The sequence below is a fragment of the Dasypus novemcinctus genome, chromosome 3 (assembly GCF_030445035.2).
Source record: "Dasypus novemcinctus isolate mDasNov1 chromosome 3, mDasNov1.1.hap2, whole genome shotgun sequence".
Taxonomy (NCBI): Eukaryota; Metazoa; Chordata; class Mammalia; order Cingulata; family Dasypodidae; genus Dasypus; species Dasypus novemcinctus.
In genome coordinates, this window is record NC_080675.1 from 125,070,984 (window position 1) to 125,192,879 (window position 121,896).

A 121,896-nucleotide genomic window follows, 5' to 3' on the forward strand; every position below is an offset into this window, starting at 1 on the left:
CTTTTTCATGTTGAGGAACTTGCCTTCTATTCCTATCTTTTGAAGTGTTTTTATCAAGAAAGGATGCTGGATTTTGTCAAACACCTTTTCTGCATTGATTGAGATGATCACATGGTTTTGTTTTGTTTTAGATTTATTTATTTTATTTCTCCTGACCCCCTTACTGTTTTTTCCCTTGCTATGTCTGTCATATTCCTTGTTTCTTTAGGAGGCACCAGGAGCTAAACCCGGGAACTCTGATGGGGGAGGGAGGTGCCTAATCACTTGAGCCACCTCTGCTCACTGCTTTGTTGTGTCTCTCATTCTGTTTTTGACTCCCCGCATCTCTTGTGTCACCCTGGTGCATCAGCTCTCCACTCGTGCCCATCACGTCAGCTTCCAGTCTTCTTTAGGAGGCACTGGGAACCTCTGCTCCCTGCTTTGTTGTGTCTCTCCTTATACTTTTTCTTATGTCTCTTGTTTTGTCAGCTTGCTGTGCCATCCATTGTACCAACTTGCTGTCTTCTTTAGCGGTACCGGGATCTGAACCAGTGACCTCCCATGTGGTAGATGGAGCCCAGTTGCCTGAGCCACATCTGCTTCCCAATTGATTTTCTTATGTTGAGCCACCCTTGCATACCAGGAATAAATCCCACTTGGTATGGCATGTAAGTTTTTTGATATGCTATCGGATTATTTTTATTTATTTATTTATTTATTTTTTATCTCTCTCCCCTCCCCCCCCCCCCCGTCCCAGTTGTCTGTTTTCTGTGTCTATTTTGCTGCGTGTTCTTCTTTGTCCGCTTCTGTTGTTGTCAGTGGCATGGGAATCTGTGTTTCTTTTTGTTGCCTCATCTTGTTGTGTCAGCTCTCCTTGTGTGCGGTGCCATTCCTGGGCAGGCTGCAATTTCTTTCGCGCTGGGCGGCTCTCCTTACGGGGCACACTTCTTGGGTGTGGGGCTCCCCCACCCGGGGGACACCCCTGCATGGCACAGCACTCCTTGTGCACATCAGCACTGTGCATGGGCCAGCTGCACACGGGTCAAGGAGGCCCGGGGTTTGAACCGCAGACCTCCCATGTGGTAGATGGATGCCCTAACCACTGGGCCAAGTCTGCTTCCCATGCCATTGGATTCTATTTTCAAGAATTTTGTTGAGAATTTCTGCCTCTATGTTCGTTAGAGAGATTGTTCTGTAATTTTCTTTTCTTATAGTGTCTTTACCTGGCTTTGGTATTAGGGTGATGTTGCCTTCATAAAATGCACTGGGTAATTTTTCCACCTCTTTAATTTTTTGGAAGAGTTTTTAAACTCTTGGTGTTTATTGTGTTAATTCTTCTCAAAATACTTGGTAGAATTTACTTATGCAGCAGCCATCTGGTCCTGGACTTTTCTTTGTTGGGAGATTTTTGATGACTGCTTCAATCTCTTTAATTGTGATTGATTTTTAAGTTCTTGTGATTCTTGTAGCATCAGTGTAGGTTGTTTGTGCATTTCTAGGAATTTGTCCATTTCACCTTGGTTGTCTAGTTTGTTGTCATACTGTTTCTCCGAACATTTTTTTATGATCTTTCTTATTTCTGTGGGGTCAGTCATAACTTCCCCCCTTTCATTTCTGATTTTATTTATTTGCATCTTCTCTCTTTTTTCTTTGTAAGTCTAGCTAAGATTTTGTCAATTTGATTGATCTTCTCAAAGAGCCAGCTTTTGGTTTTGTTGATTTTCTCTATTAATTCTTTGTTCTCAATTTCATTTATTTCTAATATAATCTTTATTGTTTCTTTCCTCCTGCTTGTTTTGGGAATGATTTGCTATGCTTTTTCTAGTTTCTCCATGTGTTCAGTTTGACCTTCATTTTTGCTCTTTTTTCTTTTTTAATATGGGCATTTAGGGCTATAAATTTCTTTCTCAGTATTGTTTTTGTGTGTATCCTATAAGTTTTGTTCTCATTTTAATTCATCTCAATATTTTTATTAATTTCACTTACAATATCTTCTTTGACCCACTGATAATCTAGGAGTGTGTTGTTTAGCCTCCACACATTTGTGAATTTACCTTTTTCCCATCAATTATTGATTTCCAGTTGCATTCCATTATGATCTGAGAAGGCGCCTTGTGTAATTTCAATCTTTTTATATTTATTGAGACCTGCCTTATGACCTAACATGTGACTTATCATGGAGAGAGATCCATGAGCTCTTGAGAAGAATGTAAAACCCCGTGAGTTTGGGTGCAGCATTCTGTATATGTCTGTTAGGTTTAGCTCATTTATATTATTCAAGTTCTGTTTCCCTCTGTCCAGTTCTATCTAATGATGTGAGGGGTGTGTTGAAGTCTCCAACCATTATTGTAGAGATGTCTATTTCTCCCTTCAGTTTTGCCAAAGTATGTCTCATGTATTTTGGGGCACCCTGTTTAGGTGCATAGATATTTATGACTGTTATTTCTTTCTGGTGGATTTTTCCTTTCATTAATATATAATGGCCTTCTGTATCACCCAAAACTTTTTTTTTGCATTTAAAATCTGTTTTGTCTGATATTAGTATGGATACCCCTGCTCCTTTTTTTTTTATTATTGTTTGTGTGGAGCATCTTTTTCCAACCTTTCAATTTCAGCCAGTTTGTATCCCTGGGTCTAAGGTGAGTCTCTTGTAGGCAGTATATAGATGGCTCATTTTCTTTTTTTAATTCATCTGTCGACCTATATTGATGGGGAGTTTAATCTATTCACATTCAATGATATTACTGTAAATGCATTCCATCATTTTGTTCTTTGGTTTTCATATGTTATATAGTATTTTTGCCTGTCTTTTTACTCTTTTTTGGTTTTCTTTTCTGCTATTCTTATCTCCTATACTCTCCTCCAAGTCTTTCCTGTCTTTTTCCTTCAGGCTGTAAGGCTCCTTTTAATATTTCCTGCAAAGGTGGATTCTTTTTTATGTACTCTTTTAGTTCCTGTTTGTGTGTGACTATTTTAAACTCATCTTCATATTTGAAGAACAATTTTGCAAGATAAAGAATTCTTGGCTGGCAGTTTTTCTCTTCTAGAATCCTAATTATTTCAGACCACTGTCTTCTCTCCTAAATGGTTTCTGATGAGAAATTTGTGCTAAGTCTTACTGAGCGTCCCTTGTAAGTGATGGTTTGCCTCTCCCTTGATGCTCTTAGAATTTTCTCTTTATATTTGTCATTTGAGATTCTGAGTAGTATGTATCTTGGAGTAGGTCTATTTGCAAATATTCTGATTCAAGTATGCTTCTCTTCTTGGACATGTTAGTTCATTTATTTCATGAGAGTCAGGAAATTTTTAGCCATTATTTCCTCAAATACCTTTTCTTCCCCTATTCCATTCTATTCTCCTTCTGGAACTCCCATGACACAAAAATTGTTGTGTTTTATGTTATCATTTGACTCCCTGAGCCTCTGCTCAATTTTTTCCATTCTTTTCTCAGTGTTATTTTCACTTTTTAATTTCAGCTGTTCTGTTTTCTGTATCACTTATTTTTTTCTTCTATCACTTTGAGTCTGCTCTTTTATGCCTCTGTTTTTATTTATTCCTCCCCTTGTTGTCTGCTCTCTGTGTCCATTCACTGTGCATTCTTCTATGTCTGCCTGTCTTCTCTTTAGGTGGCATCAGGAACTGATCCTGGGACCTTCCAGAGTGGGAGAGAGGTGCTCTATCTCTTGGGCCACCTCAGCTCCCTGGTCTGCTGAATCTCTTATTATCTCTCCTCTGTGTCTCTTTTTGTTGTATCATCTTGCTGTGCTGGCTGTCCACTCAGGTCAGCTTGCCACATGGGCCAGCACTTCTCTGTGGGCCAGCACTACACTTGGACCAGCTTGCTGTATAAACTAGCACTCCATGTGAGCCAGCTCTCCACTCGGGCCAGCTCACCATGTGGGCCACCTTGCCTTCACCAGGAGAACCCAGGAATTGAATCCTGGACCTCCCATATGGTAGATGGGAGCCCAATTTCTTGAGCCACACCCATTTCCCCTCTAATGTGTTTTTTATCTCACCTATTGAGTCTTTTATTCCCATGAGTCTATAACATTTCTAATAAGGTTTTCAAATTCTTCTTTGCGCTCACTCAGTATCTTCTTACCTATCTCTCTATCTATCTATCCATCTATCTATCCATCCATCCATCCCTTCCCCGCGATGGCTCCCTTATCTATTTGCTTGTTGTTTTTGCTATTGTTTTTTGCTTGTTTTTGCTCATTGTTTGCACTCATCTGCTCATTGTTTTTGCTTTCTGTCTTCTTGTTGTTTTTTGCTCATTGTCTCCTCATCATCGATTTTGTTTTTTCTTTAGGAGGCACCAGGGACCAAACCCAGAACATCCCATGTGGGAGGTGGGCACCCAACTGCTTCAGTCACATCCTCTCCAAGGTTTTTTTTTTTTGCTCATTGTCTTGCTTGTTGTTTTTGCTCAATTCTTACACATCATCTGCTTGTTGTTTGTTTGTCTTCTTTAGGAAGCACTGGGAACTGAATCCAGGGCCTCCCGTGTGGGAGGTGGGTGCCCAACTGCTTGAGCCATATCCTCTACCTGCTTGTTTTTTTCTCTCTCATTGTCCTGCATGTTGTTTTTGCTTAAATGTCTGCTCATTGTCTGTTTGTTTTTCTCATTGTCTCCTTGTTGTTTGTCTTCTTTAGGAGGCACGGGGCACCAAACCTGGGACCTTCCATGTGGGAGGCAGGTGCCTAACCGTTTAAGCCACATCTGCTCCCTCAGTGTCTTCTTGATGCCCTTTTTCTTTTTTTTTAAAGATTTATTTTATTTATTTCTCTCCATCCCAGTTGTCTGTTCTCTGTGTCCATTTGCTGCATGTTCTTTTTTGTCTGCTTCTGTTGTTGTAAGCAGCATGGGAATCTGTGTTTCTTTTTGTTGGATCATCTTGCTGCGTCAGTTCTCCATGTGTGTGGTACCATTCCTGGGCAGGCTGCACTTTCTTTTGCACTGGGCAGCTCTCCTTACGGGGTGCACTCCTTGCGCATGGGGCTCCCCTATATGGGGACACCCCTGCGTGGCAGGGCACTCCTTGCGCGCATCAGCACTGCTCATGGGCTAGCTCCACATGGGCCAAGGAGGCCCGGGGTTTGAACCGCGGACCTCCCATGTGGTAGACAGATGCCCTAACCACTGGGCCAAGTCCACTTCCCATCCTTTATCTCTTTAGCCCTATTATCTTTCAGCTCATTAATTTGGTTTTGGAAATTTGTGTGAATCTTGTTGATTAGTAGTCTCAAATCCTATGTCTCATCCAAGGGTTTGATATATTCCTCTGCTTGGGTCACTTCTTCCATTTCTTAGTATGGCTTGTAAATATTTGCTGATGTCTATCATATGATTAAGGTGATGAGTTTACTCAGATGCTCAATTTCTCTCTCTTTTATAGAGTTTTTTTGGTGAAGTTGGCACGTTATTGCTGTTCTTTGAATCTTGGTTCAACATGTTCTGTGTCTTTAGGATTGTCCCTGTTAGTTGCTCAAATCTGGGCCCTGGACCAGTAATGGATTGCATACTTACTTTCAAGGGCTTTTGGGAGGGAAGCTGTAAAGGCCAGAAAAGCCTCTCTCTTCCTTACTTTTAATTTCCTTGCATGCACTTCCTTGGGCTGCCAGCAGGCCGAGGTGCTCTTTGGAAGCCCTCTCATTTCAAAGTCTGGTCAGAGCATGTTTGCCATGACACAGACGAGGTCAGTGTGGTGGATAATCTTGTCTGGAGGCTAAGAGCCTCGTTATTCAAACTTTCTCAGAGACATTTCTCCAGCCTTTGCTGGCAGCTCCCTCCTCTTTACCAGGTAGGAAGGAAATAATCCCACTCCTCTTTGCATCTTCAACAGCCAGTCCCAGTCAGTAGAGAGGCAATTTTTTATTTATTTTTACCATTACTGTTATTTTTCATTTTATTTTTTAATTATCTTTTTTTAAAGTTAGTAGATCACACAAAATCTTACATTAAAAAACTTAAGAGGTTCCCATATATCCCATTCCCCACCCCCCACCCCATCATTTTTTTTTTTTTGTATTTTTTTAAAGATACATAGATCACAAAAAAAGCAATTTTGAGGGTCAGATCTCTTTAGTCCCTTGCCAGCTCCCAAGGTAAAAAATGGCGTGGCCCTTCCCAGCCTGGAAGGGCTTGTAGGACAGAGCAGACCAAACTTGCAGGCCACAGCTGAATCAGCATTAGGCTGTGTCCTTCTCTCCCCTTTCCTCGGGAGGTGGATCCCTGGTGTCCCCTTTGTCTGTTGCCGCCAGCCCTGAAGTCTGAGAATTCAAAAGTGCCCAGAGGGGGCGGAGGATGCTGGCAGTTGCAACTGCAGCCTTTAGCTCACAATTTTGCCGTTGGGATTCTTTTCCTTTGCCCCTCCCTCTTCTGGGCAGTGTCCAGCCTTCCTTTGGTGTCCTAAACCCTAGAAGTTTTTTTCCCCCAGGCTTTTCTGTCTGTCCTCTAGCTATTTTTCTGGAAGAGAAGAGAGTCCTGTGTCTTTCCAGTCTGCGATCTTCCCAGAAGCCCTCCAATTTCCCCTGTTAATAACTACGTTCAAATATATAATTCAGTGCTGTAATTATGCTCACAATGTTGTCCTACCACCACCTCCATTCATTACCAAAACTTTTCCATCATTCCAGATAGGAACTCTACAATTTAAGCATTAACTCTCCATTTCCTACCTCTACCATGACCCATGATAATCTATATTCTAGTTTCTGACTCTATAAATTTCGTTATTCTAATTATTTCATATCAGTGAGATTATACAATGTTTGTCCTTTTGTGTCTTGTTTATGTCACTCAACAGATCTTCAAGGTTCATCCACATTCTTGCATTCCATTTTATAGTCAGAACTTCATTTCATTTTATGGCTGCTTAATATGCCATGATGTGTATATACCACATTTTGTTTACCCAGTCTTTGGTTGATGGATATTTGGTTGCTTCCATCTTTTGACAATTGTGAATAATGCTACTATGAATATCTGAGCAAATATCTGTTTGAGTCCCTGCATTCAATTCTTTTGGGTATATTCTTAGAAGTGGGATTGCAGAATCATATCACAATTCTAGACTTAACTTTCTGAAAAAACACCAAACTTTCTTCCACAGTGGCTGCACCATTTAAACTCCCACCCAAAATGGATGTGTTTCTATTTCCCCACTTCCTTCCCAACACTTGTAATTATCCTTTTGATTTTTTAAAAATAGTAGTCATTCCATTGGGTATAAAATAGTACCTCATTGTGGTTTGGGTTTGCATTTCCCTAATGGCTAATTACATTGTACATCTTTTCATGTGCTTTTTGACCATTTGTATATCTTCTTTCGAGAAATGCCTATTCAAGTCTTTTGCTCATTTTTTAAAAAATTTATTGAAATTTATTACTCATACATAAATATATATAAATAATAAGTGTATAATAGTTGAGAACTTACAAAAAAAAAAACATATATAACATCAAACATTTATAACATCTCACCCTACCACCAATAACTTGTTTTGTTTTTAAAACTTTTTAACTAATGATAAAGAGCATTGTCAAAATATTACTACTAAACAAAGCAGTTTTCCCCTAACCAACCCGATTGTTATTATCTTTATGTCATTTATATATGAACATACATAAACAATTAAATGCATAGTAAAAGTTGTGAACTTACAAAGCAAACATGCATAACATCATACAGGGGTTCCATAAATCAACCCTCCACCAACACCTTGCATTGTCACGAGTCGTTTTTTACATACTATGAAAGAACACTGTCAAAATCTTACTACTAATCATTGTCCTTATCCTACATTTGGTGTGTTTCCCCCAATCCACCCTATTTTTATTTTTTAAATATATTTTTTTATGACAGAAGTTGTAAACTCATCAAACAATCATACACATGTGCAGAATTCCCAAACAACACCCCTCCATCAACACACCACAATGTGGTGGGTCATTTGCTACAAATAAAATAGTATCATCTGATTGTTGCCATGTCCATTGTGTTCATTTGGTTCACATTTTCCATACTGCCTCAGTATCAACACAGTACATTTTTTGCATAAATGCAAGAATATTACATTATTACTACTAACCACAGTCCATAGGTCACTCCAGCTGTATTTTTCCCATGCTTCTCCACATTCCCAACACCCTGCAGTAGTGATATAAATTTGTTCTAGCTAACAAAGGACACTCTTCCATCTGTACCATCAACCACAATTCTCACCCACCTCTTGGTTTACTGTGCTATCCAGTTCCTAGATTATTCTCAAGCATTCTGTCAATTGTCATTTACATAACTAGACTACCATTTTCAGTCACATCCCCATTTATAAACTAGCTGTTACTCACTGTGTTACCATCCACTCTATACATTTCCACAATTTTACAGTAAAGCTAACTAAAACTTCTACATAATTTAAACATCAGTTGTCCATTCAGTCCTTCTCTTATCTCCTTTACGATTCCACCATCTACCACCAGGTCTTGAAAATATTTTCCAATAATTTCTTCTAGAAGTTTTATGGTTCTTGCTTTTATTTTTAGTTTTTTGATCCATTTTGAGTTAACTTTTGGATGAGGTGTGAGATAGGGGTCCTCTTTCCTTCTTTCAGCTATGGATGTCCAATTTTTTCAGCACCATTTGTTGAATGGATTGTTCTGCCTGAGCTGTGTGAGTTTGACAGGCTAGTCAAAAATCACTTCACCATACCTGTGAGGGTCTGTTTCTGAACCATAAATTTGGTTCCATTGGTCTATTGTCTCTGTCACTAGGCCAGTACCATGTTGTTTTTACCACTATAGGAAGGTATTATGATTTACCATCTGGAGATGAGGGTTCACTTTTCCTTTTTATGATGTTTCTGGCTATTCAGGACTCCTTAACCTCCCAAACAAATTTAATGATCATATTTTCAATTTTTTCTTTAATGCTGGTGGAGTTTTTATCAGGATTGCATTAAATCTGTATATCAATCTGAGTAGAATTGACATCTTAATGATATTTAGTCTTCCAATCCATGAGCATGGAATGCTCTTCCAGTTATTTAGGGCTTTTTTGTTTTAACATTGAGTTGAAGTTTTCTGAATACAAGTGCTTTAATCATTGGTTAAGTTTATTCCTATTTTATTTTCACCACTCATTTGATACTTTAAGTTACTTTTATTGATATAATCTTCATTTGTAGACTCTCTTCCAAGCCCCTCTCTCCTGTCTTTTCTTTTCAGGCTCTAGCACACCCTTTAGTATTTCCTGAAATTCTAGTCTCTTGCTTAGAAAGTCTCTCAGGTTTTGTTTATCTGTGAATAATTCTAATTTCGCCCTCATTTTTGAAAGATAGTCTTGCTGGATATAAGATTCTTGGCTGGAAGTTTTTCTCTTGTAGAATCTTAAATTTATCAGACCACTATCTTCTTGCCTTCACGGTTTCTGGTGAGAAATCAGCACTTAATCTTATTGGATATCCCTTACAGTTATGCATTGCTTTTCTCTTGCTGCTCTCAGAATTCTCTTTGTCTTTGGCCTTTGCCATTCTGATGAGTATGTGTCTTGGAGTTGGTCTATTTGGATTTTTTCTAATGGGAGTACATTGTGCTTCTTGGACAGGGATATCTATGTCTTTCAATAGGGTTGGGAAATTTTCTACCATTATTTCTTCAAATATTCCTTCTGCCCCTTTCCCCTTCTTTTCTCCTTCTGGGACACCCATGACATGTATGTTTGCACACATTTTGCTGTCATTTAGTTCCCTGGGACCTTGTTCAATTTTTCCCATTCTTTTCTTCATCTGTTCTTTGGTATGTTCACTTTCAGAGGTCATTTCTTCAAGTTCACCAATCCTTTTCTGCCTCCTCAAATCTGTTATTATATGATTCCAATATTTTAAAAATTTCATTGATTGCACCTTTCATTCACATAAGATCTATTATTTTTCTATGTATGCTTTCAAATTCTTCTTTGTGCACATCCAGTGTCTTCTTAATATCCTTAATCTCTTTAGCCATCTCATTGAATTTATTAAGGAGATTTGATTTAACATCTATAATTAGTTGTCTCAACTCCTTTATATCATCTGGAGGCTTATCTTGTTCCTTTAACTGGGCCATAGCTTCCTGTTTCTTGGTGTGGATTCCTGTTTGTTGGTGTCTTCGCATCTGGCTTACTAGAGTATTTTTTCTGGATGCAGTTTTTCTCTCTAGTTTAGGGCTTCCTAGCATTTCTCCCTTGTTGTTTATGCAGTAGGAGCCAAGGATGTAGTTGGTGCTATAAGCTGTGGAGGCTCAAGCTACACACATTGCACCAGGACCCAATGAAGCTTCTTCCAATTTTCTCCTTTGCCAGTGGTAGGGACAGCGTCACAGCTATGTGGAATAATCCACGTGCAGACCTAGTATCTAGTTGCCCAGAGAGGATGATGAAGTTTCACATTCTTTCTCCCCTGCCTGGGCCAGGGATGGAGCTGCAGGTGTGAGCAGCAATCTATGCAGTGTGGGTCCAAGATGACCGCAGTTGCCCTGGTAGACTTCTCATTTTCAGACTATGCCAGCCAAAGTTACCTGCAGTTACCTGTATAGGCTGGTGCAGGGCTCCTCTGCCTCCTCCCTGCCAGAGGTGGGGCTGAAGTCTAGGCGGGCTGCAGGCTGATCTGTGTGAAAGAAACTGGTTCCTGAAGACACTGAGAGCTTCAGTCAGCCTGGCTTCCCCTCAGGGTGGGGGCGAAGTAAAAATGGTGGCTACTGGCCTCTTTCTGACTTGGGCTGGTTCACCCCCTGTTCCCAGGGTTATCTCTAAGTCAGCCAACTCTACCAATCAGTAGCCAAAATCAGCAGCCAATCATCTCCTCCTCACCTGTTTCTGGGAAATGAAGCTTCCAATTCCTGTCACAGAGCAGCTCTTGGGGCGGCTTGTGCCGCTGGAGTAGGATAATCACTGGCCTTTGCGGCTTGGCCAGTAATTTCCTGGAAAGGTTGGGGTAGGTCCCCACAGCTTCCTCCCTGCTGGAGGTGGCACTGGGGCCTAGGCTAGACCTGCAATATGATCTGGATGGGAAGAAGCCGGTCCCTACCAGCACTGGGATTCTCAGCACTGACTGAGAATCCACTTTCCCTCATGCCAGGCATGGAGTTAAGATGGCAGCTCCCAGCCTCTTTCTGACCTGGACAGGCTCAAACCTTAGCTTGCTATAGACCAGCGATATCGACCAGACTCAGACTTTGAATAAAGTTTCAATTGAGAGCTTTATTAGCCGCGTGGTGACTGTCCCATCCTACGCAGAGGAGAGATCAGCCCCAGATCTGGGAGGAAGTGTGCTTATATAGGCCTTTAGGTTCAGGGCGGGGGGGTGGGTGGGCAGGCAATAGCTCAGCAAGCAAGCACGTACAGAAGCAGGTGTTTGCGGTTAATTAAGTGCTGGGGATTCTATCAGGGGAGACAAGCAGTTGGGGAGTTTTTGTTATTTACAAGGGTCTGGGTCAGGTTGGTCTTTTGGCAGGGGCTGACGAGACTTTCTACAGGAGGAGGCTTTGAGATAAGGTTTTACAGTTGAGTAAGCTTGTTACAGAAGCGAGATATATGCGGTTAGGGGGCTGTGGAATTTTCTCTCGGGTAGGGGTGGTCACAGGCTCCTACTTCTCCACATGCTGTTCTCAGGATCATAGTGTAGCCCATTGAATTTCCTCATCAATAGCTGAAATTGGTGCCCAACCATCTCTTCCTTCCCTGTTTTGGGGAAGTGGAACTTTCAATTCCAGCTGCGGAATAGCTCCTGAGGCAGTTTGTGCCTCCAGTGGAGGATGGGCACTGGCCTCCAGGGTGTGGAGTGCTCTACTTCCCAGTCTTCTCTGCAGGCAGGCATCTCCTCCTTCCACTCCTTCAAAGACGTTGCAGGATGCTCTTCTGGTCTCCTGGAGCCCCCAGAAAGGTACTTCAGTGAGCTCCAGAGGGCTCTGGGTGTTTGCTAACTGCCCTGTAGCAGGAGCTGACTCTAGGAGCTCCTTACTCTGCCGCCATCTTGCTGGTTGTCCTTTTTGCTCATTTTTAAAGTTGTTTCTTTATGTTGTTCAGTTGTAGGTTTTTAAAATATATACTCTGATATTAAACTCTTATTGGATATGTGGTTTCCAAATATTTTTCCCATTATGTAGATGGTCAGTTTACTTTCATGCTAAAATCCTTCGATGCACAAAGTGTGTAATTTTGATGAAGCCAGTTTATCTGTTTTTTTTTTTTCCTTGTTCTTTTGTTGCTTGTGCTTTGGGTTTAAAGTCTAAGAAAGCATTACCTAACAAAGGACCTGAAGATGCTTCCCTATGTTTTCTTCTAGGAGTTTTATAGTTCCAGTTCTTATATTTAGGTCTTTGATTTATTTGGAGTTGATTTTTGTATATTGTGATTTTATATATGGACAGCCAGTTCTCCCAGCACCATTTGTCGAAGAGACATTCTTTCCCAGTTGAGTGGACTTGGAAACCTCATAAAAAATAAAGTGATTGGGTGCCTCCCTCCCACATGGAAGTCCTTGGGCTATGGTTCCCAGTGCCTCCTAAAAGGAAGACGAGCACACAACAAACAGTGAGTGCAAACAAGGGGGTGGTGAGAAATAAATGAATAAAATAAACCTTTAAAAAATAAATAATAAATTGACTGTAAATATGAGGATTTATTCAATTCCATTGATCTATATGTCTGTCCTTGTGCCAGTACCATACTGTTAAGATTGTGAAGTATGAGACTTCAAACTTCGTTCTTTTTCAAGATGGCCTTAGCTATTCAGGGCCCCTTACCCTTCCATATGAATCTGATGATTGGCTTTTCTATTTCTGCAAAGAAGACTATTGGAATATTGATTGGGTTTGCATTGAATTAGTAAATTGCTCTGGGTAGAATTGACACCTTAACAATATTTAGTCTTCTGGACCATGAATACAGAATGTCCTTTCATTTAATTAGGTCTTCTTTCATTTCCTTTAGCAATGTTTTGTAGTTTTCTGTGTACAAGTCCTTTATATCCTTGTTTAGATTTCTTCCTGATATTTGATTCTTTTAGTTGCTATTGTATATTGATTTTTTTCTTGGTTATTTTCCTTCATATAGTTCATTCCTAGTATATAGAAACACTACTGATTTTGGGGTGTTGATCTTGTACCCTGCTACTTTGATGAACTCATTTATTAGCTCTAAAAACTTTATTGTGGATTTTTTAGGATTTTCCGGATATGGGATCATGTCATCCACATACAGGATAAGTTTTACTATTCCTTTCCAATTTGGATGCTGTTTCTTTTCTCTCCTTGCTTCATAGCTCTGGCTAGAATATCTAATACAATGATGAATAACAGTGGTGACAGTGGGCATCCTTGTCTTTTTCCTGATCTTAGAGGGAAAGCTTTCAATCTTTCACCATTAAGGATGATATTAGCTGTGGGTTTTTCATCTATCCCTTTAACATATTGAGGAAGTTTCCTTCTCTTCCTAGTATTTAAGTATTTGTATTAAGAAGGGGTGCTGGATTTTGTTAATGACTTTTCTGAATCAATTAAGATGATCATTCTGTTAATGTGTTTTACATTAATTGATTTCCTCATGTTGAGCCAACCTTACATATCTGGGATAAATTCCAGTTGATCATGGTATATAATTCTTTAAATGTATTGTTGGATTCAGTTTGCTGGTATTTTGTTGAGGATCTTTTCATCTGTGTTCCTAAGAGATATTCATCTGTAATTTTCTTCTATTGTGATTGGCTTTATTGGTTTTGGTATGAGGGTAACGTCGGCCTGTTTTAGTTTGCTAAACTGCTTTTACCATGAAATGGTTTCACTTTAAACAATGGGAATTTAATAGCTTACAGTTAAGGTTGTGAGGATGTTCAAATCAAGGCATCATCAAGGCAATGTTTCTTCCTGAAGACTGGTTGCTGGCGATCCTTGTTCTTCTGTCACATGACAAGGCACCTGTCAGCATCTGTTGGTCTCTTCCTTCTCTTCTGGGTTTCTTTGATTTCAGCTTCTTGCTTCTGTGGCTTTCTCTCCCTCTCTCTCTCTTCATCCTGTTCATAAAGGACTTCAATAATAAGATTAAGACTCACATTGGGGGAAGAGGACTTGGCCCAATGGATAGGGTGTCCGTCTACCACATGGGAGGTCCACGGTTCAAACCCTGGGCCTCCTTGACCCATGTGGAGCTGGCCCATGTGCAGTGCTGATGCATGCAAGGAGTGCCATGCCATTCAGGGGTGCCCCCCGAGTAGGGGAGCCCCACACACAAGAAGTGCACCCTGTAAGGAGAGCCACCCAGGGTGAAAGAAAGTTCAGCCTGCCCAAGAATGGCGCCGCACACACAGAGAGCTGACACAACAAGATGAGGCAACAAAAAGAAACACAGATTCCTGTGCCACTGACAACAACAGAAGAGGACAAAGAACACAGCAAGTGGACACAGAGAACAGACAACCGTGGGGGGGAGGGGAGAGAAATAAATAAAAATAAATCTTAAAAAAAAAAAGACTCACATTGGGACACGTTTTAGCTGAAGTTATATTATCAGACCTACTTACAATAGGTTTATACCCACAGGAGTGGATTAGCTTTAAGATCATGATTTTTTGGGGGTGCATACAATTCCATACAACCACAGCCTCATAGAATGAATTAGAGAGTGTTCCACTTCTTCAATTTGTTTAAAGAGGTTGAGCAGGATTGGTGTTCATTCTTGGAATGTTTGGTAAAATTCCCCTGTGAAGCCATCTGGTCCTGGGCTTTTCTTTTTTAGGAGGTTTTTGATTACTGATTTTATCTCTTTACTAGTTTTATTGTTTTATTGTCACCATCATCTATTTCTTCTTGAGTCAGTGTAGTTATAGTTTGTGTGTTTCTGGGTCTTTGTCCATTTCATCTAGTTTATCTAATTTGTTGGCACACAATTTTTCATAATATCCTAGTCTAGTCCATTTTATTTCCATGGAATCAGTAGTTACATCCTCCTTTTTATTTCTGATCTTAGTTATTTGTGTTCTCTCTTTTTTCTTTGTCACTCTAGCTAAAGTTTTGTCAATTTTACTGATCTTTTCAAAGAACTGAATTTGGATTCTGTTGCCTTTCTATTCTGTATTTCATTTATCTCTGCTTTAATCTTTGTTATTTCCTTCCTTCTTACTTTGGGTTTATTTTACTCTTCTTTTTCTAAATCCTCCAGTTTTGAAGTTAGTTTTCTGATGTGAGATTCTTTTTAATGTAAGCATTTAGAGCTATGAATTTCCCTCTCATCACTCCTTTTGCTGCACCCCATAAGACTTGGTATGTTGTGTTTTCATTTTCATTCACATCAAAATAATTTCTAATTTCTCTTATGAGTTCTTCTTTGATCCACTGGTTGTTTAATTTCCACATATTTGTGAATTTTCTATTTCTCCCTGTTACTATTTCTAGTTTCATTCCATTGTGGTCAGAGAAGATACACTGTATGATTCTCAATATTGTTGAATTTATTGAAACTTGTTTTGTGATCTAATGTATTATCTATTCTGGAGAATAATCCATCTGCACTAGAGAAGAATGTGTATTTTGTTGCTGTTGGGTGAAGTATTCTAGATATCTGTTAGGTCTAGTTGGCTTAGAGTATGATTCACGTCACGTATTTCCTTACTGATATTCTGTCTAAATGTTCTATCAATTATTGAAAATGGTAAGGTTCTATTAATGTAGAACCATCTATTTCTCCTTTCAGATCTGTCAATATTTGCTTGACGTATTCTGGGGCTCTGCTGTGAGATGCATGTATGTTTACAATTGTTATGTTTTCTTGTTGAATTGACCCCTTTATCAGGGTATAATGCCCTTACTTGTTCCTTGTAATGGTTTTTAATTTAAAGTCTATTTTATCTAATATTAGTACAGCTACCCTAACTCTCTTTTGTTTACTATTTGCATGGTATCTTTTTTTTTTTTAATAACCATCATTTCACTTTCAATCTGCTTATGTCTTTGAATTTGATGTGAATTTTTTGTAAACAGGATATAGCTGGGTTCTGCTTTTTTATCCATTCTGCCAGTGTCTCCCTTTTTACTGGAGAGTTTAATCCATTTACATTTAAAGTCACTATTTAATTCAGGACTTTCTTCTGCCATTTTGCAAGTCTTGTGTCTCTTTTTTTTTTGATTCTCAGTTGTTCTGTTAATGCCTACTGTGATGGTTAGGCTAATGTGCCAACTCGGCCAAGTAATTGTGCCCAGTTGTTTGGTCAAGTAAGCACTGGGCTAACTGTAATACAAGGGCATTTATGGACTTTAGTCACCATTGACTTTATTGCAGTGGTAAATCATAGATAGCTGATTATAATTACATCAGGGAGATTACCATCAGCAGTGAGTGACACTTTATCCAGCAGTTGAATGCCTTAAAAGGGGAAGTGATTCCAGCATTGAGTGAGAATTTCCTAGCTCATCTTTGGACAGCCATCGTCTCCCAGAACTCATTAAGAACCTTCATTGGACTTGCATTGGAGCCTCTGGCTGCAGCCTGCCTGTGGAATCTGGACTTGTTCATCCCCATGGACATATGAGAGACTCTCATAAAAACTGCATACTATTGACTAACTGCAACTATCTCTTGTTGACTCTGTTTCCCTAGAGATCCCTGACTAATACACCTACTTTCATACTTATTTGAATTTTTGTATTGTACCATACTGAGTTCTTTTTCTTTGTCTGGATATATTTTTCAATTATTTTCTTTGTGTAAACTACGGAGTTAAAATTTAACATCTTGAATATATAACAACCATTTTTTATTTGATATCAACTTAAAATTCAACAGCATACATGTACATTGTTCCTATAATCTTCTGTACTATTTTTTTTTTTTTGGTACTGGTTACAAATTATAACTTTGTACATTTTATGTTCAAACCCATAAGTTTATCATTACTTTTGCAATTGCATTTAATTACCTGAAATGGAGTTATATGCCAAATAATACAATACAATACAATACAATACAATACAATACAATACAATACAATACAATACAATAATAACTACCCAAATGGTTACCTTTACTGGAGGTCTTTATTTCTTTGTGTTGCTTTGAACTTCTGTCTAGTGTCCTCTCCTTTCAGTATGAAGAACTCCCTTTAGCATTGCATGTAGGGCAGGTCTAGTGGTGATGAACTCCTTCAGCTTTTGTTTATCTGGTAATATCTTAATCTCTTCCTTATTTCTGAAAGAAAGTCTTGCCAGATATTAAATTCTTGGTTGGCAATTTTTTTCTCTCAGCATTTTCAAGTATTTCAACCCACTGCACTTCCTTGCCTCCATGGTTTCTGATGAAAAATTGGTACTTAATCTAATTAGGATTCCCTTGTCTATCACTGCTTTTCTCTTGCAGCTTTCAAAGCTCTCTCCTTGTCCTTTGCATTCAAGAGTTTGACCACCATGTGTCTGGGCATATCTCTGTTCAAGTTTATTCTCCTTGCTTCTTGGATGTACATATTCATGTCTTTTGCCAAGTTTGGGAAGTTTTCTATCATTATTTCTTCTTCTCATTTCCTTATTTCTTCTCCCTCTTGGACTTTCATAATGCATACATGGATATGCTTGATGTGTTTCCACAGTTCTCTTAATATTTTTGCTTATTGTATTTTCTTTCACTTTCTCTTCCCCAGCCTGATCGTTTTATCTTTTCTTCAAGTTCACTGATTCTTTATGCTAACTCCAATCTGTTGTTAAAATCCTCCTAGGAGGTAGGGAGCAGAGCAGGTGTAGTTCAATGGTTGAGTGCCCGCCCCACAAGTGTGAGGTCCCAGGTTCAATCCCTGGTACCTCCTAAAAAAAAACCCTCCTGGGAATTTTTAATTTCAGTTATTGTGGTCTTCAACTCCAATAACTTTGTTTGGTTCCATTTTTAAACTTCTATTCTTTATTGAGAGTATCATAATGTTCATTCATTGTATTTCTGATATCCTTTACTTGTTTCTCTGTATTTTCCTACATCTTCTTGTGTATATTGAAGATCATTTCTTAAAAATCTTTGTTCAGTATGTCCACAGTCTGATCTCCTGTGTTACCTTTTCTGGATTTCTGTCCTCTTTCTTTGGATAGAACATCATTTCCCATCTCTTTGCTTGTCTTGTAATTTTTTGTTCCACACCATACATCTTAATATTTCAAAATGTTAATGCTGAGATTTAGTCCTTGAGCTGTCTTTTTCATGAGTTTGTATTCAGCTGGTGATGTGGCAGACATTTTCTTGAGTGCCTGCCAGGGGCTAACAAGACCAGGAAAACCAATGCAAAATCACTGTTAATGGTCTTTGCAAATTGGCTTTGCATTGGCTGGTCCTCTCCTTCAGAGTTTAGCCATCCTATCAAGAAGGCTAACCTAAGGTGTATACAAAGTAGGGTCCTCCCTGTCTTTTCTGAGCCTGTGCCTTGTTCTGGGCTTGTGCTTGCTAGTGGTCTTAGGGGTTCCCTGTTTACAGGAATTTGAATTATCCCTCTCCTCCTCAGGAAACAGACCTTCTCCCTCTCCCAGGTGCTGCACATCAAGATTTAAAGCAGGTAAGCTTTTGCTTCATACTGACCAACTCAATTGTTTCAAGCAGCTTTTGCTGGAGGGCAAATTCTGGGGGCGGGGTAAGCAGAAGTGTTTCCTAGGTCAGTCTTTTCTAGCTTAAAACTAGACCAGAAATCCACAAAGGGAGCTCTGGCTGTCTTCATACTGCTTTGTGGAAAGAATGAGGAAGGTGCCAGCAACGTTGCCAGGAACTTCTCCTATGGCTCTTTGTAGCTGCATTTTTTTTTTTAAGATTTATTTTATTTATTTCTCTCCCGTCCCTCATTCCCCCCATTGTCTGTTCTCTGTGTCCATTTGCTGTGTATTCTTCTGTGTCTGCTTGTATTCTCATTAGGCAGCTTCAGGAACTGATTTTGGGACCTTCCAGGGTGGGAGAGAGGCGATTACTCTCTTGTGCCACCTCAACTCCCTGTTCTGCTATGTCTTCTTATTTTCTCTCCTCTGTGTCTCTTGTTGCTTCATCTTGCTGCACCAGCTGTCCGTATTGGCTGGCAGTCCTGCGCGGGGTGGCATCCCCATGTCAGCTGGCACTCCGTGTGGCCAGCTCACTGCATGGTCAGCTTGTCCTCACCAGGAGGTCCTGGGCATCAAACCCTGGACACGCTATATGGTAGATGACAACCCAACTGGTTGACCCACATCCATTTCCCTGCATTTTCTTAATGCAATATGTGCCCGGTGAGTGCAGCCCTTTAACTGTTTTCTGTAGTTTTGAGAAAGGATACTATATTTAAGTCTTCTCTACTATTTTTGCCCAGAGTGGTTTAGAACAATGGCCACCCTCAGAGTTGGGTCCTCAGTGATCTGATGTAGCTAATCAAAAGTCTGACTGTACACTGGGATCTTGGGGAACTAAGTTTTTATATCCCTCCCTGGCATTAGCAAGCTGCACCAGGAACCAGAGTTGAATACTTCACTACTGCCTGCTGCCAGGCTGGGGGATGACTAATGACAGCCACTGCCCAAAGAGTGCAATTCACGGGTATTTACCATGATTTATCAGCTTTTCCTCCACTGTTCCCTGGATGCTCTATTAGACTCAGAGTTTCAAAATAGCTGATTAAAATGATTCCTGCCTGTTTAATAGTTGTTCTGGTGGAGGGACTGATTCCTGGAGCTTCCTACTCTGCCATCTTTCCACAATCCTTCCCCTCCATTCTGATGCAGTTTGGTGGCTCAGAGATAGTCTGAACCAAGACCTATGACATATTTACTTCCTCTCTAATAAGCTCTATATACTTTTTATGAGATGTTAGCAATCTATAATGATTTTAGCATCTGTAAGGATGACCTTTAAAGAAAGGCATAAAACTTCTGCACTTGAGAAATGCAATCACCTAACAACTAAAAGAATCTAACCCAATACTTTTGGTAATCTATTTATTGATTAAAATATTACAAAGTTCTACTATTAATTTTTTCATATAAAATGCATTCAAATGAAGTGAATGAAATCATTTATTTATAATATGAAAACATATTATTACACATTTGTGGGGTGATGCTGCTCTATAATCATTTCTATAATTTCCACTCCTAAGATACAGGTTTGTATTACAATATTACCACTATTGCCTGTGACTGTCAGAAGGGGTGTCTGGGATGCTTGGGGTGGTGCAGATAAGCAATGGATCCACATTGGAGGGCTTGTCAAATGTTTTATGCTCTAAAAGAAAGGAATGAGGAGGTTTGGGTGGGGGAGCACAAGGAATAGCCAGTTCCCGTAAAACCTGGGAAGCACAGGTTTCTCAAAAGGGGGAACTAATATAATTATTTCGTTATTTTTATGAAAAAATTTAACATAAGTACATTACAAAGCTGCTTAGATAGAGAAAAGCATTTAGTTACCTTTTTAAGCTTAGTTTTTAAAAAGTTATTTTATGAAAGATATTAAACAATGAAAAATTATGGTAAATACATTAGCAGGTAAAAATGAAAGAAATGTTCTTTCAGTGGAGAAGATGGCAGTTATGGCAATTAAACTTTAATATATATTAATTTTAAATAGGCACATATATAAAATACTTTATATGATTGATTTCAGATTGAGATATCTGATATTTCCTTTAAAAATTAGAGGGGTCTGAAATAAATATTTTTATGCAGGATCATTTTTAGTATAAAGAGCCGTGGATCCCCCCTCTCAGCAACAAGGAAGCAAGCAGACTTTTGGTGGGCCATAGTGACCAAATGGGATTATACCCTGGAAGACCCAGCCCTGGAACGCAGTCTGGCTACATAAATGTATCTGGGCATGCTCAGGAAACTGGAGGTGTGGCATCCTTGTCTTTTGTTTCCTTCTGGCGGAGACCTATCATAACATATATTTGAACAAAGAAGCACCTGGAAGAAAATAGGAGCCTTCCAGGAATTCCAATAAAAGCCAGCTGAGATTCCAACTCTTGACATGGCCTTTGCAACTACAGGTGGCCTGTGTTAATTCCTATAAAATTAGAGCGGCAGCCCCACCACCATGAATGAGAGACCATGTCACTGGCAAGAAACACAATGAATATGCCTGCTGGGAGGACTCTGTGTCCTTAAATCACGTTCCAAAGCATTTCCAGTTCCAATTAATAAAGCACACCCCCTCATTTTTTACCTTCATTTAGCTTTTGTGAGAAACATGCATTTACTTCCTTTTTTTCTGCTATAGTCTAGTGAGAAAGCCTAGCTTGAAACTGCTAGGGATCTGGATCATTTCCAGAGCATGTGGAGAGGGGGTAAAAGGAAATGTGACTTGAAAGAGATAGTTGGTATCCAACATCAGCTGTGATGAATCCTCCCGGCTATTTAGGAGAGCCTGAAATTAGAACCAAAGGGAAAATGGATAAGGAAACCAATGCATTCTTCTTTACAGCTAAGTCTGCAAGTCAGGAGTAAGGACCACACTCACAATAACTCTGTCTCCACTGAAAAAACTTTCAAAATCAAGTGAGAGGACATACACCACTTTGTGAACAGCATAGTTCCAAAGCGAAGGAGCTATCCAGCTCTCATGAATACTTACTTGCTCTGCTTCACTTTGAAGCTATTTTCACACAGGATCGATTGATTGTAAATCTGTTTTCCATTCTTACCTATTCTCATGGCATAATTCTAAGCCCAAACATGAGTAGATCTCAAATATTAAATTTTATTGAACTCAGCTCTCTTTCTTAGTTCAGTGGTTCACAAACATTTAGGCCTTAGGACCTTTTATGCTCTTGAAAATACTGAGAATACCAAATAACTTTTGTTTATGTGGGTATAACTATTTGTATTTAGCATAAGAGTAATTAAAACAATATTTTTTAAAATCTATTCATTAATTCATTAAAAATAGCAGTAATAAATCCAATACATATTAATACATGTTTTCATATTTCATATTTGGATTTTCCAAAACAACAACAAAAAGTAGTGAGAAAAGTGGCACTGTTTATATTCTTGTAACTCTCTTTAATGTCAGGCTTAATTTAAGAGAGGTGGAGTCTCAATCTGCTTCTGTATTCAATCTGTGACGTGCTTATTTTTATTGAAGAACAGAAAAAAATATAGCCTCTCACAGGTAGTTATTTGAAAAAAGGAAGACTTTGCAGACCCCCTGAAAGGATCTCAAGGACCCCGAGAGATCACTGAAAGTTATTTTGAGAACTGCTGCCTAGTTCAATGGCAGAGACTTAGGAATTAAAATAAGAAAATGGGCAAACATGTCTTTCTGTTTCCACTCAGCCTCAGCCTACTTTCAGAGGACTTGAAGACCCGAAAGAAAGAAGATATGCTGAAGGATCATAACCTGTGAGCCAAGGTTTTGGTGTGTCCATTCCCTCCCTACCAGGACTAAAATGCATTCTGAAAACCAGGGACTCTCATAAGGACAATTCCTGCTGCCTTTGAGCTGGGTGCTTTTCATTTGCATGTTTTGTAAATGTACTTTAACCCCAGATTCCTATAATGTTAATTAATTATCACTTTCTTATATCATACTTAGGAGTTAAAATTGAAAGACACATCCTTAAGCTCTTACCTGCACTTTGCGAACAAAGGATGGAGTCACTCTTTTCTCAAAGTCATCTATAGGCGTGTATGAGTTAAGGATCTTTATGATCTGCAAACAATAAATTACATGGTGTTAGCCCATGAAAAAGAAAAACTCTGTCCATGAAATAATGATTCCAGTGGTTTGGGAATCATTGGGAACCATTGGGAAGCACAGCTAGTTATTTTATCCTTTAACTTGATTCTAGGGACCAACTGCTATCTATCTAAAAGAAAAGAAAAATCAAGGTGAGGTGAGGAGGATAGAAGGAAGCAAAGACATAATACATAATCAGATCGCAGTAAGAGAATTCATTCTTTCCAATCCTCCCCCATACACACACACTAGTGAGTTTAGGGAGCTTTCCCTAATGTGTCATATACATTTTTGGGTTTTTGAGATCTAGAGTGAGTATTTAATAAATGCTCTTTAGGATAAAAGGCTAAGCTATGGGAAATGAGTATGTTCCCCATAAGAGTCAGGTGCACCCCACAGCTGGCTAAGTCAGGAAAGTCAATGCAAACTACACTGATCTGTGGGGGAAGAGTCAGGGAGACACTAAGCAAGCCTGGTCACCTGCACAGCAGACAGTGAGGTACAGCGTTCGAAGATCTCCTTGGCATCGCTGTCTGTGGTCTTCTTGACCTGAAGCAACCAGGCTGCCTGAGAGAGTGGTTCCAGAGTTTCTTTGGCTAAGCTGTGTTGCAAATTCTTATCTTTAAGCCATTCTTCTAGGTAGCTGATGTTGCACCTATAATGAGAGCCAAAGAAGCAGAGAATAGCAGATCATCCGTTTAGAATACTGCTGAATCACCCAGAGCTCACTGAGAGCCTTAGGACCATAGTTGGGCAGTGCGCCTCAGTTTCCTCATTTGTAACATGAGGACATTGGTCAAGGTGATCAATTCTTGTGTTCTTTGGTTCTAAAGATCATGGTCTAGGGTTAGATTTCTTAACAGATCAAGACTTCGTTGAAAATCTGAGTAAAGAACAGTGATAGCAATAATTTACAAAGTGGAATTTTGAAAAGGCATTTAAAATAAAAGTCGCCATAGTGATATTTGAAAAAAAAGATTTACATAGGTATAAAAAGTTGATTTTTTTCCTGCATTGGCAGAATATTTTCAACTTGTAGATGGTTTTCTTTTAGTAGACTAGGGCTTTTATTCTTGTTTCTGTCACTAATTATCATAGATTTATGTGTTAGGAGGCAAGGATTTTTTTAGTCCCCAAATATCACCAATCCACTGTGTGAATTTGGAAAGTTACTCAACCACTCTGGGCCTTGATTTCTGTGTATAAAATGAGAGTGTTGAGAACCCTCATACTTTCTTAGTAGGACTGTAAAATGGTACACCTGCTTTGGAAAACACTGGTAGTTTCTCAAAATGTTAACCAAAGTTACCATACTAACCCGACAACCCACTCCTAGATGTATACCCAAGAGAAATGAAAACACATGTCTACACCAAAACTTGTATGTTCATAGCAGCACTATTTATAATAACCCCAAAGTGCAAACAACCCAAATTTCCATCAACTGATGAGGGGATAAGTAAATTATAGTATATTCACACAATGGAATAATTATTCGACAATAAAAAGGAATGAGGTACTGTTACATGCTACAACATGGTTCTTTGAAAATATTATGCTAAGTAAAAGGAGCCAATCACAGAAGAAAATATATTTTATGATTCCATTTAAATGAAATATCTAGAATAGGCAAATCCATAGAGAATTAAGCAGATTCGTGGTTGCCTGGGGCTGGGGGGTGGGGAGAGGGGTGTGTGTGGAGGGTGAAGAGTGGACTGCTGACAAGTACAAGGTTTCTTGTTAGAGTAATGAAAATGTTCAAAATTAGTTTATGATGATGGTTATACAACTCTGTGAATATACTAAAAACCACTGAACTGTACACTTTAAATGGGAAAACCTTATGGTATGTGAATTATATATCAATAAGACTGCTTTAAAAATGAGTGTTGAACCAGGTGATCTCTAAGGACAGTTCCGGCTCTGACCTTCCACACTAGCAGTGCCCCACGTGGGTCTTCACTCTGTTGTAACACTGGGGCAGCAGTGCTGAATTAATGTATCCCACAGAGATGTAATGAGTGAGATAGCATCTTGTGCACTGATTCTCCTCCATGCTTTGTATCCTCACTTTTACTCTACTAGTTTATGTTCTTATTAATCTAGTTTTTATTGCACTAGGTTCTTAACAGGCCTCCCATCTCACCCCATATAATGTATCCTATTCTATCCTGCCATGGTCCTTTCTAAATCTGAACAATGAGCGTGTTAATTCTTCCATTCAAAGATCTGTAGAGGAGCTGGACATCCAGTTGAGCAAGATGGTAGCATAAGATGCTCTAGGGTTCCATACTTCCACAGAATCCTTGAATAACTAGCAAAAGCTGGCAAAGCCATCTTCCTCAAAACTCCAGAAAACAATTAAAGGGTGGCAGTAACTGGGAAAGTCCCAAATCAAGAAAATGCAACGTAAAACTGGTAGAAGCTTAGCAACCTTGCCAGTCCCCCTCCACCCCCTCTCCAGGATGGTGTGGTGCCAGCCTGTGTTCTCACTGTGGGTCTCTTCCAGGGGGAGCAGAGTAACCCCTATTTGGATACGGAGTACATGCATGTTGGTTCCAATCTATTGAGTGGTAACTTGAAAGACTGAACAGGACACTCACCTCTGGCTTGCCTGCCAAAACTTGCCCTGCAGGCAGAAACTGCTTGTAGACAACTAAAGCAGTGTAAGAAACAATTATAACACAATGAGCTCCACGGTGGATGATGGACTGTGTTTAACAGCACAAATAGGAGAATGTTCTCTCATCTACTCTAACAACTACACAAAACTAATAGATGAGGTAACATTAGGGTGGTTTATAGGAAAAATACACCAAATGTAATCTATGGACTCTAGTTAGCAATATTTTTTTTCTTTTTGGAGGTACTGGGGATTGAACCCAGGACCTTACACATGTGCTCAACCACTGAACTATACCCGTTCCCTAGCAATAGTATTTTGATGATGTTCTTTCATCATTTGTGACAAATGTTTCACAACAATGGAAGATGTTGGTGGTATTGGCTGTAAAGGAATCCTGTATGTTATGCAGGGTTGTTTTATAAACGCACAATTTCTTTAATTAAAAAAAAAAGAGGAAAATAGGTATAAATAAACCCCCATATGAGCACAAAAAAGAAAAAGAAAAAAAGAAATAGACAAATAAATAAAAATGGCCTGGGGCAAAGGATTATTGGCTCTATTATTTTCTCTTACACAATCTAACACCTGGGGGTGGTGGTGGGGTAAGGGAGGCTTTTTCATAGTAAATAGAAGGGGCATTCAGATTCCTGTAAATGTGGGCATCCTTAAGGCCACAAGTGTAAGCCCAGGATACAGATTCAGAAAAGAGGATGACGCCCTGTACTTTGGCCTTGGGCTGATCTTGATAGGGGGATTAAACTCTGAAGGAGGGCACTGGCAAACAGAGCCAATTAGCAGACAGTAAGGTATTTTTTTGCATTTGCTTGTTTATTAGATTTCCTGGCACTCAAGGAAATCTCTGTCATATCACTATCTGGATACAAACTTAAGGAACAGATAGCTCAGGGACTAAATCCCAGAATAATATATTAAAATATTGAAGTGGTCTCTATACTCTCAGACAGAGTGTGGAAATTCCTCATTTTCTTGTTTCTCTCCCTCTTCTTTCTCTTTCTTTGTCCCTTCCCTCATGCTCTAGCCCTCAAACAATCCTGTGGTGGCAACAGTGGTGATGACCCAGCAGAAGCCTAGGGCTGAAACCTAGCTCAGTGGGCCATAGGGCATCTGCTCACAGATTGTACAATAAATAGAACGCTTCTCTGTTTTCAGTGAAGAGAGAAAGATCTGCAAAGGCTGAATGCCCCTTCTGAAAACCACAACCTGGTGTCATGGGAATCAGCCAGCCTGGTTTGAGGCCATGTCCAACAACTAGTTTTACTAATGCAAAAGAGGTATAATGGTTATCTTACATTTATATCTTGGCATAAGATATTTGTCATTCAGCCCTACATCATCATCATCACCACCATTACCCCAAGTTCTGATAACACATATTGGCATTAAGTGCCTGCGCATATTATAAAAGTCTTAAATATACACTCCCTATTATGAGTGTTAACTCAAATAGCTCAGGGTCAGTGTTGACTTAGTTTAGAGATAAAGAAAGAGAAGTTGACACAACTCAACACTGTGGATTCCATGTCTTCAGGATGAACCCCAAATGCCATTGCCTGGCATTTCAGACCCTCCCAACCTACCTTTCTACATCATGGTCTTGCTACTCCCACAATATACTCCTGCTTAGTCCACATGGCATTATTCACAGTTACCTCAGCAGGCATTCTCTCACTCAGTTTCTTTACTCTGTCTTTACCCATCTCATTTCCCTTACCTGGAATTCTCTTCTCCCTTTTATTACTTAATGCACATCTTTCTGGGTTCCCCAACTTTCCTGTCTACAATAATCTCCCTCCTCTAAAGCATTTCCCACATTATTCTTTTGTGGCCTAATCACAGTTGCCCTGAATTGTTATTTGGCATTTGGAGCTCCTCAATGGCAGGGATCACGCTGTCTTTTCCTTTGTTTCCTTTGTGGTCTACCAGACAGTGCTATTCACACAGAAGGCTGTCCAAAAAATGCCTGAATGTATGATACCCACAGAGGGCCAGAATGTGAAGTGCATATTTATTAGTTCTCAGTTAAAACCAGTAGACAAAGCCTCAAGGATAGCATGGTGTCGAGTGATGGGAGTCGGGGCCGGGCAGCAGATGGCCAATATGCCCGAAGGTTCTAGGAGCCATCCTGCTCAGGACCCGAGCAACAGCACAGCGTGCAGGAGTCTGACACTGCAGGTGGGAAGGGCCAAGAGTGCATGGCCTCAGGCTTTGAGAGCATTCCGTCTGGCCAGTCTCTTACTGCTAAGCAGCTGCTTACAGGCTTTACCTTATCTGCATCCCCTTTCTGCAAGAACACATGTCCTTGCGCAGGAAGAGGCTATTCAGGGTGACTGCCCCGATTAAGAAGAAGAGCTGCTTCACTGCCTGCCGCACTAGTTCGGGGTCCAGGCCGTTCTGGCACATGGTGCTGTAGAAGTAGCTCAGCTGCTGCAGGACGGACGTCATTGTGTAGGCGTCCGTGTCGTCTATGCTGGATGACCGCTTCCGGAAGCCTGTGGGCTTCAGGCCAGAAATGCCCTGCAGACTCTCATACTCCAGCACGCCTGGTACTACAGGAAAAAAGAAAGAAAACTCTTCTTGCACGCACACAGGGACACCCAGAAAACATTTTCTACTGCTCTAAGCTCTAATATGTGCTTCAGAAGATGGGACGTTTTCTGCAACAGTTAGTGGATGTAGTTGTGATAGAGAAAACAAAAGAATCAAGGAGGTGAGCAGCTGTCTATAGCAGGGCAGCGACCCACCTTCCGGGGTTAGGACACTTCTTGCGACTTCATGAGAAGAGGGCAGATTATCATTATAACTCATGGTCTGGAACCATTAAAACGTAAGGTATTTACATTTCAGAGAACTGTGGAAAGTACTAAGAGTTTGAGTGGGACTGTAGGATTTCAAGAATATTTGATTATGCCCCAGGAATAGCCCCATTAGAAGTCACAATTCTCCCAAGTTTTCCTTTCAGAATAAATCACCCTTATAGAAAAAAAACTATCAACAATGTACTATTATTTGTGGAATCATTTTAAGTCATCAAACAATTAAAAGGTAAACAGACATAATTAAATTGTCTTGGTTTTTAAACTGTTATTTGTAATCACACATTTTATACACCAGATTTTTTTTTAATGTCTCAAATGTTACTACAAATATTTTTTGGTCATCAGTTCCTTTCTTACCTATTATTGGTTGAATGTTATTTTCCATTACAATAATGAACTGATGATATATCCGTATGGCCACATCACTAAGAATCTGTCTGTATTCTGAGAGGTCAAAATTGTTCAAGCAATTCTTATTCTGATGTGGACTGTTATGCTTCATGAATTCCTGAAAGTAGTTTGGAGCATACAAATGTTAGCATAATACAGACATGTAGGAAATTGAAATACATTCCATACTAATGACGTCAACTTATATTATAATCCCTGTACCTTAAAAATTTTTTTAAAGAATTATTTCCCACCCCACCTCATTGTTTGTACTTGCTGTCTGCTCGTTGTGTGCTCTCTGTGTCTGCTTGTCTTCTTTTTTTGGAGGCACTGGGAACAAAAGCTGGGACCTGCCACGAGGGAGGCTTGAGCTACCTCTGCTTTCTGCTTATGTCTCACATTATGTTTCCTCATCATCTCATTACGTCATCTCATTGCCTCATCTTGTTGTATCAGCACACCATGCAGGCTCACTGTCTTGCTCATCTTCTTTAGGAGGCACTGGGAACTGAACCCGGGACCTGTGGTAGGTGGGCACCCAACTGCTTGAGCCACATCCACTTCCCATCTCAAAATTTACTAAGTGTCTCATTTGTTTCAAATGGGTTCTTTATGTTTGGGGTAGCATTTATTTTATATAAGAAAAATAGCAGTGATTTTCTATACAAGCTCAGTTTGCCATACTAACCAGTTTTTTGTTTGTTTTAAATCACTGCACTCCACAACCCTACATATAGGTGTCCCTGGGGCCTATAGTCTACACTGGAAAACCACACCCATGGAAGCTCATAGTAAAAAATTGCAAAGCATCCAAGGAAAAAAACTGCTCTAAGAGGTCAATAAATGCAGCAAATGACATTTCACAACTTTAGACTTTCTACAGGGTAAAAACCAATCTGAACAGTTTCAAAATCTATATGCTTAAAATGTTCAAAGAGATAAAAGAAGAAAAAGAAAATTTAAGATTAGGACATTGTGATAAGAGGTAGAGGTAGAAAAGAATCAGAGATATTTTAGAAATAAAAACTATAATAAATGAGAAACATTCAGATAGGGAAATGAATATTCCAGACATGGCTGAAGGGGATAGAAATGGTCCATAAATAAATGGTGTTGAATAATATTCCCTTACATTGATGTCTCACAGATGCCAGTTTGTTTTAAACATACAGGTCTGGCTTTTGTTTGATTGTTAAATTTTCTATTTGGTTTTCCTTTTAGGCAGAGTTTGTTTTTTCTTTACTTATTTCTCCTTTTGTTCTATAGTATGGTTAAGATTACTTTTTTTCAAAAAATAAATTTTATTGATACATACTCATAAAGCATACAATCCATCCAAAGTGTACAATCAGTGGTATTTTGTATAATCAGAGTTGTGCATTCATCATCCAATCAATATTAAAGCATTTTCATTACTCCAATAAAAATAATACACAAAAAAACAAACCAAAAGTGAACCCCTTAATAATCACTTCCCAATCTCTCTATCCTTCCCCAGCCATACCTGGCTGCTGATTTATTTCTGTCTCTCTAATTTATTTTTATCTATTTTTTCTATAAATATGTAGGACCTTTTGTCTAGTTTCTTTCACTTAGTATATTTCCTTTTTTTTTTTTTAACCAAATTGGAAGATTATTAATATATTATCATACACTACTGCCCTTAGTTTGCTTTTGTTATATTTTTGCCTGATATTAACATCTTGTAATATTAACATAAATTTCTTCTGTTTCAATGAAAAACCATTTTATATATTCAATATTACCCACACTTATATTTCACATGACATTTCACAATGCTCTACAGTCCCATGTTACATTTTTGAGTTTTCCTTCTAGTAATATATAGGACTTTAGACTTTCCCTTTCAACAACTATCATACCCATATATTAGAGCACTGGTAGTTAAAACACTATGATGTGGGGAGTGCATAAGGCTCAAGCAGTTGGGGGCCTACCTCTCACATGGAATGCCCTGGGTTCGGTTTCCATTGCCTCCTAAAGAAGACAAGCAGACATCAAGCAGAAACAACAAGCAGACAATGAGCAAAAACAACGAGCAGACAACAAGGAAAAAAAAACCACATAAGCAGACAACAAAAAAAACAACGAGCAAGACAACAACGAGCAAACAAGAAGCAAAAAAAAAATGAGCAAGGACCAGATGTGGCTCAAGCAGTTGAACACTTGCCTCCCACACGGGAGGTCCCAGGTTTGGTTTCTGGTGCCTCCTAAAGAAAAAACAGACAATGAGAGAAAAAAAAAAAAAAAACACCAAAAAACAAAAACCAACGAACAGACAATAAACACAAACAACAAGCAAAAAAAAAAAACCAACGAGCAAAAACAGTGAGCAAACAGATGAGGGAGCCATCTTGGGGGTGGAGAACCCTGCTATAATGTGCTTTCACCATTTCTATTCATTTCCAAAGATAAACGAACAACATTTGTACCAATTTTGCACAGATTAAACCTCAGCTTTCCATTCTCTATCTTCATTTGAATTTTCTGATAACCTATATTCTGGTAACCTAAATTCATTTGAATTTTCTGGTAACCTCATAAGTTTACACAATATAATTAGTTCATAATAGTGCAATCATACAATATTTGTGCTTTTGTGTATGGCTTGCTTCACTCAACATAATGTCCTACAGGTTCATCCATAGCATATGCTTCAAAAATTCATTTCCTCTTATAGGGGCATAATATTCCATCGTATATATACACCACATTTATTTATCCATTCATCAATTGATGAATACCTGGGTTGTTTCCATCTTTTGGCAATTATGAATAACGCTGCTATGAATATTGATAAACAGATGTTTGGTCATGTCACAGCTCTCAGTTCTTCTGGGTAGATACCTTGTAGTGGTATTACAGGTCACATGGCAAATCTATATTCAACTTCCTTAGGAACTGCTAAACAGATTCCACGGTGGCTGAATTACTCTATATTCCCACCAACAGTGAATAAGAGTTCCTATCTCTCCACATCCCCTCCAATACTTGCAGTGTTCTGTCTTTAATAGTGGTCATTGTAATAGGTGTGAAATGGTATCACACTGTAGTTTTGATTTGCATTTCCCTAATCACTAGTGTTGTTAAACATTTTTTCACAGTGGTATTTTTTTGCCACTGTATTTCTTCTTTAGACAAATGTCTATTCAAATCTTCTGTTCACTTTTTAATCGGGTCATTTGGTCTTTTTATTGTTGAGTTGTAGCATCTCTTTATATATCAGGGATATTAAACCCTTACCAGATATGTGATTACCAAGTATTTTCTCCCATTGAGTTGGCTGCCTTTTTACCCTTTTAAAAAAGTCCTTTGAGATGCAAAAGTGTTTAATTTTGAGAAGGTTCCCTTTATCTATTCTTATTTCATTGCTTGAGCATTGGGTGTAAGGTTTAAGAGACCCCATGTGCCTGCCACAAGATCTTTAGGATGTTTCCCCACATTATCTTCTAGTAGTTTTATGGAACTGGCTTTTATATTTAGACCTTTTATCCATTTTGAGTTGATTCTTGTATAGGGAGTGAGATGGGGATCCTCTTTCATTGTTTTGGTATAGATATCCAGTTATCCCAGCACCATTTGTTGAAGAGACTGTTTTGTCCCAGTAAAGTAGCCTAAGTAAGCTTGTCAAAAACCAGTTGGCCATAGAGGGGAAAGTCTATTTCTGAACTCAATTCTATTCCATTGATCAATGTGTCTTTCTGCCAATATCATGCTGTTTTTAGCACTGTAGCTTTGTAATTACAAAATCAGGCAGTGAGAGTTGTCCTACTTCACTCTTCCTTTTCAGCATGTTTTTGGCTATTCAGGTCCCCTTTCCCTTCCAAATAAACTTGGTAATTACATTTTCTATTTCTGTAATGGAGACTGTTGGAATTTTTATTGGTATTGCATTGAATCTATAAATCAGTTTGGGTGGGCTTGACATCTTCATGATATTTAGTCTTCTAATACATGAACACAGAATGTCTTTCCATTTGTTTAGGTTTTCTTTGATTTCTTTTAGCAATGTTTTGTAGCTTTCTGAATACAAACTGTAGCAGTTTGATATTATTTATGAATTCCAAAAAGAAAAACTGATTGTGTTTGTAAACTGCTCTGTTCCTCTGGGTGTATTAGATTGTAATAGACTCAGAGGTTTCACTTTTATGTTATCAAATCAAGATTAGGGCTTTTATTTGACTACATTGTTAGGGCAAGTTGGTTTGAACCCCTGCCTACAGCTAGCCTACAGCTGAGGGCTATAGGCTAATGGATGCTCAAAGACAGGAGAGCAAATACACGGAGAAGGAGAACATAGAAGCAGATACGGAGGGAAGAGAGAGTGCTCCATAGACATGGCCCTGGGAAGAGAGATGAGCCTTATACTCTTCAGCTGATCTGTTAGAAAGAACAGCTGAAGACTAGAAAGAAACGAGCCCTGAGGAGAGTGACAAGCCTTATACCAGCCAACAGCTGAGATCAGAAGAAGCTGGGACCACAGAGCCTTAAAGGGAAGGAAAAAGGCTGAACCCTCGCAGACATCACCTACTGTTTTGCGTGAATACATGGCAACAGACTTTAGTGAGAAAATACTCCTTATGGTACCTTGAGCTGGACTCTTTAGGGGCTGGTGACTGTAAGCTTCTGCCCCAAACAAATACCCTTATAAAAGCCAACAGATTTCTGGTACTTTGCATCAGCACCCCTTTTGCTGACTAATACAAAGTTCTTTACAGCTTTGGTTAAATTTATTCCTAGGTATTAAGAGTCTTTTTTTTTTGCTATTGTAAAGGGAATTTTGCCACTGATTTCCTCCTCAGATTGTTCAATACTAGTTTATAGAAACATCACTGATTTTTGTGTGTTGATCTAGTATCCTGCCACTTAGCTGAAATTATTAGCTTTTGTAGATATTTCAGGATTTTCTAGAGGATCATGTCATCTGCAAATAGTAAGAATTTTACTTCCTCTTTTCCTATTTGGATGCCCTTTATTTATTTATTTATTGTTTAATTGCTGTAGCTAGAACTTGTAGTACAATGTTGAATAACAGTGATGACTGTGGGCATCTCTGTCTTATGTTTGATCTTAGTGGGAAAGCTTTCAACCCTTCCCCAATAAGTGTGATTCTGGCTGTTCATTTTTCATACATGCCCTTTATCATATTGAGGAATTTCCCTTCAATTCCTATCTTTCAAAGTGTTTTTGTCAGAAAGGAAGCTGGGTTTTGTCAAATGTCTTTTCTGTATCAATTGAGATGATGGTGGATTTTTTCCCTTCAATTTGTTAGTGTGGTGTATGAGGTTAATTGACTTTCTTGTGTTGAAACAGCCTTGCATACCAGGAATAAAGTCCATTTGATTGTGTTGTATGAATTTTAATATGCTGTTAGATTATATTTGCAAGTATTTTTGTTAAGAATTTTTTCACCTATATTCATTTGAGAGGTTGGTCTGTAATTTTCTTTTCTTGTAGTATCTTTATCTGGCTTTGGTATTAGGGTGATGTTGGCTTCAAAAAAATATGTTGGGTAATTTTCCCTCCTCTTCAATTTTTTGGAAGAGTTTAAACAGGATTGGTGTTAATTCTTCTCAAAATGCTTGGTAGAATTCACCTGTGAAGCCATCTGGTCCTGGACTTTTCTTTCTTGGGAGATTTTTGATGACGGATTCAATCTCTTTAAATGTGATGGTTTGTTGAGTTCCTGTATTTTTTGTTAAGAGTCAATGCAGGTTGTTTGTGTGTTTCTAGGAATTTGTCCATTTCCTCTAGTTTGTCTAGTTTTTTGGCATAAAGTTTCTCATAATATCTTCTTATGATTCTTTTTATTTCTGTGGGGTCAGTCATAACCTCCCCCTTTCATTTCTGGTTTTATTTATTTGTATCTTCTCTCTTTTTTTCTTTGTTAGTCTAGCTAAGGGTTTGTCAATTTTATCGATCTTCTTAGAGAAAAAGCTGTTGGTTTTGTTGATTTTCTCTATTTTTTTCCTCAACTTCATTTATTTCTACTCTGATCTTTATTATTTCTTTCTTTCTGCTTGCTTTGGGAATGGTTTGCTGCATTTGCTGTTGAATGCTATAGTTCCTCCAGGTGTTCAGTTATATTTTGATTTTAGCACTTTCTTTTCTTTTAATATGGGCCTTTGGGCTATAAATTTCCCTCAGCACTGCCTTTGCTATATCCTATAAGTTTTGATATATATAAGTTGTGTTCTCATTTTCATTTGTCTTGAGATATTTCTAATTTATCTTACAATTTCTTCTTTAATCCACTGATTGTTTAGGAGGGTGTTGCTTACCTTTCATACTGTATTAGTCAGCCAAAAGGGTACTGATGCATAATACCAGAAATCTGTTGAGTTTTATAAAAGGTATTTAATTTTTGGTAATAATTTTTGGTAATAGCTTACAGTTAACAGGCCATAAAGCATAAGTTACTTCCCTCACCAAAGTCTGTTGCCACATGTAGGAGCAAGATGGCTGCTGACGTCTGCAGCGGGGTTCAGGCTTCTTCCTCCTCCTCCCAAGGCTCCATGATCCCAGCTTCTTCCAATCTTAGCCACAGGCAGGGACAAGTCTTGTCTCTCTCCCAGGGCTCATTTCTCTCCCGGCTCAGCTGCTCTGCTCTCTGTGTGTTTACTTCCCAGGGCTCCAAAAGGAAAACTCCAAACTCTGTTCTCTGCCATGTCTTTTCTCTGTGAGTCCCTGCCCACCAAGGGGACTACTGATGTGACCTAATCAAAGTCTTAATCATTATTTAATCAAGTTAAAGTGAAACCTCTGAATCCAATATAATCTAATATGCCCAGAAGAACAAATCAGTTTACAAATATAATCCAAAATCTATTTTTGGAATTCATAAATAATGCCAAACTGTGACACATACATTAGCGAATTTCCCCCTTTTCCACCTATTATTGATTTCCAGCTTCATTCCATTATGATCAGAGAAGGTATTCTGTATAACTTCAATCTTTTTTTTCTTTTTTAAGGAGGTTCTGGGAATTAAACCTGGGACCTTGTAGAGATGAAGCATGCACTCAAGCACTGAGTACACCCACTCCACTAATTTCAATCTCTTTATATTTACTGAGACCTGCTTTGTTAACCAACATGTGGTCTATCCTGGAGAAAGATCCATGAGCACTTAAGAAGAAGTATAACCCACTGATTTAGTATACAATGTTCCGTATGTGTCTGTTAAGTATGGCTCATTCACCATATTGTTCAAGTTCTCTGTTTCCATGTTGATCTTCTGTCTCATTGTTCTATGTATTGATGTGAGTAGTGTGTTAAAGTCTCCAAATATTATTGTACAGATATATTTCTCTCTTCAGTTTTGTCAGAGTTTACCTCATGTATTTTGGGGCACCTAGTTAAGTGTGTAGATATTTATGATTGCTACTCCTTTCTGGTGGATTGTCCCTTTTGTTAATATATAATAGCCTTCTGTGTTTCTTACAACTTTTTTGCATTTAAAGTCTGTTTTGTGTGATCAGTATTGTTACTCCTGCTCTTTTTTGGTTACTGTTTGCATGGGTTATCTTTTTACAGCCTTTCACTTTCAGTCCATTTGTATCTCTGGGTCTAAGATGAGTCTCTTATAGACAGCATATGGATGGCTCATGTTTTTTAATCCATTCTGTCAGTCTATATCTTTTGATTGGTGACTTTAATCCATTCATAAACAATATTTCTGTAAATGCATTAATTATTTCAACCATTTTATTCTTTGGCTTTCTTATGTCATATCATATTTTCATCAGTCATTTTAACCCTTCTGATTATTCTTCGTGGTAGTCTTCACTTCTGCACTCTCCTCCAAGCCTCTCTCTCTTTCTTTTTCTTTCGCGCTGTAGGGCTCTCTTTATGTTTCCTGCAGAGCTAGATCCTTTTTTATGGACTTTTAAAGTTTCTGTTTGTTTGTGAATATTTTAAACTCACCTTCATATATGAAAGATAATTTTGCTGGATACAGAATTCTTGGCTGGTAACTTTTCTCTTTCAGTTTCCTAATTATATCATACCATGGTGTTTTTGCCTCAATGGTTTGTGAGGAAAATCTGCACTGTCTTACTGAGCATCCTTCAAATGTGATGGTTTACTACTCCCTTGCTGCTCTCAGAATGTTATCTTTATCTTTGTCATTTGACATTCTGAATAGTATGTGTCTGGGAGTAGGTCTATTTGGATTTATTATGAATTGGAGTAGTCTTCATTTTTTGGACATGTAAGTTCATTTCTTTCATGAGAATTGGGAAATTTTCAGCCATTTTTTCCTTAAATACTCTTTCTGTCCCTTTTCCTTGGTTTCTTCATCTGGAATTCCCATGACACACATGTTGTTGTGCTTCATGTTATAATTCAACTCATTAAGCCCCTGCTCAATTTTTTCCATACTTTTCTCTCTGTTCTTCTCTCTTCAATTTTAGCTATTCTCTCTTCTACAACATTTATTCTTTCTTCTATGATTTTCAGTCTGTTGTTCTATGCTTCTAATGTGTTTTAATCTCATTTCCATGGGTTCTATTATTTTTCTCTTCTGGTTTTCAAATTCTTCTTTGTGCTCGCTCAGTGTTTCCTTGATGTCCTTTACCTCTTTAGCCATATTGTCTTTCTACTCATTTATTTGATTTAGGAGATTAATGCCTCTAATCCTGTGTCTCACCTGGGGCTCTGATATGTTCCTCTGCTTGGGCCTTATCTTCCTTTTTCTTAATATGGCTTGTAACTTTTTGTTGATGACTCGGCATCTGATTATGATGGTGGGTTTACTCTGATGCTCAGTTTCTCTCTCTTGCACAGGGATTTAGTAGAAGGAGGCTGTGTATTACACTATTCTTAGTTCAACCTCTTCTACCCCTTTAGGACTGCCCTGTTTAGTTGCTCAGATTCAGGCCATGGGCCCAGTAAAATGTTGCAGATCATTTCCAAGGGATTTGGAGAGGGAGGTTGTAAAGGCTCGAAAAAGCCTTTTCTTTATTTATTTACTTTTATTTTCCTTGCATGCATTTTCTTGGTCTTCTAGCAAAATGCAATCTTCAGCAGACCTCTCAGTTCAAACCTTGGTCAGAATGAGTTCACAGTAACCCTGAATGGAACAATGTGATAGAGGATCCTGCCTTAGGGCTATTCAGAGCCTCACAAATCAAACTTTCTCTCCCTTTGCTGGAAGACCCCTCCCTTTTCCCAGGTAGGAAATACTTCTACTCCCCTCTGTGTACTCAAGAACCAGTCCTGGTCTTTAGGGAGGGTGTTTGAGAAGGTTGGATCTCTTTAGTTCCCTGTTGGCTCTCTGGGCAAACAATGGCAGACCCCCACCTGGCCTGGAAGGGCTTGTGGGACACTGTAGACCAAATTTGTTGGCAAGAAGCTGTATCAGCCATAAGCTACACCTGCCTCTCTCCCCTTTCCTGGGAAAGTGAACCCCTGTGGCCCCTCTGTCCATAGTCACCAGCTAGGGGCCAGAGGACTCAATGCTGTCTGCTCTGAGGGTGGGGGGATGGGCCCTGGCAGCTGCAGCTTTTACTCACAGATTCTTTTTCTTTATTCAAGCCTCTTTTTCTTTATCCCTCTTTCTCCTGAGTGGTGCCCAGCTTCCTCTTCTTTTTCTTTACCTCTCTCTATTTTGGGTGGTGTCTAGTCTTCCCTGGATATCTTAAGCACTAAAACATTTTTCCAGGCAGTTTCTGCCTATCATCTAGCTATTTTTCTGGGAGAGAAGAAAGTCCTGTGTCTCTCTGATCCTCCATCTTCAGGATTACTTTGGTATTTTATCTTACCTCCTCTCCACAGGAACAACAGGCTATCCATGTGGAAAAAGATATAAGATCATTACCTCCCTTATAAATTCGGGATAAATAATTACACCATTTTGGATAAAATAAAAGCATAATTGTGAACTCTGGAAGTTTAGAAGAAAGTAAGATAATATCTTCATGATCTCTGGGTAGGGAACAATTTCTTCAACAAGACACAAGAACACAAATCATAAAAGAACAGATTCATACATTTAAGTTTATCAAAAGTAAAAAATAGTATATGAGAAAGGACTCTATAAATAAAATTAGAAGGCAAGCCACAAACCTAAATAACCAATAAGCATAGGAAATGATGTTTGACCTCACTAATGATTAAGTACATATAATTTATGTCAACAAGGTATCATTTTATACCACAGGATTGGTAAATATTAAAATATCTGTCAATACAAAGTGTTGGTAAATGTATGAGACACTGGAAACTTCATACACTGCTGGTAGGACTATAAAATGGTACAACCATTTTGGAGAACAGTGAAAACCCTAAAAGCTATTTTGTTATTTTAGTTCATTAAACGTTTGCTCTGTGAGTACTAGAAGGTAGAGAACTCCTTTATGATGAGACCCCTTTGGAATGCCAAAGGTATTGACATATCATGGAAGGACAATCAGAATTTTGTAGAGCATCTCTGAAGAAACAGACATGCTGAACTAAAGGCTATATTTTAGAGTTATACTTAAAAACTCAGAATTTCACAGCAGAAGGAACCTTAAAACTCATCTAATCTACTCCACTGATTTAAAAATCAATGCAACAGAGATCTAGTGACATGCTCAAGATCTGAGCCTTGCTCTAGAAGCCTCCTGCCTGTGATTAATACATAGGAGTCCAACAGATGAGGTGAAATTGGCCTCCTGGGTGAGGGGGAAGCCAGAAAGCCAGCTGGAGCAGAGGCTGTCCCTATGGTGAGCTCTGGATCATGAAGAGGATATAGACTGGTATCCAGCACAGAAGACAAAAGGCAAGCATCCTTACCTCTTCCCCGCTGTATTGTTTCAAACAATTGAGGAAATGACAAGTGTTGGAAAGCCAAAAGGACAGCATCTCAAAATCTTCTAAATGTTCCTTTAAAAAAGAAGACAAACACATTTGAACTTGGTGATTGCCAGTGCTTTTAAACCCTAGAACAGACATATTTTACTTATTTGGTTAGCTGATAGTTTTTGATCAAATTTAATTTTCTTTTATACATAAAAGCCTTTATTAAATTTGAACAATAATGATAAGAGCTTATATTTATATTGTAGATTACAGTTTGCAAAGTATTTCTGTACAAATTATGAAGCTTGAAGCAGGTATTGTGAGAGTGCACGAGAAATGAAAGTCTTAGTCCTTGCCCTCCAAAGTTTAAATTATGGTTGCTTGGATCGTCTTAACAGATAGAGAACACAGTTAAATTGACTGGTGTAGACTGTGTTACAAAAGGTCAGAGGATGGAGATATGATGGGGAATTAGGACAGCTGGGAAAACCTTCCGAAAGAGATGGGAGGACCTACTTCTTGAAAGAAGAGGGTAAATAGACAAGAGCTCAGAATCAAAGACTCTATTGGGGAGAACACCCCCACTTATGGGGAAGGAAGAAAAAGAACAAAGAAGGCAGAGGTACAGTAAACAGAGCAGTAAAAAAGAGGAAAAGTGGGAAAATCCCAGGATTTGAAACACAAGGTAAGAGAGTTTTAAAAAGATGGTACTGCATGCATCATCCATGTGGAATCTAAGCCCCCTCTTAATATAGAGGTAGAGTGGATATAATAATTCCAGGGTCCACAGGATGGAGGAATAGAGTATGGATTAAAGTGGACTTACTGATATTCTACTATGTAATGATTGTGATTAGTAATGGAAGAAATTGTAACATTGATGTGGGGAAAGTAGCCATGGCAGCTGCTGAGGGCAGGGAGAGGGAAGAAGAGATACGATGTGGGAGCATTTTCAGGACTTGGAGTTGTCCTGATGGCACTGCAGGGACAGATGCTGTATGTCCTGCCATGGCCCACTGGGTGGACTAGGGGAGAGTGTAAACTACAATGTAAACCATTATCCAGGTGGTGCAGCAGTACTCCAAAATGTATTCACCAAATGCAATGAAGGTCCCATGATGATGAAAGAGGCTGTTGATGTGGGAGGAGTGGGGTGAGGGGGGTGGGGGATACCTGGGAACCTTATAGTTTTTGAATGTAACATTTAAAAAAAAAAAAGAGAAAAAACCCACAAAGAGATGGTGCTAATGCTTCAGTCAACTGAAGGGGAATAAAAACTAAAGAAATACCATTGGTTTTAGGAAGAGGAAATTACTGGTGATCCTTCGGTAGAGTGGTAGGGATAGAAGCCAGATTGCAAGGAATGAAAAAGAGAATTGGTGGAGACCACTAGTTTAAGCACTTTGGCAGTCATGGGGAGTTGGGATTGGAACAGTGGCTCAAGAGGGCATGTGGGCCAAGTGAGGGTGGTTCTGATATTGCAGGGGGGAGCAGGCAGCCCCTAGGCACATAAAAGACAGAGGGGAGAGAGTCATTGAAGAGGTTGAGACTGACGATGCTGGTGAGAGTATTTATTTATACCTCTCATGCCATGCATCTTGTTTATAAATACAAAACATTCCAGAAGAGGAAACGAGGCAAATATTGTGTTTCTAGGACTTGAAACACAATGCAAGTTTGTCCTGTCTTAAGAAAGCTCAATTTTTGAAAATATGGACTGGGGAAATGCAATTTAGGGGAGCCCCTTCTAAGAACCCTATGACAGCCTCCATGAAGACAGTGACTAAAAAGGATCCAGCACCAAACAAATGCTAATTACATGCCTAACTCCTGAAAAATAGTGAACTCTTGGTACAAATTTTAATTTTTGTTGGAGACCAGAATTCATGATACTCTGACCTCTCATGCATTCACTATTTTTATTTCTCTCTTCCTTAGAGTATTTAGAATAGGATTTAAATACTCATGACTCTTTTAGAACATTTATTTTAGTACAAGTGAGGCAGCTCCTCTACAACAAAAATTCAAATATACCCCAACATCAAACATTGTTTCTCTTTTGGAGGGAGAATGAGAAATAGTGCATCTATATTTTACTGCTCCCTTTCCATGTGTACCAGTAAGTTAGACACAAAGTAATTTGGCTCAGCTTTGTGTTCAATCAACTACTTTCTCCACACTCTGGTGTCTGGTTATTCCAGGATTACAGAGAGGTCTTTGTACAAAACAACCGTCCCTGCCAGCAAGGACAGAGGACAGTTTAGAGGAAGTTTTGATACTTAATTACACAGTTACTTACCCATTTATCACTTAATGAGTTTTCAGTAACAAAATCAGCAAGCAAAGAAGGGTTTTAGGATAATGCTGAAACTGGAAATTAGTGATGAATTTTCTCCACTTCATTGGCCTTCACACAATTCTGCTGTCTTTGAACTATCATTTTTGATTATTGTCCATATGTTACATCATGAAGAGAGTGCTCAAAAAGAGTTCAGTTGGTAATTTCTGATTTATATGCTTTCTACATTCCATGACTGCTCCCCTTCTATCCAATGGCAAACTGCTGGCTGATCCCTTGTCCAATCAGCCCAATGGGGATAATAACCTAGGAGCTGGCAGACAACACACTGGAAAGAACCTGGGTCTCTGCATGACTGTGCAGAGCAGATTCACCCTCCAACCTGGATGGCTCACAATGGGGCTGTTATAAGCAAAGAAATCCCCTCCATCTTCTTTAACCACTATATCTTGTGGGGAGAAGGAGGGTCTCTCTCTCTCTGCTGTAGTAGCTTAGACTTACTAAGTACTAAAACAACTAACGCACAGGTCATTTTCATTTTTGGGCTGGGAGTAAAAACATATAATATATTTTAGAAGAGAGAATTGTATAAATGCCAAGGAAAGAAATGAGTACTCTTTTAGTCCTTTCTGCTCCTCATCATTCCACACTTGTCACGCCAATAGAACATGCATCCCTTGTAGCTGGGAAACTCAGACCTGAGGGCACAGAGCTGCGGTGCGTTGTGGCTACCAGGTTGTAGTGTTGCTGGTAAGGCTCTGAGGCATATTGGCAGCTCTAATCCACTGCTTGTGGATCCCTAACTTATCTTTCTCTTAGAGCTTGGCTTCTTTCACTCTTGGGCGTCAAATTGGCTTGAGGAATCCCATGGTTCACCAAATACTGGAGGCTAAGGATGGGCAAAGGTGCTCCTACAGTAGACATAGCAGCAAGGGCCAATGTCAAAGGCAGGTCTTACCTTAACCACCTGCTTGATACCATTAATGGCGCTGTTCATGAGGGACTTCAGCATACTGGCCTCATTTAGGGAGTCTGCGTAGCGTACGCACATGAACAGGATGTGAGCCGGCAGGCCGGGGATCATGTTCACCACCACACCGCGAGGTTTCAAGTCTGGAGCAGAGAGAGGCAGTGCGGATTACAGTTGACAGGTCAGCTCTTTTCCTAAGGAGCCTCTAACAATGAGGCAGGGGGTTTTGCTTGCTTTTCTGAGTTTGATAAAGTCCCTGAATACAGAGGGATTTCTTTTCTCTTTAAGGAATTCAGTCTGGCTCCTTCCTTGGTGAAATCACCAGATGCTACTACTTCTCTTGTTTCTCAATTGCAAAGTACTTTGCACTTTTAAAAGGCTAGTAGGAGTTAGAATTTGTCCTCTTCCCTGGTGTGGAGTCCCTGGACTTCAGATCTCCAGTGTAGGAAAGGACCCCCAGTTCCACACACCCCCATCCCAGCCACTTTGATGAAGACTGAATATGCCCTCAGCAATAATATGAACCTGCCTTGTTAAATAGGTACAAGGGTGCATGGCAGAGACCTTGCTGGATCCTGGAGAGAAGAGAATGGCAGAGAGAAGCAGAGTGGGGGTGAAGGGAAGAGAGAATCTTTACAGAGAAAGTTAAGGTAACAAAGGAAGACACCCCCATGGTTCCTTGAGATGGGGAACAAGGAAGAGGCCTCCAGCTGTGCTCCGGTGTGTGGGAAAGGAAAGGGGAGGGGTACTTCTGTGCTTGAGAGGGATCACTTAGGAGAAAAAGGAGTAAGGCTACTCACTGTCTGCTTTGAGATTTTGGGGCCAGCTAATAGGCAGGCAGCTTTTCCCTCTCCTGTGGAACCATGGAGAAGACGGTCTAATAATAATGGGTCCTAAGACAACCGAGCCTTGAGCATGCACACTGGGATAATCCTGTAACTGAGTCAAGGCCAGGGAGCCCTCATCATATTGTTTGCAAATAAATTTCCAGCAGAAAGCAAATGGGTTTCAGAAGCCACAGTTACTTCCATTATGGCTCTTGTACTAAGACACAAAGATGAAAAGATGTCTCCTATGCTGACCCTATAATTAGAATTGGGGAAACATTAGTGGTTCTCAGCTAAGGTGATCTTGATACTCTGGGGACATTTTGTTTTTAACATCGCCATAAATTAATTAATTAGTTAATTAATTAATTTATTTTTGGAAAAAACATATCAATAGCGCAGAGGTTAAGAAACCCGGGACAAGCAGCAGCAGCAGGGAAAGAAAAGGAGAAGGGACTTCCCCCTCTTAGATCTAAGATAAAGCAGGAATTCAGGGTTCCAGGCTTCAGTACCAAGAATGAGGTTTTGAATGAGCTTGGCCTCATCTTCCCTCTTATACTCCAGCATTCCAAGGTACTCCTTGGGTCCTGAAGACAAGTGTACATCATTGGCTGTAGACAAAGGCAAATAATTAAACACACACATACAACACAACTTTCACAGGTTTTACAGTGAGACTATTCCATCTCCTTCCAACCCATTTTGACTGGTGTGCACACAAACTCCTGTGGCTTTGAGATTAATTAAAACTTTATTGTATAGGGTGTAGGATTTCTGTTTGGGAGATGAGAAAGTTTTGGTAAGGGATAATAGTGAGGGTACTGCAACACTGAGAACAAGACTAATTCCAAAGAATGGTATGCTTGGGAGTGGTTGAGGTGGGAAAGTTTTGTTGTATATATGTTCCTACAATTAAAATAAAAGAATAATTAAAGAGGCATTGATAATTAAATGTAATACATGATCCTGGACAGGATCTAATAAAGAAGGAGGAAAGGCTCAAAAGGACACTATTGGGACATATGGGAAAATTGGAATATAGACTGTAAGCTTTATATCAATGTTAAATTTCTTGAACTTGATAATGGCACTTAAGGTGGTCACATGAGTGAATATCTTTGTCCTCAGGAAGTGTACATGGCAGTATAAAGAGTTCAAGGAGCATGATGTATACAACCTACATTCAAGTGTTCAGAAAATAGATTCATAAGTAGATAAACAGACCAAAAGATAGATGGATTAATAGGCAGATAGAATGATGTAACAAATGTGGTATAATGTTGAAATTGGTAGATCTGGGTGATGTGGGTATTTGGAGGTATAGGGGTATGTTAGAGTTGTCTGTATGGGATTCATACTCTTTTTGTAATTGTCTTCTAAGTTTGAAAGTATTTCAAAGGTAAAAGTAAAAAAAGAGTGTCATCAAGACTGCATTCCTTTTGGAGACCATAGGGGAGAATCTGTTCTTGCCTTTTCCAATTTCCAGAGGCTTTGTGCATTCCTTGGCTTATGGCCACATCACTCTGATCTCGGCTTCCATCATCACAGCCCTTACTCTGACACTTGTGCTTCCCTCTTATAAGGATCCTTGTGATTACATCGGGCCCACCTGGATGATCGAGGAAAATCTCCCATGGCAAGATCCTTAATCACATCTGCAAAGTCCCTTCTGCCATGTAAAGTAACATATTCACAGGTTCTAGGGATTAGGATATGAACATCTTTGGGGGACCACAGTCCACTTGCTGCCCTCAAAGACTCATATCCATGCAGAGAGCAAGAGATGTGATGATGGTAGCTGAGATTTTGAAGATGCCATGCTGCTGACCTTGAAGATGGAGAAAGGGGCCTATGAGCCAAGGAAGGCAAGTACCTCTAGAAGCTGGAAAAGGCAAGGAAACAGATTCTTTCCTGGAGCCTCCCAAAGGAACAAGGCCAGCCGACACCTTGATTTTAGTCCCATGAAAGCCATTTCAGACTTCTGACCTCTAGAACTGTAAGATGATAAATTTGTGTTGTTTTAAGCCACTTAGGAAACTGGTAATTTGTTACAACAGCAAGAGGAAACTAATACAGGGGCCACGAGAATTCATGCAGAGGTGGGCTGGAGAACTTGAAAAAGGCTTTGTGGAGGAGTATCATTCCAGTTGGACTAAGAAAAGTGAGCAAGGCTCTGGTGTCTGAAAATGAAGGAAGCATGGGTGAAGGACTAACAAAACAAATTACTGCATGAGAATCTGTCCTTCTGTTAACTTGCTAGCTCTTCTCCCTTGAAGACTGGTAAGGGTAGAATGTTAGCTGTTTTCCTAAGCAACACTGCTTATGATAAAAATTACTTCTGTTTGGTAAATTGCATCTGCACTGGGAAGAACAGTAAGTAAAGCAGAAATGCCTGATAGGGACACCATACTTAGGGTCTCCTTGAGTGTGCTCACTTGTTTCTCGGCCTGTACCTTGCAGGGACTCTAGAAGATACTGCCTACAAAGTGGTCAAGAGATATTGGCTTCCTGCCAACAGCCATGTGCATGATCTTGGAAGCAGATCCTCTGGCCCCAGTGAAGCTTTCTGAGGCCATGTCTCTGGCTGACAACTTGAGGCAACTCTGGGGCAGAACCATCCAGCTCAGTCACTCCTGAATTCCTGACCCTCAGAAACTGTTAAGTGTTTTGTCAAATGTTTGTTTAAAAATTGCTTAAGTTTTGGGGTAATTTCTTACATGGCCATAGATAACAAATACAGGAAGAGACAAATGAAGCTGATGTGTTCAGATACAGACCTCTTTAGTTAGAGTTGTCTATAGAAAAGAGGTAGTGGGAGGTGGACTTGGCCCACTGGATAGGGTGTCCGCTTACCACATGGGAGGTCCACAGTTCAAACCCAGGCCCTCCTTGACCCGTGTGGAGCTGGCCTATGCACGGTGCTGATGTGTGCAAGGAGTGCTGTGCCATGCAGTGGTGTCCCGCATAGGGGAGCCCCACGCACAAGGAGTGTGCCCCATAAGGAGAGCCGCCCAGCGCAAGGGAAAGTGCAGCCTGCCCAGGAATGGTGCCGCACACACAGAGAGCTGACACAACAAGATGACGCAACAAAAAGAAACACAGATTCCCGGTGCCGCTGATAAGGATAGAAGCGGTCACAGAAGAACACACAGCGAATGGACACAGAGAGCAGACAACTGGGTGAGGGGGGAAAAGGAGAGAAATAAATAAATAAATAAATAAATCTTGAAAAGAAAAGAAAAGAAAAAAAAGAAAAGAAAAGAAAAGAGGCAGTCTTAGAGGCAAAAGGGGACTGCGACTCAGGAAAAGAATTGAGGCCGGGAGTGTAGATTTGGCAGTTCTTTGAAGTACACCAGTTCATTCATTCAGGCCAACGATGGGCAGGTGGAAGAACAGATTGTTCCCTGCCCTGATGGAGCAGACAAACATTATTTAATGAAGGGGAGACAACACCAGTTTGGTTTTGGACATTTTAAATTTGAGGTGACATTTGAATAAGAAAGAATAAAGGAGATGTTCAAAAAATGAATAAGAAAAAAGGAACATATAGATGAATAGACAGCCTTAGCAATAAAGGCTGCGAGAAAGAGGAAGAAGTAATAGGGAACAAGAGTGAAGAGTGTTAGAAGAGGGCAGAAGATAAGCCAAGTTCAGTGACACAGAAGCAAACAAAGGAAGGAAAGGCCAGGGTCCTTTTCACAAGGATTCAGGAGGACATTTTAAGTATGACGTTCAGTCCATGCTCAGGACTGTCAGACTTCTTAGTTCTCTGCTCCTTTTTAATATAAATTAGAATATTAATCCTATGTAACAGAGAGAAGGTGAATTTCAAAGTAGTCAATTTTTAAACTTGTTCATGGTTTTGTTTTTTAAAAAGGATGCTAAAAGAGGAAGAGGTTAAAAGTATTCCTTATAGGACGTCACTTGCATTTATACGAACATCTCAGGTATTATCTTATGAGTGGCAAGCAGTGTTTTTCCTCAAAGAATCTTTCCATTAACTTATTGCTGACCCTAAACCCCACCAGTTGAGAACCATACCTTTGAGTTTCAAAGGCTTGGGACCATATAAGGAAATAAATACTTCAATTTTTTTTTTTTTAAATCTTAGCTGAAAGTTCAAAAGAGAGAGAAGTAAATTTCATTTTTCTTACCTTTTTCAATTGTCTTGGTTAGAGTCTTGACTTGATCTTGTAGTTTTTTAATCTCTCTGTCCTTCATGTCTAACTCTTCTTCAAGATCCTGCAGAAATCAAAAGAAACAAGGATATAAGCTTAGAAGCATCTTAATCAATTTTTTGTAACAGCTTTATTGAGATTTATTTCACATACCAGACAACCCACCCATTTAAAGTGTACAATTCCATGGTTTTTAGTATATTCACAGTTATGCCACCTTCACCACAATCAATATTAGATAATTTTCAGCACCCCCAAGAGAAACCCACATCCTAGCCTGCATCCTTCAATCTCCCCATCCCCCTTAGCCCCTGGAAAACACAAATCTGTTTTCTATCTCTATGTATTTGCCCATTCTGGACATTTCATTTTAATAGAATAATACAATATGTAGCCTTCTGTGACTGACTTCTTTCACTTAGTAGGATGTTTTCAAAGTTCATTCATGTTGCAGTATAAATCAATACTTCATTTATTTTGATGGCTTGTGGTAGAATGAATTTTGTACCCAACTTGTCAAGTTTTTAATCTTCCTCCACATTCGTGTGGGTGTGAACCTATTGCAAATAGGCTCTCTTGGGGATGCTGTTTTGGTTGTAGCGTGGTACACCTGAATGAGAGTGGGCCTTAACCCGCAGCACTGGAATCCTTTATAAGATGAAATCAGACATCATTAGAGAGGACCAGAGGGAGAAGCCAGAAGTCAGTGAAACTCAGAAGAGAAAGACTAGTGCATTACCATGTGATGGGAAAGCCGAGGAGCCCAAGGCATGCCGGCTAGCCAGACTGCCCCAACCCTGGGAGGAAGCAAGCCTTCCAGTCTCTGAAACCGGGAGCCAAGAAATTCCCGGGGGTAAGCCCTTGTGTGGTATTTATTTTAACATCCAGGTGAACTAAGAGATGGTTGAATAATATTCCACTCATATTCAAATGTATATCCTTTTTTTTTTTTATCTATTTTTCCCTTAAAATAAGCAATGCCCATTGTACAGAATTTGAAAAAACTCAAGGTGGGACAATGGGCTCTCTGGGAAAATGGGCTCTCTGGATATATTAGAAGCTGGTTGCAGAGAAACTGTTCAGAGACTTGGGCCCTGGCTTTGCCTTTCCTTCCCGGGAAGGAGGTGGCCTGAGTAATGCTGAATTTGACTCAAGAACCAGGAGAGCCCTGGCTGCCTATAAATATTGCCTATAAAGGGCCTAGACTGTTGAGGAACTTCCTGGGTTCCAAGGGCTTTGACACAGCATGGAATCCGGCTTCTCAGATCCAGCAAGATTCTCCAGGGGAGTCACTGCAGCGGTGAGCTCTCAGGGCCTCTCGAGGGCGCTCCCACTTAGTGTGGCCACTTCTCCTCTACAGGTCTGGGTCCCTGGCTAAACACACCAGGAACTTTCTCTGAACTTACAAGTGGGAGTGCAGGTATGGGTACAGCTTCTTCCCTCCAATTCGAGCTGTCTGACAGTACATCTATATGTCTATAACCTGGAAGAAACCACTCTTCATATTTTGTTTTACTTCATTCTTTTCTTTTTTTCTAATGTGACAAACATAAATTTTGTAAAATTGGGATCATACTGCATGTCAAGTTTTAAATCCTATATTTTTCTCTAATTATATTGCAGACATTTTCTCATGTCATGATTATAAATCCAGGCTGTCATTTTAATGTCTGAATCATATGTTACACAAAAACTTAATCTATTGTTAGACACCCATTTTGTTTCCATTATTTTTTCTATGATGAATAACACGATGATGAACATTCTGAAAAAAAATCTTTGATTATTTATTTAGGATAGAATCTTAGAAGTTGCATTACTGAGTCAAAGGAGATGAATTTTATCAAAGGTTCATGATATAAGTCATGATACAGTCCCAGCAACCACCTCTGATGGTGACCATTTCAAGATGTTTTCACCAGCAATGTAAGATCACTATTAGAGGCAAAAATATCTAATTTTAACTTTGAATTTTTTTGATGAGGTGAGATGATCATTAAAGTCTTTCTTCCTATTTTTAAAATAGAGGATCATATGGTGAATTTCACAGTGTCCCCCCAAAATGCATGTCCGCCAGGAACCTCAGAATGTAACCTTATTTGGAAATAAGGTCTTTACAAATGTAATTAATTAAGGATTGAAATGAGATCATATTGGATTCAGGTGGGCCCCTAAATTCGCAGAGTGTCCTTAAAAGAGGCAGGAAAGGACACACAGAAAAATGCAGAGAGGACATGTGGAAGTGGAAATACAGATTGGAGTGATGCGGCCACAAGCCAAGGAATGTCAGGAGCCATCAGAAGCAGAAGAGGCAAGGAAGCCTCTCCCCTAGAGCCTTCAGAGGGAGCGCAGTCCTGCTGTCCCCTTGGCTTCAGACTTCCATCCTCCACGACTGTGAGAGAACACACTTCTGTTGGTTTAAGCCACCCAGTTTGTGGTAATTTGTTATGGCGGCCCTAGGAAAATAACACAGATCACGTCTCGGTTGCAGGCAAAATAAACCTTCTAACATGGAGAAATGATATCCTTTTTTTGCACATTCATCTGTTCTTTTGCAACACTGAGGCTTCTCATTGGCTCAGGAAGAGTCTGTTGAAAGGACCACATAGGTCTGACGGTCCCTCACTCTGTGCCCTGCAGGGGAAACAGGGCTGGCCTGGCCTGGGAGCAGAGCCAGGCGCTTAGGGGAGGAGGCGGGCACTGCCAGGACCTCCCCCAAGTGTCAGCCACAAAGCGCACACCCCACAGGGCTCGTGGGGCTGACACAAACCCAGAGACACACGCTCAGGCCCGCAGGGTGAAGGGACTCGCAGGGCGGCAATGGCATAGGTGCCCGCCCCCCAATGAGACTCAGGCTTCCATCTGGCTGCTGTGCAGAGTCCAGGGACAGGTCCTGGGCCTCAGCCGCAGGTCCGGGCAGCCCCTCACAGATGCAGCAAGTAGGCGAGATCTGCGCTCGCCTCAAAAAAGAGGGCCACCCTCTAGGAGCCACCACTGGACTTTGTTACTTTCCATTAAATGCTAAATCCCTGGGTTCCTCCGTTTAGATACAATTACTCCTTAAAGTGAAATCCTGACATGACAAAATATGATTTTACCTTGCCGTTGTTTTCCTGTGAGGCGGGAGGTGGGAGCGCCCCGGTGGCGGGGGAAGGCGCGTGGGCACATACCTGCCGACCGCCTGTTGAGCCCTGCCTCGTGCACAGACCAGGAGGCTTCCAGGCCCAGCAGGGCTTGAGAATGTCCCGCCACCCGGGGACGTGCCCTTCACACTACTGCAGAGCTCCTCAGTCTTGTGGATTGCACGCACCATAACAATTTCAAAATAATTGCTGGGGACTGACTTAGAATTGCCACGTTTCATTTTGGCAAAGGACTTGAAAATGTGAAGCCTTTAAAATTTTACAAGTCTGCCATCTACTGTCATGACCGCTTTGTAGAAGGACATTTTGACCCTAGAAACAGGAGGAAGGCCACAGCCAGGAGCCGGTGGGGGGGGCCTTCCCGCAGGGAGGGCTATGCCCCGCGGAGGGCTGTGCTCCGAAAGATGCTCATCCACCAGCCTTGTCACTCTCTGTGCTCCCGACCAGGGCGCCTTCCTCTCAGGGGGGCGCTCGGGCCCCGGCCCTGCCCTACTCACCTCCCCTCATCCTCCCTGCACCCGTAAGCCCCCACGGCCCCCCACAGTGGGCTCCAACTTCAGAGACCGCCTGCCTTCCAAGAGAAGGACGCAGACTGCTCTGCTGGAAGGAGACTCGCGTCTACCTCTGCTCCTTGTAAGACGTGGTTGGCACGTCCTCCCTTTCAGCGACTCATGCACAATCATTTACCAGCAAGTTCAAAAACGTCTCACCCTGTTTTCCATGGTGAGACGAGACACTTCCTGCCGAAAACTACTCTTGACCTCACTTTCAGTTTCCAATTGTTTCTTTGAGTGGTCGCTGGCGTTCTGCATTTCTTGACTCTTAACCATCAGCTTCTCTTTCTCTTTGGTGTGCAGTCCATTTTGGGTTTCTGTGGTTCTGAGAAAATAAAAAAGGAAGTTTTGGTACCTGCTTGACCATCACAGAGAAGTCACTCGTGGTCATTTCCAAGGATGGAAAAATACTTTGGCCAATTTAAACATAACACAGATTGCACCAGAACAGGGGAGTCCTTGAAGGAGGAGGAAAAGAGACCTGGGGTCACCGGGATAGGAAATCTTCCACGGGCTGCTCCAGTCTCTTTAACGTCATAGAAGATTCCTGCCCCAAACCCATCTACAGCCCTTCCCTGCTCCTAGGGGACATCTACACCCACCCACATCCTAATCGCCAGCAGCCTAGGGATTATCATCCCCCGGAAGCAGCCAGGGGTCTGGGCCCTCAGAAAGTCAGTGATGGGAGAGAAGCGAAGAGGGGCACCCATCAAAAGAGTTAGAAATGCTCTCTCACCACTTTCCTACAATTTGGGGTCCTCATCCTACTGATAAAGCCTTCTTGGATGTGGAGTGTCCATTTACTGTTCTGGAAAATTAAGTGTCTCAACAAGTTGGCAGCAAAACAGAACATTTTCCTCCTAAGGCTCCACCAGGGCACCAGGCCCTTTACCGGTCAAGATGTAAATTCGGGGGGGACTAGCAATGAAGATGCTCTATCAACATAGACATTTTTTTTAAAAAACTTTTTTCTTTGAAATACTTTCAAATTTCCAGGAGAGTTGCAAAAAGAATACAAACCCCATACAGAGAATTCCACCATACCCCTTCCCCCCAGATCCACCAATTTTAACATTTTTGCCATATTTCCCATATCATTCTACCTACCAATCTGTCATTCTATCTGTTTGTCCATCTGCCTGCCTTCTATTTATCAATACATTTTCTGAATACTTGAGGGTTGTATATATACATCATGCTCCTTGAACAATTAACACTGCCCTGTACTTTCCTAGGAACAAGGGTATTCACTTATCAACATGGATTTTTAAGTCTTACCTAAATGGTCTCCTAAGAGAAACTCTGTTTTCTCTCACACAGTCATATTTTATAGAGTTTTAAAATAGATAATTCATGCACATGGTACAACATTCCAAAGGTGCAAAAGGGTATACAGTGAAAGAAAGTCTTCTTCCCCTGCTGTGTGTCAGCTACCCAGTTACCCTCACTGGAGGCAATGATGTTTTGTTATTTATAGATTCTCCCACAGACAGTCCATGCATTTATAAAGTAAAAATATATGTGTTTCTGGGTATACACACACAGAAGTATTACTCTTTTTTCTACTTGAATGGCAATATATCATGCACAGTAATCAGTACTTTGATTTTCTGGCTTAATAACATATCTTGGTATCTCTTACAATTTCAGAAAAGAAAAACATTCCATGAGCAGGAACTTGAGGGCATACATGTTAGCACTTACTTTCTCTGTGTCCCTTCATCTTCATGATTGTGATGCAACTGAGCAGACAAGTCTTCTGGTTTTCCTACATTGAGAAGAAATATCACCACTTTGATGGCCATATCATAGCATGCTGTTTGGGTTTGGTCTTATGTTCAGTTATCAGAGGTCCTAACCCGTATCCAGCCAACAATTAAGTTTTATTTGGTTTAAACGATGCTTAAAAAAATTTTAAACCAATATTTTAAAATTGTGATATTCCACATAAAAATCTAAATTCCCGTTTTTTTTTCTTTAAAAACAGGAATATCTAGTAACACTGGGGCCCAGTCAGTAACAACCAAGAGTTTGGAGGTAGCTGCACCCATTAAAAAGGTGCACTGTCTCCAGACCTGTCTACCTTACTGCTCCCCGTCCTAGCCCACTGCTCACATTTATGTTCTCTGCAAACCCCAGGGGAAATCAGGATATGAGACTGCTAGGTAAGATGACTCTCCTGTGTCATTTCCTGGATACGGGAAACCATTTTCTAAAGGCAGGCTCATGAGGATTTCGGTTACCTTTCATTTTTTCAGTTTGTTCATTTAGGTGGATTTCAAGATCTTGCTTCTGTTTCTCCAGTTCTGAAATTTGCTGTTTGAAATCTGGGATCATCTTTAGAGAAGAATTAGGAATATCAAAATAGAAAATACTTTCATCTGTGAATGTTAAAATCTTAGACCTACTCAGAGGCACACTAAACTATCGAGGGTTTAGCCCATGGGTCATGTCTAGTAAAATTGTGTAAGAAGACTGGCTAAGCTGTTAAACTGAACTGTTTTTTTGTTTTTTACCACAAGATTTATACAGTCACATGAAAAACTTGACTGCTCAGAGAGAGTGGTTCCCACAGTGGTTTAACCCCTGGTATCACCAAGGTCTCCCTGGAGAGCATGAAGTATACCCTGTGAGAGGGTGTATGGGAATCCTATGTTGAGGGAAGGGAGATGGATATCACCCTGTGCTGAGAGGAAACGACAGCCAGTCTCCTTGGTCCTCATGGAAGACAGGAAAATAAGTCTCAAAGAGGTCCCACAGCTGCCTCTATATTCCAGGCTGTGCACTACTTAGTTATTACAAGTCTAGCATTGTCCAGTATCTTTCCCAATCCTTTCTCCTTGTCTAGCTATATACTTGCCCATCACCTCCACACCCAATTAGGGAAAGATGTTTTTCTGTTGTCCAAATTTATAAATACACCTATTACTCTGAAGTTCAAATGAAGAAAATGTGTTTGAGTGCACAATTTGATCTCCCTGCAAATTCCTTGTTAAAGTTTCACCCAAGGAATAAAGTTAAGACATGATGGTCCCAAACTACCATGCCATGCATCTGCTGTGCCCCAGAGCCACCCCCTCACCTGATGACACAGCCCTGAGGTTTTCTATGCTTCTAGATTAGGCAGAAGAGAAGGAGACAGCAAAGAAGCTGAGGAGCAGCAGCCAGGGAGTGGAATGAAGAACCTCGGAACATGGTGTCCTGGAAGCCAAGAGAGCAGTGTGCTCAATGAGGGCAGGTGATGAGCTTCATCAAAGGCCCCTGCGAGACCAAGAAAGAGGAGGGTGAAAAGGAACCTTCTGTATTCAGTCGTGTCCCGGCAGATTCAGCTGGTGTAGGGGTACAAGACAGAATGGAGTAGCTGCCAAGCAAGCGGAAGGGGAGGGGAGAAAGCACAGTTAAATGGGCTTTGAGATATCTAGCCAGCTCCCCAAAGAAATGGGGTGGTGGCCTCAAGGGGTGTGGGACTAAGAAAGGGATGCTTTTGGGAAGCAGACTTGGCTCAATGGTTAGAGTGTCCACGGTTCAAATCCAGGCCCTCCTTGATCCATGTGGAGCTGGCCCATGTGCAATACTGATGTGCGCAAGGAGTGCCGTGCCACACAGTGTTGCCCGCCCCCCCCCCCCCCCCCCGCATAGGGGAGCTCCATGTGCAAGTTGAGCCGCCCAGCCCAGCGCAAAAGAAAGTTCAGCCTGCCTAGGAATGGCGCCACACACACGGAGAGCTGATGCAGCAAGATGATGCAACAGAAAGAAAGATTCCCAGTGCTACTGATAAGGATAGAAGCGGTCACAGAAGAACACACAGCGAATGGACACAGAGAGCAGACAACTGGGGGCGGGGGATGGGTAAGGGGAGAGAAATAAATAAAAATAAATCCTGAAAAAAAAAAAAGGGATGCTTTTTAGGTGAGGAGATTTCTAAAACATTCCTCCATGCCAGTAGGAATGTGTCAGATGAAAGGGAAAGAGCTGGCACCAGGGAAGAAGGAAGATTTTTGACAAGGTGAGAACCAGAACCGGCAGAGATGGACAGACCTTCGAACGCACCCCCTCTTGAGAGCTGCCCTTCTGACCTTCGTATTTTTGGCAATTTACAATGGGTGAGGCCTAGAGTTAAACACATAGGCTCACACACACACACACACACACACACAAATCACAAAATTTGGACCCATACTACTAGAAACAAACATGCTCAAAGAAAGGTGCTTTACAGCCTGGGGCAATTTTATAGTTTTATCTTCTGATCCAATTATTTGACTCCTGGAAGAAGTATTTTATATCAATTGTTTTTCTTCCAAGAGAGTGAATTTTACTCCATCAATGAATAATATGTCTAGAACGATGACCACAACCAGGGTCTGTTAGTGAGATCCTACCATGTTCTCTGATGTTAGCCTGGTAACCTCATGACGGATACTTTCATTGATGTTGTTCTCTTCTCTAAATAATTTCTGCAGGTGGTTGATTTCTTGGCTTAGGTGAACCACTTTGTAGTTCAAAGCTTCAATCTCCTTTTCATAGCAATCCTTTTGGGACTGGAAATGACTCTCTAAAATGCTGTTAAAGGAGGGATCAAGAAATTAAGCACACAGTCAGTATTCTGCTGTGCTGATGACTGTGCCCGTGTATATGTGTAGCAGTTACTAAAACCACAATTAGAACCCTGCATCAACTATATAAAGTGTATTTATGTTCATGTAGTCACAGGTTATGGAATTAGGAATGTGTCATTATAAAATCCTTCTAGCCACTCAGGAAGCATTATAAGATGTTAGCGTGCAGGTAAGGATAGAGAAATTTATTTTAGGAGTTATTAAAATTACAATTACTGTCTTTATCATTTAAAAGTATGCATCAAACCCTTTAAATTAAATATTTAAATCTACCTATATCTGTATCTGTATCTATATCTGGCCAACTGACTTGCTATCATTAGTTTTCACTGCATAGATTATAGATTTACCTACTAAGTGATTTATCCAATAAAGAGATTGTTCTTTATTACTAAATTAATTTTAATTTTCAGAGAAATCTTTCTAGTAGTTATTAGATAATACTACTGGAAGGAATTTGTGACTGAAATCTATATAAGATAAATTTCTTACTTTCTAATAGTATATCTAAGGCTTCTTGGGTCAAAACATCTCTGAAAGACAAAAAGAACCCTAAGGGGAATTTCTAACCGTGTTGCTTTCTTTAGTCCTTCATATGCAAACCAAATTTCTCCATCCTCATTTAAATGTTCCAAATCTTCCACAGAAAGCCTGGAAAATAGGGAGGGTAAGAAAACCTATCATCTCTCTCATGTTTTACATGTTTTAAAATGTTTCATAATACAAACATGGTTACCTGCTTCTTACACCTTCAGTGTCATAGCTTTCGAGAAATTGTTTTGTGATCTCTGACATTTTTTCTGAAAAGAAAAGTCACTGCCAGTATAAATTATATTTTTGCATAATTTCCCTCCTCTTCTCCTTTTAGGGTCCAGTTCTCTAGTCTCACCAACCATTCAGTTAACTAAACTTCCAGCCATTCAACCAACCATCCAATCAACCTACCTGCTATCTAGCCAACCAGCTAACTAACAAACTAACTAACCCAACAGCTCTCCAACTAACCAGTCAGCTAACTAACCTACTAGCTATCCAACCAACTAGCTATCTAATCGACCTGATATACAACCAACCAGCTAACTAACCAATCTCATGCCAATCACAGGACACCTTCCTTAGCAGTGACACACGTGATAAATTCACTTTGCACCCCAAGGACTAAGTGACTCATATTTCTGTTACCTCTCATTTCCCGTTTTTGTGACTGCACATGTTTTTCCAGATCTATCTTCTGTGTTTGAAGTAGTTCTATTTCCTTTTCAAACTCAGGGATTGTCTGTATCACAGCAATGATCCAATCAGGTGGAGAGAAAATAGCTGTTATCATTTACGTCACACAAGGAACACTAGCGCACGACTGTGTATCTATGCCAGGTGTCCTCACAGCGGGTTCTTGGTTAAGTCATGCTAAACCATTGCCTGTTTACTACTCAAAATGCTGTTATTTATTCCCACATCTACCCGGTTATATAAAAAGAATTAGCTTCCCTTCTTAAAAAGGAGGGGGGGGGAACCCTAGTCACTACAGACTTGGCAGGGGTTGGGAGGAGCTGAAAGAGATAAAATCACAGGGGCTAAAATTCTCTTTCACTGGATAATAAAATCTTGGATGCAAGGCGATGTAGGCACCTTCATAACTGGGTTTTGCATGAGCCAGGCGTGGCTGGGGAGCAGCGCAGACACAGGCGCGCCCAGGAGCTCCGGGACTTGGCTGGGATGGCCTGGGCACTGGCCCCGGGGCAGCGCTGTGCTGCAGGAGGGGCCGCCTGCTACCTGCCACGGGCCTGGCCAGCTCAGCCTGAGTCAGGACACGGGGTGCCCTTCTGTAGCTAAGGGGGATACGAAGGCTCTCAGGGAAAGCAGGAGTGATAACCCCTCCTTGAGGTTTTCCAGGTCACTGAGTATTTAAGAGCTACCGCTTCAGTTTCCACAGACAGTAACAAAGGGCATCCAACCGATATTAACAGAGCATTTTACGTACATGACCTAATCTTCATATCAGGCCTGTAAGATGAGCAGAGGGCTCTTTTATAGATCAGAAAACTGAAGGTACATGAAGGTTAAATGGTGGACTCCGGACTATTCCATCCTAAAGGCCTGCTCTTTGAAATGGTTCAATGAATGTTCAAAGTCACATTTATATTTACTTATGCTTTGTAAGTTGATTTTAACATATAACTTGATGACAATGGGTTTCTTTTTTTTGAAGACCAGACTTACCTCCTTTAATATACCACACAGGAGTTTGGACCACAGTTGCAGCCACAAAAGAGGACGTGAGTGACATCTACTGGTGACCTCCTCCAAGTGCAGCCACAAGATCGCGGGAATTTAAGATACAGACCAGCCAGGTGGTATGACTGCTACCTGTTAACCTCAGTCTTAGGGTACCGCTGAGAATGAAGCAGTCACAGGAATATCTGGCTGAAAGTGACCTTCTCTGCTCATCTGGTCCAATCCCCTAATTTTAAACAATAGGAAACCTGGACCCAGAGAATATGGGCAGCTCTGCTATGAAATTCAGTGGCTATCAAAAACTCTTTGAAACCATGCATGGCTATTTCAAGACTATTACAGAGAATATTTGCATAATCTTAATAGTTTACTAACATGTGTTTCACATATTAAGCGAAAGCTTAAAGAACTCTCCAACCTTACATTGATATTTTTACATTTTTCTGGATTGTATTTTTAAAATGTAAGGACATGCAAGATTGGATTTTCTGATAGGCAAGGAATTCAGTTAAGCCTTGATTGTCTGAGCATGTTTGATGCTTTTGTGGGTTTTCTGATAATAGTTTAAATGGAAGATCCTGATAATTTAATTTAAATACGGGTATTTATAGATATATAACATGATGGATTGTATAATAAAGGGTCACATCAATTTACAAAGTATTCTATAGGTCAAGATATCTGTATAACTATATAAATAAAACCTATAAATAATTGGAATTCTGACTTTAAAATATTTTTAAAAAAACAATTATTGCTAAATCAAAGGCACCTTGGGGGTTCATACTTGGAGTAGGTGTTCAGAGTCCTTTTGGCTTTGGCCTTTCCAAAGATGCTCTAAGCTGCCTGATCCCGCAGGAACTTGAAACTGCCATCTCTCACGCAAGTCGAATACCCGGCCAGAGGGCTGGTCTAGAAGTGAGAAGTGGCTCCTACCTTCATCTGCTTGCTCAACCGGGCCACTTCCCCCTTCAAGCCACCACAGGTGGCACGTTCTTCCTCCAGCTCATGCTGCAATTGTATTTTCTCATCCTTCAAAGTTTTAATTTCTTCTTTCAAAGACTGGATCTGCTTCTCATAGTCTTGAGTTTTTACTTCAAAACTTTTTTCTAGAAGTCTAGACAGGAAGAGAAGAAAATAATTAATATTGAATTGTCCTTAAGTTGAATTAGAATAATACATCATTTTGAATAATTTAGAATTGTCTTTACTTTGAATTACAACAATAAGTCATTCTGAAAATAATGAGAAGAGATTGGGCAAAGGAGGAGACAGCTTAATTAGGACTCAAATGAGTCCTTAATTAGGACCTAAATAAGGTCCTTCCTGCTCTAGTTTAATGCAATGTGGTACACATCCAGATCTGGGAAATGTGGCTCTACAAAGATTATGGACAGGGAGTGGTTGTGGCTCAGGCAGTTGAGTGCTTGCTTTCACAGATCTCAGAGCCTCTTGATTCCTAAAAACATTCACACCCTGCACTTGTGTACCCTGCACTTGGTCTGGTCACAGCGAGCTGCTAGCTGCAAGTTAAGAAGCAAAATATAAAATAGCAGAGAGAGAAGGAAGTGAAAGCTTAAATACAAACTAGATTTCATACATTCTTTGTCGTTCTTCCTTTTGCACATCTTCAAAAAGTTGCTTGGTGAGGTCATCCATTTTTTCTGTGAAAAGAAAATGCTGTTTGAAAAGTGTCTGCTAATGCCTTGATTTTCTAATGTCTTGTTTAAGGAAAAGAGAATGCAAGATCAACTGAGTTATGTTATTACTAATGGAACTTATGATGAAAGGGTAACTCATTTTTTAATAAACTAGAAATAAAGATTAGGGAGTTTAAAAATAATAAGTCTGATTTTTCATGTCGGAATCTATGAATAAATAGTTTCATTTATTGTACTTTCATTGACCTGGATGCCATTTGTTTTATTAAAATAGATATTCCTATATAGGCTTTGAGATAATTATTATCGTGAAAAAGAAACAAATATTATTGGGGAAATGATCAGTTTCTCAGTCTCAATCTCAGCACTACAGCTACTCTGGGCTGGATAATTCTTTGTTGGGGGAGGCTGTGCTGTGTATTGTAGGATCATGAGCAGTATCTCTGGTCTCTCCCCACTAGGTACCAGTACTGAATTCAGCCCCTAGTTGTGATGACCAAATCTGTCTCTAGACATTGCCAAATGTCCTTTGGGGGACAAAATCACCCCTGGATGAGAACCACTTGTTTGCAATATCTGTACAAAGAAAGCAACTCTTGCATTTAAATACAAGAGTCCCAATCACAAAGTCTGTATGTTAAAGGAGCATTTGAAAACTAGGAAACAATTACTAGGGTGAAGGACATTCCATGGCTATCATGACTCCATTGCCCCAAAAGGTCCACACCCAACAGACACCAACCAGAGTGGGAGCAGAAGGAAGTGCACCCACCCAAGGTGACATCACTATTTGTGCTTCCCTGATACCGCATCCTTGAATTCTACCTCATCTCTGAGCCCTGGCCCAGGGGGTAACCCAAGGATGAGGTAAAGACAGCAATTCTCCATATATCACTCAGTTTAAAAAAAGCTTCCCGGTTTTTCTTATGCAGTGTCAAGCATCCCTGAATCATAATGACTGCTTCAGAATGATATGAGTCAGCCAGAAAAGACTGGGGGGAAAAGCTTAAGTTTTCTGAAGCAGTTTTATTGAGATATATTCACATACCATACAATCTATCCAAAGTGTACAATGAATGGCTTCTAGTATAATCACAGTGTTGTGCATTCATCATCACAAAAAATTTTAAAACAATTTCATTACTTCAAAAAGAAAAACTCCCACCCTTTAGCAGTCACCTTTCAATCCCTCTATCCTTCCCCAGTCCTATATAACCGCTAATCTAATTTCAATTTTATAAATTGATTTAAATTTACATTTTATATAAATGGAATCATACATTATGTAGTACTCTGTGTCTTGTTTCAAGACACATAATATTTTTTATCTGATATTAACTTCTTATAACATTAACATACATTTGTTCGATCCAAAGAAAAACAGTCATAAATATGCAATTGGTAATATTCATATTTTACATGAGGTTATACTATGGTATACGGTCCCATGTTACATTTTTTAGCTTTCCTTTTAGTAATACACATGACCTTAGACTTTTTGTTTCAACCACTGTAATACCCATATAATAGCACTGCTAGTTACAAACATTTTGTTGGTCTTTTACCTTTTCTATTCATTTCCAGACATTAACAAACAATCTTTTTACCAATTCTGCACAAGTTAACCCTCAGCTTTCCATTCTCTAGCCTCATTATATTTTCTGGTGACCCATATTCAAGTTATTAACACCATGAGATTACACAATATATTTAGTTCACAAAAGCACAGTCATACAGTATTTGTCCTTTTGTGTCTGGCTTGCTTCACTCACCATAATGTCTTACAGGTTCACCCATGTTAGCATATGCTTTATACTTCATTTCTTCTTCCAGCTGCATAATCCATTTGTTCATCCATTCACCGGTTGATGGATATCTGGGTTGTTCCCATATTTTGGCAATTGTGACTAGCATGGCTATGAACATAGGTGTGCAGATGTCTGTGTCACTGCGCTCAGTTCTTCCAGGCATACACCCAGAAGTGGTATTGCTGGATCACGTGGCAAGTCTTTATTCAACTTCTTTAATAGTCTTCCACAATGGCTATACCATTCTACATCCCCACCAACAGTGAATAAGTGTATGTATCTCTCCACATCCTCTCTAATACGTGTGAAATTATATCTCATTGTAGCTTCATTTTCATTTCCCTAATCGCTAGCGATGTTGAACATTTTTTCATGTGCTTTTTTGCCATTTGTATTTCTTCTTTGGACAAATGTGTATTCAAGTCTTTTACCCATTTTTAAATTGGGTTGTCTTTTTATTATTGAATTGTACCATCTCTTTATATGAAGGATGTTAAACCCTTTGGATATGTGATTTCCAAATATTTTCTCCCATTGAGTCATATGCCTTTTCACCCTCTTGACAAAGTCCTTTGAGGTGCAAAAGTATTTAATTTTGAGGAGATCCCATTTATCTTTTTTTTTCCTTTTCATTTTTTGCTTGTGCTTTGGGTGTAAGGTCCGTCCAAGAAACCAGCTATCACAAGATCTATAAGATGTTCCCTATATTTTCTTCTAGTTGTTTTATGGTCCTAGATTTTATGTTTAGGATTTTTATCCATTTTGAGTTGATTCTTGTATAGGGAGTGAGATAGGGGTTCTCTTTCATTCTTTTGGTTATGGATATCCAGTTCTCCCAGCATAATTTGTTGAAGAGATTGTTTTGTCCAGTTAACATGGATTTGGTAGGTTTGTCAAAAACCAGTTGGCCATAGAGGTGAAGGTTTATTTCTGGACTCTCAATTCTATTCCACTAATCAATATATCTATCCTTATTCCAATACCATGTTGTTTTGACCACTGTAGCTTTATAATTAATTTCAAGGTTAGTCAGTGAGAGTCCTCCTACATCACTCTTCTTTTTGAATGTTTTGGCTGTTTGGGTGCACTTTCTCTTCCAAATAAATTGGCAATTGTATTTCCTATTTCTGTAAAGTAGGCTATTGGAATTTTGATGGCTTTGCATTGAATCTATAAAGTGTGGGTAGGACTGACATCTTCAGGATATTTGGTCTTCCAATCCATGAACATGGAATGTCTTTACATTTGTTTAGGTCTTCATTGATTTCTTCTAGCATTGTTTTGTAGTTTTCTGCATTTAGGTCCTATACTTCTTTGGTTAAACTGATTCCTAGGTATGTGAGTCTTTTTGTTGCTGCTGTAAATGGAATTTTCCTAATTTATTCCCCATATTATTCAATACTAGTGTGCAGAAAAATTACTGATTTTTGAGTGTTGATCTTGTATCCTGCCACTTTGTTGAACATTTTTATTAGCTCAAATAGCTTTGTTGTACACATTTCAGAATTTTCTAAATATAGGATCACATCATCTGCAAACAGTGGGAGTTTTACTTCCTCTTTTCATTTCTGGATGCATTTTTTTCTTGTCTAATTGTTCTGATTAGAACATCTAGCATGATGTTGAATAACAGTGGTGATAGTGGGCATCTTTGTCCTGTTCCTGATCACAAAGGGAAAGCTTTCATCCTTTCCCCATTGAGTACAATGTTTGCTGTGGATTTTTCATATAGGACCTTTATCATACTGGGGAACTCTCCTTCTATTACTATCTTTTGAAGTATTTTTTCAAGAAAGATGCTGGATTTTGTCGAATGCTTTTTCTTCATCAATTGAGATGATCATGTGCTTTTTGTCCTTCAATTTGTTAATGTGGTTTACTACGTTAATTGATTTTCTTATGTGAACCACCACTTCTGCATACCTGGAGCAAATCTACTTGATTGTGGTTTATAACATTTTAATATGCTGTTGGATTTTATTTGCAACTATTTTGTTGGGAATTTTTACATCTCTGTTCATTAGAGAGTTTCATCTGTAATTTTCTTTTCTTGTGGTATCTTTATCTGGCTTTATATTAGAGTGATGTTGGCCTCATAAAATATACTGGGTAATTTTCCCTCCTCTTCAATTTTTGGAAGAGTTTAAACAGTATTGGTGTTAATTCTTCTCAAAATTCTTAGTAAAATTCAGCTGTGAAGCCCTCTAATCCTGGAATTTTCTTTTTGGGGGAGATTTTATGTTACCAATTCATTCTCTTTAAATTTGATTGATTTGTTCAGTTCTTGTAATTCTTGTAGCATCAGTGTCTGTTGTTTGTGTATTTCTAGGAATGTGTCCATTTCACCTATGTTGTCTAGTTTGTTGGCATACAGTTTCTTGTCATATCCTCTTCTTTTTTTCTATGTGGTTGCATCATCATCATTTTCAGTGCACCTCTCTGCACCCCATGGGGGCCTGAGCCTCTCCCTGCGAAGCCTGTGCCTCTCCGTGAAGGTCTGTGATGCCTTTTTCTTTGTCTTTTTTTACAAGGAGGTCCTGGGGTTCAAATCCAGGTCCTCCATATGGTAAACAGGAGCTCGACTGCTTGAACCACTGCTGCTTCCCGTAATATCCTCTTATGATCCCTTTTATTTCTGTGAGATCAGTGGCAACTTCCCCCTTTTCATTTCTGATTTTATTTGCATCTTCTCTATTTATTTATTTATGTTAGTCTAGCTAGGGGTTTGTCAATTTTATTGCTCTCTTCAAAGACCAGCTTAGAGTTTTAAAAATTTTCTCTATTGTTTTATTCTTCTCAATTTCACTTATTTCTGTTCTAATCTTTATTATTTCTTTCCTGCTGCTTGCTTTGGAAATGGTTTGCTGTTCTTTCTTTTTAGTTTCTCCAGTTGTTCAGTTAGGTCTTTGATTTTAGCTCTTTGTTCTTTTTTAATACAGGCATTTAGGACTATAAATTACCCTTTCAGCACTGCCTTCACTGTATCCCTTAAGTTTTGATAAGTTGAGTTCTTGTTTTCATTTGTCTCACTATATTTACTAGTTTCACTTAAAAATTTTTTTTAAGATTTTTTTATTTCTCTCCCTTTCCCCCTTCCCCCCTCCCCCAGTTGTCTGCTCTCTGTGTCCATTTGCTGTGTGTTAAAATTTTTTCTTTGACCCACTGATTATTTAGGAGCGTGTTGTTCAGCATCCACACATTGGCATTCCGCCACCCCCTTTTGCATCTATTACTGATTTCCAGTTTCATCCCATAGGAGCTGAGAAGGTGCTTTGCATAATTTAAATCATTTTATTTTCATTGAGACTTGCCTTGTAACCTAATATGTGGTCTATATATATAATATGTGGTTAAATGTATATGTATATGTATATGTATATGTATATGTATATGTATATGTATATGTATATGTATATAAAGAAAGATCCATGAGCACTGAGAAGATTGTATAACCCTCTGAGTTTGGGTACAATGTTCTTTGTATGTCTGTTAGATCTAGCTCGTTTATCATATTGTTCAAGTTCTGTTTCCTTGTTGATCATCTGTTGTTCTAGCTAATGATGTGAGTGGTGTGTTGAAGTCACCAACTATTACTGTAGAAATATGTATTTCTCCCTTCAGTTTTGCCAGTTTGCCTCATGTGTTTTGGGGCACCGGTTGGGTGCACAGATACTTATGACTGTTATTTCTTCCTGGTGGATTTTCCCTTTTATTAATACGTAATGGCCTTTTATATCTCTCATAACTTCTTTGCATTTAAAGACTTTTTCAGCCAATATTAGTATAGCTACCCCTGCCCTTTTTTGATTACTGTTTGTGTGGAGTATCTTTTTCTAACCTTTCACATTCAGGCAGTTTGTATCCCTGGGTTTAAGATGAATCTCTTGTAGGCAGCATATGAATGGCTCATGTTTTCTTGCTCATGTTTTCTTAATCCATTCTGTCACCTAAAACATTTGATTGGGTAGTTTAATACATTCATGTTCAATGATGTTGCTGTAATGCATTATTTACTTCCATCATTTTATTCTTTGATTTCCATATGTCATTTCTTATTTTTGTCTATCGATTTATTCTTTTGGTTATCCTTTTTGCTCTTCTTGTCTTCTAAACTTTCCTCCAAGCCTCTCTCGCCTCTCTCTCCTGTCTTCTATCTTTTGGGCTGTAAGACTCCCTTTAATATTTCCTGCTAAGGCAGATTCTTTTTTATGAACTCTTAGTTTTTGTTTGTTTGTGAATATTTTAAAGTCACCTTCATATTTGAAGGACAATTTTGCTGGATAAAGAATTCGTGGCTGGCAACTTTTCTCTTTTAGCATCCTAATTGTATCATACTGCTGTCTTCTTGCCTCTATGCTTTCTGATAAGACACCCACACTGAGTCTTACTTCACATCCCTTGTATGTGATGGTTTGCTTCTCCCTTGTTGCTTTCATAATTTTCTCTTTATTTTTGATGTTTGACATTCTGAGTAATATGTATCTTGGAGTAGGTATATTTGGATTTATTCCAATTGGGGTATGCTGTGCTTCTTAGACATGTAAGTTCATTTCTTTCACGAGAGTTGGGAACTTTTCAACCATTTTTTCTTCAAATACTCTTTCTGCTCCTTTTGTGTTATCCTTCAACTCCTTGAGCCCCTGTTCAATTTTTCCCATTCTTTTCTCTCTTCAATTTTAGCTGTTGTGTCTTCTGTATCACTTATTCTTTCTTCTATCATTTCAAGTCAGCTGTTGTATGCCTCTTTTTTGTTGTTTGTTTTTCTTAGGAGTTCTTGGAGATTGAACCCAGAACCTCATATATAGAATGAAGGTGCTCAACCACTTGAGCTACATTCGCTTCCCTCTAATTTTTTCTAATCTCACCTATCATGTCTTTCATTCCCATGAACTCTGTTATTTTTTTATTCAGGTTTTCAAATTCTTTGTGCTCCCTCGGTGCCTTCTTTTCTTTTTTCTTCCCTGCCCCCTCCCCCATCTGTGTCCATTCACTGTGTGATCTTCTGTATCTATTTCTCTTTTAGTCTTCTCTTCTTGTCTTTCTCCTCTAGGATTCACCAGGATTTGATCCTGGGGAACTCTGATGTGGAGAGAGGTTCCATGTCAATTGCGCCACCTCAGTTCCTGGTCTCTGCTTCCCTGACTCTCCCCTTCATCTCTCTTTTGTTGCATCATCATCTTGCTGGGTGACTCACTTGTGCAGGCACTGGCTCACCATGTGGACACTCGGCTTACCACCTGGGCACTCGGCTCACTATGTGGGCACCAACCCACCACACAGGCACTTGGCTCGGCTATGTGAGCACTCATGCAGGCAGTCGGCTCACCGCATGGGCACTCAACTCACTGCATAGGCACTCAGCTCACCACGAAGGCACTTGGCTCACCATGCAGGCACTGGTTTGCCACACAGGCATACTTTCTCTTCTTTTCACCAAGAGGCCCCAGGGATGGAACCTGGATCCTCCCATATGGTAGACAGAGGCCATATCACTTGAGCCACATCCACTTCCCTCAGTGTCTTGATGTCCTTTATCTCTTTAGCCATATTGTCTTTCAACTCATTAATTTGATTTTGGAAATTTGTATATATCTCGTTAATTAGTTGTCTCAAATTCGTATCTCATCAGGGGCTTTGATATGTTCCTTTGCTTGGGCCATTTTTTCCATCTTCTTCATATGGCTTATGATTTTTTGCTGATATCTAGGCATCTGATTATGATAGTGGGTTTACTCAAATGCTCAATTTCTCTCTCTTTCATAGGGTTTTAGTGGTAAAGACTGTGTGTTACTGCTCTTCTTTGAATCTTAGTTCAACCTGTTTTGAGTCTTTAGGATTTTCCCTTTTAATTGCTCAGTTCTGGGCCCTGGACTCAGTAATGGGTTGCAGAACCACTTCTAAGAGCCTTGGGGAGGGAGGCTATAAAGGCTGGAAAAATCCTCTCTTATTTACTTTTAATTTTCTCCCATGCATTTCCTTGGTCTGCCAGCAAATGGTGCTCGTCGGCAGCCCTCTCAGTTTAAAGCCTGATTGGAGTTTGTTTGCTGCAACAGGGACAGGATCAGTGGGATAGGGGATCCTGCCTGGAAGATCTAATTATGAATTAGAGTCTCATAATTAAAACTTTCTCAGAGGCAGTTCTCCAACCCTTGCTGGCAGGTCCTCTCCTCTCCTGAGTATGAAATAATTCCACTGCATCCTCAACAACCAGTCCCAGTCAGAAAGGAGGGTGATTGAGAAGGTTGGATCTCTTTAGTCCGTCCATGCAGGCTCCCAGGGCAAACAATACGTGGTCCCTCCCAGCCTGGAAGGGCTCATGGGACACAGAAGATCAAGTCAAAAGCTGAGCCAGCCTTAGGCTGCAGTCCCTCTCCCTCCTGGAGGTGCAGCCCTTTGGATACCCTGGTCTGTAGCCACAGGCCCTGAGGCCTGGGAATTCAAAATTGTTTATAGGGTGGGGGAAGTTTTGCGTTGAGATTCTTTTCCTGTGTCCGCCTCTCTTCTTGACAGTGACAGCTTTCCCCTGGTGACCTAAACCCAAGAACATTTTTTTCCAGGCCACTTCTCCCTGCCCTCTAGCTATTTCTCAAATAGAGGAGAGAGTCCTGTGTCTTTCCAGTCTGCCTTCTTCCTGGAAGTCCAATGCTTAAGTTTTAATTTAGAAATCAGCAGATTTTATAAAATTTCAATGATCAATTTACAGTCAGGCTTTGGTCTCAATTCTGGTGCCGACCACCTGGGGCTATTTGTAAGTGGACTAAAGAACCTGCCCATATGTGACAGTCCACCCAAGAGTGGTATAACTGTATCTCCATGTTAAGTTGGAATCTCAGAGAGGGGAAAACATCCATTTTATAATATTCCTGGGTCTTAGGTCATGAAAATAAGAGAAGGTTGATAAAACATAGGAAACAAAACAGATGAATACATAGGCTAAAATCACCAAACTTAACTATAGTTATTCCCTCTTAAGAACTAAAATTTGGGGGAGCAGATATGGCTCAAGTGGTAGAGCACCTGCTTCCCACATGGGAGGTCCCGGATTTGGTTCCTGGTGCCTCTGAAAAAACAAAAACAACCAATAAGCAAAACAAATGAGAAACCAACTCAGGGGAGCTGATGTGGCTCAGTGGGTGAGCGCTGGCTTCCCACATACGAGGTCCGGGTTCAACACTGCCTCCCCCATTGTCCCCAGTACTTAGAAAAAAATAAATAAATACAATTCACTCAACAATACATTAAGCAAATATCAGAGACCCCTGATTCAGCCTAGAACTCAGTTCACAATCAATATTTGTTTGTTGAGTGAAGAGAAAAGTGAATGTATGGATTTACCAGGACACCTTGAGCTTTACCTTTCAACTCTTCAGTCTTCTCTTGAAGCTTCAACTGTATCTGCTCTTTTTGTATTTCCAGTTCTGAATTTTGCTTCTGAAGCTTTGTCAATTTCTGGCAAAGGGGAAAAAATTTTTTTGAAAACATAGCTTCAATTTTTGTCACCTATGCTTTTCCTGGTGCAAAGCTGCATGTTTTTAAACCAATATTTTTTTTCTCAGCCAGTTCTACATAGATAACCTCAGGTGCCCAACTACTGTAAGAAGTTACATTTACTTTTACATGCAAGGACTTAATGTGAGTTCAGGGAAATACTAGTGCCCAACCTGGCCCAACAATGGCTCAAATTAAGGAGAAAGACATCTCTTCAATGTTAAGGAAACTCTTTTATCCTTGTTTTCAGCCTTCTCATAGCCAGAAGAATTTGTAATAATATTTAATGTGATATAAATCCTAAATTTATGACATAAAGCAGATTCACATATTGAGTGTGTTATGATTCAGGAGGATGTGTGGCCATAACAGGATTCCTATTATTTTAGCTTTCATTTGTAAAGTACTTGCAGGGCTGGCAGCTGAGGGCCCCTTGGTGCTGTTGGCTGGTGACCAGAAGCAGCAGAGTGTGGGGTACCATGCCCCGGGGTCACGGGGAGGGCAGAGGGATGTCCTCTGGGGCTCCCGGCTGCTACAACCTTGGGTGGTATGGAACTTTTAAAAGGTGCAGGAGCCCTTAGGAAACATTAGTTCCTGTTTGTGCAGGGCTCTGTGAGAGGCATTTAGCTAAATTACTTCATCCAACAAACATGTCTTCATGAGTCCGTTAGTTCCTTATTGTTTTCCCCATTTTACATATGAGGATACTGAAGCACAGAGACAATAAGTGACCTGCCCCAGGTCACCCAGCTAGAAGTGGCAGAGAGAAGATTTGAGACTGGGACGTCAGATTTTTCAGTCAACTGCTCTTTGCACTGCTCATCTGGGAAGGATGCTTCCAAGAGGCAGTGCTAAGGGACAAGTGGCAGGACCCAGGGCACTTGGGAAGAGCAGGGAGCAGTCAGTCACGGCTCCTTCTTGGGCTTTTCACCTCTTGACAAAGGTTCAAAAGAGGAGGAAACCTTACGTTGTATTTAAGCCTTAGTCTCTTTTTCTTCCCCCAGAGTCTAGTCCTCTGATCTCCCTTCCCCTAAAAGGTAGCTCCTGTAGGCAATGGGAGTCAATAGTTAAATCTGATTTGCTCTGCAGAAATCTGCTTTACAGGAAATTACATTGCTCTTCTCATCTGTGGAAAGAGTTGCAACTTAGTTCCTTATTTGTAAAACTGAGGCAAGTTAGTATAGGGAACGTGGGAAGATGAGAGAAGATGTCCTGTCACAGCTGGGACCAGGCAGAGAACACGGCTGTGAGACCCCACCTGGAAACCCCCTGAGGGAAGACTGCTACTCAGGACAAAGCCGGGAAAACCCACTGAGACCCAGGCCACCAGGTCCCACTTGGAAATCCTGGTTCGGGAGGAAGCTCCGGGGAACTCCAGACTCCCCAGTGGTCCCCTGAGGGCTAACAGGTGGGGACTGTAAGGCAGCCAGTCAGGGCAGCCAGCAGCCACGGCCCCTCCCCACCATGAGAAAGGGAGGAGGGAAGAAGGGTTTTAATAAAGGTAGCTCCCCCCACCGCCCCAGGCACGCCTGGGGGTCACCTGCATCTGCATCTGCATCTGCATACTTTTTTCTCTGGCTTCTCAATAAACTGTTTACTGGCCTAATTAAGCTGGCATGCTCTTAAATTCCTTTATGTGGCATGGCTAAGAACCTAGGGGACACAGCGTGTTCTGATAACAAAACCATCACCTGACCTCTTCCACAGTGTCCTTGTATTTCTTCCCCTTCTCCTCATAATTTTGCCTGTGGGCAGCTGCCCTTTCCAGTTCCGATTCCAGTTTCTGAATCTTCTCAACATCACCAGCCCGGAGAGCGGCCAGGCTGGTCAGCTTCTCCACCAATCCATGGTTCTCCTTGTTCTAAAGAAAAGGAGCATCGGGTGGTTACAGCCTTCTTCAAAATAAAGAAGCTGATCCATTTACCTCTCAGAACTGCTAACATCTAACTATACCAGAGGTTTAGTTATGCTTGACCACATTTTGGCCTTAATTATGAGCATCTTCATCCCAGTGAAAACAGTGAGGCAGATGGCATCAGGTAAATGTCTTTCTGAACGGGAGGCTCTTTTGGTGTGCAACCTCCCAAATCCTGGAGCCCCAGGACAAATGGAGCTCAGGCAGCACCAGGGCTCCCCCAGGGCCCTGCTCCAGGTCAGCTGCTGCTTCCTTTTATTTTAAAGATTTATTTTATTTCTTTCTCCCCATCCCCCCCGCCCCCGTCTGCTCTCTGTGTCCACCTGCACCCTCGGCAGCACCAGGAAACCGCATCTCTCTTTTGTTGCATCATCTTGCTGTGTCAGCTCTCCATGTGTGCAGCGCCACTCCTGGGTGGGCTGTGCTTTTTTCACACGGGGTGGCTCTCCTTGCTCGTGGGGCACCCCTGCGTGGCACAGCACTCCTTGAGCGCAGCAGCACTGCGCGTGGGCCAGCTCACCACACAGGTCAGGAGGCCCTGGGTATTGAACCCTGGGCCCTCCATGTGGTAGGCGGACGCTCTATCAGTTGAACCATGTCCGTTTCCCAGCTGCTGTTTCTAAGTGCTGCCCTGCTGCAGCTATGCAACATGCAAGCACGGTACACAACAGCACAGTTAGGGGGAGCTTCTACCAAACTTCAAGTTTATTTGTTTATACACTCATCCATTTACTAAGGACCCTTATGGATTGGCTTAGAACAAAGGTTAAAGTTCACATTTAGAGGATCTCGATATTACTTGGGAGAAGGTCAGGAGTGAGCTTCATAGATGTAGACACTGAATATTTCACTCAAGGTTTTAACTGCCCTCCCTTGCTGAGAGCATATGGATATTTTTTCTAGCCAGGAGTAATTGTATGGGGGCTCTTCCCAAACCAGGCAGGGCTGCAATTGGACCGTGTGGCACCTTTGGGCAAATTAGAAAATGGCACCTCTTCTGGGCAGACACAGCCCTGAGGGAGGATGGCTGGGTAGGTAGACAGAACGTTTGTGCAAATTAGGAAATGGCATCCCTACCAGGGCAGCATAGCTTCGCATCAAGACACATGGCTGGGCGGACAGAGCCCAGGCTGGATTTCAGCCCCACATTTGCCCCTTGGGCAGGTCCCTTTGTGCAGTGAACAACCTACACAACCGTAAGTGGCAGCCCTTTACCGTGTGCTTCTGTTTTTGAACTGAGGTGGTTCATATAGACTGTTGGGCACAAATCTTAAGAGTAGAGCTAAGAAACTGGCCCAGAACAAAATAAATCTATGCCAAAAAAGTGTACAGAAAAGATGCACCACTAACACCTACCTGATCTTCCAGCTTTTTCTGCAAACGCTGGACCCTATACGTAAGCTGAATGTTTAGCACGAACCGCCGGATATTCTGGAATCTGCGTCTGGCCAGCCACGCCCGTGCGTATTTTTGAAGGATCACGGCCTTGTGTTCCTCCAGCATCTTTAAAACAATGTTTTATGAATTGGAAAACTGGATCTCCACTGCTTTTTATATCAACTCCTCTAATGTGGGCTGATGTAATTGCCTGTATATTCCCACATCAAATGTAGAATTCTTACGGTCAACCCATAGAGCCCCAGTAAGACCAAACTTTTGAAACCACCACCAAATCCTACCTGTAACAGGTGTACACGAACAGATACCAACATACCAGAACTCGCTGCTCTCCAGGAAGATCTTCATGCAGAAAACTAATCTCACCACGATCAGTGAAAAATAACACAAGACCTGGAAAACCCTTGTCCCAAGAAAGGGTTAGGTCTCAGCTGTACCTTTCGGTACCTCCTCCTTGCCAGGAGCCCTCGGCTGTAGGCCTGGATTGTGATGGTGGCCATGCGAATGAGCTGGTACAAGCTGCGAACGAGATACCCACGGCAGTGCTTCTGCAGGATTATGGCGGCCCACGCTTCCTTTAAGGCCGTCGCTGTAACAGCTTTCCTTGGGGGAAGAGAACTCGAGTGAATTCATTATCCACATAGCACTGACTTCCACGACAGCTGGTGGAGCACTTTTTTACTAAAAGAACTATTCATATGTTCTGTACACCGACATATAAAGTCCTGAAAGTGGTTCCTTCTAACGTCTGTTCAGGGTCAGCCCTGGCAGGCTCCCCTTTCACCCTGATCTGCACATGGGCCCACTCCAGCCACGAGGAACCATACAGGAACTTCCAGCCTCTTCGAATTCATGGCAATCAACCCCCTTTGCTCATGCACCTACAGAGACTGTGACGATGAAGCTGTGCATTTGCACAGCACGTGCTCAAGCATTCATTTGTTCATGTGAGAAATGCTGGGACTGTAGATCAGGGGTTGGCAAATGGCCTGTTTCTGTAACTCAAATGTTATTGGAGCACAGCCACCCCCTGGCTGCTTTCATGAACCACAAAGGAGTCAAGCAGTTGCGACAAGGACCCAAGGAACTGCAAAGTCTGACATATTTACTCTCTGTCCTTTCACAGAAAAAGTTTGTCATCCCTGTCCAGAGAACAGGGAGTGAAGACAAAGTTCTTGCCTTCAGAGTTTATAATCTCATGGAGCAGAATGATATATAAATGGCCACCTAGGGCAAAAGGGAAAAATAAAATAACTACTAAACACTATAAATAAGAACATAGGGAAGAGAACAATTATTCTGCTTGGGAAGACCTGATATGGGAATCAGCCCTCGAGGAAGTAAGATTTCTGTAGACAAGGAAGGTTAGAAAAAGCATTTCAGGCCAAGGGACCAGTGTGGGCAAAGACATGGTGGTCTAGAAGTGCCTGGAATAGTCAGAAAAAAGTGAAGATGTCTGGAATCGCTAGAATATAGGATCCATTGAGAAAACGGGCAATGGTGTCGTTAGAAAAGTAGATGGGGACCATTTGTTATTAAAAAATATATTTACTGAACACCTACTCTGTGACAGCCACTGAGCTAGGTACTAGGTACAGACACAATGGGAATGAGACAAGCATGGTTCCCAGCCTCATGGCGCTTCCATTAGGAATGTATCCGGGCCACCGAGGACCTTCAATACCATGTCAGAGACCAAATGCTATTCTGTAGAAAACAGGGAGCATTCAAAGCATTGAAGGGTGAGCAGAGCCGTGGCTCAATCAGGACCCTGCTTTAGGAAGGTGGACAGAAAAGAGATGGGTGGAAGGTGATGCTGTAATATTTTTAAGGCAAACAATGATGATGGACTAAACCAGGGCATGGGACAGTGGGAATGGGATGAATGGGACAGATGCAAGAGGAAAGCAGGAGAATTCTCAGACCCCAGTGATTCCCAAATAGAAGGGGAGCATGGGTTTAAGATAGAGGATAACTCTAGAATTTCCTGCCCTCGAGACTGCTGTTACTACTGAACCCAGAAGCAGGGGAGAGCAAGCAAGCCTGGCTCTGTGTATAAGATGGTCTCCTGGTGCAGAGAAAGGCAAGTCCAGTTTGGGACATGTGATTAAGATTGTGGGACATGTGATTAAGATTGTGGGGAGAACCCAGTTGCTGCTGGAAGTCAGACCTTAAGCCTAGGAAAAGGTCAGGCTCAGAGCCTTGGTCTGACTCTTAAACACATGTCATCTCAACTTGCCCTCACAGCATCCCAAGGACATGCAGAAACACACAATTATCTGGAAGGATGCCCGCCTCACTGCCAGCCCACACCCTCCCGGCCTCACCCTCTCCAACAGGTACACAATGACGTGATCCTTCAGTGGACCGCTGTATTGCGTGGCCTCTCAGGGCCCCTCAGGGAACAGCAGCTGTGCTCATGGCAGGACCCGTGCGGCTGATGGAACTGCCCTCCACTCGGCCAGCCCCTCCACCGGGGCTACTCCAGGGCGGTCTCCTCCCAGGGGTTTCTGTGGCACATTTGCTGGCAGGGCCTGGCCATGGGACCCCTCTGACCTTGCCTAGTCCCCACTGTCTGCAGGCAGGGTGGAAAGTGGCTTCTCTTGACGTCTTCACTAAGACCTTCCTGGTCTTAAATACTTTCAGTCCCCAGGGAAAAGGGCCCCAATCCGCCTCTCTGGTCTCACCAGGAATTCCGACCCTCTTGAGCAGCACCCGGGTCAGGGGGTCAGGGCTTCTTCCGTTAGGGTCCCGCTGCTGCGCATATGGGCACGCCAGGCACAGTCAGCACTTCCTGCCCCTGAGGGACGCCTCTGCTCCCCTCAAACGCACAGCCACCAGAGGGCAACCCCACACACCCGAATCCCAGGCCCCAGGCTCGCTCTTGAGAAGCCCTGCCCCCTGGAGCTCATCAGCCAAGAAAGCCCTACACTTCCACATGCTGTCCTCGATTCCAACGTACCTCACCGTTTGCTGACCCCGGAAGTACCGCTGGATTATCAGGGCAGCTTGTCTCTCTCGGAGGAATTTTTTCCTCTGGAGCCAGCCACGGATGTGCTTTTGTATCACAACACAACCCTGCCTCAATTTATCCAACCGGAGTTTCTCTAAATAAGCCACTTGTCCTGCTCTGAAGAAAATTTTGGTTTTACCAAATTGGTACTGATTAGAATCCTGGAAGAGAAAAGTGATATAGTCAGAAATCAAATCTTTCAGATTTTCTATAGTACTTAGGAAAATGTTAATAGACTAAAAGATGCCAGAACTTGTTTTGACCTATCTGCTCTTTGACATAGAGCAGAAAAATTCTGATCCTGACGTAGCATTTGATATTTTCACTGTTTGTTAAAAGCCACTTGGGAGGAACAAATGAAATTGAGGTTAAAGTACCCATGTGTGGGGTAAAGAAGGGATGTACACATTCTGAGTTCTTCAATTGGGCTGCTGGAGAATTTCGGCCTCTCTCACATGGTTTCTAGGAGAACCACTTGAGAGAGCCCCCCTTTAGAATCTGGTTTTCTGTCTTCATTTTGGGTTTTCATCACCACCCCCGTTCCTAGCCATCATGACCTCCCCCACCTCTTTTCCCCCTGGCATTCATGCCTGTAGCAGCGACTGGAAGTCACCCTGAGCACTGCATCTGGAGCCACACTTGACTGAGTCCCCTTCTCTGCTGACCATGTAATGAAAGCCAGGTCCCCTGTGGGAGAACAGAGCACCCGAGAGGGCACCGGGGAGGCCAGGGCTTTAATCTGGGTCCGTGCAGGAGACCCCGCTGTCAGGCCTAGTGAGAGTGTCTGCTCTGATCTCCTGAGCACACAAATGCTTGGGCACATTCTCTTTCTTCTCAGGCACTGGTGACAACGACAGTCCTGAGATTCTAAGGCAAAGATGAAGAAAGACATGCTTCTTGGCGACAGCCCGTGATGGCAGGCGGGAAAGACTGACCTGGATGAGCCTGTGCAAAACCACTTTGCACACCTCCTTTTTATCACTGAAGGACAGCTCCTGCTTGGTCATGAGGATGCCGTAGCGACTATAGAACTCGATGTATGTCCACCTGGAAAAGCGAAGACATGGACCCAGGAGCACACACGGAAGGATTGAGCAAGGTTGCCAGATGGGGTGCTCTTTGTGTCTGGGGAGCCCAATGCCTTGCCCGCCACTGTTCCCACGGTGGCGTTGGTGTCTGTTCTGGTGATGATAGCCCTGACCTTTGACCCACATCTTCCCTCACCAGACTGGTTTTTTTTGTTAATGATCTGCCCCAGTAATTGTCTTTTTCCTTCCCCTTCAGGTCCCTTTCCCAAGAGCTCTGGGAAGGTAGCAGGTGACCATTACTAGCTGCTGAGATGGGGTGATAGGGGATGCTATGGTGGCCTGTGTCCCCACAGGTCTGCTGCTCACCCTCTCTGGCCTTTCCAGGACAATGAAAAAAATTGGGGAGTCATCTTACAAAAGCCAGAAGTAAGGCCAATGCATTCACCCTGGGTGCTCTGCCCAGACCTGAAGTTGGACACTTTTTTCTGGCAACATACCTGGAAGGGTAGCTCTGTGCACTGATACGAATCGTTTCTAAAACACCGCAGGCTCTCAGTTGCTGAACTATTCTTTTGGAGTCAAACCTTAAAGAAGACAATTTAATATTGTTAAGCCATTGTAATAGATAAATATGCCCTTAAACAGGCGTGGCAGATTGCCTAGAGTGGGAACTCCCAGAGGACAGAGGCCGTGTGGCCCATCAGTGTAAGCCCCCTGCCAGGAACACAGTGGATGCTCATAAATAAATGTCTGCTGAGTGTTAGTGAAAACAGCATCACCAATGGAACAGTTCAGAAAGTTGTAGTGGGGATATAGAGAAAGAAGGATGGATTCTGATGGAGGCGATGGGGAGAAGACCTTGAGGGGAAAAAGTAATTTGGGTCGAACTTCAAGAAACAACCAGGGTAGAGAGAAAAGTTAAAGCTCACTGTGTGCAAACACCCATTTGATGCTTGAATTCCCTTCACAAAACACACAGCAGGTGGCCCTCTGACCTAGGTCTGACTCTTCAGGTGAGCCACCACCTCCAAAAGCAGCTCATTCCCTCAGGTAACTCTAACAAGTAAAAAGATATGCTACAATTTCCACTCACAGATTTTGGACCTCCTTCCCGAGCCCCCAGAGAACAAGTCCAAATTCCCATGCCATGCTTGAGGATGAATCTTCTGACCTCTCTACCTTTTCTTCTACAAGCAAAGATAGATTATTCTTACATATTCTGGTTTTCTCAGACGCATTAACTTTAGCTGTGCACTATACTTTCAAGGGTAGTCCCACTGCTTCACCCTGGGGATGAGGTGGGCTAGCCAAAGGGCTTGTGCTAATATTATATGCAAAGGGCAGGACTGTTATGAATCATTTAAGACCCAGAAACAGAGTAAAGTTCAAGACAATTGTGAGCAAATTCTCCAACCTCATGACAGAAATTGTTTCCTTCGTGTTTTCATCCTCTGTTGCGTAAGGACACTTACTCAAAGGGTAATTTCTCATCGTTGGGCTTGATGCAGCGCACGTAGTGGGGTGTGGTCGCATTGAGGGTCTCCATGAGCAAGTACAGAGAGCTGCGGAACTAGGAGACAATATCTGAGATAGCTTAATGCTGACAGCAAATGGAAGCAAAGGTCCCAACGCCCAACTTTGGTAAGTTACTCAGCAAGAGGGAGAACTACCTTCCTGTGTAAGAGCCCATTTGGAAGGCTGTGATCTATTGCTGTGCTCACTAGGCATAGGGTAAAATTGCCTAATACTCCCAAGCAGCAGTGGCCTTAGTAAATGATAGTACAGAGGTGTGGTTTGCTCAGGTGTGCGCTGCCGTGGGGGCTGAGGGATGATGAACACACACTATTGCCTTTCTCTGCAGTTGCGTGCATTTTAGATTTGAGAAAGCGCAGTGTGCACGCCCAGGCCTGGCACGCGGCCCCGTGATGCCTGGCTCCCTGGGCACTGTGGGCGCCTTGGCCCCTCACCCTCCCACACCTTTTTGGTACCTTGCTCCCAACTGTGGTCCGGAAGTGCTTGTTGTTGGGTTTGATGACTTGTTTTGCAGATTTAACTGTGATCGTTGAGCCAAAAGGGGAAGGAAGGACTGGATTTTCTTGAAAAAAGCTAGCAAAGAGATGAAACTGGAAGAAAGAGCGAGGATTTCAGTGTCCACTAGTGTTTGCCTATGGCATCAGCTGCTACACACCCAATAAATGGTCTCAACAGCCACATCTAAACAGTGGGGTGAAGTCACAACCTCGGTCAAATTCTACTGCCAAACCCCCATTCTCTACAAGGGAAGTGCAATCACAAGAGGAGGAGGAAAGTGTGTGAATGTCTGTGTGTGGGTATCAAAAGCCAGAACAGTAGAAACAGTGACCAGTCCCACTTCCATGCCTCGGCTGACTTTGTTCCTCCACCTGGAATCTCCTCCCTCCTAGCCCAGCTTCTGTCCCAGGGACCAAAGCCCCACCTGTTCATCAAGGTTCTGCTAAAATGTCCCTAGTCCACTCCCTGCACGATACCTTCTCTGGTACTCTGTGTGGATTAATCCCAACTTCATTTCAACTGCTTCAATCTTTATTTGTGTCTCTTTTAAGGTCCTTCTTACTTTCTACCTTGCATCAGTTATTTCTTTAATGACTTATTCTCTGTCTTAGAGACCAACGTAATTTTTTTTTCATTTAAACTAGACATTGGTAATTTTCCGTCAAGGCAGAATCTCTGCCTCACGCATGCTTGTATAATCCCAGGCAATGACTGACCCCGAGGCGCCCACGTCTCCATTAGCATGAGCTCTGAGCAGTTACACTTCTGTGCCTCAACACAACCTGTGGCCATCTTCCAGGCTGGACCCCAGGGTGAGCGTGGGGCTGAGGAAATAATTGGTGAACTAAGTCAACTAATTTTGTACATGAGAATCAGGCCATTCCTTCATTGAATTTACTATTAGAATCGGTTGACGCACGGCGGTTGCCATGGCCTGTGGTTTACTTATGTTCATTTGTGGAACTGCCCAAGCTCATTTGAGAAACTGTCAAAACATGTGAACAGCCACAAAGGACCAGGTTCTTTTAAAAGACGGAAAATAAGACAAATTGAATAACCAAACTTTCACGAAAATGAAAACTTATCTTGGGTGAAATATTCTTATGCTCAAAATCCAATTAAGAAATGCCTAAGGTGGAAAAGAAAAAGCCTAAGTTCTTCTTCTGGTAGCTACCCATCATGCAGGACTGTGGATTCGAGGATCTGGCACATCTAAAGCAGCACGCCCATTCCTGTGTTCCTGCCTCTCCGTCTTGCTTTATTTTCCCCTGCATACTCAGTGCTCCCTCACATCGCATATTTATGAGTTTAAGGTAAGTTGCTCCCTTTAAAACATGAGCTCCACATTTGTGTGTCTTGTCCATTGCTGCATCCCCAGAGTCTAGGGAAGGGTGGCACATGGCAGGTGCTATAGAAATACTTGTGAATGAATGATTAAAATGTTAATTGTGATTCACTTAATGATTGTATTAGTTAGCCCTTCCTTTCTGTCACCTTCCGAAGTGATCTCTGCTTTTGCATGTAGCAGAGATTCACATGCTTTCAGAAGAAAGATATTTTAGTACCAATTCTAAAATATCTTTTTTGCTATGTATAACTTACAGCTTGCCACTGCCCAGACACACTCGAACACGCCCCTTACTCCTTCCTGATACACATCCAGGTCCGGGTCAGGCACGTAATGCATAACATTAATCACCTTTTAGAACTTCACAAACCTTGCTCACTCTCAGGATTTCAACCAGCATGTCATAGACAGTGTCTCTGTTCTTCTCAAGAAAACCTTCACATTTATACTCCACCTATGCAGAGAGTGAAACTATTTCAGAAGAGGCAAAAGCAGACAGCCTCTCTAAGTACCTTTTCTTTTTTTTTTTTTTTAATAATGAAGAGGCGACAAAAAGGCGACCTTACAAAAGGAGATTCAGGTTCTGTTTATCCCAGCAACCCCATTACCTACAGGCTTAGAAAGCTGAGGGTACATCATCTGACAGAAAGAACCGGTGCCCCCTCCCCACCTGCCTACATTTCTCACTAGCCATCCATCTCTCTGCACTTGCCCTTCAGTCCCTCGGGTCACAGATGGCCTGCCCTTCTCTGCACTGTGTGCAGTTAATACAAAAAAGACCTGGCTTGGGCTTATTTTACTTTTGAAGCCACCAGGAGGAGGAAAAAGCCCAGAGGCATCCTCTGGGTTCCAGCAGAAATGTTTTCCTAAATCCAGCACTAACGTGGTAAACAGGAAACAAACAGACCAAAGCACCCGAGGGCCTCAAGGCCCTGAGAGTCAGGCACAGAGTGGGTAGACGCACGGCTGGAATCGGCTTAGGAAAGCTCTCCGCACAGCCCTTTTTGATGAGCAAGGCTTTCCGCCTCCCTCCAACAACCCTCCAGGATGGCTGCTTAAACGATCAGATCCCAACAGTTTATGCTTCTGAGCTATATATTTTAACATGCGATATTGTATTTTTCATAAGTTAAAAAATAAATTTAAAGAATAATTCTGAAAAAACTGTCCATATTAACAAACAGTAGACAAAGAAACTTTTGAGAGTGCTGGCTCCTGGGGGCAGCGTGCTCGGGGACTGCTGGACACGGGCTCTGCTTCGTCTCCCTGGGTGGGGAAGTTGTCTGGCCGGCGGCGTTTGGGGTAAGAACCACCGGGAACGCTGGATATCTGCAAATGCTCCCTTGGGAAGGAAGTGCGAGGACTGCCGTAAACCTTCCAGAACGGCCGTGAGCCACTAGGACGAAGGGGCAGAGGAGCAGCGAACACAGAGCCCTCAGGGGCAGGGAGATGTGGGGGGGGGGGGGCAGTTTCCAGGCAGCGGCATGTTGGGCAGGGGTGCTGGGCTGCTGCGTCCAGGTGGCCGCCTTGCTTTCAATAACCATTTTATTTCTTTGGCTAATTAAACTGAGAATCTAATCTAACCTAACAGTGTACCGGCTTTCTTCCCACCCATCCCTAGTCCACCCTAAATCCTGCACAGTTCTTTGGAGAGGGACTTCTTGGAAGTATCATGTGAGAGAATTAAATGCAGAGAAACAATCTATGACAGAGACATCCTTGAAGTAAACCTCATATGTGCTTTTTATAATGCCTAATCCTTTTTCCCTCTCTTTTCCCCATTGGATCAGAACCCTGAAAGTATAAGGGACACCAACTAGTAAATATACCTTGACATCTCATCATTTCATATGCGTCTTTTCAGGAACCTACCTGAAAAACACGAGACACTGTAACTCTTCCCACCTTTCAGGCACTACCTGCAGCCTCTAACTCAGCACGAGTTGCCTTTGGACTGTTTCCATGATCCCTACACACCCAGCTGGGCCACGGGAGCATCACCCCGCCCGGAAATGGGACAGAGGATAGGGGCTTCCTCAAGGAAGGAAAATGCCAAAATGAGAACATAGGTTCAGGCAAGTGGTTACAGAGATTACCCCCATTTGTCCTCTTATTTTCTAAGCTTTCTGTAATGTGGTTTGTTCAGTTTTTTTTTCTTTTTAGAAAAGTTAACATTTAATAAAAAATAGGAATTATATAAAGAAGAAAATAAAGAGCACCTAGAAAACCCATCAGCTAGAGTTAACCTATGTTACCTCTGTAATAAATTTATTACAGTTTAATGAAAAAGGAAAACCTCAAAAAAGAGTTTTCATTATAGGTTGTAGCAATTTCATAAGGAAAGTAAAGCAATAAGAGGTTAATGAGTTTATAGTAAACCTAAAATCAGAAATGAGGCTTACAAATAACACATTTATTTTTAAAGCAGTACAGGTTAAACTCTATGTATATTGTCACTGAATCAAATTAAGACTTGTTCAACATACACACTTTCTCCTATATATCCTTCATCTAAGCTGCACACTATGTGCAACTTTGAATCTAACTAGAAAACTCGCCACCCTGCCTGCTCCCTCCAGGAAACTGCTCAGGGTATGGAGTGGACAGCTTGTTCTAGATCTTCATGGTACCTTATCAGCGAAGTGCTGGATGATAAAGGATGTGTTTGACATTCGGGGTTTTTCAAACAACGGGTTCTTGTTGACAAAATTATTATACAGCTTTTGAAGCCAGTTTTCATCAGTTCCATGTGGTAACTGGAAAAGAAAAGCAAACCAAATAGCAAATAAGAAAACAACAGATGAAAGATGAATAGAGGTGAGGAGAAGCACTAATTTTAAGAAACCGAGATGATAAATTTAAGAAATCTCAGAGTGAACTACTGTAGATCCACAACCTCTTTTACGGAACTCTAGACACACATCTTTCCTTGATCTTAACAATCTTCAGGGTAATATTTAAATGGCTACATTAATTTTCTTTTAGAAGAACAAAACATATTAAGTTAAAAAGAAATGGCCTTTTGATTACTTAAGAATGAAGAATTTTATTTATGAAAAATTGGCCATATTGTCTTAATTTTTCCCAAAGAAACCTAAAGGTTCAGGAAAAATTAGCATGGATTCATGATGTAACATCATTTTTATTCTCAGTGAATCAGAAAAGACTGGTGCCCAACTAGAAATCCTCCCTGTGCCCCAGGAAAATAGCTTTCCTTTTGTTTTACTGCCTAATTTTCTGCCTCCTTGAACTAAGATCTTACCTTCTTGCACTAAGCTAGTTGCAAAACTTGTTCTTGATAGTGGTGATTCTGAAGCTATCAATTACCTTCAGCCTGACCTCAGTTGAGTCTAACGTTGCGCCTTGCCTGAATGCTTCCTGTGTCACTTCTTTGTGACACTGGTTGCCTAGGGAATGCCTGTATGGAGTGGGTACAGACAATTCTTACAGCTTCCCTACCTCTGCACCCCCTGCCCCCAGGAGATCATTCACAAGGCCCGGCTCTAACCCAGCTCTCTAGTCACTGCAAAGGCTCCGGCACAGCTGGCACCAGAAAAGATAATCGGGTGAGAACAGCTATGGATTTGAGAATTCTAGAGGGAAAACACCTGTAAGTTTTCAGCATTATAATATTTTTTGTGTATACAAAGAAATCTTTGGGAAAGAAACAAAATCCATGTTTGAGCATCAAAATATAGCCTTTAAACTGAAAATTTAGTAATCTCTTGAAGATTATTTTTTCCTAGGGCCTCGTGAGGGGCGCTGCTAGGCTGACCCACTGCAAACTCAGCTCTTAGAGGGAAAGAATAAGAGAACTCCTGGACACCTTTTCTCACACATCTTATGGCATTGAATTTCCAGCTACACCTCCTCATGACCCACCAGAGCCAGGAAGTAAAAGAAAACAATTCTTGTTAGTCATTAACAGCTGGAGTGAATCACTTGCTGTTTCCAAGCCTGCTCCACCTAGGGGCAGCCCACAGGGCCCTCCCTGCTGGGTGTTACCTAAGAGGCTGTGCCTATTACCCAAGGCTGACGCGGCTGGGGGTTCGCCTGTGGGTGGGGTTCACCTAGCTCTCTGGGGTTCTCACTACGCTTTACTCTCCAGCATTAAGATCCAACTAAGGGGGAAACATTGGGATTTTATGTGTCCATTTCAAATGTCCACCTGACAATATGCTCATCTGTTACTACTGAGAAGTCAAAAAAAATTATTTTATCAAGTTACCAAGCATTCTTCATCCAGTAATTCCAAAATGCCCATTTTTGCTTCAATGAGGTCGATAACTGGTTGATTGTCATAAAAATCTATCAGAGTCCAAGGGATATCTTCCTTCATATATTCCTCTTGTTCAAGTTTAAAGACATGCTGGGAATCAAAAGTTTATAAGGAAAGTCAAAGAGAATATTGAAGCATGATTCCAAAGAGCAGAATATAAACATTTGGAAAAAATAGGATAAATTATTGATTTATAATATGTATGTTTAAACAGGAAGACCGTGAAGTACAGACAATCCCTCTTTATTGGTATGACAGTTTGAGATTATTAATGAATCCCAAAAAGAGAGATTGTAAACTAATCTATTCCTCTGACTGTGATACCCTTTGTATGCATTAGATTCAGCTGATATGTCTTGATTAAATTACCTGTTGAGATTATGAACACTCACTCAAAAAGACACAAGAAGAGAGACTCTGTCATGTTTGATCCTGGGGCCCCAGGGAGAGACGAGGGATTTGCCTGATAAGTTTGCAGCTGAAGAGAACAGAGCAGCTGAGCAGCTGAGAAGGCCTGGAAAGAAATGAGCCCTACGCCAGAGACTGATACAGGAAGCCCTGACAGACAAAGGCAGAGATTGCCCCCATCTTGCTTCAACACGTGGCAACTGACTTAGGTGAGAAAGCACCTCTTATGGTACATTGAGTAGAATTTCCACAGCCTTGGGACTGTAAGCTTCTACCCCAAATAAATATCCTTTATAAAAGCCAACAGATATTTTAGTACTTTGCAGCAGCACCCCTTTGGCTGACTAATACCATTGGTGAACAATGCAGCCGAGTTTCTAACATGAGTCTAGCAATCATCTTTCCACCCTGAGCATGTACACCCAAGAATGCTTGCCACAGGGCCACTGTGAGATGCCAACAACTTGGAGATCTTGTTCAGGACTATGAGGGTATCAGGGAGGCTTCCCGAAGGATGTGGCTCAGACACACCCTGGAAGATGAATGAAAGTTTGTCTGGCAGGCAGGGAGAAGGAGAGGGAGGACAGCCTCATGATAGGAGCATCCTATCATGACATGGATGCTCGGTGAGTGAGTTCAGTAAGTAGGTGATAAATGAATGGTGCCTATAAGAGGCTAAAGAGTTTGGTGGTGATGGGAGGTGATGAAAGTGCAAAGCATGACAGATTAGACCACATGAGACCTTCGCGTGCTCCCTGGAGAATTCAGGCACTGTGGCCTTTTCCGAGGGCAAGGAGGTCCCACTAAGGGGGTTATTAGGGGAGGGTCCTGGTGAAACCTGACTTTTGGAATGTACCTCTGAGGTTGTATGGATGATGGCTTTGAAGAGGGCAACCCTGGAGCCAGAGAGACTAGTAAGAACTCCACCCAATATTCTATGGTGGCTGGGAGGCTGTGAGGGGCTGCGCGGGGGACTCCGGATAAGGAAGCTGAGGAAGAAGGGAAATTTTAGGATGAATGTTAGGCTACAGGGATGAGGTCAATGGTGGCAGTTTAACTGCGGAAAGGAGCACAGAGGAGAGGAGGCCAAGGTGACAAGTTCACTTCCAGACTAGTTACTGTTGAGACCCCTGGGCCATCCAGGTGCACTGTTCAGCAGCAGCCAGATTTATGGGACTGGAGGTTAGGAGTGGGGCCTGTTGAGACTTCATGCGCTGACATTGTAACTATTATTCCTCCCAGCAGGACCTGCATGTTGACAGATGTTTTAAAAAAAAAAAAAAAAGGAGGAGGAGGATAAGAGGAACAAGAGGAACTGAGGAAGGAGATGAGGAAGAGAAGATGATAAAGGAGGAACGGGAAAGAATAAAAGAAAAAAGGGAAAACAGGATGACAGCCCCTGGTGTGCTCTTTGAAGCAGGGTACCTTGCACAGGTACATTTTGAGGTTGGGGTGAATGTGTGTATGTTGGAGAACAATGTGGCACTGGAGTCCCAGCAAAGGGCAGGGTATGCAGGCATGGCTGGACTTGGGGTGAGTTATGCTGAATACAGCACTTGGAATAAATCTTAGTTGTTGGAATAAACATTTAGTTCCTAAATGTCTAGGGGAATCTTGAGAATGCTATAGAAATGGACATTTTCAATGGGATGAATTTTTATTGTTTATACCTGTATTGATTCCTTGGGGAATGGAAAAGGAAAGAAAGTAAATGTTTACTGAGCATGAGTCAATGTTAAGTCTTCTTCCCCCAACAATATTAGATAGATGTTATTGACTCACTTCAAAAATGAGGAAACTGAGGTTCAGAGAGCACAAATTTCCAGGGGAGTAGGTGGTAGTGCTGCAATTCAAACCCAGTCCAGTCTGCGCTAAAACCCACACTTTCCACAATGTCATGATATCTTTACTCACAGGGGTTTTTAGGAGAATTAAATGCCTCAAAACTGCACGCTAACAAAGGCATCATCTTTCCCTTGGGTGATTGCTAGGATTTTAAAGGTATTTCTATTATAAATTGGTGTCAAAATTCTTCCCATGGAAGTGTACTGGAAAGTTTAGGATGGAAACTTAAGGGAAAATGTCAGTATAAGCATTGTCATGTAGCTTTTCAGGAATGTAGCCAAATATAAAAAATAAGAATAAAATTTGTTTCATAGTTGAGGCACTATAGAATGTCAACTTTTAATTTCATTGCTCTCTGGTTAGAAGCAAAGCATTGTGTTAAGTTCAATTAGGGATTCAAAAGTGAATTTGATGGCAACCCTGTATTCAGAGACCTTATCAAGGTTAAAGTTGTATTTGATACACAGAGCAACATCAAAACACCAAAATAGCCATGAGTAACAATTAGTTAACCTTTTGTCAGTGTCTTAGTCATCTTCATATCCTAGAACCCAAGTCAGCATACTAGGCATCCAACAATGCTTTTTGAATAAACAAATTTTCCCAATTAAAAAAAACCCACCTAGCTTGCATGTCTTTGTTGTCTCCACAGGTAGGCATGTTTGATCTGACTGGTAATCATGAAGGTGCCCTACATTAAGATTGGACAAACTCATTCCTGTACTCCATCAGCCATCTGTTCTTTATTAGGCCAGGTACTGAGCTGGGCTTTGTGCTTAGAGAGACAAAGAACATGATCCCTGGCCTCCCCCAGGTCACCAAGTCTATTTGGAGTCTTGCAGATAAAGAGTGATAACGTGTGACAGGGGCTGTGACAGAGCCAATCCCATAGAAGGCTTCCTATCCCAGAAGGGGCACAGAGACCCCGAGAAGTCTCCGGGGGCAGCAGAATCTCAAAAGGTGAGCCGGAGTTAGCCAGGTGAAGATGAAAGGATGGGGAAAGGGTGGGAGCAGGTGGGCTAAAACAGAGGGCAGCAGGTGGAAAGACACAAAGGCTCGCAAGAACATGGAGGCTCCAGGGAACTATTAAATAGTTTGATCTGGTTGCACAAAGGACCTGTATCCAAGAGTGGTGGGTAATGAACCAAAGCTGAAAAGTTGTCAGGTAGCTGGCAAGGGACATAACGGGAGTCAGGATGGCCCGACTTCAAGACACGACCACGGGGGAGTGGCAGTGAGTCAGCGTGTGGCGCCTTTGATAATTGGGGGATTTGAAGAACAAGACGGCCTGACTTTGCCTCCCTTCCCATGTTGGTTTCCATGCAGCGCTGACAACTAGTTTCAAGAAGGCACAAAAATCACCTACCAGGTTAAACTGCTGTTGCAATTTTTCATTGGCATAATTGATGCAAAACTGTTCAAAGCTGTTCACATCAAAGGTTTCAAAACTGAAATAGAGTTTTTAAAAGTTAAAATATAACTTGAAGGGCATATGCATTTGCTTATATATTGCTAAGTTGTTTTCTTTAATTGTTAAATGTTTTTGACACTTCTACACTTAAAAGTTTGTTATGTTTTCTGCAAGTTTTAAATATATTCAATGCTCCCGGTAGTCAATTTGTAAATTATCTTTTGGGGGGGGGGCGAGTAGGGGAAAAGAAATCTGGCGAACCTCCTTCTGTGAACCAGACATTATATAGCAGGCATGACGCAATGCGGTATTTCATTTAACCCATCTAACAACACTGATATCGGTATTATTACCCTCACTTTATAGACGAGGAAATCAGGATGCTGAGAGGTTAAGAAACTTGCCTGAGGACACACCGCTAGTGTCAGAACTTAGATGAAAGCCTGACTCTACCCTCTGGGTTTTAAATGAAAAAGAAATTTCCTTTCCCCCACTCTTGTCCATGGAGGGGAGAGGCAGTGCAGTTTTGCCTCTCCAAGGCCTGTTTACATGGCTGTTGGAGGAAAAGGGCAGGGTCATTTAATACCCCACTGCCCAGCAGATCCTTCCAGATACAACACAGATGTGGCCTTGCCTCCAGGCTCAGACTTCAAATGAGCTTCTCCATAGTTGCCCAGGAGTTGCAAACACAAGAGCCTGGAGGAGCCAGGCAGGTGTCTGAGATTGAAGCAGGCTGGAGACCACACGACAGTGAGGGTGTGGGGGGGGCCAGGAAGTTAGAGCCCTTGATGCTCAAGAGAGGCTTTTCTAGGAGCTATCCACTCTGTAAAGCACAATGCGGGCCAAGAAAACACGGGCACCGGAGCAGACAGCCTCCTGCTGGGAGATGGCTGAATGCAGGGCGCTGAGCCCGGCGAGCATCTGTGGACGTGACCGCCCTTGACCCTAACCCCAGCCCACCGTTACAGACAAGGGTTGGAGAAGAGGGTAGCCACAGCTACCTCTGAACGCACCTTGACCCCCGCCCTGGTGCCTGGGTCTCAACTGCTCTAATCCTGAGGCACCTGCCAGCTCCAACCAGGGGTCCCCCTGGAGTCTCGGCTCACTTGCCTGAGCCAAGTTGGCTCAGTTTAGAATTCCTGAGCAGGGGAGGGGGATGGCTGGCCTCTGGACAGCTCCAGGGCGACGGTGAGGGAGCAGAAAGCACCGGGGCAGGGCGGCGGCTCCACCCCGCCTGCAGGGATCAGGGGTTCCGAGGCCTGTTTGGACACCGGGGACTGGGCCTGGGGAGGTTCAGAAGGGCCTCTGGCCACAGCCAGGGCCAAGGCAGAGAGCCAGAGATCCAGCACCAATGATTATTTTCCTGCCCCTTTCCTCCCCCACGACCCAAGAAAGGGCACTCAGAGCCGAAGTTCAAAACCCACAGAAAGGCCTCAGTTTGCGACTTTAGACACCAGATGCACATTATCTACAACAGTGCGCCACATTTGGACAAGGCTGAGGGTTTTCAAGATGCTTCCACCACTTCTCTCATTTGAGAGAGGCGAGGTATGGGTGGGCCACCCTATAGGTGAAGAGTCTGAGGCTTGCAGAGGGTTTGTGACCTTCCCAGGGTCACACAGCCACAGTGCTGCAGGGTCGGGCTCCGGCCCGGGGTTCTGACTCCCAGACCCAGGCCTTCCCAACTCTGGGTCCAGAGAAAAATAAATACCGACCTGCAGGGGAGCCACAGGCCCTCTGCGTCGCTCTGAGCCTAAACCTGAACGCTCACAGCATCAGCAGCCTTCTTGCTTTTTTTTTCCAACGTGGCTTATTTTCAGTTCAAACTTAGCTCGGGTCTCTCAAAAGTTAAAGGGTGTGAGCACGGATTTAGTGGCAGAGGGTTCATCTCAGTGTGAACGGCATGAAAGGATGGGCCCAGGGGGTGGCTGTGATGCTTGGAGAGGTCATTTTTTGGGGGAGACAGCATTAATTCATGGAGGGGCAGCAAGAATGTTACTTTTCGGTGGAAGAATTTAATTTTAAAATACACTCTAAGATGTTCTTGTGAATTTACAAATACTCTTGTCTCAGGTTTGCCCTCTTAGCCAAAAATCCAGATCCCCCACGACCACGGCCTGCGGGCCCCTTGTGCTCTGCCCGCTCTGGGGAATGTGCGCACCAGAGAATGTTCCGCAGGCCCAGGCGGCCCCCGGCCCCCCACAGGTAAGGCAACCGCCAGGCCTCCCACACGCTTATTCCCAATCTCTAAATTCCGAGGAGTCATCCCAACCCCTAACTGTCTGCCTGTCTCTCCCCACTAAGATTTCACCCACGGCGGGGCGGGCCACACGTCCAATGCCATTCACCAAGGATGCCCGACACAGTGCCTGGTGTGTTATATTTGTTGGATGAATGAAATAATACGGTCTTTACAGGGCTGGTATTTTTAAGGCATTTTTAAAACACAGAAAAAAGTAGGGAACAATATGACAATCACGTGTTTCCAGCACAGAGAACGACCACTGTTAACCAGGACTACTGCCCTTTAAAATGTTACTGAATTTTTTTTTTAACTGGCTGTTCAAATCCTTTTTTGGAACATGGCAAGGTAAATAGTTTACAAGACTGTCCCTGGAATGTATTAGTGTTTTATAACTGTTGACACATACTATTACTTGGGAGTCACACATTAACTTAGAATCTAAATTAAACAAAATACCTCCCATGAGGCACCGTCTCCCATCAAACAGCTTATGGGAAAAGCTGACTCTCGGCCTGGGAAGGTGTTCAACAGCAGTGCTGGGGCTCCCCTACACCCCTTCTCCCCAACCCCCAGCCGACAGCAGCAGGGGACGGGAAGGGACTAGCCTATGGTGCCTCCATGGATGAGCCCCCACCCGAGAACCAGGATTGGCCCTGGGTGGGGGTGAGCAGCTGAGCGTGGCGACAATGCCCCGAAGTGGCCTCCACACTGGCTGTGCCTGCTCACTGGGGCCATTCTACAGTCATCTTGAGCACACATGACCCTGGACTGAGAAGGGGAAGGCTAGGCAAAGAGGGAGGGAGAATGGGATTCCAACCCGGAGGCTTCGTCCCGAGTGTTAGAATTGTCTGCTTGTGGAGAAGGGCAAATACACACCCCTAATCACCCAAGGACGGAGGAGCGTTTGGGTATGAGGAGCCGGATGACAGAAGACCTGGGTTTGAGTTTTCCCTCTGGCCACATGACCTCGGGCAAGGCATGGGACCACTCTGACCCTCAGTTTCCCTCTGTGAAATGGGAAAGGGAGATTGGTACTCCCACCTCACCGGCCTCTGTGGGGAAACAGGACTGAGTGCCTCCCAAGTCTCTGGAGCTACCTCGACAAGTTACTTCATCATCCTATACCCTCCAGTTTTCCAACTCTAAAGTGGGGTAAATACAAGGTTGTTTAAGGATTAAGTGACAAAATGGCATTGAAGCATGGTAAATGGTACCCATTGAGCGAGTGTTGTTGGCCCTTACTCTAAATATAAAATGCTGTAGTACAGGAGTCTTTAGGTAACACCCATTCATGAAAAAACAGACCATCATCATCTTTCTCCTCATGTGAAACAGAAAAGAGGAACCAGATGAAATGGTCTAAAACTAACTAGGCATTCGATACTTAAATGAAGAAAAAACAGGCTCACCGGAGAGGATCTTACCCATAAATGTCCAAAACACCAATAAAAGTGTGCTGCTTGCCTGAAAACTGCAACGCTTGGTTAATTTTCTCCACAATGAAGTTGAACAGGTGAGCATAGATCTTTTTGGCCAGCGCGTCCCGGGCATTGACAGCCTGGGAGCTCGTCATGGGCTTCACCACTGTCTCGGCGGCCGTGACGATTTTGCGATTGCACAGCCACTGAGCGACTCTGCTGGCCTCCAGGTCCAGGAGCTCGCAGAACATGCTCAGGTGACTGTCGTCCTCCTGCAAGACAAGCACGGGCCCCGTCAGGGCCACCCAATGGCCCGAACCAGCACTGCCCGCCTGGCCGGGGCCCCTCGGTCCACACTGGGACCCAAGCAAAGATGAGGAGGAGGCCTGGTGGCCAGAGCCGGCCCGGCGTACAGGCGGGGAGCCACAGCCGCCTCTGCCCTGGCCCCGGCCCGTGCCAGCGCACCGCGGCTGTGAGCGCCGGGCCGCCCTGGGCCGCGTCCCACCCGGGAGTTTTCACACTGGCTAAAGGACGTCGGTATGATGAGGCCACCGAAGCCATTCCCCTGTCCCCGTGTGTATGGGAACAGCCTCAAGCCCTCACTCTTCCCCCTGCGCCACGTCCAGACCACCTGTCAGACCGTGCGCCCACCCTGTCCCTCCTCGTGTGGTCAGGGGTTTGCTGGGTGGTCTGGCCCGAGAGGTACGCAGGTGTCGTCCTCAGACAGACCCTGGGGGGCTCCCTGGCCTGAGCCGGCCTCTTGGCCTCCAGGGGGCTGAGATAAGCTTCTCCTGGACACAGCGGCTACTGCTTCTCCCCCGGCCTGGCACGAGAGCGCCCCTTTGGCCAGCAGATGGGGGGTGGTGCTCCCCGCTGACCCCCACCCCAGCACGGACAAGGGGCTCCTGTGACTTGGTAGAGGAGACGTGCCCCTGTGGGACAGTGCCGTCTTTCCTCTCAGGACAGGGGCCCTTCCAGGGCAGCCGAGGCTTCGTCTTGACTAACTGGGCAAACCACGGGACTGCATTTTAAAGTGTGAGAGTGTGGTGGAGGAAGCATCTAGAAGTCCTGTGCCCCAACCGCTCTCCACCGCACCCCTCTCAGCAGCACCGCACTAAGGCGAAGCTGGTTTCCAGGGCACCTGCCCTCCCACTGGGGAGGGGATCGGCAGAGCCACTGACTTCCTTCCTTCTAAGGACTAAACCTCCTGAGCCCCCCAAATTAAGCTATCGGCACTATTTTAGGGGGAAATGCAAAAGGCAGCCTTTCATTTCTTGTTTTTTCCTAAATAAGAAGGCTTCATCCAAATTTAATTTGCCCAAGTTTTCAAAAGGAAGGGTATGTTCCAAAGCTAGGACCAGTTACGACAGGGTTGGTAACTTCCTACAAACACTTTTATAGGAATTTCCAAAGGATTTTTAGTTGATCGATTTTAATTCCGCCTCCAAAATACTACCTTTGCAACAACCTTCACAGGATGGAGTTGACTGTGACGGGATTTGTTGGGGTAGGAATGACTTTTCAGTCTATGAGAATTAGAGAAGGAGAAGGCCCAGCCTCTCGGAGGTAAATCAGCAAGGACGCTGAGGGGGAGAAATGCCCTTTCAAGCACACCACACTCCTATCCCAGGCCCACCATCGGCTCTCTCAAAACCTCTAAGTTGTTAAGTGCATTAACTAACTCTGTGAGGTCTGGACCTCAGGGGGGATGGAGATGGGAACGTAGCATGGGCACCAAGGAGAGGAAGGAGAACTACTTCCTGGTCATAGGGCAAGAGAGCCGAGACTTCACTGGTTGTACCAACTGTCGCCATCAGTTATTTTGGAGACATGAAAATAGACAGGGTAATACAAAGCTTTGAACTGCTTTTGTATTTCAGAAAAACATTTTTTACTACGTGCTTTTCTTCTTCTTTATGTGGATATCGATGAAGACTAACCAAATACATATACCCTGTGTGTTCTCATAGTAAGTTGTTGTGGAAAAGTCATCCACATAAACTTATTTTGTGTCCAATACATAAAGAAATTGCAAACAAAACTTGTGTGGGAATATACGGCCACAGAGGAAGCAAGCGCCATTCATGTTTGACGCGGGCTAAAAAGTGCTCAGTGCCTGAGCAGCGCGTTCAAGCCCTGCATCACCTGCACCTCCCCACCACTGCACGCCTTCACTCGCTCACCCTCTCTGGATGCACCGACTTTCTAACAGTGCCTCCTGCCACAGGGTCTCTGCACTTGATGTTCCCTCTGCTTCAAATGTTTTTCCCTCAGATAGATCGTGCTTTGCTTCCTCACCTCTTCCAGGCCCCTGTCCCCTGCCACCTTACCAGAGAGGCTTTCCCTGACTCCCCTATATGAGAAGCACCATCCCTCCTCACCCCACGCCCTACTTCAGCATCCTCTGAACAGTCATCACTGCCGACAGAGCCTGCAGTTTCGTCTCCTCTCTCCTACCCCCAGCAGCAGATTTTAAATGCCCTGAAAGACTTTTTGTTGTGTTCACTGCTGTTTCCCCAGAGCCCAAAACAGTGCTTGGCACAGAGTAGGTATTCAATATTTTTTGAACAGAAAAACAAATAAAAGAATGTATTTTTCTTCTCCACCACTGCAAGGGGAAGCAGCTTCTCTCTGCTGAAAGGCAGCCCTCGAAACCCCTGCTTCCTCATTCCTGTTAAACCGGTCTCCCCAGCAGGCCCAACTGTGCGGTTACTGATGATCCTCCAGGCGCAGGAAGGGAAAGACACAAGCTTCTTACACTAACTGAGGACCTCTCGGTGCCCACTGCTGTGATCTGCACGTTGCCCAGATGCAGGATGGCTGCCAGGATCTTAAAAATGTCCTTCTGAAAGTCCTCCTTGAAACCTGAAAATAAAAATTTCTTGAATTAGGAAAACTGTGTTTCTTCTCTTACTTAATTACTGGTAAGACAAGCACCTGAATTCTTTCAAGACACTCCAATATTGTTAGCACAAAGAGCTGGAGCAGAGCAGGTGAAGTGGCTCCCCAGGAGAACCTGTTTCACTCTTCTTTCTAGTTTGACCCCTGTAGCCTCCCCCCATGACCTCGACGCCTTACTAGGTTTCCCCTTTCATCCTGGTTGCTAGCAAGTTCAGCACAAAAATTAATATCCACGTAACCACTTCATATCAGGTTCCCAGGAGAATATATTCTATGTGCTTTCTTTGTTTTATGTATATCCATACTTCTCACTAGCCCCTGAATTATTTGTAAGGGAGATACTGGATGGGTTCCGTTTGCCCTTCTGCCCTGGACCAAGTTAGTGGACTCTCTAGACCTGGATGGAAAAGACCGGTGAACGGCCCCATGCTGCTCCCTCGGGCCCCACACCAGCCTTGGGGTGCCCCTCCGCCCACCCACATCTTCGGAGCTGGTCCCCGTACCCTAACTTGAGTATGCCATGTGTTTCCCAATGGGCTCCTGATGGATGTAGGTGGAATTAATAGGATATTCCGTCATCAGGAAGGGATTAGGACACATCTTAATAAACCAAGCAAACAATTTAGCTGCTGGCAGGACTCTGTGTCAGACCCAGGAAATCCAAATAAAGAACCTGTGAACAGGGCACTGCCAGGTCAGGCCCGTGTGTGGGTGGGTGAGCATCAGTGTGGAGGTGACACCGCTGGAGTCCAGGAGCCTGGAGACGCCCTTGGTGGGTGGGCAGGTTCATGCACACCGGCACCCGTGCCCCCCGGTACGCACCACTCTGCTGAGATGGGAGGCTCAGATGGAGACCCCCACCCCACCAAACAAAGGACAGAGGCCCTAGATGCCAGTAAGAACTGCTGTGGCCACTCACTGCTTCTCACTTGAAGATACCTTGACTATTTCAATAGCAGCTGTCATGTTCTTAAATAAGTCCAAAACCTAGAGCGTTTTCTCTAATTCAAAGATTAAACAAAATCAAAGTCTTCAAAGATTCCAAACCAAAAAATACACGGAAGACTCCATCTCAAACTGAATCCAGGTACTTGCTGTCTTTCCATTTGGAGTTAACACCTCTATTTGGGGAACAGATGCCTCTGACAGAAACAAATCCCCAGGAGCCAACCTGATCATGCAGGTAAGTGATGAGGAAAACCAAGGAGGAAGGCAAAGTTCGGGAATGTCCCTCCTAGGCTCTCCACCAGCTCTGACTGGGATCCCTAACTAAACCACTTCGCCACTCCATGCCTTCAGGATTGACAAAGGGGAAAAACCAACACTCTAGCAGTAATCCATAAAGTGATTCTCTTCAGTGAGGCCAAGCCACACAACAGCGAGCTGGCCTGAGGCAGATTTCCACGAAGAAGGTCAGGTTCCTTGGGCCTTAGGCCAGGTGAGGTCTGACTTTTCCAAGGAGTCCTTTCCTGTCAGAGATCAAGAGTCATGACCACAGCTAAATGGCAAGGATCCACAGAGAATTAAATGAGAGAGGGACAGCAAAAGAACAAAGGAAAGGAAATTTTTAATCAAAATGCATCTTCTGCTTTCTCAAGAATACCTTCAGTGCTGGCTAAGATATCATGAGCAGGGAAGCGGATGTGGCTCAACTGATAGAGCATCCACCTACCACATGAGAGGTCCAGGGTTCAAACCCAGGGCCTCCTGACCCGTGTGGTGAGCTGGCCCATGCGCAGCGCTGTTGCATGCAAGGAGTGCTGTGCCACACAGGAGTGTCCCCCGTGTAGGGGAGCCCCACGCGCAAGGAGGGAGTCCCACATTGAGCCGTCCTGTGTGAAAAAGCCCAGGAGTGGCACCACACACATGGAGAGCTGACGCAGCAAGATGACACAATAAAAAGAGACACAGATTCCTGGTACCGCTGAGAAAGCAAGAGGACACAGGAGAACACAAAGTGAATGGACACAGACAGCAGACAATGGGGGGGGGGGAGGGAAGGGGAGAGAAATAAATCTTTTTTTAAAAAAAGATATCATGAGCAGAACCAGAAAGAAAGCAAAAGGAACTCTGCATCAGGTACCGCCCTCAGTCTGCCCACGTATCAGCTCATGTAACGCTTATAACCACCATATGAAGGAAGTACCAGTATTGTGCCCACTGAACAGAGGAGGAAACTAAGGCATAGGGAGGCTAGGGAGCTTGCCCAAGGTCACACCAAGTAAGTCGTATGTAAGCAGATTAACACCACCCCCCAGTACGTGAAAAGACCCTGGGAGTTCATGAAGTCATCTTGGCTTCACGCACATCTGTCTACGTGGAATTGCCCTCATGGCCCCATGCCAGGCAAAGGGGATGGCTAAGCAGGATCCAGAGGTCCTTTTGCTGGAGGTGTTACAGAGGGGATTCATGTGCTGTACCAGACGACCTCGCTGCTAACCTTGCCCACATCTCTATTTGGCCTCCAAAACAAACCACAGCAATGGAGGTGTCAACCAGCAACCGCTCATTTAGCAATTAGGTGTAAAAGGAACAAACTGCCCAAGTGTATTATAAGCCTATATATGATTCAGGCTAGACAGTCTGCCCTGGAGGAGATCTCCGTCTAGGAAAGACACACATAGAAGGACATGGCCAAAAGAACAAACAGTATAAGCAAGGGATCCCCATTGTTAGGAGATGCACTGTCCAGGAGAACATTCTGTGGTGACGGAAAAGCTATATCTGTGCTAAAATATATGGTAGTTATTTACTATATGGGTGTTCCCAAGAGAGAAGTACCCAGCTGAGGCCAGGTGGCCCAGAATCACAAAAGAATAATAAATTGCAATTGTAAGCCACTAAGATTTAAAGGACAACAACAGATAATAGGAACAACTAAATATTTTCATTATTACCCCACTATACAGATGGGAAAATGAAGGTCCAGAGGAAAACTGACCTGCTCAAGGCCATAGATCAAGCTTATGACACATGAAATAACTGGAGAGAATACAAGACATTATATAGTTAAGGACTAAATTGTGCAGTCTAATGCCAATACACAGACAATCAGAGAAGAGAGAGGCCATCAGCCTAGTGCTTTTAAATCATGGACTTGTTGGAAAGTAAATGAGTGCGGATTCATTCGTATTTCTGTCATTCTGCAGCCACTCTCAGTTTCCTGCTGGGATTTGCTGTCTTGAAGGAGGGAGGCAGGAGCGCCCTGACCCCCTTCCACCAGCCTACCGCACACAGCACGTGGGCAGGCCTCACCACCGACAGCCACCCCGAACGTCTAAGCCTTCGATTACATGCCCCAGATGCCTCTCGTACCTCACTCTTGTCCTAGCCCTCCAGGTATGAAAATTTGGTAAAATAATGTAATCTGTGGGATGAAGTGGGGAAAAATGTTACAAGCATCTGATCTCCAATAATTAGGGAGGACTTGATGGAGAAGGGGATGGTTTTGCTGAAAGGACGGTTAAGGCTTGGACAACAGAGAATAGAGAGAGGCAGAAGTCAACAGGAACGCCCACCGGGCTCCAGCGGCTGCCTGCTCAGCCTGGGGACAGGGGCTTCACATGCATTCCTTCCCAGCTGTCACTAGAATCTCTGAGAGTCACTGCTTAGAGGCACGTCATCTGGGATTTGAAGCAGATAGGTGAGAAAAGAGAGAAGGTTCCATTAGACACAGCAGAGGCCCCGGGAAGAGAGAGACAAGCCATTCGCCTGATAGTTTATAGCTGGCCTTGTGGAGAGAGCAGAGCAGCTTAGCCCAGAGAGGAATGAGCCCCAGGGAGAGAGACAAGCCTTATGCTAACCCACAGCTGAGAAAGGAAGGAGTCGAGACCACGGAGCCTTAGGAGGAAGAGGAAGGCTGAACCCTCATAGGAACTGGCAGCCATCTTGCTCCACCACGTGGCAACAGACTTTGGTGAGGGAAGTGACTTATGCTTTATGGCCTTGTGACTGTAAGCTTCTACCCCCAATATTAACAAACACCCTTTATAAAAGCCAACAGATTTCTTGTACGTTGCATCAGCACCCCTTTAGCTGGCTAATACACCATCTCTGTGCCTTAAGTTTCCCCATTCTAAAATGGGGGAAATACCAGCACCCACCTCACTGGGTAGTTGTGAGGTCTGAGGTAACACAAAACACCAAAGAAGTGTCTGCTATTTTATTATCACCATCCAGTTATCTATGAAGGTCAAGGCGGGTCGACATTACATTTCTGGACTGCACTGGACCTTTGCTTTCACACGTCCTCTTGGTGTCAGTCAGAAGACCCTACCCGCATCCACGGGGCCCACAGCCTGGGCCTGCACCAGCCGTGAGTGAGCCTGAGGGGAACACGGCCCATCTTTAGACCTTTAAGGGAAAAGCACTGTCCTGAGCACTTGGATGATGCTCTGACAAGAACTTCCAAAACATGTTCTGATTTGCTCATCCTAAAATGAGAATTTCGCAGGTGTCTTTGGAACACAGGCACACTGGGCATCCCTTTAGAGAGAGGCTGTCTTCACTCACCCAGCAGCGTGAAGGTCTTCTGAGTCTCCACCATGTCGGCTCTGTCGTCCACACCTTCAATGACCACGTTGCCTCCCATGCTCGTATAATTAAATTCTTCTGCACTCCCTGCAGGCAAAAAAGGAAGATTCATTATGTTTGCCATGCAGGAATTTGGATATATGTGTTTATCAGAAAAACAAGGAAGGAAGTTAACACTTAATGAACTATGTTAAATGCTTCACATGCAGTATGCACCCGTTTATTTCTCAGAATTCTGTTACAGAAAGTGGAGGCTCAGAAAAGGGAAGTGACTTGCCCAAGGTCCCACAGCTAAGGGTGGAGTAAGAATTTAAACACAGGCCTGTCTGACTCCAAAGCTCATGGTTTTCGTTCCGATGTCCCAATTTTTTATGCAGCTTTACTGTGGCATATTGACTGAAAAATACAATGCCTACGTGTAAAATGTACACTTTGATGAGTTTTGATCTTTGTAATCTCTTATAAAGCCACCATCACAATCACGATAATGAACATATGTGCACCTAATATTTAAATAGTAGGTGACCCTTCAGAAAGCACTTTCACATTCATTACTCATATCCTAATTGGCAGGCAAGACATGGACTATTATTTTTTTTTGAAACCTGAAGAAACTGAGATTCAAAGAAGGCAAACGGCTTTTTCAAGATTATAGAGTGCACATTCAGTTCCGTCACACTAGAAATTACCTCTGACAATTCTCATTTACCAACAGCACAAATGACCAAGACAAAAGAGCTGTGACAGCATAGGAGTCTGGTCCATTTGCATTTAAGGACAAAGAGTTCTCCATCTGAACCATCCCTGAAATATAATTAGATTACAAATAATTATGACCCTGAGTTATCAAGGAAGTTGAAATTACGGTTGGGACACTTTGCTTAAGAAGGAGAAAGAAGTCAAGCATGTTAGAAGAAATTCCAAACAAAGAAGTTCAAATGAAAAAGAAAGTTTGGGGACTTACAGCAGTAAGGTTCAGTTGTCAGGAGGTTCCAGCTGGATGGGTACAATCACCCAATGGGTTCTGAAGAGAACCCAAGGCTGAGGGGTCTCCCCTCTCTGTACCTGCCCTGGCTCGTTTTAATCTATCTTCTTAGTTAAATGCATTAATTCCACCCCAAAACCCAGGGATCTTATGTCTTTGGGCAAAATATTTTTAGAAAAAGTTGTGTTCTCATCCAGGACAACTAACAAGGAAATGACAATGGACAACGACCATCCCAAGGAACAGAGAATGGGGAATGAATGATGTTTCTATTACGACTCACTGTGATTCTAGCAATGGAAGAATTTTTTTCATTGATGTGAAGGGCAGTGGCCACTGGAGGTTCTGAGGGGAGGGTGAGGGAAAAAAGGTGTGATATGGGGGCATTTTCAGAACTTGGGAATTGTCCTGAATGACATTGCAATGACAGATACAGGCCATTATATATCTTGTCTTAACTTACAAGATTGTGTGGGAAAAAGTGTAAACTACAATGTAAACCATAATTCATGCTTAGTGACAATGCTTCAAAATGTGTTCATCAATTGTAACAAATGTACCACACTAAAGAAGGAAGTTGTTAATGTGGGAAAGTGTGTGAGGGACAGGGAGTGGGGCATACGGGAATCCCCTATATTTTTTATGTAACATTTATGTAATCTAAGTATCTTTTTAAAAAGTATATTTAAAAAGTAAAAAAGAAAAAGTTGTGTTACTATAAGAAACAGAAAGTAGCCTAGAATTTGGACCCGTACAGAAAAGACAGCCCCTTCCACACACCATCCATCACATACCCAATTTAAGATGTTTAAATTCTGGCTGCTGTGCAGATGCACAAAGCTGATAGAAAATGTGGTAATTTCGTTCATTTTCCGACTGCAAAATAAAGAAAAGTCCTCAAAAATACATCGACCATTTACAAGTGAAAATGTCAGGTTTTCAAAATTGAGTGGGCCTTAGGAGGCTAATCCGCATCGACAATTCTGATGTCATGGACACTGGTATTTAACCTGTGCTTTTTATGTAGTCGGTAATTCTACGACTCAGCCTATCCTCTCTGCTGGGTTGCTTGCCAGCAGGCCCTTCCTCTCACGGAGTGAGAAAGGGGTAGCTCAAGATAGTCTTCCGATAGGTAGAGGAGAAGGTATAATTAAATGAAAACATTCTACAAAATGGAAATAACGCGATTCATACTAGCTGAAATGTTTAAGTAATCCTTTGCAAGGGAAGGCTTACATACTTCTACTGGGCCAAAACAATGAGAATTTTTTTCATTCTGACAGAAAGGCCTTTTTCTTTAAACTCCAGCCACCTCACTAGCGCTAATCCCATTCTCTTCCTGAAAGGAATGCCAGTCTAACCACTTTGCTTTTAGGAGTCCAAAATTAAGACGTCATAATCATACTCCTAATACATACGATTCCATTGATATTGTATATATTCATCATTTTTTTAATAACTAGAAAAAAATCTAACCCAAATTGCAAATGAAAAACAAGAACACTCTATTCTTCAAGTCACAGAATGTAGGTTTGTCTAATGAGTAAATAAACGTAAATGATACTTATAAGTTGAAGAAAAGGAAATTTAATAGTTTTATCCTTACTTGAAAGACAACTCTTGATTTCTCCAGCAGGTAAGTTCTCATGTTGGCCCCTATAATTTGATTTCTCTCATCAAAACTGATTTCTGTGTATTTCCCAAACCGACTACTGTTGTCATTGCGCGTTGTCTTGGCATTTCCGATAGCCTACAAAACAGGACCCTCTTGAAATAATGACATTAAGAAAAATGCTTGCATTTAAAATCATTGGAGTTTTTAGTGAAAGCCCATCCTGTACACTGGGGGAAGGTCCATGGGGGTGGGGGCTGGAGTAGCCACGGCCGACAGGGAACATGACATATGCTTAGCCTGATGTCCACAGCTCTCCTCAATCTCGCCGGGACACACCGAGTGGGATGAGAAAAGAACACAGGTTCTCATGTTTCATAGTCCTGAGATGCTATCTGTGTGATACTGGACAAGCTATCTCATCTTTCTAAGTTTCAATTTCTCTATCTGTAATATGGGAATAATATGGATGTTATGGAGTTGGGAGGGTTTAATGAGATAAAGAGCCTCAATTCAACCATGCCCTTATTACTGTAGATGCACAATCACAAGTTCCTATCCTTCCAGTCTTTATTTCCATCTGTATTCCTTATCACTTCCCAACTTATACATTCTACTCAACCAAAAAACTACCCTCCCTCCCTCCCACACTCCTAGCGTGAGCTCCCATTCTAAGGCTGCTCTTGAATTCCACCTGTCCTCTGCCTGTCCCCTGCTGTCCCCAAGCATTCTCCATTCAGGGGCAGGTCCCTTCCTGGGCTCATGCAGCACTTCCTGCCTAGGCCCTCATGCCTTCTGTCAGTCTAATTTACTGAGTACCTACTATCTGCCAGGTACCAGGTGGGCAAAGGGGAACAAACAGTCGTGGTCCTGCCTTCATGGAGCATGAGTCTAGTGGGGGAGACAAACCCTGAATAAGCAACCACACAAAATCGCGACAACTTCTCTACTGCTACCTTGGACCATGGTTTAGGTTTTGATCTCCCTTTACAATGTGCTTACGTCAGAGGGGTCCTGCACTTGGGCACTAGGGCTTACTCTTTTCCATCACCTCCTCATTATCTGGCACAGTGGCTTAAACAAAGGAGGTGGTCTGAAGAACACCCACTGACGATAGGATTTGAGAAAAAGGGGAGAAGTGGTCTAGGAATTTAATGCTCCTAATCAGTTGCTATGCCTCCAAATAAATCCAAATCGATCCACTTCCCACAGTGCAAGGCAGCCAGAGCTGGCCTGTGGGCCCTACCTGTGCCTTCCAGAAGCCTTCTCCCCCAGGGCTCTCTCCCAACCCCAGGTGCCACTGCAGTCGGCCCTGCTCACAGCTCTGCTCATAAATCTCAGCAGGGAGCCCACGTCTGGGCTCTGACTGTTCCCTCCATGACTGATTTCAAACCACCAAAGGTTGAACAGGAGACCCTCAGGTCCGAATAGTTAACAAGCAGCTCCAGAACGCCGACACCGTTCTCAGCGTCCCAGAGGTGTCTGCAGCTGAGAAATTTCCCCTGAGATATAAATCTACACAGGGGACCCCTGAAGTCCGGTGCTGGAATTTCTGGCCCGGCAGGCAGAGGAGGAGAGCCCTGGCCGCCTTCAAATCCCACCAGGAACAGCCCAGCCCGCCTGGCTCTTTCCTGCTCCCGACTTCCTTCTTTCAAGGGTGGGAACCTGATAACAAGGACTCCCACCCACACCCCTGCCTGGACTGTCCCCGCGCCCTTGGGCAGTGGCACACACCTCAGTGATGGGATTGGACGCCAGAACTTTGTCCTCCACGTGAGTGTTACCGCTCGACTTGCTGACCGTGGCAAAGTACCTCATGGCGTAGCGAGCTGACACCGTCTTTCCAGCGCCCGACTCCCCGCTTACAATTATTGACTGATTTTTATTGTTTCTAAAGCAAATAAATGAAAGGGTTTTAAAAATATTCATTTCTTTCCGTTAAAAAAGCAATATATATCTATTAAGTAAAATGCAGGCAAGCAGAGTGAATGGAAACTTTGCTTCATCGCTCCACAGTAAGCATGTTTAATATTTCAGTGAATTTCCTCTAGTCTTCTTTTCTACCTGATACTGTTCAACACACAATTTGGTTTCCCGCTATAGTCCCTGTGTCAGGGGCCCCCAAGCTGAAGCCCAGTTTGGATGGTTCATTAGGAGGATGCACAGGAGTTAGCATATACTCTTATTCACAGCTAAGATTTTATTACACCGAAAGGAAAAAAGCAAAATTAGCAAAGGGAAAAGGCTCATGGGAAAAAGTCAAAAGGAAACCAGACAGAAGCCTCCAAAAGTCCTCTCCTAGGGGATGTACTTGATTTCCCCGACAATGAGTCGTGACACACGTGTAAAATGTTGTCTACCAGCAACGCTCAGCAGGGACTCAGCCCCCGGTTCTCACTGGGGGCTGGTCAGGCCGACAGCCTCTGCCTAGCGCACACCAGCAAGCTCGACTCCCAGAAGGAAAGTGCGTGCTCAGCATCCACCACATTGTTGGCACACGTTAGGAACACTGAGCCTCTCTCATCAGTTAGGGAACGGTGGGAACCCTCCCCAAATCCAAGACGCCAGATGCCAGCCAAGGATCAACCTCGCAAGCAAGTTTACTGGACTCATTTAAGCCTCATAGAAAATTCCTATGACATAGATCCATTTTACAGATGAGCAAAAACTGTGACTCAGAGAGGTCGAGAGAGTTGATCACAGCACACAGTCTCCCAGGTGAGCCCCGGAGGGGAGCTCAGAGAGAGAATTCCTGGTCCAATCCTTTCATTTTCTAAAAGGGGAAACCCAGACTAAATGAGAAGGCGAAAGACAAGTCTCGTGTCCCTCAGCTGGTACAGAAGGGCTGGGATGACTCAAGCCTGGGTCCCCAATGTCCAGCCCTGGCCCATGGGGTTCTGAGCTATGGGTTCTAATCATGGGGCTATCCTGGCAACCTGAAGGGAGCCAAGGCAAATCCAAGAACCATGGGTGCTTTAGGGTTGGAAGGAAACTTCATGGGCCAGAAAAATACTCATCTGTTTGCTAGTTTTTTTGGTTATTTATGCCCATTGTCTGTTTGTTTTTTCTTTAGGAGACACAAGGAACCAAACCCAGGACCTCCTATGTGGGAGGTAGGTGCTTAACTGCTTGAGCCACATCGCTCCCTGCTGGTTTTGTTTTTTGTTTTTTTGGTTTGTTGTCTGCTCATTGTCTCTTGCATTGTCTTTTGTTGCTTTTGCTTATTGTCTGCTCACTTTTTGTTGTCTGCTCATTGTTTTTGCTCATTGCCTGCTCGTTGTGTCTCCTTTAGAAGACACTGGGAACCGAACCTGGGATCTCCCATGTAGGAGGCGGGCACTCAACTGCTTGAGCCACATCGGTTCCCCCCATGCCCCAATTTTTAATTGACATTTCCTGCCCATATGAAAGACTACAAATCTCAGGCTTCCTCGCAGCTAGTGTGGCAACTGTGAGTATCTCCTGGAAAATGAGCTGAGAGCAGGAGGGTTTTGTGGAGCTTCTGGGACGTCTTCTTAACTGGGAGGGGACCTCCTTCTTCTCAGGCACTCTGTCACCTGGACCATCAGGCTGAGCACTGGCTCGGACCTGAGGAGGAGGTCCCACCTGGGGCGGGTCAGCTGGCAGGCACCAGGTCCCTGAAAACCCTGGGGACTTGCTCTGCCAGCCAGGACGCCCATCAGACTTCTCTGCAGGAGAGAAGCACACACTGATACTTAGTTTATGCCACCATTAATTTTTCTTGATTAATGAGGTATAGCTCTGAGGGTACAGCTCACAGAGGAGGAAAGCAAAGCTGAGGGAGATGAGGCGCTGTGCCCAGGGTCACGAGGTAAATAATGAGCAGATCCTGGTACTGCACCTCAAGTTTCTCATCTGGGAAAAAGGGCAAGGATGGCGGCTCTAGTCACGTCTCAGGGGTGTTGAGAGATGCAAGGGAGACCACTGTCTGTGAAAGTTCTTTTGCAAAATGTACAGGATCTATAAAGATAAGAGGGTGGTTGTACTCTTCACTCTTTATATAAGAGGGTGTTAAAGAGGACAGTTATAGGAAAAAGAAATTACACTTGGAGGCAGAAAACCTGAGCCCACATTTTCGCTCCACTTCTCTTGTTCTCCGACTTCGGGTAGATCACACCTGGGGCGCAGTTCACCGCCCAGCAGGGCACCCAAGAGCAGGTGTGGAATGTGTGCTTGCTGCCTGGTCTACGGAGCCTTCACACAAATGTTTCTAGCAAAACAAGAACTCGCAAGGCCTAAAGATAAATGACAGTATTAGGATAAACCCGAACGCTCCTCCAGCTAAACCCCGTGTTCACCCATCATTAGATTCCGCTGCCTGGGACGGGTAAAAAGCGTATGCGTCTCACGGTGGAGGCTAAGTCAACCCTCCTCCACGCAGGCACACTGCAAGGAGTGCGTGCCAGTCCCAGACTGACCTTTGACCACCTAGAAGGAAGAAAAACCAGGAAACTCAGTATAGACAGGCCAGCTGTTCCTAAGTTATTTGCTAGTCATTATGTAAACTCTTACAGCTGGTGAGGATTTGTTCCGGGGTTCTCCTAGGGATTTCATCTGGGGCACCTATGAGCACCCAGACAAGTATTCATGGTATGTATGCACATGTGTGTGCGTGTGCCAGGGCATATCTGTGTGTGTGTGTGTGAGTTGTTTAGTAGAGCTTAAGAGCATCGGCCCTGGAGCCAGAATGCCAAAGTTCAAAGTCCTGTGTGGCAGCTGACTGGCTGTGTGACCTCAGGCAAGTTACTTAACCTATCTGAATCTCAGCTTCCTTATCTAAAAAATGGTATCCACATCATAAAGATGTTGTGAGGAATAAATGAATTAATACACAAAATGTGCTTGGAGCACTGCCTGGTCCCACAGTGAGTGCCTGAGGTGTAGTGCTTACATGCATGCTGACTGGGCGTGTGCCGGCACGCACGTGTGTACCACGCGTTTGCAAGTGTGCTTCCGTGCAAGGGAGGGCCTCGTGGCTAGGGTCCGTGGCCGGTTCCCTGAGCCCACAATGATTCAAAGTCCTCCCACCCCAGGGAAGGCAGAGAACACCAAAGAGACCCTCTGGCCACAGAGGCGATCTTGACACACACCAGGGCTGGGTGGGTGTCCACTGGCCTGAGTCCAAGAAAATTCATAATAAACAATAATTATCAGAGCATTCTGCAGACAATGAAGTGCTTTCACTCCTTGTCTGAGCATCTCGGGAACCTCAAGGAAGGTTCTGTAGCGTTGTTGGAAAGCAGCCAAGTGGCTGGTGGGGTCACCCCGTCTGCGAGTCGAGGCTTGAAGCCAGGTCTTCTGACAGGATCCTCCTGTGCTCCGGCACAGGTGAACAACAAAAGTCCCTGTCCCTAAGGAACTCACTCGCATTTCCAAGAAGACTGAGCAAGCAGGACCTTCCCTGACTTCGCGACATTTATGCTGATGGGATGATGACAATAAAGGAAGCTGCCAGACGTGAAGTGCCAGGCGCTGCTCTGAGCACTTTACATGAATTTACTTCATCCTCTCTAGTTGCCCTATGGATTAGGCACTATTAGTGTCCCCACTTCACAGATGAGGAAACTGAGGCTGGGAGGAGGTGTAGGTAACTTGTCCAGCTGGTCAGAGCAGAGGCCAGCCCCGCCGCGCCCAGCGGCTTCTCCACTCTGTGGCCTGGAGCAGAAGCCAGTGCCCTTCCCGTGATGACAGCGCACCGTGGTGGGGGGTGGAGGATTGGTGTGGAGCGGGGGGGTCAGGGAAACTTTAACAAAAGAGGACATAAGTGGAGGGATCTTGTAAATCACTGCTACACATGCCTGCAGATAAAGAGGGAAAAAAGGCTATAAAACAGGGAATTGTGAGAAACAGAAATAACCCCTGGGACAGAGCAACAGGGTTGTCTTATACTTTCACCCATAAACCACTCAGTGACGCAGTGAGCGGCAGACGCTCCTGGAGAGGCTGCTCACCAAAACGCCTCCCGCGGGCCCGCCAGCCTCGTCGTGTGCCCACGCCAGCCAGCTCCCGGCCACAGCGAGGGCAGGTGAGGGCGGGCGAGACGGGAGAGCAAGAGGAAGCCCAAGGCGGCGGGAGGCTACCTGGCCATCTGCTTGTATGCCTCTTCTGCCACGGCAAATATGTGCGGGTCCATGTCGCCCATGTTCTGGCCGCTGTAGGCGTGGATGACGGCATCTCCATACATGGGCAACTGCTTGTAAGGATTCATGGCCACCAAGATGATGCCTGAGGAGAGAAGCTGCAGCACTTAGCGGATCCGCACCGTCGCCCGGTCTCCAGGCTGCCCAGGGAAAGCGCAGCTCTGCCACCTACTAGACCTTCCGTGGGGCTTTGGACAGGTACCCCAGGCTCCGGATCTGAGTTCCCAGCCCATGTGCCCACCTGCGTGTTGTGAGGGGTGGATGAGAGGAGGTGAGGGAATGCTCAGCAAGTCACAGCGAAAGGCTGCTGCAGTCACAGTGCAAGAACAATCAGATGGCATTGCCCAGGATAAGCGATACCTTTATCAAATCCAGTGAGAAGCTCAGACACAAGCTTCACCCACATCTATGTTTTCCTTGACAGCCCAATCTGAGTTCTTGTGGAAGATCCTCACTGCTTTTTATAATGAGCTCCGTGACACTGAAATGTCTCCCTTTCAGATAGAAATTTGGGCAGATATCTAGGTCCGTTTACACATTTTTGGCGGAAGCTGACATTTCTAACAGACCTAACTCTCCGAGTGCTCTAGACACACAGAAGGCTTCAGCGCCTGCCTCGTTTCCTGGCAGCGTCCTGCTTACCGCTGTAGGTGTAAATGAGCTTGGATTCCTCAAAGCGGATCCTGAGATTGTGAAGCACCGCAGGCTCGTGGAGGTAACTAAGAGCTGTGAGGTCGTTCTCTCCCACAAGGATGTCTGGATTCCGGAGGGGTGGCAGAGATTCTGAATCAAGGGAATAATCGAGCTCCTGCAGACAAAGATGCAATTAAAGTTTTGGAAATGGAGTGTTTGGTGTTTTTGCTAGAGCCTCTGCCCCCATCAGAGTCATCTCTGACACTCTGAAAAATTTTTGTATTTATGTATATCAACAAAAAAATTTATGTATATCAACAAGAAAATACTCTTGCCAGCTGACTCCTGGAATAGAGGAAAGCAGGGTGGGCTGCGAGCCAGGGTGGGCTCTGGGCTGAGTCATACCCTCCCTGGGCTCACTTCTCTATGAGAAGAGGGGCTGGACCAGATCGGAGGTCCTTAGAACTACCGGGGCCTAAAGGCAGGAGGCGGGAGCACCGCGGGCGGGATGCGGGCACCAGCCCACAATCCTAGCACAGGGGCTCCGCTTTTATGTGGGGTATTCGTTCTTGGGTTCCATGGAAGTTCTCACGTGAAAACAGGATTCTGCTGCTCCAGTGAGACGATGACCTAGGGTCCCCTGCAGCTTTAAGATTGCAAATCTCTGTCCACGGGGAGCCCATAGGGCTGCCTGCTCCTGGCATCCTCAGCTCTAGGCTGAGTAACTTCCCCAGGCTGGACTCTCCTTTTTTTTTTTTTTTAAAGATTCATTTATTCAATCCCCCCCATCCCTGTTGTTTTATGCTCCCTGTCTGCTCTCTGCATCCACCTGCCGTGCGTTCCTCTGTCTGCTTGTCCTCTCTATTAGGCAGCACTGGGAACTGAACCCCGGACCCTCTGGAGTAGAGGAGAGGTGCCCAACCTCTTGCGCCACCTCAGCTCGCTGGTCTCCCATTGACTCTCCTCTGTGTCTCTTTTTGCTGCGTCATCTTGCCGCACCAGCTCTCTGCGGGGGCCAGCACTCTGCATGGGCTAGCTCACCACGCAGGTCAGCTTGCCTTTACAAGGAGGACCCAGGAATCAAACCCCGGACTTCCCATGTGGTAGGCAGGAGCCCAATCACTTGAGCCACATCCACTTCCCCGGGCTGGACTCTCTGCCCATGTAAACTGTTATTCCAAGTGTACCTGCTGGGACAGAATGAAGGGGAAGACTAGCAGGCCTCGTGGCACTGACACCACAGGCAACTGGACTCTCAAAATGTCAGAGCATCAAAGGGACCCTATTCCAGCTGTAAGAACGTCCTCCAAGTTTAGCAACTTGCAGAAACGAAGCCCAGAGAGCTTAAAGATCCTTGGGCAAGGTAACACACTGAATTTGTTTTCCTCCCACTTTCCCAGGCTGACTTCCTGGAATTCCCTGAGAACTCGCAGCTTCTATTTGCTTTGTGGTCCTGAAACAGTTCCCCAAAGCAGCCCAGCTGCCACTGAGCAATTGCCCATGAGGCAGCCCCAAGCCAAGCACTCAACACTGGTTGTTTCAGCTACTCCTCAAGACTGCCCTCCGGGGAGGCATGCGTGGCTCCATTTCCAGTTAAGGAGAGGGGTTCTGAGAGGTTGTCTAAGGTCCCCCAGTTGATGTGAGCCTGACTGGCTCTTTCACCATCGTGATGCCTCCTGCCAACGCTGAGAGGGGATTTTGTCTGTCTGTCTGCCTGCCTGCCTACCGGCCATGCGTTAGGAGAGCAGCATGAATCCTCCCAGCAGCTGCCTGCTCTGTCCTTACCAATGCCTGCCCCTGAGGCCAGAGTATTCCCAATCTACACATTTCAATCTGGGGAATAAATTTTTTTTGAAAACGTACTTCTTATACCTAATTTTTACTTTCCCTTCTGAGATTTCCCGTTTTAATTCGGCAATCCCCATTTCCAATTCAGGCATTGTGTGGGAGAGAGATGGGAGGGGGAGAGGGAGAGAGACAGAAAGAGTTTTTGAAGGAAGGGGGAACATGTGAAGAATATCTGACTGACAGCTGGAGGCAGAGATGACATTTTCCTACACAAAGCAGGCTCTGTCCTTCCAGTATAGACAAAGGGTTAAGGTAGAGGGCCTGGCATCTGCCAGCGCACCTCCTCTGCCCTCCTCCCCCGGGCGCCGCTCCAGGGCCAAGCAGCAGCCGCCTGAAGCCCTGCTGATATGCAGAAAGCAGCGAACGCCTTGCAGCGGCCGCCTGGAGATTCTCCTCCCAGGAAAGGCTGCCTGCTCAGAACCTTGGCTGTGCACAGGAGGTGCTCTATAAATGCTACGAGCAGGAGCTGGTGGGAAGCTGCACAGCCTCGTCCTCCCGCTGTGTCTCTCTTGCGCTGGCACAGATGCACACCTGCTGCTCTTCAGGAACCTGTGAGGCTAATTCCCTTTCACACAGGAGGACACCGAGGACCCAGGGTGGTGAGCGGCCATGCCAGGATTTAATCCAGACAGTCTGATTCTAGAGCATGTGCCTGCCCTTAACTACGAGGCTCGTGCCCCTTCCCGGGATCTCAGGAAACGTCCCCCAAATCCAGGACAGTCTGGTTGAAAATATCGTGTCTTGTTCTCTATGGAGACCACTTACCTACCCTGGCAATGTCGCATCTTAATACTCATACAATCCCGCAGAGCACCCCTGACATCCAGGTGGAGCAAGAACGCTTTGCCCAGCCCTGGACCCGGACCCTTGATGCTAAACGCAAAGTCACCGCAGCGCGGGACGCCAGGGAGGCGTACAGCCGGGCCTGCTCCTGACAGCGTCTTAAAGCCAATGCAAACTTCGGGTGCCGATCACCAAGCGCCCCGCGCAGCCCTTGCTAGAAAGCCTCACCGCACCCGGCACAGGAGCAACCGCTGAAGCGCCTCGCCCACGTCTCCCAGCACTGACATACAGAGCTGTCACCATCCCGCCCCCTGTCACTTCCTTAATTGCCCTGTCACTCTCCCTGCTGTTTCTGCACATCCAGAGACTGACTCTCCTGCCCCCCACTCTCCTTTCTCCTCCCACACCTCTGTCTCCTTTCCTATTTTCTCTCTTCTTTTCCTCTTCTTAGGTCAAAGCTTTCTCTCAGAGCGTGTGCCTTAGGCTCAAAATATTTCCAAGTTTCTTGTCCACACCCAGTGACTTCTCAGCAGGCTTTACACAACGCCCTGAAACAGCCTGGCGTGGGGCGCTGCGCCCAGGCCCGTGCACTGCGGGGAGGACCCGGCTGCCAGGGCACGCTCTGCCTTCCCTGGAGGGCACAGACATGAGGCAAGGGCAGGTGGGGCCCAGCCCGGTCGGCCTTTTGGAGGGGTGCTGGTGCCCCTCACGCGCCCTGGGCTGCTTCCCAGGGACCCCCTGCGCCCCCTTCTCCTTTGCTCATCACTGCAGCTGCGAAGAGCAGGACCGCGGCGCGGACCCTCACCGTGCCATCCTCCAGCAGGAGCCGCAGGGCTTTGTCCCCAGCACTGTAGTCCTTTGTGATTTCAGCAGACTTCCAAACTTCTTCAGGATCGGGAATCCAAACCCTGTTGTACTGACCAACAGAACCAGACAGACAATTTCAGCGCTGTGAGAGCAGTCGTCAGGGGCTCGGCACAGGAAGGGCGCGTCCTGCCCGCTAGCCGGCTCCTTCCCTACGAGTATGTCTGCTAGGCTTTGCTTATGAAGCAGTAGATGGCGTCTACTGCTCCACCGCTGCATTTTATAGCTAGCGCACCCCCAAGTCCTCCCAGATGCACCGCAAAGGCCTGAAGGAAGAAAGGAAACCCGTGGGTCCTAAACTCGTAAGACCGAGGTGCTGTCGCCCAGCCTTGGAGCCGAGGGGCTTGGTTCCCCGCTGACTGGCTCTGGGCGCTGGGCCAGACACTTCACTCCTCATCCCGGCGAGAACCTCGGTGGGGGCAGGTGTGCTGCAACCTTCTTCCAGCTTCGCTGTATGCTTAGAATCTTCATAGTAAGATTTTGGAGGAAAGAAGAAAGAATAGAGAACGAAGTTCAGGGTACAGGTACTAGATGAAAACAATGCTGGATAAGGCATGTATCTATTTGTTAATATAAAATGCCTCGCTTAATGAAAAAAAAAGTAAATATCACTGGTTGGATATCAATCATGACTGCCTAATAAGAAATAAGTTATCTGACTTGCTTTAATTCTGGAGAGCTGCTAAGAGCAGAAGCTTCCAGGAATGTGACATGGGACAGGTAAGTTGTGACACACGGGATGGAAGAATGATTTGGCAGGAAGTGACGCAGACCTAGACACACACACCCGTGTGGACCGGTGGGCAGGAGCCTCCTACCAACACCAGACACGTACGCCCCCGCGACACACCCACCCACAGATACACACCCTTGTTGCCATGGGCTACACGTTCCCCACCTCAGCTCTGCTAGCGAAAATATTGCTAACCTCATAAAGCTCAAATCATTAATGCTTACCCCAGATTAACAAGAATTGGCCCCTGTAGAATTTTAGAGCTGAAAAGGTCTTTGGAGATGGTCTCCTCCAGGTTTTGTTGGACATTTTTTGAAAGCAGCAGGAAGCTGACTTCCAATGAAATGGCGGCAGCCGAGGCAGGCGCTGGAGGTGAGGCCCCCGGAAGGACCCTGGGCTCTGAGAAGTAACTGAGAGCCACTGAGCCAATCCATCCTTTCATTTTACTGATCTTCAAACTGAAGCCCAGAGAGGGCAATACCCTTCTGACCCGAGCTGGAGCCAGAGCCAGGGCCTTCTAGTTTGAACGACTTGTTCATTAAATGAGTCTGACCCTGAAAGTAATCCTTGAGTCCTGACTGCAACCATCTACCCGACAGTCTAAACGTCAAACACAGTGACCGGTTTGGATTTGTTTCAGCTGAAAGCAGTATGAAATGGCAGGCACTACTGGGACCAATATACCCAGCTCCCCCGCTGCCCACACCCCCTGCTGGGTGCCGGCGCCTCCACAGGCAAGGGCTGCCAATCGCTTAGCCTGCGCAGCTGAAACCCAGCCTGGTAAGTAAACACCAAGAGAGTTTACTCGGCCCCATTTGAAGTCACACCCATTCCTTCCCTGCCCTCCACATCCCATTCCCACAAGGCACCCTTTCAAAGTGGACACAGAGCTAACTCTGCAGCATTTAGACAAACACACGCAGCCCGCGCAAACAATGTGGCCAGCGCTCACGTGACCTCCGGGGTGGTTCCTTCTCAGCCCACAGAGCCTCAGGGCGCAGGGCCCAGAGAGGAGGGAAGGCCCCCTCCGCCTTTCCTGGAAATGCACCCCAAGGAGGGAAAGCTGGGGTGATCTGACCCGCGAGAGGCTGCGCGTGAGGTAAAGGCTCCGAGCTCCCTGGCCCTTGGGCGATGGCCTGGTCTCCACAACACGCCGAATCCTCCCACCAACACGCACAGGTGCCATGACAACAGCAGCTTCTCACGGTGCCCCGTTTTGAGGGAGTCGTCTAGCCAGAAAAAAATGGCTTGAAGACTTTACATGGCACGTGGGATGACACGAGTTTCCTTCCTAGAGCCGCTCTGTGGCCTGGAAGGGCGTCTCCATGCTCCAGGCCAGACAGAGCAGACAGACCACCCGCCCGCCCCTCCGCCCACTCCTGGCCTCCGCTTCCAGTGCCCCTGGCCCTCGGCTCTCCCCAAGTCTGCCCTGGCCTAGCCTCTCCTGACCAGCTTCCCCCATGCCTGCACTTCCCCTATTGCCCCTGCACTGTGGAGACCTGCCCAGATCACGCCACAGAAGTGAACACGTGTTCAGCTGTCTCCCAGGCATGAGTTCCCAGACTCAAGAGCAACAAACTGCAAACTCAACTGGATGTTATGTCTATCCCAAACCCGCCCCTCCTCCTTGTTTCTCTTGTCCCTCAGGTCAGAGAGCTGGCATAACCCTGGGCAGCCCTTCTCTTCTCCACTCCCAACAGCCCATGGTCACCAAGTACTGGAAAGTCTATATCTTCAGCAGGTCTCACCTGTCTGCTCCTGTCCATAAACCAGTCCCCACCCTAATCTTCTCTGGACAGGAGCAATAACCTGCTGGGTGCTTCCTAAACCAGGCTGACCACCAGCTTCCTTTGGACAGATTCTCTCAGCCAGACCTGAATCACAACGCCTGTGGATGGGACCTGGCAAGATGAAAGCTTTAAAAGACCCCCTAGAGATTCGGAGGAACAGCCAGCCTGGGAACCACCATCCTAGCCAACTTTTCTACTCAGGCCTCATGCCCTTTTCGGTTCTCCCTCTGCCTGCTGCTACCTCAAATCACTAGTAGTTTCTGGATCATACCAAACTCTTCTTGGCCTCTGTGCCTTTGCATTTCTGTTCCTTCCATCCCCAGGTCCACCAATTCTCTCTACCAAGGAGCAACTTGCTCTGAGCAGTCAAGAGTTGTCTCCAGACTCCCCTTATGCCACACTTTCCCACCATGCCCTACGTGGGGAAGTCATTGTTGGCACCATAAACAAATGTTGAAGGAAATGTCAAATTCCCAGTAATTCAGAAGAACTGTTTAAGACTAAAACTCAGTATTTTAATATTTAAGTGCCCCCCTTTTTTACTCTATTTTGAACTTTCTATAAATAATATAATGTATAAATTTAATTTTTGAGAGTGATTAATGATCTATAGAAGTCTAAAGATTGCCTAGGACAGTCAAATGGAAAATCTGAAATTTGACCTTCCTTTAGACAGGTACCCTCAATTGATAGGTGAAGACATTTCTCTCAACCTTGCACATGTGAGTTTCAGCAGAGCTTCTGGGAAGATGTCTTATGAGTTCCTCACGCACAAGCAGGAGAAACGGATGACTGAAGAATAATATAATTAGTGAATCTGTGGCTGAGTCCTAGTTAATGAGGAAAAGCAATCTTAAGAAAGGCCTCTAGAGGCATGCCACAGAAATCTGTTACCTCCTCTTCCATTCAGCACTTTCACCAATATCTTAGAAGGATGTAGATGGAAAGACTGATTAGCTAAAGACAGAATCAAGATTCAAAAAGACTGAAGAAACGTTACGCACTGAAGAACAAATGGAAACTTTAACAGGGATAAATGTAAAGTCCAGTATTCAGGGTCCAAAAACCAAGTGGATAACAATAACATCAACATCAAAAACATCTAACCTCAATTAAATGTTAAATGTCAGGTACTGTATTAGGGTTCTACACAGATTATTTAATCCTTACAACAGCCCTTCAAGCCAGTAAGTGCTATTATTAAATCCATTTTACAGGTGAGGAAGCTCAGAGAGATTAAGTAATTTGGCCAGTGTCACCCAGTTACTGGGGCAGAACCAGAACTGAGCCCCAGCCACGGCGCATGGTGCCTCCCAGGAGCAGAGCATGTACCAGCTCTGCTTAAAAGAAACAAGCAAACTCGCTAAAATAGTGCTAGGCTGCCTTGAGTTAGGCTCATAGGAGTTCTAGTCCACAGTTTCCCTCTACTTGTGGCTGAGCAGACCAGATCACACTAACGGGGCATCAAAGTACTCAAATTCATTTAAAGGAAGATGGCCAGAATGGAGAAAGGTCTGGAAGAATGTTGTGAGAGTAAAGGTTGGCAGAAATGTCACTCTTCTCAAGCTCGAAGTCTGACCCACCCTCACTCACAGTGATTGTCAAGTCCCCTTAACTTCCTCATTTCTCTCCAAACATCTCCAAGTCTTCAACTCCTGCCACGACAGCCCCAGGTCCCCCACTCCTTTCCAAGGCTAAGCCACACCTTGTGCCTTTCTTATAGTTTCAGATTGGAACCCTTCGCTGGTTCTGCCCCTCAGCTCATGCCCATGCTCGGGCTGCCTCCTTCTAAAAGAGAAGCAACCCCAAGGACCTCCTAGCAGTCAAATCCAATGACCGTTTCTCAGCCTTCAGCCTCCTTGGCTTCTCCACAGTTAATAGGACAACTAACTGCCCCATCTTTTATTTATATACACAGTCTTTTTACTTTGCTTACTACTGATCACAGAGCACACAGACTTTTTATGTCCTTATTTTTTCATATAACATACGCATTTTTTCATGTTGTTACGAATTCTTCATAAATAGCATTTATAATGGAATCATACTGGTCTATCATGTGGGTCTTCTATAATTTCCTTAACTCTACCCCTTTTGTGGGACATTGGAGTTGGTTCTATTTTGGTTACTGTAAGGAATAGTATGACAAACAAGCAGGTGTTAGGGGAGAAAAAATTAAGTGGATGAGCTTCCCATGAGTCCTGTGCATGAGGGCAAAAGGTCAGATGCCTCCACAAGGAAGAGGAGGATAGAGGTGGTGGAACCAAGGTGGAGAGTGGGAGGTTTAAGAGATTAGGCTTTCATCCTGGCTCCATCTCCCCTATGTGACCTTAGGCAATTTACTTAACCTGAGTCATTTGTAAAATTGGGATAGCAACACCTAAGCATACAGGTTTTTTAAAAATTAGAATTGAAGGAGAGAAAGCTCCTCCGAATGGAATTACTTGGCATTTCCTGTCTAAAGTCAAGTGGACCTTCCTCTTTGTCTTTGTTTGTGTAGTCCTGTCAAGAATTCTCTGTCCCTTTCCTGTCCCCTTGTACATCTTTTGAGGTGACTTCCAAATGTCACCTCCTCCAAGACGTCTCTGAACTTAGTTCCATTGACTTGGAAGTAGAGAATACTTTGTCCTATAGGCCTGAAATCTTGAAGTTTTCTACGCCTATTTTGTGACATTGGTCACACTGTCTCCTACTAAGGTGGTGTGTGTTCCTCACTCAGTCCTCCCACTATCCCACTAAACAGAAAACACTTTTGTGAGGCTATCACTTTAAAAAAATATCTCCCTAATTCCCCCAAATCTAGTGCTTTGCATACAGAAAGTGCCAAATAAAGGTTTTATTGTCCCCACAAGGCGGTGGGAGGATAACATGCCAGTCTTCAAGGGCTACAGCAGGAAGTAAAATGATTAGGGTGAAGTGGAGGGGGGCGGGGGCGGCGCTGGCAGGTCATAAACTTTCCCTAAAGCAGCTCTGTGAGATCCTGAGCACTTCTAGGAACAATCTGCTAGATTGCAAGGATGGGTAGGGGAGACAGGAAGCAGGGGAGAGGGTTTAGATTTTGTATCAGTTAAGAAAGAACTCTTAAACAAAGCATGCTCTCTACAAACCCAGCAGGCAGCTTCCCAAATCAAGGAGCTCCCCACTTTTGGAGTTGGCCAAGTTGAGGCTGCTGGTAACCTGGCAGGGAGAAGGAAGCCTGGAGTATCCGCCTGGACCCAAAGCGCAGGGGTGTCCTCGAGGCTCCAACTGAGTTTGTCTCTATAGAACTCTTCCATATGAGTTTTTCTACATTCTGTTTTGTAACTAGTAGCACTCTGTAAATATTTGCAGTATGAGGCACTTGATGGTAGGGGTGCTCACATCTGTGTATTTCTGTTTCAGGGAAATCGTTCTTCAATATAGGTTGATGATCAAAAATTTTCTTGGTCCTCCACATTACCTCCTAAGAGTAATTTTGTTAAAGAATTTTCTTTTACGTCCAGTAAGTTGAAGACCTAAGAAGCACTGTTTGATAGTTGATGGTGCATATTCTCACTGGTAAAAACTATTCTAGAACAGAATTAAAGGCAATTCAAACACTGTCCATTTAGACTCTAATTAAAATGTACTGGAGGGAAAAATATTTGGTTGATTTGTGTTTGTACTGTTACTAATTAAGCAAAGTAGAAGATTAAAAAAAACCTTGCCTAAACCATTGAAACTTCTTTTATATCTACAGCAGAGTCATGTAGAGCTACAGCACAAATGCCTTTTTAAATATAGAGCAAGGACATATATCTGAAGAAATGACTAGATTCTAGTCCCACCCACCTGAAGGTCTAGGAGTCTAGAAACCCCCACCCCATGCTGGGGTGTAAGAGCATGGGCTTTTGCGACTATTCAAATAGACTTTGTGAAAGGCACCAACACTTTCACACTCTTTATTCAAATAATGAATCAAGTTCAACTCAAAGGATTCCAGGCACCACTGGGTATGGAAATGAGTCCTTCCCAGGTAAGAGGTGCAGCTGGCAGCCTGCGGGAAGAGGAGGTTTAGGCTCTAGAGAATGGGCAGAAAGGTTCGAGAGTGTTTCCCAGAGTCGGGGCGTATGAGAGAAAAACTCTATGAACGGCAAAGCCCCTCAGGTTGGGCAAAGGGCCGGTGGCTGGACAGGAGGACACCTGGGTTCCCGGGGGCGCTCCACAGCCGCTACCTGTGACGCCTGCGCCGCACGTCCAGGCAGCTCGGGCGTCGGAGGAAGCCAGGCCCGCGCAGGGGTGCTGCAGGCGCTGGAACGTCCTGGCTATTACGGCCACAGCTTCAGGGCCCAGTGGCTCAAGGGACTCGCAGGCCGGGGAGAAGGATTATAGAAGAGCGTCTCCGCCCGCGTCGGAGGTGTCCACGTCCCCGTGGGCTCCTCTGATTTCACCAGCGGCGGCGGAAAAGGCGGCCAGTGCGCCAGTCGCCGGGGCTGGCGATGGTCGTGCCACCTCGAGCTCGGGCAGCTCTCCCCCAGGCCGTGCCCCTCCTTCCCAGGGACCCGAGTGCGCCTTCCCCGGGCAGGCCCGGGACCACGCCCCGCGCCCCCCGCGCCCCGGCCCCGCGCCCCCCGCGCCCCGGCCCCGCGCGCTCCCGCCAGCCCCTCCCCGCGGCCCGCGCGCCAGGTGCGCAGGTGTGGCCCGCGCGCCAGGGCCAGTCAGCGTTGCGCCGACCCCGCCGGGCCCCTGGCGGCCGCGCGGCCCCGCGTACCTGCGTGTAGAGCTCGGCCACCGCCATGGGCGAGGCGCGGGCGGCCCGAGGCGGGGACGTGAGCGCGCGCGCAGCGGGAATCACCGCCGCGCCCTCAGGCCGAGCAGCTTTCCCGCGATTGCCTCTCGGGTTTCTCGAGCGCCGGCAGCCAAGGGGAGCCTCGGTGAGGCCTCGAGCCCGGGGCTGGGCCTCTCCAGCCCAGGTCGGCGAGTCTTCGCGGCTATTGGCCGCGGCGGCTGCGCGCGCGCCGGCCCGCCTCCTCTCGGGCGCTCGGCCTTGAGGCGGGTCCACCTGGACCGCCGCGCCACGCTCTCCGCCAAGAAAAAACCCGAGTGGGTTTTCGCACTTTCTAGGTAGGGAGCGAACAGGTGCAGGCTGGGCATTCCCCGTCCAAGTTCTTAGCGTGTTTACTGAAAAGAGCAGAAGATACCATCACTTACATAGAAAGCTCAAGAGAATCAACAAACTATTAGAACTTTTAAAAGAGTTCAGCCAATATAAAAATGAGTCCTTTTCCTTTTTATGAGCAACAACCATTTAGAAAATACAAGAGAAAATAAGATATTTTCAGTATCAACGAAAATGTGAAGTGTTTAGCGATGAACAAAAACGTACTTGTACATAAACCAAATGTATGTTTGAACCATTGTTAGAAGTAATACTTGATGATGTTCTTTCATAATTTGTAACTAATGTTCCACAACAATGCGAGGTGGTGGTGGTGGGGTGATGAACAGGAATTCTGCATGTTGTAAACAATCGTACGGTTGTTTCATAAGCTCACAACTTCTCTAATAAAAATTTAAAAAAATAATAAATTTAAAAGATGTTAAATGTACGTGATGTTTGTCAAGAAAATGTTTAAATTTCTCTTAAAGGACATAAAAGTAAGCCTGCATAAAAGGAGAGCTATGCCATTTTCATGGGTGGAATATTTAATATTGCACAGATGTTGATTCTCCCCAGCCTCATATAATTGGGAAAAAAATTCCAAAAGCAGGAATTCTGGAGACATATACAATGATTTTTAAATTCTATGTGGAAAAAAAAATTCATGTATAACTAAGACAATTCTCAAAGCAAAGAATGCTTTCTGTGATGCCTGGGTACTTCTGAATTCAATTCCTTCCTCTTTCAGAACAGTGTGAACTGGGCTATTTCTAGATTTCCCCCTCTGCCGTCTTAGGTTTTAGCTCTCTTGGGTAAAGAAAATAAGTAACATTTATCTGCTTTTCACATTCCAAAATTTTCTTGCCATCTCTCCTCTTCCATTCTATTTTTTCTGTGAGTCGTGCATTTTAAATCCTAACATTATCATTTACTGGAGTTTCAGGAGGAAGTGGAGATAAATATAGATTTAAGCTACCTATATATATATATATATAATGTATTTTGGACATAAATTCTTTATCAGTTACATGATTTGCAAATATTCTTTCCTCATCTGTGGATTGTCTTTTCATTCCCTTCATGGTGTCTTTTGAAGCAAAAGTTAAAAATTTTTTTTCTATGTTTAATTAGTTGTTTACTCTCCAAATGGAATACATTTCTTCAGCTAGAACAGGAATAATGAGACAAAATGGTTCTGAAAATAAAATAGAAAAATATTGTCCACTGGTTTATTTTTCCAATGAAATGAGCAATAGGCTATTTACAAATAAGCAAATCTCCAGTGATATGTATTAAAATGGCAGTTCTATCATTGTTTGAAATCTAATGAAAAAAATTTCATTAAAGCATATTTGATTTGTGACTTTTAAACTTCCTGATGTAATGGCAGGTTCATTTTACTTTTGTCCCCCCAAAACATGAGCACCAAAATTGTCAAAGAATTTAGTAAATTAGTAAATATTTAGTAAAATAGTAACAACTGTAAAAAGAATTTAGTAAATTAGTAAATATTTAGTAAAATAATGAGTGTAAAAATTGAGGGAGGGGGTATTTTCAAAAGGAAATCATCAAAGATCAGTTTACTGCAAATAAAAAATACTAAATGGTGAGTGCACACTCCTGATCCACATAAGTACTAATAAAAAATTTTAAATTTTGATGAAGTCCAGTTTGCCAGTTTTTTCTTTTATAAATCTTGCTTTTGATGTTGTAGCTAAGAAAACTTTGCCTAGTTCAAGGTCACAAATATTTTCTTCTGTTTTCTCCTGGAAGTTTTATCGTTTTCGTGCTTACATTTAGGACAAGGATCCATTTTGGGTTAATTTTTGTGTCTGCTTGTGGTAGATTGAATTATGTACCCCAGTTTAGACATATTCTTAACCCACATTCCTGTGGGTATTAACCGATTACAAATTGGATCTCTTAAAGTTGCTATTTTTAGTTAAGGTGTGGTCCAACTAAATGAGGTTGGGTCTTAATTGAGATTGTTGGAGTTCCTTACAAGCAGAAGAAATTCAGACATAGAGAAAGCCATGGGAAGAATCCCAAAGCCAGAAGTCACTAGAACTGGAACAGGGAAGAGAAAGGAGAGGGCATCCCCACGTCACTGGGGACAGAAATGCAAGCCAAGGACTCTCAAAGACTGCAGAGAGCCAGCACCAGATGCTATCAGCCACGAGAGGAAGCAAGCTAGCCTCTGAAACTGTGAGACAACAGCCCCTGTTGCTTAAGCCAATCCATTAGGTGATATTTGTCATAGCAGCCTGGAAAGGTAAGACAAGGCTATTGAGGTAAGGGTCTAAATTCATCTGTTTTGTTTTTGTTTTTGTTTTTGTTTTTGGCATCCAATTGTCCAGCATCATGTATTGAAAAGACTATCTTTCCCAATTGAATTACATTGGCAACCTTGTTGAAAATCAATTGACAGTAATTTCTGGATGTTCAATTGTTCTGTTTGTTTTTAAAGATTTATTTTTTATTTAT

The 121,896-nt window shown here is 43.3% G+C and overlaps 1 protein-coding gene across 2 annotated transcripts; it reads right to left on the reverse strand.

The window, feature by feature from the left end:
• Positions 1–19,993: 19,993 nt before the first annotated feature.
• MYO5C (myosin VC) lies at positions 19,994–119,238 on the reverse strand. Of its 2 annotated transcripts, XM_004483495.5 has the most exons (41): positions 119,023–119,238; positions 111,712–111,822; positions 108,285–108,450; positions 107,583–107,727; positions 103,216–103,372; positions 101,476–101,619; positions 100,664–100,745; positions 98,864–98,971; positions 94,209–94,315; positions 91,457–91,722; positions 87,743–87,824; positions 84,073–84,213; positions 82,475–82,600; positions 80,215–80,298; positions 78,454–78,588; positions 77,938–78,035; positions 76,963–77,049; positions 76,373–76,484; positions 75,387–75,598; positions 72,862–73,027; positions 72,383–72,529; positions 70,808–70,972; positions 68,979–69,072; positions 59,755–59,818; positions 59,091–59,271; positions 57,102–57,195; positions 56,656–56,719; positions 56,490–56,570; positions 55,683–55,863; positions 53,544–53,637; positions 53,005–53,068; positions 51,457–51,625; positions 47,580–47,667; positions 43,938–44,036; positions 42,587–42,741; positions 39,324–39,413; positions 28,491–28,641; positions 27,581–27,863; positions 23,151–23,325; positions 22,563–22,643; positions 19,994–21,356 (listed from the first exon to the last, which is right to left on the reverse strand). In XM_004483495.5, the coding sequence occupies exons 1-41, from the start codon at positions 119,047–119,049 to the stop codon at positions 21,204–21,206; spliced, it is 5,229 nt and encodes a 1,742-aa protein (XP_004483552.2). In that variant the 5' UTR covers positions 119,050–119,238; the 3' UTR covers positions 19,994–21,203. The 2 variants fall into 2 exon arrangements, with proteins under 2 accessions (XP_004483552.2, XP_012377054.2); XM_012521600.3 differs by lacking the exons at positions 100,664–100,745; positions 103,216–103,372; positions 107,583–107,727; ... (1 more) ...; positions 111,712–111,822; positions 119,023–119,238 and having other exon boundaries at positions 101,476–101,564.
• Between the last annotated feature and the right edge of the window lie 2,658 nt (positions 119,239–121,896).

Excerpts from the sequence above, each read along its gene's own strand:
- MYO5C (XM_004483495.5), bottom strand. The coding sequence starts at position 119,049 with ATGGCGGTGGCCGAGCTCTACACGCAG. Across the intron at positions 107,728-108,284 it reads GCTCATTTACACCTACAGCG|GCATCATCTTGGTGGCCATG; the intron begins GTAAGCAGGACG and ends TTCTCTCCTCAG. Across the intron at positions 27,864-28,490 it reads TAACATTCAACCAATAATAG|TACCAGGCGTGCTGGAGTAT; the intron begins GTAAGAAAGGAA and ends TTTTTCCTGTAG.